A 108008-nucleotide genomic window follows, 5' to 3' on the forward strand; every position below is an offset into this window, starting at 1 on the left:
TCCCCTTCTCACAGCAAATGTTATAAAATGTTCTACACCCTTTGTGTCCCCACTGGATTCAATTATTCTGGAAACAAACATTATTGTTCAAAATGAAGATCCAGGGGCTATTAGCGTGATCCAACAGCTGTACGAGGGGTGAACCCAGAAGCAATGAGGCAGAGATGCGGATGGAGGCGAGGAAGCCTGTTTTGATGGAGGATCAGAGACAATAAAATTATACAGCCCTCTTTGTTTACTGCCCTTTCGGGATTAATGCCAAAAGGCCCATTCCACAACAATTGACTGCAGAAAGGAATAATGGGGCTTGTTGGACATTTCCAGAAGGCACGTCTAGACCACCTTCTTCCCAGTGAATCAGTCAACAATATTTATTAAGCACTTCCATCATATAAAATATGTTGTGAAGTGCTGGGGGCGGGGGTATAGAAAAGAAAGTCAATCCCATGCCTTTCTTAAGAAAGAGAGGCATTCTTCTTAGTTAAGCTAAGTTCCCATTTCATGCAAAATCGTGAGCTGGGTGCTTGGGGCCATAGAAAAAAATCTCACCCCAGCCTGTAGGAGACATGTCCTGGGTACCTGTCTTCCTGTTGGTCAAGCAGGGAAAGGTAGATTAGTGACCTTGGCCATAGCTAGACTCAACAGGGCAACACCCACATTCCAGGTATAAAATGAACCCTTCTGAGGTCTGGTGGAAACATGTGGAAGTCATTTCTAATAAGTTGAGCCACAGGACCCAGAGCAAGGTGATGTGGTCTATACACCTGGCTCTGAGGCCATGTGGACTAAGCTTGCAGAGGCCAGAGAACAGGAGGAGATGGGAGCAGAAAGGAGTGAGATCCTATGCAGCCAGCATGGCCGGAGTCATGGAGGGACCTCAAGGCCCCCAAGAAATAAGGGAGGATTTCAGGCACTAACCTCTAAGCTTCAGTTTGCAATGCTCACCCTCAAAGTGGGACTTGGACAGATTTCTGGGAAGCCAGGCAAGGGCCCTTGAGTTTCAATATACTGTTGACTATTTCTGGCCAGTGCTCAAAAAATTCAAAAGAGAGGAGCTAGAGCCTAGGCAAAGGGTGAAGGACTCAGGGTACACAGGCCAGAACTTGTCCTGGCTTCCAAAGGACCCTCAGATTCATGTGCATAATGAGGGAGCCACTGTGGAGCTAGGCCAGGTCCAGGGAGGTAATAGCATCTTACAGAAGTGTGAGTCAATACCGTGAACTGAATTGTGGCCTTCACCCCAGAATTCATACGCTGAGGCCTTTACCCATGATGTGATGGTATTTGGAGATGGGGTCTTTGGTAGATAATTAGACTATGTGAGGTCATGAGAGTGGGACCCTCATAATGAGATTAATGCCCATATAAGAAGAGGCACCAAGGAACTCGCCCTTTCTCTGTCTGCCATGTGAGCACACAGTGAGAAGGCAGCCATCTGCAACCTAAGGAGAAAGCCCTTACCATAGTCCCACTATGCTGGAGCCTCAAATTGGGGCTTCACAGATGACACTAGAACTGTGAGAAATAAATGTCTGTTGTTTAAGCCACCTGGGCTGTGGTATTCTGTTACAGCAGCCAGAGCTGACTAAGACACCAACTGAAATGGAGTCTGCCTCCTTTTCCCTTCCCCCTCCCCATGCCCTGGTCTTGAAAAAGACAGAAGGTGGTGGACCAATGGTACAGAATAGAGGACACAGAGACCCATCCACAAAGCTACAACTATCTTATATTTGATAAAGGGGCTAAAAGCATGCAATGGAGGAAGGATAGCATCTTCAACAAATGGTGCTGGGAAAACTGGAAATCCATATGCAACAAAATGAAACTGAATCCCTTTCTCTCGCCATGCACAAAAGTTAACTCAAATGGATCAAGGAGCTTGATATCAAATCAGAGACACGGCGTCTGATAGAAGAAAAAGTCGGCTACGATCTACATACTGTGGGGTCAGGCTCCAGATTCCTCAATAGGACACCCATAGCACAAGAGTTAATAACTAGAATCAACAAATGGGACTTACTCAAACTAAAAAGTTTTTTCTCAGCAAAAGAAACAATAAGAGAGGTAAATAGGGAGCCTACATCCTGGGAACAAATCTTTACTCCTCACACTTCAGATAGAGCCCTAATATCCAGAGTATACAAAGAACTCAAAAAATTAAACAATAAGATAACAAATAACCCAATCAACAAATGGGCCAAGGACCTGAACAGACACTTCTCAGAGGAGGACATACAATCAATCAACATGAAAAAATGCTCACCATCTCTAGCAGTACATGAAAAAATGCTCACCATCTCTAGCAGTCAGAGAAATGCAAATCAAAACCACCCTAAGATACCATCTCACTCCAGTAAGATTGGCAGCCATTATGAAGTCAAACAACAACAAGTGCTGGGTGAGGATGTGGGGAAAAGGGTACACTTGTACATTGCTGGTGGGACTGCAAATTGGTGCGGCCAATTTTGGAAAGCAGTATGGAGATTTCTTGGAAAGCTGGGAATGGAACCACCATTTGACCCAGCTATTCCCCTTCTCGGTCTATTCCCTAAAGACCTAAAAAGAGCATACTACAGGGACACTGCTACATCGATGTTCATAGCAGCACAATTCACAATAGCAAGACTGTGGAACCAACCTAGATGCCCTTCAATAGACGAATGGATAAAAAAAAAATGTGGCATTTATACACAATGGAGTATTACTCTGCATTAAAAAATGACAAAATCATAGAATTTGCAGGGAAATGGATGGCATTAGAGCAGATTATGCTAAGTGAAGCTAGCCAATCCCTAAAAAACAAATGCCAAATGTCTTCTTTGATATAAGGAGAGTAACTAAGAACAGAGTAGGGAGGAAGAGCATGAGAAGAAGATTAACATTAAACAAGGATGAGAGGTGGGAGGAAAAGGGAGAGAGAAGGGAAATTGCATGGAAATGGAAGGAGACCCTCATTGATGGGGAAAGGGAAAAAAAACAAGGGGGAGAAATGAATTACAGTAGATGGGGTAGAGAGAGAAGATGGGAGGGGAGGGGAGGGGAGGGGGGATAGTAGAGGATAGGAAAGGCAGCAGAATACAACAGACACTAGTATGGCAATATGTAAAAACGTGGATGTGTAACCGATGTGATTCTGCAATCTGTATACGGGGTAAGAATGGGAGTTCATAACCCACTTGAATCAAAGTGTGAAATATGATATGTCAAGAACTATGTAATGTTTCGAACAACCAACAATAAAAATTAAAAAAGAAAAAAAAAGACAGAAGGCAAAAATAGCACGGTGTGGGGGGAGAAGCAGGTAGAGCAAGCATGAACAGCCTCCCACGGCACAAACAGCAGGCCCGAGCTGGGGGACCAGATCAGATTCCAAGGGGCCCATACTACAGAGAACCGGGCATCTTCATTCCTGATGGAGTCTGCGTGTGCTGGGGAAAGTGTGGGACCTGTGCGGGCACAGAATCCAGGCATAATGGTGAAGGAAGTCCTATTTTGATCACATCCTCAAGTCATACTTGCTCAAAAAACAACCGGAAGAAACTAGAAAAGACCCCCTGGGGAGCTGGCCCTTGATTAAGGTCGAGAGGATGAACAGAGTTAGGTGAGTAGAGGGGGAAAGAAGAAGGGTCATGGAAGACAGTGGAATGGTTATTTGTGGCCAGAACGTGAAAAGATTTAAGCAGGGAAATGATATGAACTAAGACAATATCTCAAGCCACGTTTGGGAAAGAGCTCTGAAAAAAAAAAAAAAAAAAAAAAAGAGGGTTAAATTGAAAATGAGGAAAATTTGAAAGGTTTTTATCCAAGAAGTTATCGAGGCCTGAAGAAGAGAGTACAAGCAAAGGGGAATAGTCACAGCAAAGGCAGTCAGAGGAGGGCTCGGCACCCCTGACTGGCTATTGGTGGGAGGTGACAGAGAACAGCCATGATTTTTGCATAGTTAGTGATATGGAACGCTGCTGACCTGCAGACTTAAAAAAAAGGAATCACTCAGTATTCTCTAGAGAAACAGAACCAATAAGGGGTGTCTGTGGCAGGGATGGGGGTGGGGGGTATAGAAAGAGATTTATCCCAAGGAAGTGGTTCACATGATTACGGAGGCTGGCAAATCCAAACCTGCAGTGTTGATTGGCGGGTGTAGACCCAGAAACCCATAGTACAGATGAAGTCCAAAAGCTACCTGCTAGAGAATTTTCTCTTCCTTGGGGAGGCCAGTCTTTTTGTTCTATTCAGGTCTTCAACCAATTGGCTGAGGCCCACCTACATTATAGAGGGCCATCTAAATAGTAATATTTAGATTAACTAGCTATTAATCTGTCCAAAAACACCTTTCAAGTTGACACATAAAATTAACCAACAGGAAGATGATCAAAGGTGCTCACCTCTGTCAGCTAACCATCTTTATGTAGTGAAAGTTGACCAGTCCCCTAGCTGCAAAATGTCGCGGATCTCCGTCAGCAAGGCTGGGGACACAGTTCCTTGAAGAACTAAGACAATATCTGAAGAGACTAACTCCCTCATATTTCATGTCACTGCAGCCCCCTATGTGCCGGGAAATATTTAGAGGTAAGCAAACACATTTCCTCTGAGTTCCCCAAACAGGGAAGGACTGACAGACATGCAAGAACAAGAATTGCTGTGACAGGGGCTGGAGTCGTAGCTCAGTGGTAGAGCGCTTGCCTAGCATGTGTGAGGCACTGGGTTCAATTCTCAGCACCACATATAAATAAGTAAATAAAATAAAGGCCTAACAACAACTAAAAAAAAAAAGGAAGTAACCAAAAAAAAAGAATTGCTATGATAAACAGAGCTGAACTCACCAAGCTTCTGCCTCCCTGGTATCCACACTCTATACCCATATGTTCAATCCAACACTAATAGAGGTGCTGCTGTGAAGAGGTTTCACAAGTGTGATTAAGCTCCCCAATCAGTTGACCTTAAGGAAAGGGGATTATCCTGTGTGAGTCTGACCTCTTCATATGGGCCCTTAAAAGGGACTGGGCTCTTCTTGGTAAAAAAAGATTCAAGGTGTGAGGGGGGATTCAAAGCTTTGATGATGAAGATGTAGCAAGGGGGTGAACTCCAGGAGCTAAGAGCACCCCCTGGTGCAAAGGAACATGGACCAAGCATGGAAGATGATTCTTCCCAAGTACATACAGGAAGGCTGCCAGGCCAAGTCCTTGAGCAGAGAATCCAGTCTTGCCATACCCAGACTTACAGAACTGTGAGCCAACACCCTCATATCCTCAGGGAGTTGATTCCAGTACCCTCCTGGGATGCCAAAATCCATGGTGGTTCAAGTCACTTATATAAAATGACATTGTATTTGCATACTTCTTCCTATATATTTTAAATCCTTTTCAGATGTCATTTGATACCTACTACAACATAAATGCTATGTAAATAGTTGTTACCCTGTATTGTTTAGGGGACAATGACCCCCAAAAAAGTGAGCATTTGTTCATTATAGATGCAAATTTTTAAATATTTTCTGTGCATGGTAGATTGGTGAAATACATAGATGTAACACCCCAGATATGGAAGGCTGATGTAAATGGGTTATTTAAAACCATTAGTGGAACCAGGCATGGTGGCAAATGCCTGTAATCCCAGTGGCTGGGGAGGCTGAGACAGGAGGACCGTGAGTTCAAAGCCAGCCTCAGCAAAAGCGAATCACTAAGCAACTCAGTGAGACCCTGTCTCCAAATAAAATACAAAATAGAGCTGGGGGTGTGGCTCAATGGTCAAGTGCTTCTGAATTCAATCCCTGGCACCAAAAAGAAAAAGAAAAAAAAAAAAATCCTAAGTGGTCATTTGCTACACAGCAATAGTAAATGAAGATAGCTGCTAACACTTACTCAGTGTCCACTCTCTGCCGGCAGTTAGAGTTAATTCAATCAGTCCTCAGAAGAACATGTTCTTCAATAAATCAAAATGTGTTCTGCTATCATATATACCTAATTAAAATAAATGAATTAATTAAAAAAAAAAGAAAGAACACATTCTTACCCCCATTTTACTGTGAGGGAACCAGAGAACCCACTGAGCATTCATCAGATTTGTTTGTTTGTTTTTAGTTGTAAATGGACACCATACCTTTATTTTACGTATTCATCTTTTTAATGTGGTGGTGAGGATCAAACCCAGTGCCTCATACGGGCTAGTCAAGCGTTTTTCCGCTGAGCTACAACCCCAGCCTGTTCAACAGGTTCTTAACATTCCTTTCAATGTTTTGGGGGCACTGGAGTTCCAAGAGGTGCTGGTCTCCCTCCTGATGGACCTGGGGTCACTTCCCAACAGTTCTCAGTCAGACCAAGGGGTCCCTGCCTCCCACCTCTGCCAGCAGCACTCAACCTGGCCTTCTTCAAGGCTAACAGGGAGGCAGAAAAGGAGGTGCCCATGATGTTTTCTAAAGCCACCATAAGGAAACACCACACCACACCCTGGGCTGTTTAAATGACAGAAATTCATTTTCTCACAGTTCTGAAGGCTGCAAGTCCAGAGCCAAAGCATCAGCAGAGCTGGCTCCTTCAGAGGCTTCTCACTGGCTTAAGAATGGCCTTTCTCTGCTTCTCCCTGTGTCTCCATGGGATCTTCTCTCTGTGCGGGTCATTCGTATTGGGTAAGTTCAACCCAATGACCTCATTTAACTTTCATGACCTCTTTGAAGACCCCACCTCCAAACACAGCTACCTTCTGAGGTGCTGAGGATTAGGACTTCCACATACAAGTTTTAAGGGGACACCAATCAGTCCATAACAGACACCAAGTTCAAGTTCAAGGATTTGAACAAACTTGTCAGAGCCCTGGTGAAAGGCCTCCTTGAGGTTCCCACCAGCACTTCATTCATTGATGCCCAGCAGAACCACAGGTTCCCCAATTCCATCACCACTATCTCCCCAGACATCCCCCACGTGCACCCAGGACCCCGTACTGGGCTACCACTTTCTCTCTGCACTCCAAGACATGGTGTGTGCCCCCACAGAGCGCCAGGTACCACACCTCAATCAGCTCATCCCAGCAGAATTTCAAGAGGAATATGTAGCAGTTCAAGCAGGGCCAGGGGCTGACATTAAGCAAATTTCAAGGGTTATTTGAAGTTAATTGAGTTTAATCATATAATGATTTTATAATTAGTCATAGTGTTCTTGTTTCTGCATGGGTAGACCCAAGTTCTAAAGAAAAGGATCGTCCCAAGCAGAAAAGGGGCTTGTGCACCAGGGGCTTGATGGAGACAAGGGGCAAGGAAGATGAAGGGAATGTGGGTGATAAACTCCCAGAAATGTCCTGGTGCTCTAAGCCCCAAACACATGTGCCAGCCGGGAACCCAGCCGGGTCTCCTGCCCAATTCACGGGTGCTATCTAGCTGGCCAGTGCTTTGCATACCTGGGGGCATGTCACACCTGTGTTGAGCTGGAGCCTCGTGTCCAGGGGGTTGCCATGAGGAAGTTTCTAAGGCAACCAAAACCATTGTTAACCATGCAAATGCTGCTTCTGGACCAACAGTGAAATCGATAAGGCTGTTAGTCCAAAAATATTGGCTTAACCTAATCAAGCCAATAGCACAGAAGTCCTGGACAATAAATGGTTATATTTGCTCAGCAGGATTAAATCCATACAGATCTTTAAGTTGGGGGCAGGGTGTGTGTCAAGATCTCTCATCCAATCGTAGTTGGGGTTCTAAGTTTTACTTCCAATGCCACAAGACTGAGCCACTTGGGAACTCATTCACCCTTGAATGATGGACTTAGAAATGATTCACAGAGAGTCCTATGATATTTTGTGAAGCTGGGCTTCCTAGGGAGAGCCCAACTCTCAGGATGGAGAGAAGGAGGAGCTGGGCCGAGCAGAGCAAGGATGTCCAACGTGTTGTCATGTATTTGATTCCCCAAATTAGGAAATATTTTCTCTTAACTTCATGACTGAAACCTGGGGGAGTAGTGGAGAGGAAACTTACATTTGTGGAGCACTAACTCTGCCATCTCAGTTGTTTCTCTTGGCCATCTTTAGGAATCACAAATGAGCAGAGGCTGCAAGAGGCAAAGTCACAGGCCTGAGGCCCGACACTCAGAACCAGGCTGTCTGACTCCAGCATCTAGGAAGAGTCCCCTGTGGAAGCTTCTGGTGCATATAAACAAGGTACTGTGGGAAAGCTGGGTGGATTCATGTAAAAATATCTCCACCACTGGATGGGTGCTCCAGGTGCCATCAACCTGAGATGTCACTCACTGTCCTCTCAGGAAAGAAGTCTAAGATGCCATCTCATGCATAATGCCCAAGGATTACATTCAGAGACACACTAATCCTTTTCTTTGTATCTCAAGCCCTTTCCTCCCTGGCAGGAAACATTCAAGTAAGATTCCAGGCAAATGATTTAATAAACAAAGTGAAGAAAACCATGACTAAGGGGCTGACTGTATGAGCAACAGAAAATCCAATCCCAGCTGGTTTTAAAATATAGAACCTGATTGGTCTTATATATTAGGATATCCAGGTAGAGTATGTATTTGTCAGCTCAGTGTTGTCTTCAAGGATTGTATTCTGCCATCCATAGTCTTAACTTTTCTATAATTCTTGTCCCATGGAGGTTCAAATGTAGCTGCTAGCAGCAACCTCCCACCAAACATCCAGATGGGCTGGAAGATAGACTGTTCTTATGCTCCCACATTGAGAGACTACCAGGGCTCTTCTGATTGGCCCAGGGTAGATGACATTCTCACCCCTAGACAGCTTGGGCACAAGGGACTGTACCAGGCTAACTTTTCCTGGCACGTTTCCTGCCTCCCACAGCTGAACCATTGCGGGGATTAACAAAATCAAGGTCCCTTAGAAAGAAGGAAGGGAAAGTGGATAGCTCCTAGATCCACTGCAGCTCCTATGACAAGTGACTGTTGTCAACATGAACCTCAGACCAGACCCTGCAGCAGACATGAGAGGGTAGCACACACTGTAAGGCACCTCTGTAGAAAGAGAGTCACAAGGGAACATCAAAAGCCAACCCATCCAGGCTACGCCAGCCTCCTCCATCACCAGGCCCTTCATCAGTCATACGGATTTTCAGGATTTTTTTCAAGTGCTTTGCTCTAAGCACCTGATTAAACTTTAATAACAGGTCAAGGTCATGGTCCTCAGGACCTTCTGATAGAATCTGTCTGCTCTTTTCCTTTGGAATCCTCCTGTTGTGATGCCCTTGTTTCATTTTCTCCCTGCCCCTGACCCCGGCTTGCCCCATTGCTATTTAAGGTCTGAGAGACCCAGCAAACAAACTGCCTTTGGTTCCTTTGATGGCGGGCATTTCCAAAGCCTTGGCTTATAGAACATGGTCAAGATTTGGGGAATCTGTGGCTCTAACTTGGAGAGTTTTGCTTCCTGGAAAAGTGCTTACAGACTATAAGAAATGGATGGTCAACGTGATGGGATTTCTGCATTCAAGGCCACCTTTCCTGTAGGTTAGTATTATTGATCACCCACACCTCCAGGCCTGACAGGTAATCAATAGACCCTCTGACCCAGATATGTGACTTGGCCTGTTGGGGCTTTAAAAACAAGAAGTGAACATGGCAACTCTGGTTCACGCTTTTCATACACGAGAATTACATTTTTTTTTTTTATTCCCCAGAGCTGCAAAGCCGTTTCTGCTCAAATTACCCCAGCCATCTTAGAAGCGCATAATCAAAGGATTCTTTTCATTTTTTCCTGCTGGATAGTTCTTCAACCAACCCCAGGCTATTAAGAGCAAGTGACAGACCCAACTTTGGGGAAATCTATTTTTGCCCCCCAAAGAGCTAGGATTCTATTCCACTATATTTTAGGAAGGGCCATTAGCCTTCTGGATAAGAGAAGTGGGAAATGATGACTCTTGGGGGGGTAGGAGAGGACAGGAACAGGGGGCACCTGCCTGGGAAGAGGATGGAACATAGAGGCCATAGATACTGTGACCTTCAGAAACAGAGGCTCATGGCTGGGGAAAATGGCATGGACCCTCAGGTTGTGGATTTAGGGGACGGTGCATATAAGATTCTCAAAGAGAAACTGAAGACAAAAACCTCTAAAACTCTATCCACTATAGCTCCATAGCCTGTCTATAGCAGGAGCCACATCCTCAGTGTGCCCACACTGCCCTGGACATTCCCTTAGCATTTATGTTGTATATGGTGTGTGTGTGTTTGTGTGTGTGTATGTGTGTGTGTTGTTATCTCCTCAAAGTTTTAAGTCAACTGAAGTGGAAGGCAAGAATCATAACCAGATGACATCTAAATCCAGCCCCAAACAAAACCCAGACTCTGATATATACTCCAGCAAACCTACTGAATGAGTGGATAAAATTATGAATGAGTGAATGAATGAACGAAAATGTGGCATCCAACCGAATGCAGAATATCAAGGTGATCATCCCATTCCTAGAAATGTGCAAAGGAAGATTAGTTAGGTACAATAAAAATAACATGTACATTTGCATCCAGAGTTGGGTTCAAACCTTGGCTCCACTAGCAAAGTAAGTTTAGGAGTTTAGGCAAGTTATTTAGCCCCAGTTTTATTATCTGAAAAATGGGAACAGCATATGGCCTACCTTATAGAGGTATAGTCCTAACTAAAGATAAAGTATAAACAATCTCTGGCACATAGTTGGTACTCAGTAAGTTGTACCAGTATTAATATTACCAGTATTAAGCAAGCCCTGCACGGAGCACCGAGGCCAAAGCTGGGATACCATGTTCAAGCCAGAAGGGTTATAACTTCGCTAAGGATGCCAAGATTATTCTTAGATATCAGACCACTGTGCTGAATTTTCAAAAATACAAAACCACAACTTTCCTCTGCCCTTCCAATAGGCCAATAGTGAAAATTCCCTCAAGGAAACTGAATTGATAAGTCAGGAAAGGATAAGTCACTGCCTTTTTCTAAGTGAATATATGGTGAATATTATGCTACAAAAAAGAACAACACTATTATCAGTCAAGATATGCTAGGTTTTGCTGCAGTAAAAAAAAAAAAAACAATTCCAAAATTCCAATTTTACACATCCTTCAAAGACAGACCAGCAAAGAGACTCTGCTCAGAGATCTGGGATTACCAAACAATGACCACCTCAAATAGGACTAAACACAGTCGCTGAGGGAAAGAGGGCTCGGAAGGGATTAATATTAGCAATGAAATGTCCAGTGTATAGGTTACATGGTCCATGCCCAGTCATTGACCGGAGTTAATCACTTTGCACTTTCCAACCATGAGTGTTCAGAAAGTGAAATCCCTCCCCATGTGATCCAAGTGGGAATAAGGGAAATATTTAGCAAGCAACTCTAATGGTCATCACACACCACAAGACAAGGAGACATCCAGTAAGCTCCTTGGACAACTGTGACCACAAGAATGACTGCAAGTCAAAGGAATTAACTTCCTCCCAAATTCTAACAGCTCAGAGTGGAAGAGAGTTTGTTGAAGAAGATAACTTTGTTTTATATTTAGCAAAGCAGGAGAGATTTCAGAATTTTCTTATTGTTCACTTTAACAATCTATATTTACATTATCATTGGCTCTCCATATTCATGGGTCCTGCCTTCACAGATTCAAGCAACCACAGATTGAAACTATTCAAGGAGAAAAATTGTGCCTGTACAGAACTCAAACAGGCTTTTTTTATTACTGTTCCCCCAAATAATATAGCATACAACTATTTACAAAATAACATTTATGTCATATTAGATACTAGTAAGTCATCTAGAAATGATTTAAGGACGTGCCTGGTTATATGCAAATATCATGCCATTCAATATAAAGGACTTGAGCATCTGAAAATTTTACAGGGGATCCTTGAACCACTCCCCTGAGGATACTGAGGGATAACTATAATTAAGCATCTACATCAAATTATATTGCCCCCTGTGTTGGGCAAGAACAATCAAAAACGTGGATTCTTGCATAGGGGTGAGAAAGAACTTAATTCCCTAATGTGGAAGTGGTTTTAAAATGCTCAAAGAAATAGAGTTCCTCTAGGCATTTTACCCTGCCAGTTATAAGCATAGCATGTGTCCAGAGTCAGATGGTACCCTGCTGTTGGATGTCACAGGAAGCAGAACTATATGCCTTCAACAAGTGTCAGATACAGCTGAACATTTGGCAAAAGCTGAGAATGACCCCTGGATCATGTAGATAAAAAGATCAAGTCTTCCAGCTTGAGCCAAAAGTAGACTGTCCTTATGAGAACAGGAGAAGATACAGCCACAAAGATCAGGTGCCTTGAAGGTCATGGGTGGGAAGGGCACTCTGTCCTGATTCCTATAGGCAGAGGGTAGTCTCCAAAAGTTCCTGAGCATAGGTACAGCAGGACTGGGTGACTTATGCTGGTAGCCTGTCTTTCTACACTGGGGTAAACCAACAAGGAAGAGCCTTGTGGACTATGTGAAGAGATAAAGGAAACCCGTTAGCCCTTGCCAACATTTAGGTAAGATGCAGGAAAGATTGGATGATAATGGTGGGAATAGAAATGGGAGAACATACTTGTCTCCAGAGATCTTGGCAATTTGTTGATCATGAGACATGCAGAAAAGAACTTTGCAAAAATTATTTCAAGGTTTGCAGCCTGAGTGACTGAGAGCGATCAACATGTTTTTGAAAATGGAAATTGCATGAATGTTTCATTGTCATCCTAAATACCATCATTGTCCTCCTTGTTAGTTTTGGTTAGGAGAATTTTCCTTTAAAAAATATGCTCTCAAAAAAAATGGCATGATCTCACTTAAGGGGGTTTCCAATCTTGTCATTTCAATTATCAAATGGCCAAAGGATGCCTTGCTACATGAAAAGTCTTCATTTGGATGTTTTGCTTTCTAAAATGCTTGTAATTACCCCTGAGTCTTTGAGGAACTTGAAGCAGGTGTGGCCTTTTTCAGTGATCAAATGGGCAAGATAAAATCCTTTCAAGTGGCATCTTGTAGCACTTTAAATGGGTCTGTGCTGACCAGGGAGCTACTCCTCATGCACACATGGACACAGCACAGCTGCCCCATCAGAATTCCCAGATGAGACAAAATAGCAAGAGCCTCATCGATTGACCCATCAACACTTTGGAGTGGAGCAGAGAGGAAGAACCTCAGCTGGACCAGGGAGGAACAGGCAGGGGTGTTGACAGCATGTTCTGTGCTGGATTCCAGAGTCAGATGGTACCCTGCTGTTGGATGTCACAGGAAGCAGAACTATACTCCTTCAACAAGTGTCAGATACAGCTGAACATTTGGCAAAAGCTGAGAATGACCCCTGGCTCAGGCACAAAGAAAGCCATGTGCACTCTGTTCTTCCCTCCTCTTTAAGGGGCCACAGACACATTAAGGGAATTGGAGATTTAGACAAACTTCAAGATGCAACCTTGCACTGAACAAGCTCACCCTCCCACCCTGCAGCTATCTCAAAGTGAAGGAAAGGCTGAAGGAGAATAACAGGGAAGTTCATCTTATTCTTTAGTTTATTCAGAGATACTTCCACCCATGTGTACTGTCACTGAAGTGCCACAATGATTTGAGGCAGTTCCTCTCTTGACTGGGCTTTTATTTGGTAGCCTGTGGTCAGTTACTGTCTCACAAGAGGCCTATACCAACACCCACTAAAGTCTGGCTGCCCGGACTCTGTGAGCATCAGCAGACTCCTGAGCAAACCACGTAGGTGTAGAGACATCTATGCACACTGTACTGCAGGCACGAATTTAGTTGTTTGCTGCCCCATTGCTCAATGGTCCTCAATGAGGACAGTGGTCCCACCCAGGGGACATTGGGTAATATTTGGAGACTTATTTTAATTGACAAAAACTGGCGGAGGAGCAGCACTCGGGTATCTAGCAGATAGAGACCAGGAGTGCTACCATACACACCATAATGCACAGGGTAACCCTTTGCCACAAAGAAGCATTGGGCTCGCGCTGAGGTTCGCTAAGCCCTGGTCTAGGTTATAAACACCGCACGGGCAGGCACTGGACCCTTTCTAGTTCATGATTTTGTTCCCAATGCCTGAAACACAGTGACTGCCTCATAAGTGGGGGAGGGGGGGGCAAGTAGCACATTTTCCGAAGAAACTTAAAGCCTGGATGAAAAGTGATTATTAATTTTGGCCTCATATGCCTCACTTTCTCTTTCAAAGAGTTTTACCATCCTTCCAATTTTTTTCCAGTCCAAACCCAGTTGTTAATGTCCAGACAGATGCCCCTCCTAGGATATCAGGCAACATTCCTCCTAATTAGTAGCCCCCAATTGAAAAGGTGGTCTTTCTTCTTTCTCTATCCCAAGTGATGAAAAGTCTTCACTTGGATGCTTTGCTTTCTAAAATGCTTGTAATTACTCCCTGAGTCTTTGAGGAACTTGAAGCAGGATGCATGAGTTTGTATGTGTGTGCATGCATGAGCCATCTTGCATGTTGACATGAATGTGTGTGTGTGTGTGCACACATACAAACTAATACACAAGACCACTGGGTAACACTGTCCCTTGCTGAAGCTGGTGACCTGGGATGGTCTCACTCCCTGGTGCAAAAAAAAATCTTTTGTGTTCAGATTCCATTGTTCCAGAGTGATCACTTCCCCTTCCAAGTTGCCATCAGAAAGAACACAAGATTCAGAGAGATACAATGTCATGCAAAACCAGCACACTGCCCTCTTCTCTCTAAGAAGTCTGTCCTTGTCCTGAGCATCCTGAGCCCACCCCAGGCAGACATTTTCTGGTGACAGATAGGTTCAAGTGGAGGGATAGCTCCTGACAGGCATCTCAGCTCTGCTAACCAAACTTCATGTCACACTGGAAGATGCTCTATTCAAATCAAGAGTCCAGCCACTCTGCAGTCACACAGAAGTCCACTTACTGCCAGTGAAGCACATCTTCCAGAAGACCATAAACACAGGCCCTGTCCTGGAGGGACCAGGAGCATGCACAGGTTGTACTTTCCTCCTTCTGGGAATGGGAAGTACTTGTAGTGACTGTGTCTTTTTGTTGTCATTCTGTTGCTTTGACTTGGGGGCTCTGATGACCCTGAAAAGCGTGCCCTCCTGGGGATACCTGATTCCTAGAGATAGTCAATCCTGTCTCCCCAGCATGTTCATCATACCCAAACTAACCAGTCCAGGCCCCACACCTCACCTCCAGTCCTCCTCCTATTGGGCTCCTGCCTCCCAGGCCACTATTACCCGCCCTAATCACACCAAGGAAGGGTACCAGACAACCTGGCATGGCCCTTGCCACCTAGAGCCCACAGAAATTATTCAAACAGACCAATCCTACACAAACTTACCCTGCCTCACCTTTTCTTCCTGCGAAAATCACAATAAAGTTTTTTTCCCCCACATTCTCCCCTACCCTCCACCTCTTTTGCCTCCTGACCAACCCCGGTGCTTCTCCTGCATGGCCCCGCACAACTGCCAATTGAAAATCATAGCAGTGTGTGACAGTCAAATCTCTGTGCCTGCAAATCTTCCCTGACCTTATTTAGACAAACCTAGTGTATCTTGCAACAATGCCAAAGCCCCCAAAGCTTTTCAAAAGAGCCGGGGCAGTTGACATTCATAGTCACCCATGCCCACTTGGGCCTGGATCATGATGTCATGCCCTCCCCATCTTAATGCTAGGGAACAGGAAAGGCCACAAAGTGGTGGGAGGTGAGGAAGGAAGCTGCACTTTGGAAGCACCAACTGTGTACAAACACTGTTCCTATTGCACACACCATCTCCTCTGACATGGCTGTAAACTTGAACCACAGAAGAGGCTCCGGAGAAGATAAAAACCCACCATAGGTAGGAGGAGAGCTGATTTGAACCCAATTTAAATAACTAGCTCTCTTTCCACCTCCCTTGACTACCTTCAAAGCATCAAAAAAGACATGTCTTTTTTCTTTCCTGGGACCCCCAGTGACCATGCAAAAAAGGAGACCTACAAAGTTATCACCATTGCTCTCGACCCAGGTACCTAGTGCTCCTGTGGTCCAGTTCTCCACAGTTCCTCTCCAATGCCACCCAGTTATTGGGTCATCCATGGTCAATGGCCAGTAACAGCTTCTCCGGAGACATTAGCATTTTAGCAATGCTCCAAGAGCCGAGAGGTGGCCTGAAGGTGACGAGACTTCCATCTGTTCCCTCCAAGCCCTGCTGTAGCACGACACACATTGAAGTGTTTTTAAAACTATGCAGCAAAACCACCAAGGAGGCAGAAGGTAAATTGTTCCCACTCCCAGCTGCTCCTTGGGGAGGACTTTATAGTGCAGCCCTGGCCGTCAGCTTGAAAGCCTGGGAACCGCCAGCATCACTCATGCCTAAAGCCAGCCTTCCTGCTAGAAGCCAAGAGACTTGTTAAGGTTTTCAACTGCAGCTAAGAAGAAAAGTTCTTTTCAGAGCGCACTTTGAAAGAACCACCTCCTGATGTTTCTACATTTGCATAGGTCCCCTGAGAGCAAGGAGAGACAGAAGTTACCGGCTCTGTGAGAAGGCACTTGACTAAATTTGCCCCCAGATGTGACACTGAGAAGAAACAATATCATCTATGCTGTGTTCCAGCACAATTACAAAGACACCTCAGAGAAGTACAAAATAAAGAACATTCTATTTTTTTTTAAATGGGGAGGAGCATAAGTACTGTATATTGTAGAAAAGCCAATGCCAAAGACAAGGAAATGCTATAGAGAGTTTCCAGATTGGGGGTCCAAAGAGACAGGACCATGAAAAGCAGTATATGCCCCTAGACTGGATTCTGCACTATAGGGACAGAAGGGCGAAGGCTTACTATAAAGGACATTATTAAATCAAATGACAAAATTGGAATATGAACAGTGGATAAGATAAAAGTGTTGTATCAATGTAAACTGATGATGTTGGTCAATGCACTGTGGTTTCATAAGAGATATCTTCATTTTTAAGAAAGACACTCTGAACAGTTAGGGGGAAAGGGCAATTTATCTAGAAATGTTCAGGGAAAAAAAAATTATGCAGAGATCAAGTCTTGCTGTTGCATGCCCATAATCCTAGGGGCTTGGGAGGTTGAGATAGGAGGATTGTAAGTTCAAAGCCAGCCTTAGCAATGGTAAGGCATTTAGCAACTCAGTGAGACCCTGTCTCCAAATAAATTACAAAATTGTGATGGGGGTGTGGCTCAGTGGTTGAGTGCCCTTAAATTCAATCCCTGGTTTTTTGTTTTTTATTTTTTGTTTAAAAGGAGAGATCAACTCTTGATAAAGAGTGTATAGGAGTTTCTTGTACTATCTGCATTTTAGTAACTCTTGTAAATTTAAAGCTAATTCCAAATTTTAAGTTTGTATTTAAATCTGATCTTTTGAGTTACTGTGGGCAGAGGCAGAGAGTGTTCTTCCATTGGAGCATCAGATGACCGCAAGGTATGGTCAGGCAGGGATGGAGACAAGCTTGGACCCAAGAGAAGACCATTTGGAATTTCTCAAGTGCCCACTAAGTTCCAGAAGCCTGGCACAGGGCATATCAAAACTGGTGGCCTCAGGGGAGCTTGTAAAATGGAAAAGGAGGAAGGAGAGGACAAACCAAAAATCACATCAGTAAATAGACCATCCCAGACTTTTAAAAACAATAAGGGAGAAGTTTCAAAAAGAAGAAAGTAAAAGTAGGAGATCCATGAGGACGAAATAAAATTAATAACCTAAATTAGAGAGTGTTTCAGGATCACTTAGGCCAGAGCTGAAGGAGGCATGGAGAACTGGGTGTTTCAGTTGATGGGCCTGAAAATTTATTGGTGCATTAGCTGGGGGTTGGTGGGGGTAGAAAGCAAGGGAGGGGCAAGGACAACTCTAGAGTTAGGGCTTGAACAATTGTATGAATGGTGCCTCTCACTCAGCTGAGACCACTGCAGGCAGCCCAGCCACCAAGAGCACAGTCCACACAGCTGTTCCTTGCACTTGTTCCTCAGGTTCATCCATGTTCATTTCCCCCTCTGGTTCCTATTCACATATCGGGCTCTGGCTGGCCTCTCCCTGATCCAGGGGTTTCCCACTGCCCTTGCCCATCCTTGGGCTGTGGTGGGATTGCTCTTGAGAAATAGGCAGCCTGTCAAGAAGCAGCCTTCTGTAACGTTCCTGCTACAATCCCACTGCCAGTGCTGCAACCCTCAGCCATGCCTAGCCGTGACCTCCAATTGGTGGGGTCTCCTGGGACTCTACCACAGATCCCTGGGGCCACTAGCTTCAAGGGGAAGAGGCCCTAGAGTCAGAGACCTGGTCTGGAATTCTGTCTCTGCCCTTCATAGGCATTTCCCTGTCACACCTCCCTGTGCCACTACTTTCCCACCTGTGAACTGTGACACATCTGTCCTCCCTCCTACTGGCCTGGGGAGGATTACATGAGGTTGTTCTCATGGCTGCCCTGGGATTATTACTATTATTGTCACATTCTCCAAAGAGATGACTACTTGAGATGTGAAGATGTTGCTGGATGTGGCCCTTTTGCCACCCAGATATGTGCCTCCTGCAGCAAGTGTGTACTAAATATTCCCGGGTGCTGAGGCTGCTCTGGGCTTTCACCCTAAATTAGCCTTAAACCCAGTTTCAGCCTGACCGTGTCATCCCTCCTGCTGTCCCCATAGCACCCACAGGCCCCGCTCATTCACACCCCCAGTTCTAGTTTTCTCAAACCAAGCAAACTATTCTTTGACTCTGGAGGCCTTCTGCAGGTTCCTTATCAATCTAAGGTGGTTTTCCTTTTAGTCCTTGCCATGGTTGAATTGCACAGAAACACAAAAAGAACGAGGGATGCAATCAGATTAGAGACTTCCCGTGAGAAGAAAATAGCCTGTCGCCACTTTTATGAGCTCTCCTCCACCCGACTGGTATTAGGGCCTGTGACCGGAACTCTGACAACCCCAGGGACTGGGGGACGGTAGTGGAGCTGTGGGGCGGGGAGCGGGGGCGGGGGGCGGGATCAGCCTGTCGTGCAGGGGAAAGGGACTTGTAAAATCCTAAAGGGCTTTCCTGCTACAATCCCACAGTCAGTGCTCCCTGTAGTCAAAGCCCCTGGCTGCATATCATTTCCTGGACATCTTAGTGAAATAGGCCTCAGCGTACAGTGGCACGTTGTTATTACACTTCGGGGACTCTGGTGCGACCCAGGGAAGCCGGAAGGCTGGCGCTGGAGCGTCCCTCCGAGCCGGCAGGAAAGTGCAACAGCGCCATCTAGTGGTTGTGCGGGGCGACTACGGAGATACCGGCGCCGCTGCCCAGCATCTTCCAACTTAAGGAAAACTTGGTATTTTTCCAATCCTTGTCGGAGCGCAGTGACACGGCCTTCGGAGTGTCTTAAACAGCAGATTGACTATCGCTGTAACCTCCGTAAGAGAAGTAAATGTCAAAACGTTTACAAGATCTTGATCTGTTAGATTTGGGTGTTGTTGAGGGTCCCGAAGGAGACATTGCAAGGGGATTCCCTGCACTTGTAGGCGCCTGAGAATCGCGATCGCTGCCACTCAGCTTCATCTACTTGGGCTGGAGCCTGCCTGCCTGGGTGCGGGTCAGTGAGGCCGTCACTAAAAAAGCTTCTTGCAAAGAGGGGGAAAGAGTGTGTCCTGTGAGAGAGAACCAAACAGGTACTCAGCCCCAAGCGTGCACCTGGAGGGACTGTGAAAATAATGATTCCTGCAACACCCTCCAGTCTCTGATATTGTAGTTCTGGGATAGTGTCTAAGAATCTGCATTTCTATCAAGTTCTCTTGTGAAACTGATATTGGTCTAAAACCCACGCTCAACCCTAATTGTGATGTAGGCTGGGCTGTTTCTTCCTAAAAGTTTGAAAAGTTCTCATGATCTGTCCTGAACCTGCTTGAGCTACACAGGCAGAGTTCCAGGACTTCCATCTTCGGCTCTTTCAGGAAAAGTCAATGAGAAAGTGTAAGATAGACTTAAACAACAGGACAGACTTTCCCACCTCCACGATTTAGCAGGTAATGTCCACCAGGAGATAAAGTTGGACCCAGCTCCTGGCCAGCAAAGGCCTTGGGTCCCAACTGCAGTGTCCAAATGGTCGATGAGGCCAAGATGCTTATTGCCCACATGCCCAGAGGGCAGGCTTTAGGTCATCTCAACAACATAGATGTAGATTTTTCACTTTACAGAAAAAAATTGCATTGGAGGCACTTCATGCTAGAGACTGACCAACCCAAATAGGAAGCCTCTGAGCAGTTCAACCAGGACAATTGCATAAGAGGCTCCTTTCCTCAGCCTGCAGCCTCCAGCCAATAGGGCTCTGGCTGACACTTATGCCAATAACACCTTTCTGCATTCAACCAATCAGAAGTGAGAACTGTTCTGAGCTCCCCCTCTCATCATATTGAGCCTAATCCAACCCCAAATGCATTTGGCCAATTGGAATTGGTCTTTGCTCTAAGACACCCCACCACCACCACTGGAATCTTCAACATACCTATTCTATTCATGCTCAAAAAATGGGCCACAGTTGATGTGGTTCCTAATATGCTTTGTAAGATCAAGGGGGGAAATGATTTGCCTGTAACTCAGAAGTAACTGTTGGTTACAAATGTTTGCCTATGATAAAAACTTCATATGTGCATATATATGCACAGACACATACACACACACACACACACACACACACACACACACACACCCCCCAAGGGGAGGGGGAGAAAACAAACACCCTTAGAGTCACTTTATCTATTAGACACAATAGACACATAGAAATGTTTTTCTTTAAAATCTTAAGAATAAATAAATACAATCTGTCCTCAATTATTTATACTAGCCCAATAGCAAGATGTAACTTTCTTTAAGTAGAAAGGGGCCCACGAAGGCAAGACCATGACGTCTCTAGGACCCCCCAAAAAGCATGCTTCAACAAATGGGCCAAATTATATCACCCTCAAGATCTTCCTCTACAGATTTGATCTTCTATTGTTCCTTGTTAGGTTCTCTTGTCCTTCCATTTTCTTAAAAAAGAAAGGGAGCTGAGAAAAAAATGATAGGTCAGTCTGTACTCTTGATTTCAAGTGACAGAAAAACAACTCAAACTAACACAAGTAAAGGGGAGATTGATTGTTCCAAATAAAAACACCAAGGGTAGTTCTGGTTTCAGCCACAGCTGGATTCAGGGATGCATCCTTCAGTTCCCATTCCATTTTCTGGCCCTCCCCAGCAGCCACAAGACGGCAGGAATCTTTACACCCTCAGTTCCTACCAGTCCTCTGAAATGCATCTTGTCTGAACCAGCTCAAGCCAGCGGAGCAGGCTGAGGCCTTCCTTGTTTAGGAGGACTCCATGCTCTGACTCCATAGGCCTGGGCCACCTGTCCCACTACACCACCCGGGTGAGATGCAGAGGCAAAGCCAGGCAAAGCTATTTCTGGGAGAGAAAACAGATGCTAGAGACAGACAACAGCCTCTGGGCAGATTTAACCTCCAATCTGCAGTGGAACTGTTGCCCACACCTTACAACAGAGAAGCCTTCACCTATGTCAGTTCATGGAACCACCCAACAATTCTGGGACCACGACATCATTATCCCTACTTCACAGATGAGACCACTGGCCTTAAAAATGGTAGAGCTAGAACAAGAAAAGTAATCCAGTCTCCCAATGTGGGTTTTACCACTCTCTTGACCCAGCTCACTGCTGGTCTCCCTCAGATTCAAGAAATAATATGATTGCCCTAGAACTATGGCCAGGCTGGGACAGGAAGGAGGAAAGTTCCCTAACAAAGGCTCACTGAGGCCCTGCACGGGTCTGTTCATTGCTCTGAGATTGGGGACTTCCTGCTAGCTTACGTCTTCAGGTGTTTCACACATATTCATTTCCATATCATCTCTGCAATTTTGCCACTTGTATTATTTTACTGTTTACTTATTTTTCTTAAGTCAGCTTGCCTTTTTTACTTACAAAATATATTTAAGACATCAACTTTATGTGGCAATTGTCAATCAAAACAAGTACCACTTACCTTGAATAAAAATCAACTTCAAAATCATAGAGAACTACTAAATCAAATACCGCTCATCTATGAGCCACTCAAAACCACACCACCCTGAAGTATAGTCTTCAGACACTGAGGAGTCAAAGCTACAGGGTCACACCGGAATACAAGCAACCCCTGAGCTATTCTGCCACATGTATTTTCTCAGGCATACCCACAAATCTCCCTTGAGCTCTGATAACAAGGTAAGGGAGGTCCCAGCCCCTCTAGAGTAAGTGACCAAGATGTTCTGTCCCAAATGTATCCAGGCCCATACCCACTATCATAAGGCTGCTGGTTCTGGCCACCACATCCTTAGTCTCCTACCTCTCCTGAGGTGTGATCTCTTTCAGGAACCACAGAGGCTTCTAGCACCTTCTTGCCTGGCCACTTAGTCACCTCAAAACTCCTTATTTTCCTCTTCTGTGATTTTTCCTGGTTCAGGGCTCTGGGCAGAAGAGGCCAAGACGGCAGAAGGCCCCAGGGCAGCTAGCCACACCTTCAACTTTGCCCACTGACCATCTGTCCGCTGTAGCCCACGTGTCTACCTGTGAACAGTCTCCATGGGAAGACAGAATAGTCACCAACTCCAAAAGCAGGATGAGTCTTCAAGAACCTGCAGAGGAAGCCCCTCACTGTAGAGAGAAGGAAGCCAGCCCTGAGGCTCATGTCTCCCCATCTCACACCACCACCTGGGACACAGATGGATTGGATCAAGGTCCCCTGACTCCTGGTACAATTTTTTCTTTTATTCAACCTAGAATATTCCCACCCGAAATTACATTGAATTAATTAAGGTTCCCAGCTCCAAGGAGAGAAAAGTGCAAACCATCTTCCTCTAGAATAATCTCTGTGGTATGGCTATGAAGTCACAATGACATCTTCTCATCTGGAAGATGACCCACTTGACCTGCTAGACCAGACTCTGATGATCCTGGAGAAACAGAAATCAGAGGCCTGGGTTACCTGGGTCAGCCCTGAACAGCCCTCTCCACCCACTCTGGTCCCAAAGGTTCCAAGACTTTCCATCCTGTGGATATGGAAGGCTTCATTCGACTACTAAAACCAGATGCTGCATATAAGCTACATTTCAACCCTCACAGAAAGCAATACAAAATGAGGCTTCTTCCCTGAGCAGGCTGTAGCCTGCGCCCTTTTCTCTCACAACTGCTTCTCTCAGTCCAGCACCCTTCAGCTCCTTGGCTCCTCTCCAAGGGCTGGTGGGAGGTGGCCAGGAGGAGGCGCTGTTTCCTACCTGCCTGGATTCAGCTCACCCCATACAGAGTAGTTGGGCGAGAGGCAGAATACTAAGGGCGTCACAGGTCCAAATAATTCAAAGGCAGAGCTTGTGCCAAGGAGACAGAATTAGAGGAGAAACTGATCTTGTGAGAAAGAGATTGGGGAAAAAAAATCCTTCCCTTACCAAAAATATTTCCTCTACCCTCATTCTTTGGTCTTATTTTGGGGGATAAGACCTCTACATTTTGCAGAGTGTTTTTACAGCAGCTGAAAACAAGGAAGAGCTTAAATATGCAAGTGAAGGAATGTGGTCGGGTCAATGTGGTACAGCTATTCTGTGAGGTCTTATGCAGAATTATGAATGATGGTTTAAAAACACCGATGATTTAAATTATTCAGGTATGATTACTACTGTGCTATTTGATGTCATACTTTTAAGCAAAAGGTCAAAAGGTATATACAATAGAGTGATGCTACTGTATTTCTCAGGCAGTGTATAGGAATATAGCAAGATATGACTGGATTTCAGGCAAGGGTCTCTATCCCCACTCAAAGCCTCACAGCTTCCAGGGACACCCAGCTCTCAGGAGAGAGGGAGAACTCAGGCTAGGAAGCCATATATGTGTCCCTAGCCCACCTGGCTCAGGGCATCTCCCTGGGGAGTGCCACATCAATAAGAATACCACTGGATTTGGCAGACTCCAAGGTATCCTGAGGGGAGTCCTTTCTATCTACTTAGGCTTACAATTGACATAATGGGCCTGTGGTGTCCACCAATGTTGCTGAGACTGTGATCCCTGACTCTGACATCAGGAAGTGTACAATCCAGGGTGAATATCCACAAGTGGACCCTTTGCTTCTGTTTGTTCCTTTAGCATCATAACAGCTCAAGATCACTAGACTGTGCCACCAGCCACTGCCACAATGCGCTCTCTCTCCCTCTCTCTCCCTGCTGCTTGCCTCCCTCAGCACCATCTCCAAAGCAGTTCCCTCATCAGCACTGTGTAAGGTCTTATGTTGACAAGCTGATGGTTTAACACTAGGATGAACTTAGGACCCTAGTCCCCATTACTGCCATTGCTTCTTCTTAGGGCTGCTATTCACACTGGCCAGAAAATCCTACAATAGGGACCATGTCTGCCATGCCCAAGAGTCTGTGCTAGCCCTCAACAGCACCTGGCCCAATGTGCACTGAAGGACCGCATTGAACCTCAATAACACCAAGAGCTAACTTGTCTGAAGTTGTGACACTGCTATAGTTTAGATGTGAGGTATCCCTCAGAAGCTCATGTGTGAGACAATGCAAGATTTGGAGGAGAAACGATTGGGTTATAGCCTTAACCTAGTCAGTGAATCAATCCCAGATGGGATTAACTAAGTGGCAGGTGGGGTATGGCTGGAGGAAGTGGTTCATTGGGGGCGTGGCTATGCGGTACATATTTTGTATCTGGTAAGTGGAGTCTTTCTCTGCTTTCTGAGTCCCTTCTCTCTGCCACACTCCTCACCATGATGTTCTGCTTCACCTCGAGCTCCAAGGAATGGAGCCGGCCTTCTATGGACAAAGACATCTGAAACCGTGAGCTCTCAAACTTTTTCTCTTCTACAGTTCTTTTGGTTGAGTCTTTCAGTTACAGCACCGAAACAGCTGACGAATATAGACAGACATAGACAAACGGCACGCTGTGGCTGGGAAGATCTTGGGACCTTTTTAACCAGTCCCAGTTTGGCTTAATAACTAGGGTCTCTTACAGTAAGTCTCCACTGTATTACCTGTCTTGTCGCTGCGGATATAGCTCCGTTTTGAAGCAGATCATCTTTGTTTGCATCAAAACAAGGAGGCAAGAGTGAGCAGACTGTGATGCTCTGTGTCTTTTTCTTGTAAAGAGCAGAGTGTCCTGCTGCAATTAAAAACACGCATCGCTTTTGCAATTTTTGCAGGAAGGCAAGCAGGTGTCCGCTGCCTGGGACCTTGGCAGCCCGCGAAGAATCTAACCGCACGCCGGGTCGGGGCTTGGTTTGGGCAATGCTGCCATCGTGTGGCCACCGCAGGTATTTCTCTCGGGAAACGGGGTTTTATACCAATCTGCACGCTCTCCAAGTCTCTTCTATGTGATCTCCCGATTTTTGTATTTTGTTTGGTATGGGGTGATGTGGGTTTTTTCCCTGGTCAGCCAGAATAGTGGCTCAAGATTTACGTTAAACTCAGACGAAAATCAGGTTCTGATCTTGCCCCCGGGGGCCAAGGCTTCTCCAGAGCACCTCCCCGAAAAGTGCTGTGAGCCTCCAATGTGGCGAGTAGCGGTTCTCCTCTGAAGAAGAAAGATTTTCTTACCAATCAAAACGGTCGGAAGATCCAAGGCAATATGGGGCTGTGTCCCCTAGAGTAGCGTTCCCTGAGCCCTCGCTCAAAGTTCCTGGAACCCTCTAAGTGCAGGATCCCAGCCCAGCGCGCGGGGCAGGTGCTCAGTAAATAGCTCACAGTTCTTCCCCTCTTCCTCTGGAACCCCCTAACAACCAAGGCGGAGAGAAAATGAAAGGCAGACACCTAGAATTTGAGAGCTACAGGGGACTGTTAGTTAGGGTGGAGTTTCTCAACCCACCTCTAAACCCCTTGGTGAGATTAAGTTTCTGCTCTCTTAAACTTCATGAAGAGATTAAATTTCATCACCTGAGCATAGCATCCCCTGTTCCTTTCACCAGTGAGGAACTTCAGGTATCTGGAAGGGAATGGCCATCCCAGCCCCCACTGTATCCAGACTCCAGGCTGGAAAGCAAGTCCTCCTTACTACCACCCCCACCTCTAAAGGACAACATTCCTAACATATGTAGTCTGTGCATCAGGCCAGGGAGGGAGAGGTGGTGACCTACTCCACTGCCCCCCGAGAGTGCTGCACAGGAGGCTTCCCTGAGGGACTGCTGTGAAGACAGCATAGGGATCATAACTCAGGATGGGCTCTGGGGTCTGGCCACCACTGGGGGCTGTGTACTGAGTTTAGCTCTGCACTAAGTATGGGGATACATGGTATCTGCCAGAGAAGCAGAAAGAATGTCTAGCTATTGGTTTTGAAGTCTTCAAGAGCCAGTCTCATTTGGCAATGGAGGGAAGGGAATGAGAATTTCCCAAATTTGGAGGCTCCAAATTAGATGGGAGATGTGCCCCACTTCTGGAGTTCTCAGAAAAAGAAAGACACCAAAGAATGGCCTGAGGTCCAGGGTTCAGAAGAGGACTACAGGAGGGGTGTCAGTGTGAGCCCAAGTGCAAAGCTATGACAGTCCCCAAAAAAGGTGTTAACAAATGATTTCCATGTAGCCAGGAGCCCAGAGGACATGGGTTGAGTGGAAAAGGAAGAGGCACCACAAACCACAGTGTCACTTCCTGATTGGGACCAAAGGAGCATCCACTGGTGCCAGCAGGGGCCACACAGCAATTCAAGTGGGGACAGCCACCAGCTCAGCTCTTGCTGCTAACTGGTCAGGTGCCTGAGTCCACAAACCAAGAAAGAACAGTCATACCTGTCAGCTGACACCAGTGTGGGCCAAAAGCAGATGTCCCCATGTCACCTTAGAATTGACCCCAGGAAGAAAAAGGTGCAAGGGAAAAGATAGACTGGAAGATATGTGGAATCAACTGGATTACATTTTCGGCCATTGGTCACAACAGGAATTAATATATAGACTAAGCTTAGTACAAGTTAGTCAAGTTGTACTAATTTTGTATTCCTGAGTGCTGGCTGTGTCAGATTTAAACTACATATAGTCATCCCTAAATATCCAATGGGGGCTGGCTCCAGGACCCCCACCCCAGATAACATAGAACCTGTGCACATCCTCTCATGTGCCTAAAATTGTCACTAATTACTAATACCTAATACAACTTAAATGCTGTGTGTTTTTATTGTAAACAAATAATAACAAGTGGGGGAAAACTATGCATGTTCAGTTATAAAGGAACTTTTTAAAAAACATTTTCATTGCATGGCTGGTTATATCCAAGATAGACACTGATACAGAACTGGAAGATTAGGGAGGGCTGACTGTACAAAAATAATGAATGTGACACTGAGCCATCTGCCCCTAGAGGCTGGGATTTGCCTCTGGGGCAAGGATTTTATTCTCAGGCACAGGCAAAGCCTACAGGACTCGGAGCTGTGCAAAGACTGGCCCAATATCGCATGTCAAAAAGTACCAGGCCTTGGACAGGCACAGTGGCTCATGCCTGTAATCTCAGCGGCTTGGGAGGCTGAAGCAGGAGGATCATGAGTTCAAAGCCAGCCTCAGCAAAAGTAAGGTGCTAAGCTACTCAGTGAAACCTGTCTAAATCAAATACAAAATAGGGCTAGGGATGCAGCTCAGTGGTCTAGTGCCCCTGTGTTCCAACCCTAGTACCAAAAAGCAACAAAAAATGGACAGGATAAAAACCAGTGATTATGACATGAAACGTTTTCTATTGCTCAAAACATGTTAAAAATCTTCAGGAAGTTGCCAGAGTAGTCTCTTCTTGGGATATGACCAGAGATTTCTGATAAGAGATTAAAGGGCACACAGAGGCACCCCCTGAGTTTGGGAGTCTGACATCAAAAACTCATGGTCTATCACCCACACTTGAAGCAACGGGGGGCCAGCGGGACACCAGGCTCATTCCCAGGAACCCTTCACCAGCCTCACAACCCAGCTCCCAAAGGATTCTGAGAAATTAAAACTTCCACAAAGTAGGAAGCAAAATTTCTCCAACTTTTTAAACCATCAGTTGAGATTTTATGGAATTCTCTTTTCCAATATGCAAACAATAGGAATTATTCTCATTCTCAAAATATAGCATTACATGCAATATTGGATGTCTTTTTCTAATTTCACACCTACCTGCCCCCATCCCACGCCCAGAACTTTTCTATTACACTTTTATAAGACCCCAGGTAGGAGCCAGCCAGAGCGGCCATCCCCAGAGGTGTGCAGGGATATCTCATAGTGGGGTTTTGATTTGCATTTCTGCAATCACTAACGATAGTGGGTCCTTGTTTCCATGTGTTCATTGGCCTCTTTGATGTCTTCCCCCAAGTTCACAGGTTCTGCAATCCATCTGTCTGCACATTGGCAAGAATCCTCATTAGAAGGGTGTGACTCCTAGAAAATCTGAAAGTGATTTGTTTGGTGGGATGGAGGATCCAATGGCACTAAACAGTCAGCTGGCATCAAAACACTTAGAGGATTTCTCTGACAGGAAGAGAAATTACCCTTTCTTAATATGTCTTATTTGAAAATGAAAATGGCACAGGCTTCTCCTAGAGAAAGAAAACCCAGCTTGGATTGGCCCTGGGCTGGCAGAGCTCCCTCGACTATGCCATGGTGGTTTGGGCTCAATAGAGCATCTGGATCTTCTCTCTCTAGCTTCTCCACAGTGATATTTTGTGCCATGTATGAAATGAAGGAGTCAGGGAGAGGGGAGGAAGATGGTCAAAAATTTATCTCATGGCTTCTCACGCTGGAAACCCAGACCTAACTTTAAAGCTTCCAGGAACAGGGCAGGGGTGTGCCTCCATGGTAGAGTGTGTGCCTTCCATGCTTGTGGCCCTGGGTTCAACCCCAGCACCAAAACCAACACTCACAGCTGCTGTTCAGTCTCTCTCTAGAAAGAGAACTAAGTCAAATTCAAACATTTTAGATGGTTTCCCACGGAAAACAGGGGTTTTAAGAATTTTAACAGGCAGACCCTCTGAGGCTTCTGAAAGTAGCCAAGCAGATTTGGACTCATTCTCTCCTCTCACCATCAAGGTCTTATCCTCAAAGACCTTGGAACAAAATTCAGCCAGCCCTCCCTATTCCAGGGTTCTAAATCAGGGAATACAACTGACCTCAGAGTATACTGAGACCTAGAATGGCTGTGTCGGCACTGACCACGGACAGACTTCTCTTCTTGTTCTTATTCCTAGGAAATGCAGTATAACAACTACTTCTATAGCATTTACATTGTATTAGTTATTGTCCGTCATCCAGAGAGGATTGAAGGTATACAGGAGGGCTGCATCGGTTCTATGCAAAGGCAACATTATTTTATATAAAGGACTTGAGCATCCAAGGGGTTGGTGTCTGTGGGGGGCCTAGAACCAATCCCCCCAGATTCTGAGGGATCACTGTACCCAATGCTGAAATTGCCTAAAACCCCACTCCCTGAAAGAGAACTTGTTCTAGGGCCCAGTGCCTCACAGTGAATGTCCATCACCAGTGCCAGACCCTGAACTCCAAATGCAAGCTTCCACCTGGCCATTGAGTCTCAGGTTGTCCACCCACGTGAGTCAGTTCATGAGTACCGGTGGGGCAGCCCTCAGGACAGTGCCTCCCATCGGGTATGCGCTTCCGGCCACTGTCTGCAAAATGACATGGGACCCAGGGACAACCACCTTCTATGACTACTTGTTGGAATTTATAATATTCATTTTGGTGTCAAAAAACATTTTCCCTGAAAACTCTGGGTGAAAAAGGGCACGCATTTAGAAAACAGCCATTACTACTGAAATGACTACTGCTAAAAGTTCAGGCAGCCAAAGCAAAAACAGATTGGACTTTGTCAAAGTTATAAACTCTTTGTGCTTCAAGGGGCAACAAGAAGGTAAAAAAACATAACCCACAGAAGGGGCAGAAGTAAAATCACTCTGATTCAGGACTCATATCCAGAATATCAATTATGCAACTCAATAAGCAAAAGGTAAGGGACAAGGACATGAATAGACATTTCTCCAAAGATGTAAAAAGGTCAACAAACATGAAAAGCTGCTGAACATCGTTAGTGATCAGGGATACACGAATCAAAACCCCAATGAGAAGCCACTTTACACCCACAAGAAAGGTGGCTATATCAAAAAGACCGAAACAATGTTGGCTAGGATGGGGAGAAACTGGATCCTTTATAAATGGCTGATGGGGATGTATAAAGGTGGAAGTTTGTAAACTATTTGGCAGTTCCTCAAAATGCCAAACTTCCAGTTTTCATACAACCCATAAATTCACTCCTTGGGTATCACTTGTGTGATACCCAAGAGAAATAAAAATATATATTCACAAAAAGTGCATAGATGTTCATACAACGTTACTAATGATTTTCTCAATTTGTCATTCTAGCCAAAGCAATACTCAATCTAAAATTCCATCCACTGGTGAATAGATAACAAAACACCCTACCACATATCCATATAATGGAATATTATTGATTGGCAAAAAGCAATGATGCATAGATACACACTAAGATGTGGATGAAGCTTAGGAAGGTGATGCTAAGTGAAGAAAGCAAAGGACCACACAGTGACATGTGGAGATTCCACTCCCATGATATGTCCAGAATAGGCCAATCTTAGGGAGAAAATACAGATCACAGCTGCCTGGGCTGAGGGGTGAGTGAAAGAGGGGAGACTATTAATGGATAGTTTCTTTGGCAGGGGGATTGTGGTGGTGGTAGAAGTCTGTAAATATATTAAAAATCACTGAATTGTGTAGTTTAAATGAGTGACTTCTATGGTTTGTAAATTATGTCCCAACAGAGCTGTTAAAAAATAATAGGCAAGACCACCGAGAAACTGAATAGTAAATAAAATTGATTTCATAAACCAACATACTACACACAAACATAAGCATACAGACATTCTGAGCAGAAGGGACTCGCACTGAGGCTCAGCACTGATACTGACTCTGCCACCTGGGGAGCAGAATTTCCTAACTCTGAGGCCAATTTACATGTCCTTATATGAAGTCATTAACACATCAGGTTTTCTTCCCTGAGATGATTTTTTTATTGAACAATTACTTCATCAAATCCCTGAGATAACTTTACCCAAACATTTTCACGTAAAGAGAAAACACTAGCCATTCGTTGCGAACAGCACAATATTCACAGCACCCCCATCATTTTAAAGGGAACATTCCAGAATCACACACAGAGCACGGTTCAGCTGCAGATGCCAGTCCATTTCTGTGGTCTAGCCCTCTTTGCAGAGAACCCAGATGCAAAGAATGAGGGTGTGGGGCCTCATGACTTCTCTGTCTAGAATTCTAAACTCTACTTCCATTCAAATGGACCCTTCCCTCTATGTAATTGGTGTAAGAGAGATAAAACTCCAGTGGACACTCCAGAAGAAACCCCTCTGCAGAGAACACTTTCCTAGGTCAGTAATTGTGCTTCACTTATATTCCCAGGGTCCAGCACAGGACTTATCCCTGAGAAAGCATACATTCATTGTATGACAGGATGGATGGATGGATGGATGGATGGATGGACGGACGGACAGAAAGAGAGCTGGATGGGTGAATGAGTAGATAAATGGAGAAATAATTAGAAGGAAAGAGGGAATGGGGGTGGAGACTGGATGGGTGGAAGCTAAATGAATGGATAGATGGATGGAGAGATGAATCAATGGGGAGCTATAAAGATTAGGTGATATATGGTTGGGGAGATGAGTAGAGAAAGGGAGGGAATGAGGGTAGCTGGATAGATAGATAGACATATAGACAGACAGATGATTAGACCACTGGATTCTTGGATGAAAATATAAGTAACAGAGGACCCACCACATGTGTCCTTTGACCACTCAGAACCACAGGTGCACTTCTAGAACTGGGGACTACTGCTGGTCTCCTCACCACCCCAAGGTTTGAGGCTCCAGGAAAGGCTTTGATTTCATCACTAAGAATACAGAAGCCCATTGAACAGGGCTCTGCCCAGTAACTGTGCCAGCTGTGCTCTATGGGCACTAGGGACACAGTGGCAACCAGAAAGGCTAGGGTTGACCCTAATGGAGGCTCTTGGAGCAACAGTGGGATGTGATGAAAAAAAAAAAAAGTTGCAGAAGCACCAGTTCATGGTTCTATCACTTGAGAAGGAAAGGAGAAGGAGGTCAGGAGGAACACTTGAACTGAGACCAGATGTATGGGTAGGAATCAACTTGACTGACCTGGTGTGTGTGTGTATGTGTGTATGTGTGTGTGACTGTGTGTGTGGAGAGAGAGAGAGAACATGCATGCCCAAGGCAGTGAGTGACATGTGTGCAGACCCCAAAGAAGGAGAGCTGAGATCCACCATCCTAGGCCACCAGGACACAAAGAGCAAGGAGTGCAACAAGCTGGGCCCATGGCCCCTGGGTTCTCAAAGGCCACAATAAGCCACCAAGGGGTTTGGGAGGACCCTCAGCGATGTGATCGGATCTGTATTCACCTAGAAGTGGGCTGAATGTGGGCTGTCTGCCTCAGTGATGTGGCTCCCTGGCTGCTGAGCCACACAGCAAGCCCACTAATCCCCACAGAGAGCAGCAGTGGAGCTGTGGAGCGCTGGTCTGTGGGGCAGGGGCGTGGGTTGCGAGCACTGGCCAGAGTCACCCAGAGCCCTTCTTCCAACTCAGGTCTGAGGTGCAGCAAGCCAGGGTGCACAGGCCTGTGGATCCCACGGTGGGTCTGCCTAACCGAGTGGACAGTCGCTCCACACAGTGCCAGCTCTTAACCACCCGAGCATCCACGATCCACTTCCTAGGATGTTGAGATTATACACAATAGGTGAGAAAATGGAAGTGGGGCAGATCTTAATGGAGTTCAGACTCATGGGTTGGCCAATAGCATCAGTGCTTTTCCAAAACCTGATGAGCACAAATTTGGACCAATTGCCTTGAACCAAGTGCTCTATAAACCCCTAGATTAGCAGCAACCTCTCTTGGGTCCCCACTTGTCCTGTGGACGTTCTATCTCTATTCACACCTGAATAAATCCTACTCTTATATTCCCTCATCCTCATCTGTGGATTTCACTCTTCAGATTCAGGAGTCAAGAACCCAAAAAGAAGAAGGCAGTGGTGAGTGGCTGTGGTCTGCTGCAACACTGGAGGGGACAGCCACCATTAAGATTTGGAACCTGTTTCTCAGCTGCAGAGGACTGCAACTTATGCAGATCCCACCTGCCAGCAAAAGGGGGGAAACCCCCAGTTTCATCAGAAAGGTCTGCCGGCTTTCCTTAGGAAAACCTCATTGCACATCAGCAATGGCAGGGCCCAAAGGCAGAGAAATCTCTACCAGCAGCTCCCAGAGAGTAGGCTCTAGGGCCCCAGAACCCTCCTGGATCCTGAAAGGCAGGCAGCAGTGGGAGACATTCAGCTGGCTTTACCAGCCTGGGGCAGATGGTGGCTGGGCTCTGTGTCCCTGCATGGCCAGGCACAGGCCATCAAGCAGGCTCTGGAGCTATTTGAGAAGGGGGAAGTTAAGGTCACAGATGGATCAGCCCATTACTTTTAGAGACTTTTACTATCACACTGGGAGCCACCCATATGTCAGAAAGGCCATCAGCCCAAGTAGTGCCCAGTGGCTTCCCATCTAAGTTAGGTGATAGCGGACACCCACTTATAACCCACTAAAAGTCCTCCTATATATGGGCTGAGATAGGCATGAGGCCTTTGGTAGGTACAATCCTGGCCAGGTGCTGCTCTCAGGGAGCTCTGAAGTCACCAAAGGCTCCCAGGAAAGGAACCTGTCCCCTTGAAAACCTCTGGTGTCCATGATCTCATGGTCCCAACAGAACTGAACCTGAAGAGGATTTCTATAGTACAGAGGGGGACAGCATGGCCCTTCCCTGAGCTCACTCCCAGTAAGGGAGGGAGATCTGCATGGTTCCAGTGCAGCCTCGCAAATTTACCCTGGGGTATAGAAATCATGTTAGTTTAACCAATAATCTCCTGAAATCTTTTGGAACTGCCAACAATTAGGAAAAATTTTCCACAACTCTGTAGAGTGCTCCATGCTTAATGAAGTCCTTTCTCTGTTTCTAGTCCTGGGCACACACTGGAAGCCTCAGGTAGGCAGGTCCTGTGGCCACTATCTCAAGAACAAGAGGCTAGGCAGAGTCACATGGCTCTTGGGCCTGGGTCCTGAGGAGCAAGCCAAGCCTTTGGAGGAGTCAGGAGCTGGGCAGCACGTGTTTCTGCCACAGCTTCCCCACCAGCCCAGGGACCGCCACTGTCCTCTTAACTTCCTTCCCTTCCAGCTCAGCCCAGCAAGGCCTCATGGTAGTCCAACTTCCTTTTCATTCTCTGCACAATGTTGATCGTTCTTCATATTTTCCAGTTCTTCTCCACAGACCTGCTCCTGAAACCAGAAAGGAATTCATAAGCATCCCAATTAACCACCACAATGAAGTCATCCTGGACATTCGGGGTCTGTGGGTGTCCTGCCCTGGCTTATCCTTGCAACTTCATACTGAGGCTTAAAATGATAAGCCAAGTTCAAGCACCCACAACCAGCCCCAGAGAAACCACATTTTATATACAAGAGTGTGTATTTACTAAACAGACTGAAGGACAGCCCAGCCCCAGGAGATTTGAGAAAGGGAGCAAAGAAGCCTTGCAATTGACCCTCCATGTCTGCTCCTCATCCACAGATTCAATTAACCATGAATTGACTATATACTTTATTTCTTGTCCTTATTCCCTAAACAATACAGAAGAATGGCTACTTGCACAGCATTTAGACTGCATTAGGTACAAAGGTCATCTAGAGAGGGTCTGAGGTATAGGTAGGATTGCACAGGTGATATGCAAATATACGACCATTTGATATAAGGGACTTGAGCATCCCTGGATTCTCATATACAAGGGGGTCGTATATGAGAACCGGTTCTCCACAGATACTAAAAGACAACCATAATTTAAAAGCTGGCACTTTTGCTTGAGTGTGCAGGCACACTGTCAGGCATTACAATGCCCTGGACCCCTGCTGAATCCTCCAAGAGCCTTCAAAGTTTAAGACAGGATCAGGGGAAGAAGCCAAGCACAATGTTCTCTGCTCAGTGGACTGGTAGGCTCTTCTGTTTACAAGTCTTTCTGTTGTGAACCGAAGAGTATGAGAGCCCCTTTCTGCCCGATGGTTGGAACTAATGTCAAACACAATGCAGCTTTCCAAGGCAATCCAGCATTTACTGGGATGTTTTATGCCTTCATGTTGAATCTTCTATTGCAGAATAATCTATTCACCAAATTGAGCAGTACTGCCCTACAATGTACAATTGTTAAGTTTGGGAGTTTAACATAATTACTCACTCCTTAGGGACTGAAGAACAAAGACTTTTCTGTATCAGAACAAATGAATCTTATCACAATTACACTATGTGGGTAAGTATCTGGTGTGGCTTTAAAAAAAAAAAAATACTGAACAACCAACCACCAAGACATATTCAGCAACCATCCTTCCCCAAGACTCCACTTTACAATTACTCTGGATTATGCAAAAACTTAATGCAATATTCCATTTTTGTGCAATCTGCTCTGGAGAGGCAGGGGAAGAAAGCAAGACAAATTTGTCTTGCTTTTGTTCTGCCTGAATGACACTGGTCCACGGCAGAATTTGAAATTCAGATTTTTCAGTATTTCCTTAACGATGCAAGACTACGGCTGATTCCCATGTGTTCTCGGTTTCATTTTGGCTCATTAGAGCCTGTCTAGCTTAGAGAGAAGACCACAAAAAGTCTAATTACAAAGGTTCTCCTCATCCCACCCTTCCTCCGTGCCATATAGATTCTAAGGATAAACCAATACAGCCGACTGCCAAGGAGAAGCCCACAGCCAGGTCATCTAGAGAGCTATCTTGCAGATTCAGGTCACAAGCTTCAGGAAACAAGGGCAACAAGATGACCAAAGAAACAAGAAGATCATGAGATAACACACCATTGCCATACCTGTGGCCATCTCCATCAGCAAACTCTGTGGATCTGTCACCCAGAGAAGTCTGCCCAAGATTGCTCAGGTCCTCCTTGGAATTTCCAGGGTGAACTGCCCTCCCTAAGCAAGAGAAAAAGATAAACAAATGGGGGCTGATTCCAAGGGGCTGAGCAATTTAACACCTGGGGGATCCTTCCAAATGTACCTATGGCCCCAACCTCATTCATCTTCTTGACCTTCACATTAACCCTTACCACACTGCTCTCCAGAGGATGAGAAGAGCTACCAGGTGCCAGCAGACATAAAGTGGTGGTACTACTCAAGCATTTCCGAGCTAGACTTAAGATCTGTTCTTCAAATAAGAACAATTCAGGCATTCAATGGAGTCAAATTTCCAGTCCCTTCTCTGCCTCTGGATGAAGTTACTCAAGAAAGGCCATACTACCATGTTAATTGAGCCTCACCCCCAATCCCCATCAAAAAGAGATGACTGTCTTGTCCTACTGTGTGCCTCCCCACTGAACACCCCCAAATCCATGGGGGTTCAGATTCCTAGGGAAAAAATGCATGTTTGCCTTCAATCTGAAAATATATATGCAACACACACATATATATATATATATAGACATTCAGCTGGCTTTACCAGCTAAAATATAAACACATTATTTAATTGTTATCAATACGAGTACATTTTTAAGTTTCTTTAGAGAACTATAAAATTAGCAAAATTTGGTTTGGCAAAATTTAACTCTAAGCACTTTAAAATACCAGCACACTTTAGTTCTCTCTGATAAATCAAGTTTTTATATCATACAGCAGTAGTTGTTCATGCACTTTATTAGCTTAGAAATGAGTTCAGAAGGCTTCTCAGTCTAATTCACTACTGTATCCCTGGAACCTAGGAAAGTGCCCAGTATATATAGATGTCTCATTATCAGATATTAAATAAATTGGTGAATGGATATGTGAATGAGTGAGGGAGGGACTGAAATGGATAATCCTTTACCAATTTTTCAACTTCCCTGAGGTTATTATGTGTTATGGACTACAACATGCTAATAAAATATTAACTTGAATTTTATTCCTAAACAATTAAGGTTCAGTGAATTTTTTTTAAGGGAATGCACTTATTTAGGAGCACAAGTACAAATAACTCAGAACCAACCACAGAAGCAAGTCAAGGAGGCACTTACTTCCATCCAGGACTGCAGTAGATGACAATGGCCACCAGATGGAGCCACACAACCTCTCAAAGAGCAGCAGTACAGAAAAGGCGTCCAGACTCGTGATTTTGCCCTCCACACTGTGCAGCAGAGCATATCACAGGAAATGACCATTGCTGCTGCACTATACAACAAGCTGAAGCAAGTTTAGAACTGAAGCTTGGGTCCAGGGATGTGACTCAGTGATAGGGATCTCGCCTAGTATGCACAAGGTCCTGGGTTTGATCCTCAGCATCACAAAAATCGAAAAAGAATAATAAAATGAAATGAAAAAGCTAGACAGAGAAAGAATTTCAGTTTGCTGGACATCAGACTTTAGAAAAGTAATCCTGCTTCCCCATCTCAAATTGTTCACATCTCTTTTCACACAGTTCCTCTTCTTAAAAAAAAAAAAAGAAAAAAGAAAAAATTAAGTGTAAGCAAAATATTTTCCCTATGAATAACAATGAATTCATGAAGTTTTCCTGGAGAAAGAAAGCAATATTGTGAACCTACAGAAGGGGAAAGAAGAACTAAATTCTTAAAGCAGCGTGCAATTAGTTCCTGCCTCCAGCAACATTTTTGCAAAAGAACATTTCACTGTTGATGTATTCGATTTCATTCCCTCCAGTAAAGAAACTTAAGGCATGTGCAGACTGACTGGGAAATCACATCAAATGGAATTATGATCCTATTGGTCAAGTTTCAAAGGCTTCACGTGTAACTGAAGTGTAGGAAGAAAGAAATTTCCCACAAACTCAAAAGGTCTGAAAAATCTGTAAATATTTTGAGGGCCATTATAAGCCACAGATGTTATCAACAGCCAGGATTGTGCAAACTTTAAAAAGACCTCGTCCACAAATGAGGCTGCTTCGAAAATAGATTTTAAAACATTTGCAAGGAGCCCAAGTGAATTTCCCTTTGAAATGTTGTAAATGGTTCATGCTTTATTTAGAGTAAGAAGCAATCGGCTCCACTGGGCTTCTTGCTTATGATTCTATTTCTACCGCACATGAAATTGTAGGAAACCTCCAATTAACAGTCAGAAATTAAGGGGCAAGAGAGAGAACTTGAAAAACAAGTGAAGAAAGAATCACTAATTAAAGACAAAAACTGGGTGGCCTGGTGTGATGGCCAGGGAAGAGAAGATTCTGGAATGTGCCTTGTGTGGCAACCGGTGGGAAATTCTAGTCGGCTAACACTTGCTGATTTCCATGACGGGAGAAGCAGATTAGAAACTGAGCAAGTGCAGAGCATCTGTGCGGATCCGTGATTGCATTTGCAGCCCCACTCACCAACTCGGAAAAAACCTGGGATGTCAGCACTAGCTGACATAATGGTTACAAGATGAAGCTGGTTGGCAGAAAACCTTCCTGAGTGAATTAAAATCCTGACTCTGGGCCCTGGGGGAGACAAGAGAGTGTGGGTGAAACTGGGAACTAGCCATGCTTTACCCAGGGAGTGAAAAGACCCTAACATCGAGTCATTTTTTTAAATTATAGAGTTTTAGTGGTCTAATTATATCCTAATTATAATGATGGCCCTTCCTTCCTTCATGGGACTCAAGCAGGCTTCTGAAATATTCTCTGTGTAAGTCCTATCATTTGTTGTTTGAAAGTAGATGTTGGTGAATCTCGGAGTGAATTAAAGTGACAGATCTGGCATCTGACTCCCAGATCAGCTTCCTCTGACCAGACCACACCGACTCCCAGCTCTTGAAATAACCCCCAGTGGAATTCTCCAAGGAGGAAGCCATCTCCCCAATTAGGCAAAAGTCGTCCTCCTCCTCCCTTACCCCCTCCGGCCTCTGTGGTTTCCACATTCCAATATGCAATCCATTTTCTTTTTCCATCCCAGCCAAGCAACTGCAACCTCCAAGCACAAAGGCCATGGTCTCATTTGTGAGGCTCGTCCATAAACTCACACGGCTGGTCAGCTCAGTGCCCAGGGATACAGACTAGCTTCCCTTCAATCCTAACTTGATGCCACAGGGCAAGTCACTTAACCGCCTCATTAGGATCACAGTCATGGCCCTGCCACGGCCTCCTTCCCTGGTACCTAGTCACCCCATTAATATCTGTAAAAATCCATTAAACCTTCCAGCTGAAAGGTGCCATAAAAGCTAAACCTATTACTATTATCATCAATAAACTCCAAGGCACTCTTGCCTGTCACCACCTGAGGTAAATCAGTCACCCAGGTGGAGAGAAAACCAGGCACCTCAGGCCTATCAGCCCCCTAATGAGCCATCTGCAACCATAGAAATGTCCAAAATTGACTCTGCCAGCAGCTCCCGTTCCAGAAGGGAAGAGAGCCAAGGCTTTAATTTGGGACAGTGAATTTAAACTGTTAGAATCCCCTGGTCTCCGAGGCATACACAGTCCCTGTGGCCTGGAGGGCTCCTCCAACCCTGCCCAGGACCCTCACCTTGAGTGCGGAGCTGAGAGAGGCCTGCCACGTGCAGTCCTTCCCCACCGGGGCGAAGGGGAAAGAACACGGTCAGAAAGCAGCTTGGAAATCCAGAGACAGTGGGCATTCCCTGCTGGCTATTTAAAAGACATCTCACCTCCTGCCTCCCTTGGGAACCACCAGCAAGGCCCTGTCCTCTCTTGAAAACAGCCCTCCATTCAAATGCCAGACAAACTCACTGGGGCGCTGTCTTGAAAAACCCAGAACTGAAGACACACCATGTGTGTCCATCAACAGGAAAGAAATAACGACACACCAGTACGGCATCATACTATGCTGCCATTAAAAAGAATTAAACAGACAAAGCAAGGATTTAAAGAGCATTGTATGGTATGGCCCTTGACACAGGTGTGTGCTCCCCTCCGAGGAGAGAGGGAAGGGAGACCTGCTGCTCCCAGCAAACCCCTGGGCATCTTCTGAATTTTCATCCATGCGCACACCTCACCTATTCAAAATAATCTTTGCAACTGATCCTAATGTTTCACTGGTCCTATTGAAACTGTTAAAGAGGAGAGCCCCTGGACCTCAGAGATCCTAATTGTCAAGCTGGGGGAGATCTTTTTGAGCAAGACGGACGGGAACATGTGCTTCATTCAGGAAGGAAGTGTAGAAAAAAGGACAAGATGCCACCAGCAGGTCTCATCCCCTTCTTTGTCCTTGCCACAACCTCAACAGAAAAAACACCTACAGGGGTCTGAATTAAACAGCGGAAGTTAATCTGCACTGATTATGGACACTGGGCATAACTAGGACTAAGGGCACTGTTCCTGTTCCACTCACCCTCTGGAAGTCTTGCCTGCTGCTGAACCTTGAGCCAGATGTTGACACGCTGACCCCGGGCCCCCCGGCCCTTCACCTCCCACAGGCGGCCTCGCTCCTCTGGATGGGCCAACAGGAACTGCCTACAGACTGAGAGAGACGAGCAGAAGTCAGAGGACCCCCGCCCAACCCTGGTTCACTCGGGGCCAGCTCTCCCGTGCCTGCAGACTCAGGCAGCTTCCAATTCCTCCTGCAGCAACCCCAGCTCGCTGCTCTGGTCCCCGCTACCCTCAAACCACTCTCTCAGCAATGTCTCATGGACACAGAATTCCCACCTGCTCATGGGGGCTCCCATTCTGTACTGGTTTTCTAGGGCTGCTCTAATAAAATACAGTTGTCCCATGGCAACCAAAGGGGATTGGTTCGCAGGAGCCACTGAAGACACAAAATCCAAAGTCCATACAGTTGCATTAAATAGTGTGGTCTTTGCATGTAACTATGCACATCTTCCCGTAGACTTTAAATCATCTCTAGATGACCTTTAGTACCTAATGCATGTAAATGCTATATAAATAGTTAGTTGTTACAATCCTTGACTGGTTGAATCTGCAAATTTGGAACTTGCAAATATGAAGGGCTGACTATACCACAGAAATTCATATGACAGAAATTTATTTCTCATAGCTCTGGAAGCTAGAAGTTCAAGACCCAGGTGTGACAGGTTTGGTTTCTCCTGAGTCTCTTCTCCCTGTGTTCTCACATGGCCATTTCTGTGTGCAGAGATACCTAGTGTCTCTTTCTGTTCTTAAAAGGACACCAGCCACATTGAATTAGGGGCCTACCTGCATAAGCTCATTTCACTTTAGGGACCTTTTTAAAGTCCCTACATCTCCAAGTACAGTTACACCACAGGCTTCAACATTTGGAGGGACACTATTTAGTCCCTAATGCCATCCCACTTAGGTTTTTTGTTGTTGTTGTTTTGTTTGTTTGTTTGTTTGTGTTTGTTTTTGGCTGAGGATTGAACTCAGGGACACTTAACCTCTGAGCCACATCCCGAGATACGGGCTCTCACTAAGTTGCTGAGGCTGGCTTTGAACTTGCGACCCTCCTCCCTCAACTTCCCAAGTCACTGGGACTACAGGAGTACACCACCATGCCCAGCTCCATCCTTCCTCCCTGACCAGCCTCCTCTGCCTTCCTTCCTCTTCCATGGAAGCTTCCAAACTCATTGTCCACAGACTCCTGAATTCCAGAGGCCCCTCAAGGCCCACTGACTTGTGAGCCCATGTTCACAGGATGAGCATCTTCACATGACAGTGCCCCGACTCCAAGCAAATGATAAAATGCTTCTGGTCCTGAAGGTGTCCATGTGGACTTCAAGTCTGCTCCTAACCTTTGAAGGGTCCAGGGCAAGAGAGCAGGTGGACATACAGAGCACAATGCTATTATAAAAGTGGAAACTGTGCCAGGAAAGTGGTAGATCTCACATGTTCTGCCCTCCTTGCTGACAAATATAACTTCCTAACAACCGAGAAAGCCAGTTTTAAATTTAGAATTCTTGGACACCTTGGAATTGTGCATCAGAATGTGGCAACACCAAGAGAGCCAGCCCTCAGCCTCCAACCCACTGCCTACCCGGCCTCCTCCTGCTCACCCCCACTCACTCTCCATCCACATCCCACCAACAGCCATCCCTGGGGCCTACAGTTGTGCAGATGGGTGCCGTGGTTCACCAGCATGGGCACAGATCTAGGAATGGAGTCAGGCCCTCAGCAACACTGGCAGGAATTTGGGGGTTCTGATATTCTGAGTGGGTTTAGAGGGAGCGATATAGACAGGGGTGGGCACATCCCCTTGAGCCCATGGAGTCCTCAACCCATGGAGAGGGACTCAGCAGAAAAAGGACTCAAAGCCTGGAGCACGGAGCAAAAGTCCCTCTTGTCCAGCTGGAGGGCAAGACTGCACTCAGTAAAAGCCTGACAGCGGGGTGTGGGTGGCTGAAGCCCCAAGAGAAGTGTGATTCAGAATCAGCCCTTTCAAGTGTTTGCTGATGGAGACAGAGGAGGGGCAGTGGGGATCCACAGCACTGGTCCATGCAACATGGGATCTTTGGCTTCTTTAGCAAGATAACCTGACATCCTGAGGTGGCCTGCACTGGAAAGACCGGCTTTCTCTGGAGACCCTTAGGGGGCCTGCACCAGGGCAGGGCAACTCTCTCCCACAGAGGCCTCAGAAATGAAGCAAGAATGAGGAGAAGAGATTGGCAGGGTGTGGATGTAGATGTAGGACCCGCTGCCTGGGCCCCAGAACTCCCCAGCATCTGAAAGTGAGCTGCACAGTGCGGGCATCCTCGAGCACTCCGCAGAAACTCAAGGCTCTCCAGAGTTTGATAATAATAGCCAAGGGGTCTGAAAAATACCAAGAAACAACGAAACCCACTTGAGGGAAAATCGTTTGTGCCTGCTTTCTTTGTGATTTCAGAGCAAGAGAAGTTTATTTGCTTTCCACCTTCCCTGTCCATTGTTCTCTTCATACCAGAAGAACCCTGGAAACTGAATACTAAGGATTCAAAAACATCTGAACGACACAAAGTGAGGCAAGGCCAGATTGAGCTCGTGTCCTCTCACGGGGTGACAAGGGGATCTGAAGCGATCTCTCCAGACACCCACTCTTCCTGACTCAGAGTGATGTCTAGCAATTGAGCTTCCTCTGGCAAAGGCAAAAAAAGAACAGAAACCACTTGGAAAGAGATGCAGTAGGGTGATCGTGGAGGAGGGAGAGGCCTTCTTTTGGGGTGAGGGTGTCAGGGATCTTGGAACTCACTGCTTGTGCAGTGTCTTTCCACCATCTCCTGCCTGCCCACAGCTCCTGGACTCTCCCTGTGGCTTCTAGTTCAATGGACAAAGCGATGAACTATAAGCTTCAGCTGAATGAGCCGAGTTACTGGGAGGATCCCGGCAGCAGTTCCCTGGATTCCACTTCTCCCTGAGGTTGATGATTTGTTTCTGATTACAGATGGTCCTTGACTTACAATGAGGCTGCCTTCCCCAAACACATCAGAAGTTGATAATTTGAAAATGCATGTAATACTCCTAACTGACTGAACCTCACGGCACAGCCCAGGCTACCTGAAACGTGTTCCGAACACTTACCTCAGCCTACAGCTGGACAAGCTCATTGAACACAAAGCCTATTTTATAATGAAGTGTGGAATATCTTGTGCAATTTATTGAACATCTGTATCCAAAAACCACTGGCAACACAGCCTCCTGTAGACTCTTGACTATTTGCCCTAGCCATCACGTGGCTGACGGGGAACTGTGGCTCACTGCCTGTTCCCACTGTCTCAAGAGACGGTATGGGACCACATACTGCTAGCTCAGGAAACATTAGAAATTCAAAATTTGAAGTACACATTCTACTGAATGTGTATTGCTTTCACACCACTATAAAGTTAAAAAAAAAAAAAGTCCTAAGTCAAATCATCATGAGTCAGGGATCATCTGCATATTCAAATCCACTAACCCAGGTTGGGAACGCTTTACTCCTAGAGATCAAAAATGAGGTCTCTGTGCTAAAACTGTGGAAGACTTCTCAGGAGGGAGGCAAAGCCAAGGCCTGCTGTGCCCCAGAGGGCTCCATCTGCTCAGAACCACCTAGAATGCACACGTGTTATTCACCACTGTTACCCAAATTCCTTCACACGCCATGCAGTGGGCTGACCTCGGTACATGGCAGGAGAAATTGGGCAACTGAGCCCCAGGGCATCATCTTCTCGGAAAGTCTCACAGAAGTCCTGCAGCATGGCTGTCCCTAGACCTTGGCGACGATGTTTCCTCCTGACAAACACAGTATCGAAGACAGGCAGCAGATAACATGCACCAGTGCCATCGCCACACAGGCTGCCTGCAGGGGAAGCAGGAGACACACATTGTTTCCTGGGCTGGCTGCTGCTCCACCAGGACCCTGTGGGACCCGCGCACAGCCAGCGTCATGGATATCACCAGGAAGCAGAGTTAGTTTCACAAGCTAAACAACTGGCACTAAAACAGCAGACGATTCCAAACCACCAGACTCTAGCTGACCCCTATTATTAATTGCTACAAGGGCAGTCCCTGGACCACTGCACTGAAGTGAAAAGCAAACCTGGGAGACTGAGCGGAGCAGGTGGCTCATGTACCCAGACTCTTCAGATCTCTCCCTTCACCGAGACCTACAGAGCCAATGACAATTATCTGAAAAACATCAAAGCCCTCTTTGGAAAAATGAAACCTGAAGCCAGAGGATGTGGGCTAGGAGACCATCCCAACCTATCTCCAGAGTATGGACAAAAAGGGCTCACCATGTCCCGTTATAGCAAATGCACGACTTCCTATATCCACACCCCTCTGCATGTGATTTTGAAGTTCTTCTCCTCAAGAGATGGGGTCTGTTTCCCTCCCCCCTATAGTCTAGGCTGGCAACAGGGAGAGATCTGAAGAGTCTGAGCAACAGAATAAGGCCAAGTGACAACACACCAATTCTGAGCCTGGGCCTCAGGCATTCGGTGTCTGTCTACCACCCGCCACAAAAATAAGCCCAGGCTAGGGCTGGGGTTGTGGCTTAGTGGCAGAGTGCTTGCCTAGCACATGTAAGGCACTGTGTTTGTCCCTTAGCACCACGTAAAAATAAATTTTAAAAAAATAAAGGCATTCTGTGAGATGGACATCATTACCCTAGGTACTTGTATGACTGTACATATGGCATGACGCTACATCTTGTACACCAGAGAAATGTAAAGTTGTGCTGGAACAATGAATCAAAATGCATTTTGCTGTCATATATAATATCTAATTTTTTAAGTCTTTTTTTTAGTTTTGTTATATTAAAATAAATAAAATTTTTAAAATAAAATAAAGGCATTCTGTCCATCTGCAACTACAAAAAAATTTTTTTTTTTTAAATAAACCCAGGCCATCACAGAAACATGGCTCAGGAACCTTGGTAGTCCCAGCCAACCTCAAGCCAGTTCCAAGAACAAAGCCACCTACCTGGCATGTAGTTACCATGAACACATAGCAAGTCCAGCCGAGATCAGAAAACCACCCACTGAGCCCAGCCCAGAATATCAACCCAAGGAATTGTTAGTTAAAGAAACATTCATGTCAAAAATGAATGAGTAGAGCAACCAGCTTCTCAGGAGTTTTAGATGGGAGGATTGAGAGAGAGTCCAAGACCAGCCTGGGCAGTGTAGTAAGAACCTGTCTCCTGCAGATGCAGCTCAATAGTGGAGCGCTTGCCTAGTATGTGTGAGGCCTGGGTTCAACCTCTAGTACTGGAAAATGGAAGAAAGAAGAAAGGGAGGGAGGAAAGGGGAAGTGGAAGGGAGAGAACATAATCTATGTCTAACAAGGAACCTCAACTCACTTGAGACAGTAATTGTAAAATATTTGTAATCTCAGCCTCAACATGCTTGAGAAGATAGTATCAACTTGTTTGAAATTCTATGGCTTCAATTGACAAAAATGAGAACAATGTCCCCCTAATGTTAAGTTTCCAAGGCTGAGAAGGTGTAAATTTATATAAAGATGCGATTCTATTCACCATATCATTAAAACGCAGTAAATACTTAGGAGTATATTTAACAAAACAAGTTCAAGCCTTGAGCAGTAAAAAGTACAAGTTATCTGAGGGAAACCAAAGAGCTAAATGAATGAAGAGAAATTCCATGTTCACTGATCAAATTACCCAATTCTGTTCCCATGACAATTCTTCCCAAACTGATCTATAATGCTAGCCCATTAAAATACCAGTAGGCTTTTTGGTGAAAATTAACAAGCTGATACTAAGTGTTACATGAAATGTAGTCTCTGAAATAATCAAAATAACTTTGAGAAAGAGCAAAGTCGGAAGGCTTCCACTACCCAATTTCAAGCATTTGTCAAGTATTGAATTTGAGTATCGAGTAGTGGCTCAAAGGTAGATCAGTGGAACAGACCTGAAGTCCAGAAATAAACTCCTATGCTTCAATTTTCACAAAGGGGAAAGGACAGTCTTCCAACAAATGAGGCGAGATGATTGGACATTCATCCACAGGAAGAAAATGAATGTAGACACAGACTCTTCACAAAAAAAAAAAAAAATTAACTCATATTGGATCATAGACCTAAATGTGAAAGCAAAACTATAAAAATTCCTAGAAGATAACATTGGAGACAACTGAGGATGACCTTGGGCATGGCAATGACTTTTTAGATACAACATTAAAGGCAAGATCCATGAAAGAAAAAGTTGACACAGTGGACTTCAGGATACAGGATGTCTGTGAACAGAGGAGTGAATAATGGTTTTAGTGTGGAATTAAGTGATGATTGGGAAAAGATTCTCTTCCCAGACTGTGGCTCTTCTTTCATTGCTGTGACTTTTATAACAGCCTACAGAATGACAGCACATCTCTGCAAAATCTCACTTCAGGAGGAAGGGATTTTTTTGTTGAAATAAAAGAGTGTTTTGCCAGAAAAAAAAAGAAGAAGAAATAGAATGTCTGCTTGTGAAAGGCATCATCACAAGAATGAGAAAACAAGCCACAGAGTGCGAGAGATCACATGAAAATGGCACATCTGGCGAAGAACTGTTACCTAAGCCAGGCTTGGGGCACGTGCTTGTAATCCCAGAGACTTGGGAGGCTGGGGCAGGAGGATCCCAAATTCAAGGTCAGCTCTTAGTAACTTAGCCAAGACCCTAAGCAACTTAGAGAGACCCTGTCTTAAAATAAAACATAAAAAGGGTTGGGGATGTTTCTCAGTGGTTAAGAACCCCTGGGTTCAATACCTGGTACCAAAAAAAAAAAAAGTATTAGGTAGTTTTTTAAATGAAGTTGAACCCTCACCTCACGTCATACACAAAAATTAATTCAAGATGGAGTATAGACATAAATGCAAGAGCTAAAACTGTTAGTGCTTTTAGGAAAAAAAATACACAATCTTGGGTTAGACGAAGAATTCTTAGAGTCAACACCAAAAGCATTCTTGATTGACAAATCTAACTTGATCAAAATTTAAAACTCTTTGTGTTGAAACACACCACCAGCAAAGGGAAAAGCCAAGCCTCAGGCTGCAAGAAAATGTTAGAAATACCATTAGTGATAAAAGGCTGTAGCCAAAATAAAAGACTCTTACAATTCAATAAGAAAACAAATTACCTCATTAAAAATGGACAGAAGATTTGGACAGACATTTCTTCAAAGATGACATTCACATGGCCAATTGTCAATGAAAAGCTATTCAATACCATTTGTCATTAGGGAAATGCAAGTTTTAAAACCACAATGAGATGCCACTTTGAGCCTCCCAGAATGGCTAGAATCAAAAAGACAAGCAATAATAAGTGTTGACAAGGACATGCAGGAAACTGGAAACCTCATATATTGCTGATGGAAGTTCACAGTGGTGCAGCCGGTTTGTGCAATCACTTGGCAATTCCTGAAAAAGTTAAACATAAGCTTACCAATTAATGGAGCAAGTCTACTCCAGGGAACCTACCAACAAGAAATGAAAACACATTTCCACACAGATGTGTAGGTGAGTATTTAGAGCCACATTATTCATAATATTCCCAAACTGGAAACAATCCATCTGCTGATAGATCCATAAGCAAAATACAGTAATATTTCAAACAGTGAAATATTACTCAGCAATAAAAAGGAATGAAGTACTACAAATGCTACAATTTACATGGATAAGGAAAACTAAGCTAAGTGAAAGAATCCAAATGCCAAAGACAATATATCCTATCATTGCATTTAGGTGAAATGTATAGGAAAGGCTAATTGGTAGGGAAAAAAGGCAGATCAGCGGCTGCCTAAGGCTGCAATGGAAACAGACTAACACCACAGACCACTTAGCAGGATAACAGAAATGTCCTAAGACAGGACTTTGGTGATGGTTACACAACTATCTATATTTGCTAAAAAATAAAATAAAATAATTGAATTATAACCTTGTGATTGGTAAGTTTTACAGGATAGAAAATTTTATTTTGATAAAATGGATATTAAAAGTCACAAAGAGAACGTGCACAGTAGGGTAACTAGAGTTTATAACAATTTATTGTGTATTTTATAAAGAACTAGAAGAGTGAAGTTTAAAGGTTCCCAACACAAAGAAACGACAAATGTTTAAAGAGATGGAAATGCTAATTACCTTGATCTGATCATTATACATTTTGTATACATGTTATCAAATATCATACATACCCCATAAATATGCATCATTATTATTATGTGTTCATTTTTAAAGCTACATTGAATTAATCTTTTCAAAATATTTTAACAGATCAAGTATTAAAAAGGGAGAAAGAGTCATTTCACCTGGAGAAATTCACAGGACTCCCACCTTAATTGAGGGACCAAGGTTATCACTACTCCTAGTGAGATGTCACCCACCCTGCCCTCTGATATATAAGAATATATCTGTGCTCCCCTGTTCCCCAAGCCCATGACTCCAGTCTAATCATGAGAAAACATCAGACAGATGTAAATTAGGGGACATTCTAAAATCACCTGACCAGTACTCCTCAAATGTGTTCAAATGACAAAAAAAAACAAGAAATGGTCACAGACTGGAAGAGGAGACCCAGGTGATCTGAAGAGCAAATGCCTCGCACTGTCCTGGATCAGGGACCAGAAGAGAAGGAGGATATGAGAAGGAAATTAACTGATGCTAATTTTTTTGTTTTGGACATTGTACCACAGCTACATGAGATGTGGATATTAGGGAAGGTGGGTAAAGGGCACACAGAGCCTTTCTGAACTTTCTTCATAACTCTTCTATATACCTAAAATCCCCTCAACATGAACAGCCAGAATAGGTTTTATGGATTTATGTATTTTACTGGACCAAATTTAGAAAATCTATAAAAATCAATCCCATTTCTAGAGACTCATAATAATTAGAAAAAGTCTATAAAATGAGATATCATTTCTCAGTCATCAGAACTATAACCACAGAGACCTTGGACAACACCAAGTGCTGGCCAAGATGTGATGCAAGAAAGCCTCCAGCCTTGGACGGGTGGAAATGTGAGTGGGCACAACCGATCTGCAACCCAGATGAGCATGACCTTCACCTAGAAATGCTGAGCTTGCACCTACTCCACAGCTAGGAATTTCCTAATAATCACATGCCACAGACCAGTGTTTCTTAAACCATTTTCATAATCACCAATCTGAGGAGCCTTTTTCAAAATTTGTTCCTAATCTCCACTTCCACCAAATGAAATACTGACGGATAAGACTTTGTTGGAGAGTGTCATGTTTTGAAGAGCCACAGACCACTCTAATATCTAAAATCTGTTTGCTCCCTGAGTTTGGATCTGAAGTGTCCTCTAAAATTCCACATGGTAAAGGCTTTCTCCCCAGAGAGGTGCTGGTGGGTGGAGGCAGGACCTTCCGGAGGTGGGGCCCAGTGGGAGGTATTCAGGTTAGTGAGAATACGTCCCCTAGAACAAAATTTTGTCACACTGGGGGCAATACCTGTTCACTGAGGAGTACATGACTAGGTCAGTAGTTCTGAAACTTCAGAGTACATGGAAATCACCCGGAGGGTTTGTTAACACAGATTGCTAGGCCCTATAGAATCTCTGCTTCAGTAGGTCTGGGATGTGATCCAAGAATTCCTGGATCCTATAAAACATGAGCAAACAAAACTGTGCCTGCTGGAGCCATCTAAAATGTAGAGTCACTCAGCAACGAAGAGCTGCCTGATAGTCTTGACTCGACACAGTCACAGTCCAGGCCGAGACTTTAGAAAAGGGATTCCTCCATGGAATATTATGGGATGCCTGACAAACCTATGTCTCTTCTTTGAAATTACTCTTATCACAGCCACAAAGAAAATACAGCTGGATGGCCATATCCAAACCACAAAACCCATGTCAGACAGTTGAGCTAAAGGAGAACCAACGATCCACAAGAATCCCATCCAGAGGCCAGCAGGGCTGACCTGATTCTTTCTAGAACTTTGAATGAATGAAATGACATTAGGATTGCCATACATCGTGAACCTTTAGGACAGGTGGAGCTAGAGGCCAGGTGGGCATCACAGCAAACCAAGGCAGAGTTCTAAGAAAGTAGTAAAAAACATATGTGAGTAAAGGAAGCTGTTTTGCATCCATGAGACTGGATGGGTACCCACTGTAGCATAAGGAGCCAGGTCGTACCTGATGAGCTTCTCCTGTACCCTTCCAGAGCCTTCCTACCCTGCAAGTCCTGGAGTACACTCCTATTCTTTGCAACAGTAACCCCCTTCTCCTTGGATAGCAGAGTTGGTACCGGAAACTGCACCACTCTCTCACCACTCAATTTTTGCTGCATATGTTTCCATTAATGTCCAGATGGTGACATGAGAGACTCCTGCTTAACAGGACAACAGTGGCAGGGGGACTGATGGGGCTGGTGTCTACAGAAAGCGAAAGCAGGAGGCCCCAGCCCAGGCAGGGCTGAGACCAGCTCCACAGCATCTCTGAGTCTCACAGGTCACAGTCTGAGTTCCTAATCACCTCATCTAATATTCTCAAGTGCCACTCGTTATGACTTCGTTCCTTTTGGGTATTCTGGAATCTGTAATGAAAAATTGTTCTTTTTAGATTTTTATGCAAACGCAAAATATTTATAAGCTCTGGCTTAAATTAGCCTCCTTTCCAATCCCCAATCCGGTATTCTCTCCCCCTGAATGTTAACAGTCTTATGGACTGGTGGTTTGGAAGCAAAAATTAAAGTAAACCCTCACTGATTTTTACTACCTAGGGAGAATTTTGGCACAAAACAGTAAAAAGACTAAAGTTTCAATATTTTGTAAGAATGGCAATTAAGGAACCATCAAACAAAGAGAGAAATTCAAACCAGTCTGCTAGCAAAATGTTTCCTAAGAGAAGTCTACCTGTAAATATTTCATTCATTCTATACAAAGGCACCCACCTGCTTCAAAACTAAATATGCCCCTCAGACATAAAGTGGCACAGCCTACTGATGAACACGCTGATGGGGACAAATCTCAAAGGCATTATGCTGAGTGATACTGCACAGTTCTATTTATATGATATTCTAGAAAAGACAAAACTATAGTGATTAAGAAATTAGGGGCTGGGGATATAGCTCAGTTGATAGAGTGCTTGTCTCACATGCACAAGGCCCTGGGTTCATCCGTAGCACCACAAAAAAAAAAAAAAAAAAAAACGAGGAGGAGGAGGAGGAAAGAAAGAAATGACCAGGGGTTGATAGAAGCTAAGCACAGAAGTCGGGGGATGAGGGAGGCAATGAATATAAAGTAATAACATGAAGGTTGGCTGTGTTATAGGGACCTATGTGTAGGTTAAATTCCTAGAACTATAAAGTCCCCAAAGAGGCAATTTCAATCCTCAGTACAAAAAAAAAAGAAAGAAAGAAAATAGACAATTTCAAAGTCTCATACACAGAAAAAAAAAATGAAATTGCTCCTTGACTTAATATATGGTTATATCCAAAAAATAACCATCATAAATTGAAAATAATTAGAAACATATTCAACAGACCTAACCTAGTGAACTCCCAGTTTAGTAGCACAGTACACTGCACAGTGTGGCTGTTGGGCTCCATGTTGGCAGGGCTGACTGGCGCTGTGGCCCCTTGCTGCTGCCCGCATCACCAGAGTATTCTACCACATCGCACTTTCCTAGAAAAACACCAGAATTCCAACTGCAGTTCCCGTTGAATATGTACCACTTTCACACCATCATAAAGTCCAAAAAACAGTAAGTTGGATCTGCTTCCATCATGGCCCAGCTGTACCCTCTTCAATAGGTAGAACCTGCCCCCGGGACCCTGTGGATGTAGTGAGTTAGGCCTCAGGTTTTCCCAGCAGAATAAAACTACAACCTTCAGGCTAGCCCCAGCTGAATCAATAGATATTCTCCATCACTGGGAAAAGCTGAAGAGCTCACCACGTGCAGTGCCCACACCCTAAGATCAACACAGCACTTCCTAACACTGTGACGAGTGCCACAGACAGAGCCGAGACTGAAGAACATCACTAACTGCTGAACTATCCACCCTTCTGGTGGTCAGCTAAACCACACGTATCTGATGGTGATGCTGCAGTTTGGATGTGGTTAAAGTGTCCCCAAGGGCTCCTGTGTTGAAGTGCATGCTCCGCATGGTGCTCTTGGGAGAGCCTAGTGGGAGGTCCTGGAGTCTTGCTGGGGGCACTGCCCTCGGAATGGCTTAAGAAAGCTGTTATGTGAGCCCCTCCATGGTTGTTTCAAAGAGATTGTTATAAAAGCAACAAGCTTCTATAGCCCCTCCCCTTCTCTCAGCCTCCAAAACTGAACTAAATAAACTAGTTTACTTTTATAGCTGGTCTGTTAGGTATTTCAGTATAGTGATGATAATACAAGTGACTTTTCACAAATTATATGAGTAAAATAATAAATACTATGAATTATATCTGATCATCAACTAAATTACTTTTCTGTTTGCCTTACCTACATGCTACTAATAACAATCATTTTTAAATTCATCTAAGTAAATTCTTCTCTCAACTACAAAATGAGATGAGGAGATAAGGGATTTAAAAAAAAAGTCCTCCATCCATGCCTGAACTCTCAAATAATGATGGTAGAAAGAAGAGATCATGCAAATCTTCACATGTAAATTTTTTTAAATGCTTAAAGATACTGTAAGACATCCAATAGCTGATAGAAGCCAGAAACCTAATTTCTGAAAACAGGTAAAAACCTGTGAATTTGCAGCTTATTGGCTAGAGAATATAATTCCAACTTCAAGGCTACAGAAAACATTGATGGAGAAAACTGTAGCCAGACCAGGTAAATGTATCAGATACGGAGAATTCAGAAGTAGGAAAGCACCAGAAATTTAAAAAGAAAGTTCTGGCATGATGAGAACCACAGGATGAGCAAGACCAAATGCAGAACATAAACTTCCTGTGTCGGGTGTGGTGGCGCACGCCTGTTATCCCAGCAGCTTGGGAGACTGGAGCAGGAGGATGGAGAGTTCAAAGCCAGCCTCAGCAAAAGTGAGGCACTAAGTAATTCTGTGAGACCCTGTCTCTAAATAAAATATGAAAAAGGGCTGGGAATGTGGCTCAGTGGTTAAGCGTCCCTGGATGAAGAAGAAGAGGAAGAGGAAAAAGAAGAAGAACAAGAACAAGAAAAACTTCCCAAATCTCTAGTTTATAGCTAATTTATAAATGAGTAAAGGAGACCTCAAAGGAATGGGGGGGAGCGGCAAGCAGGGGGAGATCAAGAAATTAGAGAGATCTGCTCTTGAAAGATGGAACTTTCAGTGAGTTTGGTACTTTTCTTAACCAAGGGTACTCTCCAATTTGAGTAGCTTAAGTGGCATAAGGCTGAAGCAAAATGGTTCAAAGGATCAGAGTAGAGTCCAGAACTCGCAGAAGTAAGAAAACTATTGAGAAGGTAAGTCACACCCATGTCCAAAGCTTGTCACCAAGGACTCACAGAGCAAGACTAAAGAAGCAGCCACAGGAAGTCAAATGATGTCAGCAGCCATGTATCATAAAGGAGACAAAGTTGGCAGTTTGAATCCAGGTAGATTAGATGCCTTCTAAAAATCCTCAGAAAACAGAGGAATTCATTTTCTGAAATATGGTTGCCATTTTTTTTTCAACCAAAAATTCCTAAACATGCAAAGAAACTGGAAAGTATGATCCATCCCCAGGAAGGTGAGGAGCAGTCAGTTATATTCAATATAATTGACTCTAATAGCTATCAGTAGACAAGGACTTCAAAATAGCTTTACAGATATGTTCAATTAATTAAAATGAAAAATATATGGTCAACCTGCAAATGAAGATAGAATTTCAACCACAAAAACTGAAAACTAGAAATATTCATTGAAATTCTAGAACCAAAATACAAAAATAACACTTTCAAGGGGCTAAACAACAGATGATAGATGGCAGAGGAGCTGATATAGATCAACAGTGGTCAGATCACACTGATGAGAGTGAATATGAGATCAAATAAATCCTGGACAAGCAGAGCATACACACGATGTAAATAGAGTTCAAAACCAAAATCAGCTCTTTCTCCCCAAAGAAAAACACTCAATTCTGACAACATCACATCCACAAGTGGTTTATTGGGATTTTTTTTTTTTTTTTTTTTTTTTTTTTTTTTTTTTTGCTAAAATTGAGAACTTTGGAGAACCAAAGATGGTGCTGGGACCAGTTGGATCAGAGACATTGACAAGACTTTCAAAGTGAAAAAATCTGTTGTTCAAACACAACTTTAAAGAAGAGCCCCATCTCTTCAAGCAAAGTGGTGCTCCTTACACTGTGGTGCTCACAGCTGCCCCCCAAAATAAGGCCCAGTCGCTTTACCCAACCTGTGATCGTGTGTGGCCGGACTCACTCTCTTCTGAGGTAATGTCTACACATCTTGGCATTGAGTGTGCTTTTGCCTCCACATGTCACCTGTTAGCAAGGGTATATTTTCCTGACAGCTAATTGGTAACATACAGAAAAGAAATGTAAAAAACCCTGTGCTTAAAAAGTTATTGTACATCATTAACCGCCACAAGTGTTTTTTTTTTCTTTTTTTAACTTATTTTTTATTTATATATGACAGCAGAATGCATTACAATCCTTACTACATATATAGAGCACAATTTTTCATCTCTGGTTGTATACACAACCAATTTGTGTCTTCATACTTGTACTTTGGATAATAATGATCATCACATTCCACCATCATTAATAACCCCATGTCCCCTTCCTTCCCCTCCAAGCCCTCTGCCCTATCTAGAGTTTGTCTATTCCTCCCAAGCTCCCTCACCCTACCCCACTATGAATCAGCCTCCTTATATCAAAGAAGACATTCAGCATTTGGTTTTTTGGGATTAACTGCCACAAGTGTTTTATAGGGGACATGGCATTGCCTGGGAATCAAAGAGACAAACTTTTCAGCCTGCTGGTCAGTGAGATGAGACATGCACTGAAAATGAAATCCATACCTTAGGTTTCCTTACACAACAGCTTAACTGGCAGTACACTTCCTGTGCCAGGAGATCCTCTCCAAGTTAACACTTGTGCTAAAGGTGTACCCGGGACAGCAGGACATCTCCAGTCCCTTCCCTCCCAGCACCTGAACTGGTGGCAGTTCCCAGCCACCATGTGACCTTCACCTTTCACGTTGGTTGTGTAAAATCCAACAGCTGCTCCATGTCTCCACAGAATTTTTGCTCGCTCCTTCACAGAATGAGGCAAAAAAAACATGTCATCATCATCCAAACTTCTCTCCAGTCTTCCAAAAATAATGACATTTAGAACGAAAAGTACAATCCTTTCCCCAAAGGACTGAACCTTTAAAGACAAAAAAGGAAGAAAGAAAGAAAGAATAATCACCAAGTGAGATCAGAGGGGATACATTTTGCACTTGGCATCCACAGCACGCTAGGCCACGTGTGTACTCCCCCATCACAGAGTTACTTCTGTGTTCAACAGCCAATATGTGAATCATGGTGTCTCCACTGACCTGTTGCACCAATGTGGCCTCCAGGAGTGAGTTACAATTCCTGGGTCCCCAGGGCAACAGATGTGCTATGCACATTGACAGAGCACAATCAATCACAGGCTAATGAAAAAGGAAGTTACCTCCGAGGGGGGCGGGTCAGGGCAGGCCATTTTGGCAGATTTGCTGGATATATCCTGAAATAACCTAATCTGACCTTTTAAACAATGGCAGGGAGCCTGGCACTAGAATTCTGGTCTAAAGAGGAGGGGAAATAATTGGAAAGATCAATGGCTACATCAAAAAATAACTGATTTTCAGTAGTTTGTGATAGATTGCAAACACACACTGGAGTCCTAACCCCAGAGAATTACTGAGAATTAAGGCCCATCCCACTGCTGAACTCTCTTACCTATAACCAGATCTTCATATAAAAGAAAACTGCATTATGGTCAAAATCATGCCCGTGGAGTTATAAGCTTTCTCCTTTACAAGACAAAATGACTTCACACTCCTGTGTGCTAAAATTCTCCTCATCTGTGTAGCCCATGGACGGCAAATATGTGGCCAGAATCAGTGACTTTGCTCCTGTACTCACAGCAGACATAGCTATTTGGCTAAGCCTGGAAGCTGTACTAGTCACCTTTCTGTCGCTGTGACAAAAAACCAGAGATAAATAAGCTTTAAAAGAGGAAAAGTTTACCCTGGCTCACAGTATCAGAGGTTTTAGTCCATGGTCACTAGGTCCTGTTGCTTTGGACCTGTGGCAGCACAGTACATCATGGCAAGAGCACATGGCAGAAGAGGCCTAATTACCTCAAGGCAACCAGGAGGCAAGGAGAGAGGAAGGGGATGAGGTCCCAAAATTTCTTTGAAGGGTATGCCACCAATGACCTAACTTCCTTCCACTAGGCCCTGCCTCCCAAAGATTCCAAGACCTCTCATCAGCACCACCGTGGGACCAAGTCTTTAATATATGGGCCTTCAGGGACACTTAAGATCCAAGGTATAGCAAATGTGGGTTCAGAATCCTCCTCAATGCAGCCCTGTGGAAAGCTACAAGCTACAGACCAAATGTGGCTCATTAGATGAAACCAATCAGCTATTTCCACAATGACAGTATTATAGGGGGATTTTACTCCTCCAACGCTGTTGTTTGACAGCCCACATGTTGTGCTGTTGTGTGGGTGTGCTGTGTGCACAGACGTGTGCGTCACCACCACATCAGGCACACCATTAACTGGGTTGTGACTTCCACCCACGCGCTACCATTTGATTCTCATCACCCGCTGGGGAGGTCCTGGTTTACAGGTGAAGGAATTGAAGCTCAAAGAAGGTAAGTGATTACTTTTATTGATTTTCCTGCCTGCTTTCAAAGAGAGCCTGAGTCATCTGGACAAGGGCTCTGCAGAACCAGGTTGCAAAACTGGCAGGGCTTCTGAGTCTCAGGCCAGGGTGCCTGCTCAAGCCCAGCCAGGCACTGATTCCTTCTGCACCCTTATTTGTTAGAACTGAGACTTTTGGAAAGACAAAGTTTAATGCAAATATTAATGTTTGGCTTTATATTTAACATTTGACCCTTAGACAGTCATCATCACCATCAGCACCCAGACTTTCTAGGAGATCTTCAGCCATTCACAGCTCTTGAGCCTCAATTTCCCCTGAGAAAGAGGAGGCCAAGGAGGAGGAGGAAGAGGTCACTGAAGTCATCTCTAAAACACTCATCTGGTTTTCAAATGCTTCGATAATAAAAATAAGGCAGCCTGCAGCACCCTCGTAAATGGCAGTGTTCAGTGCCAGTCAACTTATTAATTGGCCCAGAATGTAAAATATTTTACCTTTATCTGGAGCCAGATCTTAGATGAGGAAGAGATTTGTGGAAATCTAACCAAGCTCAGCTCCGAGAAGCCACCACATTCTGTGTCTCAGACAGTGGCAACCAAATCAAGTTCAGACTTGGAGAACAACTAGCTAGTCTCAAAACCCGAGCGGCGTGATGTGGGAGGTTATATTTTTCAACTCATAAAATCAAAAAGTTCAGGGGAAGCCAGAAGACAAAAACAGATTGCATCTGGCAGAAGGGAAATATCCAATCAAAAACTGGCAGGAGAAAAAGAAGAAAAACAAAATGACCTTAATTTATTCAATTTCCTTCAGGGTGGGGGGGAAATGTGTGACATATGATTTTTTACTTAGAAACATTTCCGAAAACATAAAACTAAGATCCAGTTCTAATCCCTCCTTAGGACCATTAATTATGTTAACAGAGAGAGCATTAAGAAAGCTTTTTTTTTTAATTAATGAAGAATGACTGACTAAAAAACCATATGTAATTAAAAGAAAAACAAAAAATATGTAAAGACAAAGTTCTACAAGCAAATAAAAGAAATATTCTCATGTTCGGTGGGAATATAACTTTACACCATGGTTTATTAAGAGGCATCCAAGGTTCTTTCTGTTCACAACACAGGTCACATTTCCAAAAGGTGGGTAGGGGGTTGTTCATCTAAACTCAGAAGAGATGACAAATGAAAGAAGTCTCCACTCTCCTTCTGAAACATATGTATAGAGCAATCTGATTCTCCCTAGCATTCAGAACAACCAAACACTAAGTAGTCACCTGGCCCACTTGTGATAAAAGAGGCAGGACAACACACCCAGGCACATCAGGCACCACACAGGGTTCGTTCACGCTCTTTTGTTGAATCTCAAGCCATCATGAATTTACTGGAAGAAAATCCTTTGCATACTGGGCATGGTGACACACAACTTGGGAGGCTGAGGCAGGAGGATTGCAAGTTCAAAGCCAGCCATAGCAACTTAGTGAGGCTCTAAACAACTTTGCGAGACCCTTTCCCAAAATAAAAAAATTAAAAAGGCTGAGGATGTTGCTCAGGGGTTAAGAACCCCTGGGTTCAATCCCCAGTACCAAAAAGAAAAGGAAAAGAAAATCCTTTGCCAAATAATACCTATGGAGTCAATTAAAACTAGACCTAAAACAGACAACCCACAGAATAGAAAAAAGAATAGTTGCAAATCTTGTATGTGATAAGGGACTTGCATGAAAAAGTCCTACAATGCAACAGTAAATGCCAAATAATGCAATTAAAATGAGGGCCAAGGATCTCAACAGACATTTTCCCAAAGATGGTGTACAAATGGACAGTGAGCACTAAAAAAGATGCTCTACATCCTTAGCCATGGGGAATGCAATCAAAACAGCCAAGAGAGACCATTTCACACCTGCTGGGGTGGATAACATAAAAGACAGACAAGCATCGGAGTTGGCTAATGGGCTATGGAGAGACTGCAACCCTGCAACACCATTGGGAGGGATGTAAAATGGTGCAGGGGCAGTGGAAGGCAGTTTGGCACTTCCTCAAAATTTGACATCCAGAGTGACCATATGACTGGCAATTCCACTCCCAGGTATGTGCTCAAGAAAACTGAAAATATATGTCCTCACAAATGCACTCATAGAAGTATTATTCATAGCAGCTACAAAGTGGAAACAAGTCAAATGCCATCACCTGGTGAGTGGGCAAACAAAATGCTCTGGGCACCTACAAAGGACCAATATTCAAGCAAGAAAAGGAACAAGCCTTTTAACATGTTAGAGCAGGGATGAACCTAGGAAGATGACGCTAAGTGAAAGGGGCTAATCACGAAAGGCCACATGTGTACAATTCCATTTCTAAGGCATGTCCAGAACAGGTGAATCTATTGAGGCAGAAAGGAGATCAGTGATTACCATGGGCTGGGGAAAGAGGGGCGTAAGGGTGCAGGGTTTCTTTGGGGATAAGGAAAATCCTCTAGAATTGGTGGCGATTGATGTACAACTTTTTGAATACACTAAAAATCACTGAGCTGCAATCTTCAAAAGAGTGAAATGTGTGGTATTTGAGTTCAGTGAAGCTGTTGTTTAAAAAAACTAAAATTTTAAAAATTTTTCAACAGAAAAAAGAAAATAGACCAAGAACTTATTCTCCAAACTGAACTTGAACAAACACTGATAGGTCAGTGTTTACTGAAGCCCATGTAGATCCCGCGGCATCCCAGACAACTGTGGATAGACCCACTATTTCAAGACTGCAGAGAAGCATGGTCTTTCTCTCCACCTAAAGAATCAAGATAAATATGAAAACAGGCAGATATGAGGCAAACTGTCTAAACTCTTGGCTGGTTACTACCCTCCTCCTTAACCTCTGTCCTAGCCATAGTTCAGTCACAAGGACTCTGCCAGAACCTCTCAGGAGCTGCTGCTGTGCCTGCCTTCACCTCACCATCCCAGAGCTTTGCTTTATAAGTACTCTACAAAGTTACAGCACTTGAAAGACACCAAACCTGACTGATTGTCAGAGAGACTTGAATTGATACCCAGCTAAATCGTTGTTACCCACTCTGTGACTCAGTCTCAATCTCTTCATGTGCAAAACAAATTCTGAAATCCAATAAGCCCTGTTAAAAGTCTGAGGTAATGTACAGGATAGATACATTTCTGAATCTGATGCCTATGAACGTCTGAATGCATCAAGCAGAGCTTTCCCACACAACAGAGACAGTAGAGATGACAGTTTCCAAACTCAGGCATGAGAGACCACTCAGGAAGATAAAACAGATTTCCCCACAGCCAGGGACGTATGGAACATAGCCAGCTCTTACCATTTCCCTTGCTGCATTGTATTGTGGATTGAATTGTGTCTCCCCCAAAGATCTTGAGGCCCTCACCCCTAGTACCTCTGAATGCGACCTTATTTGGAAGAGAGCTTTTTGCAGGTGAAAAGACCAAGATGAGGGCATTAGGGTGCTCCTAATCCAACCTTTTAAAAAGGGTGACTTTCAAGTTAGACATCCCCACAGAGGACAACCTAAGATACATAGAGTGTATCAAGTGTCATCTTCAAGCCAAGTAGACTGAGGCCACCAGAAGCTGAGAGAGATCCAGGATCATATTCTCAGAACCTCAAAGGGAAGAAACTGTGGACTCCTTGTTTTGGATTTTCAGCCCCCAGACCTATGAGACTATCAATGTCTGCTGTTTGAGCCACCCAGTCGGTGGTAGTTGGTAAGGGCAGTCCTAGGAAGTCACAAAGGTGAACTGCTGCATGTTATTAACATGATATTAAGTCTGGTGACTCTGAAAACCCTGTGTTGCGAATGTTCACTTAAAACTACGTTGCCTGCCTGGAAGATGGTGCCCACCTTCAAACCTGTAATCCCAGTAATTCAGGAGGCTGAGGCAGGAAGAATACAAGTTTGAGGCCAGTCTCAGCAACTTAGCAAGATCCTGTCTCAAAATTAAAAAAAATAAACAAACAGGACTGGGCATGTGGCTCAGTGGGCAAAGCACCCCCTGGGGGTTCAACAATCCTCAGTACCAAAATAATGATAATAATAGTAATAATAACAATAATAAACTTGCATCACCTCACCTTCACGAGACCTTCTCTTGTGGGATCAGAGGTTCTCAGTACATCTTCTGTGGACCACCAGGATTCCTTTAGGTAAACAGCCACAACTAAAGGGAAAAAGCAAGAGGAAATGATGGCGTCACAGCCAACCAGCCCCCAGGGAATCCCAAAAGCAAGGAGCCAGAGAAGGTGCAAAAGATTCTTTGTAGTTAAAGCAGTGATATTTTTAGAGCTGAAGTTTCTAAGAGCACTGACCAGGACAGGGCATGGCCGTCTCTCACAGGACATCACAGATGCTTCATAGGTGGCTCATCAAAGATTCCAAAGCAAGACAAGGTATATCCCCATGTAGTTGGGAAAAATAAGATACACACCAATATCGACACGTTGGATGGGTGAGAATTACATGTTTCACGTTGCAAACATCTATCAGTCCAATCATGGGCCACAACTCAGAACTCCCCACAGCCAGTGACATCCTACATTATCTAAGGGCACTGAGGGAACTCAAGGGATTGCTGCATAAGGAGCGTCACTATGGTGCTGCGCTCAGGGCTGCCTTCTTTCATTCCCACAATGAAACTGCTATCAGCACTTCTCTGAGGACCCTGACGCTGAGACATGAAGTAACTTGAAGGCAACCAGCCAGAAGGGACAGAGGTGGGATCTGCCCTGGGGCACTGGATTCTAAATCCAGAGATGAGGTCTGCTCTTAGGAATGGGGTGAATCGTGTGGGGCGGAGGAGCATCTCTGGATAGGAAGGTGCTGGGGCTAGGATTCACCAAAAGAGGGAAGGATTGCTCTCCTCTTCCCACTCTTCCCCCGTCTCCATCTGCAGTCCCTGAGGCCTGTTGATTCTGCCTCAAAACATCTCTAGGACCAAGTCTGGATGTGGGTCCTATAACTTAGAAGGAGACACCAGGACACATTCCCAGATTCCTCATCAGAATTGTCCAAACCAATCACCTGAGTTGACTGAGAGGGTCCCCTGCAGATCAGCTCTCAACACCCAACACAGAGCTGGTGCAAGGTAGGGGCTCAGTGTCTACTTTATAAAGCCAATGGGTGAGTTGATTCTCTCCTCCTCCTCCTCATGCTTCAGTCACCACATCCCATCAGGTCCTCCTCCTACTCAAGATCTTCTCCACAGATGACTGAAGTTATTCCTCTTCCCAGCTCAGTGTCCCCCCCAGCCTCCCCCTACTGAGCAGTCACTCTGAAGGTAAACCCCGTCACAGCCTCTGCCTCTGGATCTCCACTCCTCCACCCACGTTCCTTGCTTAAGAATTGCATTTAAACACCAAAATTACTTGTTTTCTGATATCTTTTTATATCCCTTTTATCAACATTTTTATAACTGCTTCTCAAAACAGGTATCTGAGCCTGAGGGGTCCAGAAGTCACAGAATTAAAAGATGTACTTTCACCATCAAACATCAACATGGAGTTGAAAACAAGTCACTGTAACATTTGACGCAAGTTTCAAGACTTTAAAGTACATTTTGTGGAACACTTGGGGTAAGCTGGCATGGCCTTCTTCCCTATTCTGCTCTGCTATTTAAGAAATGTTAGTAGAAAACACTGGAAGATCAGGCTATAAGGCAGGAGCCAGGTGTCCAACATAACTGCATAGCCTGCCCCTCCTCTCCAAAGATGAACAGCATCTAACCTGCTACTCAGTTTCATGTCAGTGGTGAACTCTCATTTCTGACAATGGTTCCAAAATTCATAGAACCAGCTGAGAGAGAAGGGCCAATTAAATGCTTGACATCTGCCTTCATTTATTCAACATAATTCATTTCCAAAACGGAGCCTCCTAGAACTTACAGGAGCTTTATAAAGCCATAAGGGTTATTTTCATGCTTAACAAGGTGAACTAACCTAAGATGTTCTGCTTACTAATAGATCGCATTTCCATAATACAGATGTTCAATTTACTAATACAGTTTCAAACAGAAAACAGGTTCACATGGTACCTTGCAAGTTTTACAGTGCACTGCAGAGCATTAACTAGTCCCACAAGGTGTCACAAAATAGGTTGAACTGGTTGAAGTCTTTTTTCAAAAGTCATCTTGAACTGCTAAATGCATATAATATCAAAAGTGAAGTCCAATCCAATCTAAGAATCTAAAACACGTGTTCCTTAAAACCAACTCTTGAAAAAACACAAATTGGCCTTCTGGAAGGCAGTAGCTTTTGATCAGTGAAGCATGATCCCTCATCCAGAGGAAATAGCAAAGAGAGAGATGGCAGCAGAGCCCTTGCAGAGAGGCTGCTCCAAGCTCAGCAAGGACAAATGATGGATCGAGGAGAACTGACAGGTGCCCAGAGCCAGCCTCAGGGCATCACTGCCAAGATCCTGGAGCCAGCCAGCTCCAAGTATTAGAAAATAAAAACCACAACATCCCGTGTTTTTAAAAAGGAAAAATGCCACCCAGATCAGCATCCCCCAGCTCTTGACCACCCAGGGCCTGGGAAGAGATCGAACACATGCAACAAGTTAGGCCATCGTGAGACCAACCAGCAGGGTGTTGTGAAGAGCCAGTCTTGCTGTGCCAACAAAATTTCTCTCTCCCTCTGAGTGACAGGTGACACAGACCACAAGGAAGATGTCAGTAATGGATTTTGTTCTATTACTCTCCCAGGTTCCCAAAACAAGACAGTGAGGTCCCTAAGCAAACTCTCAGTGGCCCAGATGTACTCAAGGTGAAGCAAGATCAACTGAATTCAGCTCTGCTTGGCTGAGTTGTGGACTGCACAAACAGTGTGTCCTCAGTCCTTGGGGAATGAGCCTCCATCCTGATCCCTGGGAGCTGGCAGAATGCAGAAGGAGAGAGAGCTAAACAAGTGGTTCCAACACAGGGCAGTGCATGATGGATCCTAGAACTGACTGACATAAGGACCCAGATGAGGGGAACTGCAAGTGTTCAGAGAGCTCACCTACTTTGGATCACAGGGTAAAATTTTAACAGGCAGAGACACCAGGTAAGGCACTGCGGACAGGTGGGGATAACGTTGAGCAGAGGCACAGAGCCCTTCAAGTCCAAGGCCATGTTTAGATAAACCAAACATCAGGGAAAGCCAGTGAGAACTAATAAAAAAGAAACAACTGCAAACTCTGGCTCAGCCAGACGACAGCTTCATTCACTCTCAAGTCTAACAGATCTCAGCACCAATGGACAGCAAGACCACAGGAGGCATTTTAGATACAACCCTGGGTAGCTGGTGCAGGGAAAGGAATTCAGACTTCAGAGCCAGACAGGGCTCAAATTCTGGCTCCTCCAGTTACCAGTGACCTGAACCCATCCCCTCCTGACAGCTCCACCCACCTGTCAAATGGAGACCTTAATGTTCTCTCCCTGATTCTCATGCAGGTTCAGTGAGAGAGTTTACCTCACCAAACTGTTTTTCTTAAGGTTTTGGGAAATTTCCAATAGCTTCTAGAAATTTCCTCCACCTGCTTCAAGTCTTGCTCTGAGATTGCAAAGAAAAATGGAAAAAAAAAAAAGCTGTTGTTATTTCCAACATCAGACAATGTACTTTGTAAGACACCATCTCTCCCTTGGGAGCTCTCTCTCTCCCCAAAACCATCTTTCTGCTCCTGTTTGCATAAAAACATCTGTCTGTCTTTCACAGAAAGCACATACAACGTTCACTCAAGGAATTAAGTTTGGATTCCAGCTTAGGACACCTCCAACTTAGAGGAAGGGCTGGAACCTGGGACATGAAACAGAATAAAGTCAGAGCAGCAGGCTGTGTACGGCAGGAAAGCAAGGGGAGAAGCAGGTCATTCAGGCTGAGAGAACCAGAGAGGCTGGAAGGGCAGGTGCACTGAGCAGGGCCAGAAGACGGGACCAGACAGCAGTAGGGGGAGAGGACCACCCCAAGTGGGGGAAGTGACAGCCACAGAGATGTAAGAGGGCATGAATGGGGAACTGCAGCAAGTCAGAGCCAAAGACGTAGGGAGACTCAGGGAGATGAGGCCAGTCAGGTAATACAGGACTCTGTAGACAGTTACAGTCATCATGCTTCAGAGGGACACAATCTAATTACTGACTTAAAATGATAATATCCAGCACAACATGTCCAAGCACTCACCAAGGGCCAGCCACAATGCCAAGTTTAGTATTTCACAGAATGGTTCTCAGGCTGATTCTGTTTCCCAGGTGAGGCTTAGAAGGGTTAAGAGATGTGCTCACAGTCCCGTGCCTGTGAACAGCAGCACTGGTGATGGATGTGAGCCTGCATGGAGCTCACTGGTTCCCAGGGCCCTGCTCTAAGCACTGTGCCACAGGTGAAGACGGAACTGACAGGACTGCAGAGCAGGGGCCAGGCCTGGGCAGAAGGCTGGCAGAAAGAGAGAGAAGAGGAGGGGACAGCAGGACAGGCCAAGGCACTGTGCTGAGAAAGGAGCAGATGGAAAGGGAAGGCCACAGCAGAGCCAATGCTTCTGGCCTTGCATTATGCTGCAGGACTGAGAGGGGCGCCTGCCATGCCCTCAGCAAACACTGACTATGCCAGCACTACACTTGGCATCAGGGGTCCAGGACAGAAGACACAGCCCAACAGGACTACAACAGGCCACCTGGTCATGACCACATGCTGTGCAAATGCCTCAAGACATGAACAGCCACCAGGAACCCACTCCAGGACTGCCTGGGAGGGCTCAGGACAGAGTTACAAGACCAGGCCTGGGCCAGACACATGGTGGCCAGCCAGGGAGCAGGCACAGGCCATGGAAGTTCCCCAGAGGCCAGGCCAGGTATTGGCTTTGTAACAAGTCATGAGAAGATTCCAGGAAAGTAAGAGTTATAGGATCAGAATGGTGTTTTAGGAAGAGAACAATTGGCTACAACCAGGCGGGAGGAGCTAGTCCTTCTGCAATTAAATATATATATGCTATTGAGGGCTGGGGATGTAGCTCAGAGGCAGAAGATGTGCTTAGCATATGTGAGGCCCTGGATCCAATCCCCAGTCTCCCAAAAAAATTATTTGAAAGGATTATATATATTGTATGATATTATAATGATGGATAAGTAACATTATACAATTATCCAAACCCACAGAATATACAATATCAAGAGTGAATCTAATTTCAACTATGCACTCTGGGTGCTTATGTCATGTCCATGTAGATCCACCAGCTGCAACAAATATCCCACTGGTACAAATATTGATAAAGAAGGAAACTGTGCATGAATATATGGGAATACTCCTTGTTTTCCTGAGCCTAAAACAGTGAAACCTAAAACTGTGCACCTAAATTTGCTCTTTAAAAAAAATAAAATAGGGGCTGGAGTTGTAGCTCAGTGGTAGAGCACTTGTCTTGCAAGTGTGTGACACTGGGTTCCATCCTAGCACCACATAAAAACAAATAAAGGCATCGAGTCCATACACAACTAAAAAGATTTAAAATATTAAAAAATAAAAATAAAAAATAAAATAAAAAGTGTCAGTGTGGAGAATGGAGGCCAATGGGAGGTCATGTGACAAAGCCAAAGAGGGGAAGAGCTGGGCTACTGCAAACATGCTGGTGAGGAGGGAGGTGCTAGGGACAGAAAGGACTCACTGGGGAACCAGACTGGTCCTAGGCAGAAGGGAGAGGGCAGCCCATTCTCCAGCTTGAGTGGAGGACATATACCTTTTGCAGGAGGACTTGAGGACCACAAGGAGATATTAGGGGTATCAATTTCAAAATGCCTGCATATGTGAGGCACTGGGTTCAATCCTCAGCACCACATTAAAAAATAAATTAATTAATTAAATAAAATAGAACAAAGGCATGCTGTTCATCTACAACTACAAAATTAAAATTGCCTATTAGAGACAGCAAGGAGAGGGTGGGTAGCAGGCAACTGGATGCACAACCCAGAGCTGAGTGGAGAGAGAGGGCCATGCACCATGCTATCTATCATGGAAAAAGCAAAGAGGGGCATATTCCACACTCAAAAATATCTTACCTCCCGAGCTAGCTGCAAATTGCTCATGCCCTGCCTGATGGTCTGCACTTCTTCATCACAGTTAATGGGGCTCCAAGTCCCTAGTTCCCCCCGTCCTTACTTCCCTTTCTATTGCTCCCCTGGAGTCTAAGCTGCCACTGCCCCGTTACAAATCTAAGAAATATGTAGTTCCACAAAAAAAAAAAGGGCACAGTTAAACCAAAGTGACAGGCCATCTTCCCAAAAGCAAAATACATGTAAGGAAAAAATGCTGGAAAGTTCTGGCAGAGGCCGACACATAAACACATTCCAAGGCATTGCATGACTTTTATGCAACATTGACTGAGCTGGTCAATAATTTAAGGGGAGGGGAAAAATATTCTAGTTGACATAGCAACTGTCACATCGAATTACTCGGGCTACCATTTCCATACAGATGTCTTCCTTAAAGGAAAACACTTCCCCAGATGCCCATGAACTTGGGTGCCTCTTTTGCCATGGAGAAGGAAACATCTGGTTTGCAGTACATTTGCATCTGCCTCCCTGTGTGTCTCAGGCCTTTCTAGCCTTAAGCAATTTTGTTTTCATGAATCTGGATTTTAACCCAAGGACAATGGAGCAAGGGGAGGAGAGGTGCCTGGATCCTGAGGTACAGCTGAATTGCAAGAGGTTGGGGCCAAATAGAAGCCCATATCAATGCCAGTCCTTCTATGAAAGGAATCTAAATATCAACAGGCTGGACCAAGGCAAGCTCACCAAGTTTCCCAGGGTTGCAGAGAATGATGCTAACAGACAGGCCCCAGTTGCAGTTCCATATGCTTCCTCCAAGAAGCAACCCCAACCCTGCCCTTCAAGACAAAGGCCCCAGCCTTGACACTGGGAATATTTTCCTTGGAGCATTCCTGTTTTCCAAATACCATGAGTCCCCTGGTAAGAATGACATATCTTGGTAGGATACAATTCTATGCTTAAATCCAACACACAGCAAATGCCATAAATTAACAGGGAAAAAAGAAGAAAATGTCAAACTATTGTCAACGTGCATTCCTGAAACACATTGCCATCACTGCAACCAGCTCCCCAAACTGCTCCCTTCATGGCCCAACAAAAACAAAGCTCAGGGGTCTTCCTGATCAAGGGTGCTAGCCAAGCATCCACAGCCACACTGGCACCTCAGTTGCCCAGAGAGAAGTAAGTATTTAAATGGAGGCTGAGTTTCTACCTAGAGCTCTTTTCCTCTGAAATGTCAAGCCTACTTTTATGCAGGGCTCCTCCAGGGCAGAAGGTAGGATGATGTGACATGCCCCAGGCTGACGTTTATCTTTGCATCATCCAAAAACAGAGCACAGGCTAAAACAGAAAGATACAATGTCCACAGACCATGGAGGCCATCAGGTGCATGCTAACCAGGGGGTCCCTGATGTGGGCTCAGGGGAAACCCCCGCTCTGCATCCGCTGTGTTTGTGGGTCTGCACAGCCTCGCACTCCAAAGCCAGGAACCCTGCTTTCTCCACGTGCTGAAACTTGGACTCTACCCTCCTCTGCATCGGACCACATTGTTTGTTGTTTACATTACATTTCGTTGAATTGAGTCCATAGGCTCATTCTGCTAGATAGAGCTGATATGAACTCATCCATCCCCCTGTTCCAAAGGGTCCTATTCTGGGAGTCAGAAATTCAAAGCCGTCCCACCTCATCCCCCAACTCTGGGCATCCTGCACAGGGATGAGGCGCACCAGAAATGCCTGCTTGTTCTTGGGAAGTTCAAGACACCGAGGAGTGCAGCTCACATCCATCATCATGCCCCCCCCCACCTCTCTGGACCCACCACCTGCCCCAAACATGGTCCAGAGCGGGGCTGGCCACAGGCCCACGGGTGTTGCAATCCCACTCGGCTCACAACAGCCACTCAGAAGGCAGGCTACACTGCGGCTCCGATTTCATCTGAGTGTTTGCCTTGGCTCTAGCTGTCACTGCAGAATATAATGGGCATGTTTTTCCTGGAAAAACTCGTTATTTTTCAATTCCCTGCTTGTTTTTCTCAGGATGCACAAGAAGTGCAATCACTGAAAACTGTACATAAATTATCAGCAATTTTAAGGGTGAGTATTACCCTCGGTCACAAAACATCCTAGGAGACGGCTGGAGGGACAGACGTCCTAATCAGGGAAGTCCGTGTGTGTTGATGTCTGAAACACTATTACTTTAGTCTTCCTTCTCCGCGAGTGTCTGCTTTCTGTTTCGTAGCCTTGGTCACTTCCATATCCCACAGCTTCTCTGTGCAAAGACCTAAGGAGCATTTAGTTAACATACTCTGGGGATGTCAGCCAGTCAACCCAGCCAACAGAGCTCCGAGGATCCAAGTGCCAGGCCCCTCCCATCAGAATTTATAGTCAACCACAGGAAATGACCAGGACCATGAATAGTGACCTGTGAAGAACTGTAAAGTGATCTTCCCCACAGTGCACCTACAGCCCAGGTCCCAACCAGAGAAGGACCTGGGTCCAGACGCCTGCTCCCACTGCTGACTCTTACTTTTCATTGCCTTTTCTGTCCCATAGACCCTTCAGGAAGAAGCTCAGGTTGACCTCACCCTATGCTTTTACTCCTAAGTCACCACGCATAGTTGGCACCAGCATTAAACCAAGCCAAAACTTTCTTCACCCTCATTTCCCTCTGCCCCGTCTTCTCTTTACCACTATTGCTCCATGCCCCCTACCCCACTGCCAGGCAAGTCCACAGTATCCTCCCCTGGTTGCTAGCAGGAGATGAGCCACTGGTCCCTCCTCTCACTGGTCCCATCCTCCCTTGCAATCACAGGCAGGGCATTCTGCTAAGAACGGAAATCCAGAGCCACCATCCCGGCCTCCAGCCCTAGTCCCATCAATCCTGTGCAGTGTCACTAGGCATCTTTTGAACTCTGGGCTCCCTTCTATTTTAACTTCCAGCATAGCTTTCATGCAAGCAAGGTCTGGGACTATAATAGAAAGATTTTGTGAACTAAAACTAGAGAATGTTCAAGAAGAGACAAAATTATTCATGGCTAGACTCTACAAGGTTGGGAGATGCTTGGAATGAAGGAAGGCCTGTTGCTGCAGCTCCAGAGCCACTAGTCCTGCAGGGCAGAGGAGCCTGCCTCTGTGAGCACAAGGTGCAACCACCACCATTGAGCCCAGATACCAGGAGACAGGGCAAGGGGTCTTGGGGAAGTTGTCAGTGGGCAATTTCTCAGACCTCATGCCCTGTATTCAGCCCAACTGCCACCTTTCTGGCAGGAACCACAGATGGTTCCTCTCTACTCCTAGAAATACCCAAGAGTCTCCTCATTCCAGAAACTTGTGGCACTGGGGCACTGTCTCTTTCATGTGACTCAATTACAATTTGCCATCTTTCATTAGTATCTGGAATATTCTTTTCCATGCCCTTTGATCATCTGACCACTGGGTTTTGTAGGGGGAAATGTATATCAGACAGATACACTTTATCCAGAGAGCTGAAAAAAAGAAAATCTGACAAAATAATCACCAAGTTTCCTGACAAGGGCAACAGGAAGCTTGCAGAGAGTGCTGTCACCAGAAAGGGTTCTGGGCTAAAAAGATGCTACAGAGTAGAGCAGGGCACAGTGGAGCACATCTATAATCCAGTGGCTTGGGAAGCTGAGGCAGGAGGATGGAAAGTTTGAGGACAGCCTCAGCAACTTAGCAAAGCCCTGTCTTAAAATAAAAAATAAAAAGGGCTGACAATGTAGCTCAGTGGAAGTGTCTCTGGGTTCAACCCCCAATACCCCCCAAAATAAAGATAATACAGTGTAAAGGAGGGCACAAGGGACCCCATAACCAAGGAGAGATTCCCAGACCCCTTGCAATCCTGTAAGAAGAATATGGAGAGGGAGGGAGCACTGAGCGAACTGAGGTAGGCTGGGAAGGTGGTAAACAAAGGTAATTTCCGGTGGAGGCTGCAAGACTCCAAGGGGAGAACACTGAGGGAGAAAGCCAGGTGTTCTTGGCCACAGAGGAATACCTTCACTGGAAAGGCAAGTGTCAAATTAGAAGCGAGGGAGGTAGCTGGAAATAGTGGAAGGAGAAGCATGCATTAGCTACCTTTAGTCTGTAGATTCAGCAAATTTGCATCCCAGCAGTTAGAAACCAGGAATGCAATCCTGAGGTTGAAGTCTGTACTGCCTGAAAGTATGCAATGCCAGGAACACACCAGAAAGAGCAGGTGTGAACCAATGTGTCAGGGGGAAATGCCTGTCTTAGAGCCAATGCCTGGTTCACCTAATATCCCTTCTGCCCCTAGCAAAGGTCCAGAGTGGATAGAAAGATCTACTCTCGGGGCTGGGGTTGTGGCTCAATGGTAGAGCGCTCACCTCGCACGTGAGAGACCCTGGGTTCGATCCTCAGTACCACATAAAAATAAAATGAAGATATTATGTCCATGTATAACTTTAAAAATTTTTAAAAAAGAAAGATCTACTCTTCAAATAAGATGAAATCATAGTCCCATGTAAAATATAATAGGAAAATGGGCAAAAATCTCTGCAGCCTTGGATCAGGCAATGGTTTCATAGATATGACACCAGAAGCACAAGTAAAAAAAAAACAGTGTTATGGTTTGGATGTGAGCTGTCCCCCAAAAGCTCACATGTGAGACAATGCAAGAAGGTTTGGAGGAGAAATGATTGGGTTATAGCCTTAACCTCATCAGTGAATTAATCTCTGATGGGATTAACTGAGTGGTGGCTAAAGGCAGATGGGGTGCAGCTGGAGGCAGTGGTTCATTGGGGGTGTGGCTAGGGGATACACATTTTGTATCTGGAGAGCAGAGTCTTTCTCTCTGCTTTCTGATCGTCACGTGAGCTGCTTCCCTCTGCCACACACTCAGCCATGATGTTCTGCCTCAACTCAAGAACCAAGGAATGGAGCTTGCTGTCAATGCAGTCATTCTTCTGAAACCATGAGTCCTGAAATAAACTTTTCCTCCCCTAAAATTGTTCTGGTCAGATCTTTTAGTCACAGCAGCAAGCAAAAATAATCAGACATAGTAAAAATTTAAAACTTTTGTACTTCAAAGGATACCACAAGAAATTGAAAATGCAACCCATAAAAATGGGGGAAAAAATTGCAAATGATATGAGAGATTTGTATTCAGAGATAAGAGACTCGGTTTCCAGAATATGTAAAGAACTGTTCCAATTTAATAATAAAAAGATAAATAACCTAATTTTAAAAATGGGCAATGGATCTGTATGGAGTTCTCAAGGAAGATGGTCAATAAACAAATGTAAAAATGGTCGGTGTCATAAATCACCAGGAAGTACAAATAAACCACACCCAAAGGTACCACCTGATACCCACTAGAATGGTCATAGTCAAAAGGAGAGACAATAACCAGTGTTGGCTAGGATGTAGAGAAACTGTAATCTTTTTACGTTGTTGGAGGGACTAGACAAGGATACATTAGCTTTGGAAAACAATCTAGAAGTTCCTTAAAAGGTTAAATACAGCTACCATGTGATCCAGCAATTCCACTTTTAGTTTCCCAAGAGAAATGAGGACATACACCTCCACAAAAATTTGTACATAAATCTTCATAGCAGCATTATCACAACAGCCAAAAGGTGGAAACATCCAAGTGCTCATCCACTGACAAATGGATAAACAAAGTGTAGTACATCTACCTACAAAATGCAATAATACTAAGCCATAAAAAATGAATGAAGTTGTGAAACAGGCTATGACATGGATGGCCCTTGAAAACATGCTAAGCGAAAGAAGTCAGACATGAAAGGCCACATTATTTTATAATTACATTTATAGAAAGTGTTCAGAATAGACAAACCCATAGGGCAAGAAAGTAGATCCATGGTTGCCTAAGGCTGAGGATGATAGAGGGACAGAAGGGAATGATAAATAAGGGAAGCTAGATTTCTTTCAGGGGTAATGAAAATGTTCTAAAACTGATTGAGATGATGGATACACAATTCTGAGAATATACTTAAAACCACTATAAATAGATGTGTTACATGGTATATGAATTATATCTCAACAAAGCTATTTATTCCTACATAGAAGTTTATTTATTTATGTTTTTGTACATTTATGTAGAGAAACTGAATATCTCTTATCCTATGTGCTTAGAACCGATATATTTTGGATTTGGGATTTTTTTTTAATTTTGGAATATTTGCATATGCATAATGAGATATATTCAGTATGGGATTCAAGTCTGAAATTCATTTATGTTTCACATATACCTTAGGCAAATAGCCTAAAGGTAATTTTATACAACATACTTAATAAGTTTGTGCACTTTTGGGGGCTGGAGTTGTAGCTTAGTGGTAGAGCACTTGCCTGGCATGTGTGAGGTCCTGGGTTCAATCCTCAGCACCGCATATAAATAAATAAATTAAATAAAAGATGCATTTGCAACTAAAAAATATTTTTTAAAAAGTTTGTGCATATGTGGAATCTTATGGTCTCGTGTTCATGTTAAAAAGTTTCAGGTTCAGCCAGGCGCGATGGCACACACCTGTAATCCCAGCGGCTCGGGAGGCTGAGGCAGGAGGATCATGAGTTCAAAGGCAGCCGCAGCAAAAGCAAGGCACTAAGCAAATCAATGAGACCCTGTCTCTATATAAAATACAAAATAGGTCTGAGGATGTGGCTCAGTGGTTGAGTGCTCCTGAGTTCAATCCCTGGTTTAAAAAAAAAAAAGTTTCAGATTCTTGAGCATTTGGATTTTAAATTTTTGGATTAAGGATGCTGAACCTGTAATGAGAACAGAAGAAGTAAAGTCCTTCCCTTAGAACTGAAGATCAATAACCCAAATTTTGGAAGAAGGTGGAGTCATGTCTTAATAACAAGCATGAAAGCAGAGATTGGGTGGTCCAGGCATGTAGCTGGTGAGCTGACCACCAGCTGAGACAAGTCCACCTTGCATTGGTTCTGCTAAAAAGCCAAGGTAAACTGAGATAGCTTTGTGGAAGCAGAGTGTTCAGTCCAAGAGTGAAGAATACTCTTGCTGTCCACCATATGTTCTCCCGGTTCTCAGCACTAGCATTCCTCACACTGAGACCCGCCCATGAGTCACCCTGGTTCTCCGTAAAGACAGAGTCTGACTCTGACTGGTGATGCCTTGATGCCAGGCCAGCACCACCCTCCTAGCAAGGCAGGATGATGAAGCTCAGAGACTGACACCAAATGCCTGACCAGGGCTACCCACTCATAAGGGCAGAGCCAATGGAATCCAGGTCTAAGTGACTCCAAAACTCAGGCCCTCTCCACTATAGCACCCATGACATGATTGGGATGCTGCTATAGCTGGGATCTTGAATGTGTTAAAGGTTTGGTCCCCAGCCCATGGTGCTATTAGAAGGTGGATAGAGCATTTAGTAAGTGTGGCCTGGAAGGAGACTTTAGGTCGTCTGGGGTGTCCTAAAAGAGGAATGAGGCACCCCTCCCTCTAGTGTCTTCCTTTCTTGTTGGCTGGCCATGAGAGAAGCAGTTTTGCTCCACCACACACTCCACCCTGATGTGCTCCTCCCCACCAGAGACCTACCTGTCCTCCAGGTGGTGGACTGGAACCTCCAAAACTATGGGCCAAAATAAACCTTTGCTTTTTGAAGCTGATTATCTCAGGAATTTGTTATAGTGATGGAAAACTGACTACCACAGATGCCATGTTCTAAGAGAAACCTAGGTCTGCAAGAAGGACCCAGTGTGTGACACTGTGGAGCCCACATCACAGGAAAAACAAATGGAGAATGAGAGATATGTGATCTAAAAAACAAACAAATGAACAGACTTTGGAGATAAGGCAATTAGCCCCAAACATGAGAAGAGCTGTCCAATAGGGAAGCCACCTACCTGGATGGCCCTGTTGGGGGGGCATCCCAATGGAGGAGACAAATGGGCATGTTTGTTTGGGTTCTTATGAAGAATGTCCTAATGGTTGGGCTGTCCTAAAATAGAACAGACCATCCTGGGGCGTAGAGGTCACAGCTTTCCAGACACCACCTCCATGACTGATGTGTCTGTACAGCACCTGTCATCTCACTATCCCTGCTATCAAAGAAGCATTATATGTTGTAATGATAACAGTAAATCTGACCAAGACAAAACATCACTTCCAGCAAAGGTCATTCAACTAGGAGACCTACTGTCTTTTTGTGTTTATAAAGAGGTGTCAATAAATGTTAGTCAAACATTAATGGCACGTTATCAGGAAATGGAAATGACATATTTAGAATAGAAATAAAAGCAATCTATTCAGAATTGAAATAAATTCAAAAAATCACTCTTTTTTCTCCCTCTGAAATTCAGCTGCACCTCCTAAAATCATCTTGGAAAACACTAGTCCTAATGATCTCAGCCATGAACTTCTAGACCCCCAGGCCCTTCCATTAAGCAGAACAGCCCAAGTTCCCCCAAGTATTGCTTAGAAAGTTTTGAGCCCTCTCACCATCCCTGATACGCTCCATGGATTAGCATCTTATGGCAGCAAAGAATGAAACTCTGAATGAGCAGGAACATGATCCTTCCAATCAAGCTGGCCCAGAGCATCCTCAGCTGCCCACTAGCACCTCCCTTCTCTATTGGCACTCACTGCACTTGCTCCAAGAGAGCCACTATCTTCTAAGCCAGGTAAGGTCACATCCTCCCCAGCCCACCTTGATTACTTGGTGCTTTTGGATTGACTTCTTATAGTTAGGGCAACTCAAAAACAGACTACATAGCCTTGGACGTGGCCTTCCTATTCATGGAGTTGTCAACCAGATGTGTCAGGATGAGAATTCAAAATGACAAAGTTTGGCCAGAAGCTATTGAGCAGGCCTCCCGCCCTGCAATCCTGGGTTTAACGCAACACACAAGGAGAGGGGAAGAAGACGCCAAGGTGTACCATGGTGGAAGAATATGGGAACCCTGCTCATTTCAGGCCTGTACTCTGCCTGATGGTAATAAAGCATCACATTTTCTGCCACAAGTCATTTCATTCTCATAGCTGCTCTGGGAAGTAGGTAAGATGTCCCCGTTTTGCAAATGAAGAAACTGATGCTCAGAGAGGCCAACTAATTTATCCAGAACATGCAGGCAGTTAACAGAATCAGGATTCCCAGTCAAGGTTCATCCTATTACATATGCAGACGAAGGAAGAAATTAGAAAAGCGAAAGGCCACCAGCTGATGGTGACCTTGAAGGTGAGGATAAGTGGTTATGATTTAATACCGAGGATCAGAAAAAGGTCACATCTCTTTGGATGTGAGGAATTACTTTTGAATCTTTGCAAACACTTGAGATCAACTAATACTTAACAAATAATGGAAATAAAACCAGGGGAAATAAGTGAAAGGCAAAGCCCTCAGGATGTACAGAGGTGATCTAAGAAGGGAGGTTCCTGGTAGTCTTTGGTCATGTCCCTTCAGAGGACCTAAAACCAGCCTCTATCCAAAAAAGCAGTCAAGAACAAACCTTCCAGGAGCAACAGGGACAAGGGTGACTCCTTCTCAAATTACCTTTGTGGGAAGTACCTTCACAGTTTCTTAGAAGTGAAAGGCAAACGTTTCGCCACTTACATTTTAGCAGACTGCCGTGAACATTAGCTGTGTGCCATCAGGGAATTCGAAATTCCAGGATGTTTTCCATTGGCTCAGAAGGTCACTGGATGTTACAGTGGTGGATTCAAGCAGCTTATCAAAAATTAACTCAGGGCTGGGGATGTGGCTCAAGCGGTAGCACGCTCGCCTAGCATGCGTGCGGCCCAGGTTCGAACCTCAGCACCACATTCAAACAAAGATGTTATGTCTACCGAAAACTAAGAAATAAATATTAAAAATTCTCTCTCTCTCTCTCTCTCTCTCTCTCTCTCTCTCTCTTAAAAAAAAAATTACTCATACACAAGGCTGATCCAACAGTTTGATTCCTATGCCTCCCACTGAAACACACACACACACAAGCATGCAACAGAACTGGAAGGAAATGACAAAGGGACCAGCGATAGCATTCTCCACAGTCACTGCTAAGCACAGGGGAGAAGTGACACACTTGTCAAAGCTGTGAAGTGGGTCCCTGACATGCTTTCAAGCCACAGGATGTGCAATTCATGTGGACTTTGAAATATTGGATTAAAGAACACAAAGCTCCAGGAACACCTGAGCACCTTTTTGAAATCATACAAAATCACAGTGGAGTCCACAGCACCAGGAAAACATTTGGAAACTTTACTTAAAGTATTATTACATATGAGGAAGGGTCCGCAGTGAGATTTCTTAGAGCTTATGAATATTTATTATGGAGTATTCTTTAAAGCAACCAAAAATTAAGTCCAGAACAAATGGGAAACAGATTTCTAAGAGTCGTATGTTTACATTATGCAAATTATAGTTGAAGATCTATAACCTGAATATTGTTAAATGCCTAAAAAGGGTGGGGGGAGCAGCTGATATTTGGACATTTTCTTAAAATGGACGAACAATATTTTTAGAGCTTTTGACAGTCTGTGCATTGAGGGACTCCTGCAGGCACATCTTTTACTAACCTGGTAGTAAAGTCATTAGGTCAAGGCTATGTCAAAGGCCTGGGGTTTTAATAGCCCCTTTGTTCACAGAAGTCTCTGCAGGACTGGATGGGTGACACTCAAACCCTATAGGAAAGTCCTCATACCTGGCTCAGCCCCTGCCAGTCCAGAAGCAATGAGGAGGCTTTGCCAACACACCAAAACTCCCACCTAAGCACACTTGGGTTTCACATTTAGCAAAAAAGAGAAGCAAAGTGGACAGGCTTACATGCTGAAAAGCTTGCCCGAAAGATGTCACCTTGGACTTTATGACACCGATAGAGCATAAACCTCAGACAGACACACAAGTTTACCTCCAAAGGAGGCAGAGAGCTGAAGGTAGCCCCCACCCTTGACAAAATGTAGTTAAAGACTCATAACCCAAGCTTTCACCAGGTACCACATCACTTGAGGAAGGCTAACTAATTGAAAAGTTTATTATTAATAGTTACTATTTCTTGTTAGGACACCAATACATAGTCATCATATGAAAAATGTAAAAAAACACAGAGAAAATTGCTAAATAGAAATATATCTAAAGTGAAAGCCTATCAAGTCAGAAATGACGTGCCACCTCTTCAGATCACTGATGTCTGGGCTCGGGCAGACCCACAAGCCTTTCCTCCTCACCTCCCTCTGCCCATTGCCAGCAGCCCCTGACCCCTGCCCCAGATGCAAAAGAGCACAGCTGTGCCCTTTCTCAAGGCTTCAACCCAAGGAGCTGAAAAGTCTGTTGTACATGGTCTCCCCATAGTGCAGAGGAGAATGAATGAGTTACAGATCACATAAACTTCACCACCAGAAACAAAACTCCCGGCCCACTCATCACCTTGCAAAAAACACCCTCCCATGCTCCAGTTGTGCGGTCTTAGGCAAGTCACTTGACAACCTTTGTCCTCCCCTCTATATGGGGGCTGAGACTGTTCCCTTCAATTCACAGGGTTGTGGTAACATTCAACAACAGTGTCCCATTCCGTGCATGCAGCTAGTTCTGCACAGCGCTGTTAATAAGAACAGCAAGTCCTATCCCCAAAAGTAACTCTGAATCCTGTCACCGTGAGCAAGATATACAAAAAGATACAGACACTGAGGCTGGGGACAGCTCAGCCTTAGAGCATTTGCCTAAGCTTAGAGCATTCCAACCCCAGCATCACAAAAAAAAAAAAAAAAAAAAAGTGTGTTTGTGTTTGTGTGTGTGTGTGTGTGTGTGTGTGTAGAAATAAACTTGCTCTACTGGATTCTTGAAAGTTGAAAATAAACCAGCTCTGCCTTGATGTTCTTCTAAACTTGGTCTATGAGCATAACCATCCTTTCTTAGGCATTTGATTCCATTCATTGCATTCAACGAAATCAGGAGCCCTATTTTTAAAATCCAGGGCTGGAAGCATAGCTCAGTAGTGGAGCATTTGCTGAACACATGCAAGGTCCAGCATCATGCATGTATACACACACGCGCATGCGCGCTCGCGCGCGCACACACACACACACACACATTAATAATTACTAACCTGTCTTTGTGTCTTGGGGATTAACCAAAACCAGTATTTTATGGTGAGGTTCATCACGGTGCAGAGAACAAAAGCAAACGGATGAAGTTTCAAGTTTAATCTGAAAAAATAATAAAATATCTGTTTTGCTCTTTCATCATATTAAGGGTACAGGAAATTGCTGAACAATTAGCACAGTATTCATTGAAAGAACACTACAACGTGGAGGTAAACAGGATGTAGGCAACATAAAAATGCAAATCTTACTCATTCTGAGCTAACCACAAGGGGTACCTGCAAAACTTTTCTCCTCACTTTCACATGCCCACCTATTCAAGTTGATTAAACACTCTCCTGCCAAATGCCCTGGGTATCTCTCACTTCCATATGCTTCCTACCCCAGCCTTCCATCCTGATCCTCCTTGGGCCTCAGCTTGCAAAAGCTGAGAGCTACACACCCACCTCAGACATATATCTGTTAAGTCAGCATCAGCTATCCTCCCTGAGCCCTAGTGACTACTCTATAGGAGCAGTCCAGGATGTCACTTTGGCTGCCTACTGCCCTGGCTCAGGTCCCTGCAAGCAGTCTCAAGAAATACATACTTCACTGGGTGCTCCAGGCTTAGCCAGGGCTCCATGCAGCCCTGCAGCAGAGATGCTCAATTCTGGGTGCCTGTTTGCTTATATGACAGAGGAACTGGGGTCGCCAACACTGGGATTGTCCCAGAGCCTTCTCTCAAGGCCCCTCATCCAAAGCCCTCATAGTGGCCATCACACTTTCTTCTCCCAGCTTCCAAAGCACAAGGTCAACACATTCCATTACCATGCTTATTTTGAAAACCAAGGAGAGTTAAGAAAATTAGAAAAGAATGTGTCAGCTGAGTGAGGCAGGAAGGCTGCTTGTAAAAGTTTACAGGAGGCCTCCACAGTTTCAAAGAACTATTTTTTAACAAATCCTGGGACACATAAACATCTTGTACCTCCCCATCTCTGAAGTCACTCTAATGAAGAGATCTCAAGCTGGCCCTCCTGCAGAGGTTATGTCAAGCACGGTTCATCCGAGATGGCCGATACAAGGCCGTTAAATGTGCCATTTAGAAGGCATCATATCAACCTGGAAAGACACTTACTACTGAATACAGCATTGTATTCAGGGAGTGATCTCACCTAGTTGTTGTTGTTGTTGTTTTTAAGTATGCAGGAAAAAAAATCCAACAGAAATACATCAGAATGTTCCCGGTAGTGACCCATGCACAATTGTATTTTCTGTACCCTTTGGTACAGTGCCCAAGTATCTTACAGTGAGCTTTTACTGTTTTGTGACCAGAAAAATCAACAAATACTATTGTGTTCTAAATGTGACAGAACAATTCTAAGACCAGAAAAAGAGTCAATTATAAAATGAAAAGATGTAGGAGCAAAGTGACATGACATGATATAGCCTTAAACCACTTCTGCATCTTTCTTTTTATTTTGGAAAACCCCGGATTCAAAAAGAAAAGATAAACCTGCTAAAAGCAATGAGGCAGTTCAACACCATTCCTAATGAGGCTATTTTGTAGCTTAGCGGTAGGAAACTGCTCCTATCCCTTAATTAACTACTAAAATAGCAGGAAATCAAATGATTGTTTCCATGAAAACTTTTTTTTTTAGAAAGGAGTGAAGCAAATAGGTATACAGACATGACAGCATTTCTATCACATTAAAACAACTTAATTTTAGTAACTGTCTTATGTTTTTGTTAACACTAATTTTTTTATCTTAAAGAGCATAGTCTGTATAGAGTTTTATTTTAAGGAAAGTAATCCATAAACATGGGTGTAATTAAACCAGATGACTGAAACTTCAGGACTAGCTGCTGTACTTCATGGCTCTTTTTAGATTGCCCTGCAACCTCCACTCTCCACCCACCCCTGCAGCCCACCTCTCAGCTGGGTGTGACTAAATCCCCAACCTTGACAGAGTGCTTGAGAGCTTCTGGCCACGAGGGGGCGCTAAAAGCGTACAAGCACCTTCTGCAGATCAACGTGAAGTCACCCATGGGAACTGGATTCTGAGAGTGACTTGACTGGGAATTACCATCTCGGAAATCTCAAGAAAGCCACAGTTTGTAACTGTACCAACCATTGTTTTCATTAATTCTGGAACAACTGCACTATAGTAAAACAACACCCGGTCTCCCTCAACAAACTGTGCCTGCCAGATAGCAATCATTTCTGCCATGAGTGAAATCTTACAGATGATCTCAACCAAGAATATTTTTTGTCTCTTCCAAAAGATCAGCCTCAAATGTGAAAGATAACTACCGTAGGTACTATCCAAGATACAGGTATTCTTTTTACTGGCTGCAGGGAGGGAAGACTCTCTATTAAGTTACACAGTTTTAAAATTTCACCCACAACGCCACCATCCAAACGAATAAACAATTTTCCTGTCTCTCTGTTCCCTTCAAGGCCCGACTCACAATGCACACAATCTTACTAGTGCCCAAAAACATAAATGACATAGCTTCATTCCAAATTATGAAATGATAGAACTGAAGAAAACCTTACAGACCATAGATAAATCAATCTCCTCATCTTACAAATCAGGAAACTGAGGTTCTGCTAGGTATTTATTATACCCTGTATCACTTTTAATTACTTTATAAAATATTATTATAATTATTTAATTATAATTTGAAAAATAGCAAGACAAGAGAAGGTACAACTTAACCAAGGTCACACAGCTAGCAACTGGTAAACCTATGATTCACACAGGTAACCTGGTTCATTACCTGGCACAACCAGACTCACGCTCAGGACTCCAGAATCCCAACTGAGGATCCCTTCTGCTTCTCAAGGTGGAATTATTTTAGTATTCACTCCATAGGTCTTTGGTTTTTGTTTTCCTAAATCTAGAATGTTCTTTCCATAACACTTTCTTCTCTAAATTAGATTTGACAGAACTCTCTCTCCGTCAAGAAAGAGCACACATACCTGCTCCCCAGAGGAAAGAGAGAAAATCTCTGATGAGGTCTGAGCTCCTTCACCAAGTGAGGCATGATAAGCCAATGTTGCTTCCTGATGCCCCTCGGGGTCATCTTCCAAAATATCCACAGGGTAAGTGCCTGCTGGGGGGGAGAGAAGAAGTGATGTTAGTTTTATTCTTTCATTAAAGGGACAGTCACTTATATCTTGAAGATATAAAACTAAAAGATTATTTGCTTTAAATAAATTAAGTTCACCTATTCCCTGTTAGGCTGTTTAGGAAACTTCTTTGAAACTACCAAATGATTTCCCGAGTACTTTCAGCAGAGAGAACACAGCAGCAAGGAACACAGCAAGCATTGGGAGGGCTGAGACTAGCTGCTGACTTCCTCAAAATCCAGCTTGACCCAGCTATCCCACTCCTCGGTTTATACCCAAAGGACTTAAAAATCAGCATACTATAGTGACACAGCCACATCAGTGTTTATAGCAGCTCAATTCACAATAGCTAAACTATGAAACCAACCTAGATGCCCTTCAAGATGAAGAAACTGTGGTACATATACACAATGGAATGTTACTTCGCTTTAAAGAAGAATGAAATTATAGCATTTGCAGGTAAATAGATGGAACTAGAGTATATCAAGCTAAGTGAAATAAGCCAATCCCCCCCCTCAAAAAAAAAAAAACCCAATACTGAATGTTCTCTGATAAGTAGATGCTGATCCATAGTGAGGAGCAGGGGTAGGGGCAGGCGGAACTTTGGATTGTGCAGAGGGGCGTGAGAGGAGGGGTGGGATGGTGGGGATGGGAATGAAGGTAGAATGAGACAGACATTATTACCCTATATGCATGTATGACTATACTACTGGTGTGACTTAGCACCATGTACAGCCAGAGGAAGGAGAAGTTGTGCTCTATTTGTGTACAATGTGTCAAAATGCATTCTATTGTCATGTATAACTAATTAGAACAAATTTAAAAATCCAGTTTGAGTGGTTCTCACTTTCCTAGCTAATATTAACTATAAATATTAATATTAGCATGATATGCTTTAGTTCCATCTATTTACCTGCAAATGCTATAATTTCATTCTTATTGAAGGATGAGTAAAATAAGGATGAAACTTGGGATCTCTATCTCATACAGGTTCATGAGATTTTGCCCATTCCTCCCTTAGTGGGACTAAGAGACCATAACTTGTAAGAGACCATGACTCCAATGACTCATATGAAGTACATAACTACATGCCCACACACAGATAAATGAATACTGTACGCATTCATTTGCAAAGAAATTCATGCATATTATTCTCTGAGTCTTCCCTGGTGTCTTTTTCCTATAGCCACACTTTTGGAGAAAAAATGATTCTATTTGAGGGAAAATTATATTATTGAATCAAACATTGAGAGCGTACAGTAGAACTTAGCAGCAGCAATCAAATTTTCCTTCTGCAGCAATCAAAGATGCTGGGCTGGCATGTCCCCACGTGGGATGAGGGCTCTATCCCCATTCTGTGGACTCTGCCCCATCTTTACCTTGGATTTGCCTCTGGGCCTCCTATAAGGGAAGATGGTTACCAGAGAAGCTGCTGCCCTTATTCCTCCTCTTCTTTATTGAATATGGAAGGACCATCATGATTCCCTGAATAATCCAGCATAACAACTACTTGCATTTGTACTGTATCAGTAAGTCATGTAAAGATTAAAGTCCCCAGGAGGATCTGCACAGGTTCTATGCAAACACACCATTTTATTTAATGGACTTGAGCATCCACAAATTTGGGGTTCCAAGCAGGGGGTTGGTCCTCAAACCAGTCTTATGGACACCAAAAGACAACTGTATATTCTTCCACTCTTTGATTTCTTTTTAAGTACTTCAGGGTGAAAGTCACACAAAAATTTACTACTACAACTATATTGATTCAAATATCTCAAATAAAGAATTGACATCAGGCAAGGAGTAAAATAATGATGAAAACTTGAAATCTCTGTCTAAAAAGATGGTGGGCCACTACAACCAAGACACTCTGCTACAGAAGGCACACGTGTGTGAGCGTCAGTGTGTGTGTCCTCTCCACACATAAATATATTTAAAGAACCCCAGACTCCTCCTTACCTTGATGAGTCAGGAAGTCCCCCAGCAACCAATCAGACCTGCAGCCCTCAAGCTGAGCCCCTGGGGTTCCTTACTGAGGCCTTCAGGAGCCCAGCTCAGGAGCCAGAGGGATCCAGTTCCTTACCCAACCAAACTCAGCCTGTCTCACTTCCCTTCAATCATCCCAATCCATCCCTCACTTAGCACAGGGTCTCAGCATTCTATAACAGCCTCTCGCCACCCCCACATCCACCCACCCTCCACCCACACCAATTAAAATAGCAGCACAGTTAACGTTCTGTGGACTCTAGATCTCAATATGCTGCTCAGTGTCCCACTGCCCGCATTTCACTGAATCCTGCTTAACTCCAACTGGCAGAGGAAGAAACAGGCCTCACGAGGATAAGACCTGGCTAGAAAGCAGCAGAATCAGACAGGAGACCAGGTCTGTCTGATTTCAAAATCTGTGTACAGCATTCAGATCATGACAGTGACCCTATCAACTCGGTCTCCTCCACCCTTACCCCTCCACATCCCCATCTCCTCCAGCACCCAGTGGGCTCATGTGCCCACTCCTGACAGCCTCTTTCTGCCTCTCCATCCACAAGATCCACCTCCGATGCAGCCAGCTCTCCTTGCTAGGAATCCCAAAAGGCAAGGGAAAGTACTCTAGGGATCACCGAGTCCTGTGTTTATGTGACAACTTAGCCTAGGATAGCAATTAACACAGAATTCAGCCACCCCCTCTGTCCGTAGGGCCCCCCAAATCACACCTCAACTTGGTCTTTTTTAGTAGTTACCCCCTAACCCAGAGCTGCTGGGGCTTCCTGAGTACAACTTCCCTCCCCACTCCCAGACTCTACTCTGAAGACCCCTGCCCATGCTTGTCCCATACAAAGCACTTAGTAAATTTAGGTGGTTGTTTAACTGAGCTCTGCACTGAAACTGCTACTTATTTCACCTAGTTGGTCAAGTATGCAAAAAGACCTGGCAAACATTCCAATGAATTCAGGAAAACTGGAAAAAGGGCTGCTTGAAACCTGGGTGCATCCCGCAGAAACCAGCCTCAGTAGCTTCCTCTCCCAAGATGTCCCCAGGAGCACCAGCATAAGGTGCAAGTGGAGATGGATTCTGATTTTTACTCTCTGTTGCTGACTCTGTGTTTTGGGAAACGCATTCCTCAGGTCTGGACCATTGATCAGCCTACTCCAGTGAGGATGCAGGGCCGACAGAAGAGCATCCTCAACCAGCCCCAGAGAGAATTTGAGCAAGGCCCCCTGTCACTTTCCCTTGTGCCCAGGGAGTGGAAGAACACTGTGGCCAAAGGGTTTGCAGGCACTCCCAATTTGAGGCCACCAGGCCAGAGGCTTGACTCCTGGTGGGTCGGGTAGGGAGGCTCCTTCCTGGCTTCTGCAGGCTGCCAAGAGTTGCCTGGCACGGTTTCTGGTCGTGTGTGGTCAGGAGAAATGCTATGAATGTGTTTTGCTCCTTCCATGCCATGAAATCATTTCCCCTGCAGGTTACTTTGCTGGGGCCATGAAACATCCTCAAAGGACTCTGTGGGGACTTTCCAGAAGACAGTCACTGCCCCAGGGCTCTAATGCCTGACTGCCCAAAGGGAGCACAGGAGTGGATCCCTTGGGGTCTTTTCAGAACCAACAGCTTCAGGAATCAGGAGACTATCCTGAGAGTGGTGGTGACATCCTTCCTTCCTCTGGGAAGAGAGGCACATAAATTAACCCTCCCAATCACAGCAAACTGGCGGGGGTGGGGGAACACCATAATGCTCTAAAAATAGTGTGGGGCTGGGGATATAGCTCAGAGTGCTTGCCTCTCACGCTCAAGGGCCTAGGCTCGATCCCCAGCACCTCCAAAAAGAAAAAAAAAGAAAGAAAGAAAATACTGTGGCACCCACACTCAGATCCCTTTTAAAGCAGGGTGCAGAAGTACAGCCACAGAGCAGAGGACTGGGAGTGCCCCTCAACTCAACCTAGCACCCACAACTCTCTGGCCCACTTTGTTTAAATTCATTCTCTTCCCTTTGAGGAAAACTTGTCCATCAGAAATCTCAGCAGCTTCTGTCCTATACAGATGTTTGGGTTAGCTTCCTGGAAAATTGGGTGGGAATGACAATCCAAGCTGCTTAAGACAGGAGAGGGGAGAGAGCACCCAAGGCCCAGCAGAAGAAGACCCCTCCCCAACCTTAGAAGAAGGAATGCACCACTCCTCAGCCCGACTCAGAAGGAGGACGGGCTCCCCGCTCCCAGGAAGAATTAAAACACACACACACACACACACACACACACACACACACAAGCACACACGAGAGTCAGCCTTGGGAAGTAAACAAGGCTTGCGCACGCGCCTGAGGCTGGGCCAGGCCTCCACGCTCGTTCTGCTTCCCCGCTTCCCGGGTGATGGAAGGCAGGCTCCACAAGGGCCTCCAGATGTGAAATGCTAACAGCCTTTAATGGCTTGAACTGAACAGGAAATATTTTCCAAAGCCAAAAGAATGTAATCTTTTCAGTACAACGATAAATACTTTTTATTAAAAAAGGCACACAGTGGAAATGATATTCTCTGCAGACTGTAAAGAAACTGAAATCCCTCAACAAACTCAGAATTAAAGAATTCACTTTAAGCATATGTTGGCATAGTCACCCTAAAAACAAAAACAATAGTTCATCTGAAAGCATTTTTCTAGGGAAAATAATTGAATTATTCAGGATGTTTGTACCAAAGCTCAAGTTCCCAGGCTGCTTCAACAGCAATGTTATACCGAGCCACTTTGTATCACCCACTGCCCATCGGCCACGAGCGCTGCAGGGTCAGCCACTGCTGTTCAGGATGGCAAGGCCTTTCCCAGTACTTTTTGATTCTTTCAATGTAAACAGCAATGCCAATTAATGAAGATCTTGGAAAAGATCAGTGATCTGCATTTAATCATTGATTCAATATCATTTGCAGAATAGTCTCTCCAAACACTACCTCACCATAAAGATTAGGAAAATGCTCTCATTTTAGCAAAGCATAATTTTTCTCAGATGGAACTATTATTACGAGAAGCACTAAGGGAGGTATTTTAAATTTTACTAGCCTCACTCTACGAACTTGGCCTTTGCCGAAAGCCACTACCTGGCAGTAACTATGGGATATTATGTCATTGGAAAGACTGGCTGTAATCATTTGAATTTTTTAGTAATGTGGGTTGTCATTCTTCAATTACAGTAAGAACAATTCTTGCTCAGGGTAACATGAAAAACATTCAGGATATAAAACGATAACATTCAACTCACTTTTTATAAAGTAGTTAAGAGGCACAAAAACTTTTTTCATATTTTTGCTTTCTGTCATTTTTCACATAGGCGGTCTGTTTTGGCTTTTGCAGGTTTTTTTTTTCTTCACAAATTAATTTTCTTCTAAAAAGCACTTATTAATAGAAATGGAGGCTTTATTAGAGAAGAAATCTACCCGGGGGGTTAAATGAGTAATTCTGGGCTTAGCAAAAAGCATGAAGACTAATTTCTAAACAGAGACAGGAGCGGGTACCAGAAAATTCAGGAAGCATAGAGCAAGAAATCTGGAGGGGGGGGCGGGTCTGACCCCAGGTGTTATGCACTCCCAAAGCAGCTGGGATAATGCCCAAAGGGAGGAGAGTTTTGGTATCATCTCAGCTGCTCAGAATTCAGAACCAGGAATTCATCAGGGCCCCCAGTTTCTAGTGAGGTGCACGTTTCACTGTGCAGTCTGATGCCCAGGGCTGTGTGTCTGTAGGTCATGTGCATTAGGAAAACCCAGTAGTCACCCTACAGATTTCATCCTGAGCCTGCAAAGCATTCATCATAGGATGCCTTAAGCCTGAGAATTTCTTTTAACATAAAATATATAAAATATAATTAAATTTAATTTTACCTTTTTTTTTTTAGTGCTGGGGATTGCACAGGCTAAGCATACACTCCACCACCAGCCCAATTATATTCCATTTTTTAAAAAAGGACTATTATATTACACTTAATAAGGAATATCCACAGTTGTATGAGACAATGCCTGGCATTTATTTAATATCAAAGCATTTAAGGTTTGTGCACACATCATTACAACCGGCCTGGGTATCCTGCCACTGTTTTCCCTAGTGCATCTGTGGAACACTAGCTCCACGAGATATGCTTGGGATAGGCTCGTGAAAGCCGGGTTTCTAGCACCACCAAGTTTGGAAAAGGGTGGCATGCTGTGGCTCTGGGTTCATTGCTAAGAGTTCTACATATCTATCAACAATCAAGGATTTTAGAAATCCTGTAGCAGTTGAATTTGCTTAGCTCAGCATCTCTTTCTCAAACTTATTTAACTAGAGCCCCCTGGTCCCAGACCATCAACTGACAGATGGCAAAGCAAACTTTCTGAGGGGAGTGCTTTGAAATAATGTCAGAGAGTGGAAGGACCCATCGCGGCTAGAGCGAGAGAAAACAGGCAGGTGCCTGGAGCTCAAGGCCAGAGCATTAAGAACTCACCACCAGGAAAGGCAGCCTTGGTGGCAGCAGAGCATCCCTCTTCATAGGAAAGTAGAGAACAGAAGGTGAGGCCAATAAACACTTGGATATTTTCGTTGTTTTTTGAAGAGCATCTGATTGCCAAAATATTCTTAGCAAAGAATTAAAAAAAAAAAAAAGCTGGAAAACAGAATGTAGAATATGTTAGAATTTTTTGAGCAGATGAGCAAAGTTGTCAGGAAATGAGGAGGCATTGCTGAAGGACTGCAGGTGGCGGCGGCAAAGGTTTTATTACCCAGTAATTGACAGGCAGCCGGTTGCTCTGTTATCACATGGATAGCACTGGCCCACTTGCAATTTGTCGTTGCCTTTGCTGAGAATAAATCACTTGTCCCAAATCAAAGATGGTAAAATATGCAGATGACTTTATGTGCCACCCACGTAAAGGTTTATGTAATCCTAATTGCTTTTAATATGAAGGTCTCATAATTTGAGTGTTGGTGACTCTTGTTATTAGGCTAATGATACCAGGATAAAACTATTTCTCCCCTGAATCATCCAAAAGGATATGAGGTGGGACTAAGATATACTGTTCCTTTTTTTTTTTTTTTTTCATTCTAAGAGGTCTCACATTTGGGGACACATATGAAGTTCTATTTGGGGCAGACAGCAGAACATAACATTTCAAATATCAACTTCCATATGAATGGTCACCAGAGAGGTCTTCACCTTGACACAAGGACTGAAAGCTCAGGTTTTCCTTGCTGAGGACCTGGAGCAACTCCATGCCAAATGGTCATCATTACAGTGCGGGGGCCATATTTGTCTAACCTTTACTGGGAAGGAAGAGGGCTTTGGCACATGCACAGGACACACAGAAAGCATTTGAAGCTTGACACTTCCAATCATGAACTTAATTGACCAGGAACTTACGAAAATACCAAGTCTCAGTGTCATGTGGTGGCCCTGAAGCTAGTGGGAAAACACTGTGGTAGAGCAATTGTCCAGAAAAGAACCAGAGCCCTAAACCACACAGCACACAAGAAGGAGAAAAATACCCTCGTCACTGTGACGCTCTTACCCGCCAGTCACAGAAAAATATTTCTCAGAACTAACCCAAGAATCATGGCTGTTAACCGACTTTAGGAACTTTTATCCAAAAAACACATCCCTTTTTGTTCATCTATTACGTTTCAAACAACAAAACTTCTAAGAGGGAAGAAAATGAGTTTCTACTTGGCATGTCCACCTCTGTGCAGAGCAGTGATGGACACTGAAAGACCACCAGTCTCTGCCTATGTAGCCTGGTCCTGGAATCAGTTATTTCACACTGTTTAAAAATTGAAGCTGTCTCAGGGTTGGGGTTGTGGCTCAGTGGTAGAGCGCTCACTTAGCATGTGAGAGGCACTGGGTTTGATCCTCAGCACCGCAAAAAAAAAATAAAAAATAAAAAAATAAGTGAACAAAATTAAGGTATAAAAAAATTTAAGTGTGCAGTGGGCACACACCTGTAATCCCAGTTATCTGGGAGCCTGAGGCAGGAGGATCTGAAGTTCCAGGTCAGTCTCAGCAACTTTATAAGAACCTGTATTAATAAATAAAAACTGTTGGGCGTTTAGCTCAGTGTTGCTGGAGCACTTGCCTACCTGCATGAGGCCCTGGGTTAGATCCCCAGCACTGCAGAATATTGCAAAAATAAAAAGAACCTATGTTCATTCCCCAGATTTGCTTCACTTGAGGAATGGGCAGTGATAAATGGGCAGGCTTATCTGGAACTTTTTCCAGGTATTTAAAATGCATTTGTTTCTAAATACCTGGAAAAGTATCAAGATAACTGCATTTTTTAAAAAGCTCTGGACTTATTATGAAAATGAAAAGTAAATGAAGAAGATGCAGGATACTAATATTCGCATCAAGGTTGGTACCTGTTCAATTTGAAATTGAAGAAATAGAAATTTAACATCTGCCTTGAGTGGATAAACAATTTTTCTAAAGGTCTCACTGGGAGAAGATGTATAAGAAAAAAATTAAGGCTATATTCTCATATTAAAAATACTCTTTTAAATACTATCATTGCATAGAGTTTTCTAGTTCACAAAGAACTTTCACACATCCTGGCTTGTTTGACACTTTCATGAACTCCATAAAGTCAATAAAGTACAGTGCACTGACCCCCATTTTTCAGATGTGAAAACAGAGGTTCAAAAATGGAAAGTTAACTAGACCCTGGGTTGAACCCTCACTGACTCTCCGACTTACTAATTTATGTTGAGCTAGCTCGTACTGTGCAAATGTCAGCTCACACTTGGGATCACCCTATTTCAAATACCATTGAACTTGTAAACCCATGTTCATAGCAACACTGTTTACAACAGCCCAAGATAGAAGCAACTCAAATGTCCAGCAACAGAGGAATAGATACACCAAACATGACACAAACGATGGAATATTTTAAGGAATAGTCAACCTTACAAAGAAAGGGAACTGATACACACTACACATGGATGAAACTTGAAGGCTGGACCCTATGAAATAAGCCTATCATGAAAAGAAACATTTTTTGCTATTCCACTTACATGAGGCACCTTAAATAGACAAATTCATAAAAATTCAAAGTGAAATAAGAGTTTACCCAGAGTCTTGGGGGAGGAGGAGTGGGGAGTTGTTGTTTAATGGGTATGGAGTTTTTATTTGAGAACATGATAAAATCCTGGAGATGGGGAGTGGTGACATTTGTACAATGTGCATAATGTGAATGTGCATAATGCCACCGAGCTGTATGCTTAAAAGTAGGCAAAAAATGTGGTGCATGCTTATAATCCCAGTAGCTCGGGAGGCTGAGGTAGGAGGACTGCAAATTTGAGGCCAGCTTTAGCCAACTTAGCAAGGACCTAAAACCTTAGTAAGACTCTGTCTCCAAAAATAAAAAGGACTGAGGATGCCTGGTACTCCCATAAAATAGTTAAAAAATATAAATTTTATGTTATGCATATTTTACCACAGTAATTTAAAAAAAAACCTGAATATCTGGTCCCAGCCTTCAAGTCATTTACTTTTTATGGACTTGATTTTTTTTTGGGGGGGGAGGGTTACCAGAGATTGAACCCAGGGGTGCTTAACCACTGACCACATCCGCAGCCTCATTTTATTTTTATGGAAAGCATGACACATATCCATAATTATTTCGGACCATTTATTACGGTAAAATAAACATGGCATAAGATTTAAACTTTTAGCCATTTTCAAGTGTACAGCTTTTGTGGCATATTACGAGCATTGTTGTGCAACAATGACCACCATCCATCTCTAGTACTTTTTCATCTTCCTAAACTTAAATGACATACTCCCCATCCTAGATATCACCTCCAGCCTTCAGGCCCTTTCTGCCTTTCCACTGTCTCTATGAACTTGACTACTCTAGACATGTCATCTGAGCAGAATCACACGGCAATTTCTATTTGTAATTGCCTTAATTCACTTAGCATAATGTCTTCAAGGTTCACCCATGTCATAGGGATGCATCAGAATTTCTTTCAAGGGTGAATAATAGCCCATCATATGCCACATTTTGTTTCCATTTCATCTGTCGATGGACACTTGAGTTTCTCCCATTCCTTAGCTATTGTGAATAATGCTGCTGTGAACAAGAGTATGCAGATATCTCTTCAAGGCCCTGCTTGCAATTCTTTGGGCTACATATCCAGAAGAGTGGTCAGCTAGGAATCCTGTGTTCAATTTTATGAGGAACCTCTATGCCATTTTTCACAGTGGGGCAACACATTTTAGATTCCCATCACCAGGCAAAAGGATTTTGATTTCTCTATATACTCATCAATGCTCGCTATTTCCTGTTTCATTTTTCTTTTTAACAGAAGAGGTATCTTATTGTGGTTGTGATTTGCATTTCCCTAACGATTCGAGATGTTGAGGTTCTTTTCATGCACTGATTTTCCAAGTGTATATCTTCTCTGGAAAAAAATGTCTACCCAAGGTTCTTTGCCTACATATTCCTAAATTTTAAAAATCAACTTTGAAAAACTTGCAAAAAGTAGAAAGACAGACATTCATTCAGAGGGAGATGAGCGGCAAAACTAGTGGTGTGAGTTTGGTGCTTCATCCAGAACACACCATAGTGGGAGACTTAATCAGAGGCAGCACAAAGAGATCAGATGAACAATGAGGACAGCATGAACATGTGTTTGTAGTGAAGACGGCAAGGGGAACAGATAAGTTGAGCAGATTTTGTCGATGTGCATAGCAGAACTTGCAGCTGACTGGCTGTGCAGCAGGAGAGGACAAGCTGACCTTCTACTTTAACCTGTCTCTTCCAAATAAGTGAATGAAATTCAACTGGAAGCTTTCAAACTGTGATGGATTTCTGAACTAACATCAGAAATAGTCTAAATCTGTTATGATCCTAGCTTTATCACAGTGTTAAATTGATGAACACATCAACAAAAGAATATTATACTCTAAAATACTATGTATTTTTCCTAAAGTATAAACTGAGCAATTTTGAAAAAGTAGATGAAACACCAATGAAAGGATGACTTTTATATGCTGGATTGAAACCTGATAAAAACTAGAAAATGATACTTTGACTTTCCCCAACATTAAGCCATACAGGCGTCTGCAGGTAAGGGTACAACTTTGAGGCCATTTAGATCTGATATCATATGATAAAACAAACCACCATGAAAGAGACAGCACAAACTACAGACTCAAATTCACAAAGACTGCAGATATTGAGATTATGTAATATAGAAGATAATGACATGAAGCAAATTTTAAAATATTTAAATAAAGATAAATTGAAAAGGTGAAGATTTTTCAAATTGCCCAATAAGATTCTAGGAGGAAAGAAAGTAGAACTTCTAGAAATGAATGTCTTAATAGCTGATGAATTGGAAAACACAGCTAAAGAAATGACCCAGACTGCAGTACACAAAAATACACAGATGGAAAACTTGAAAAGTGGGTTAGGAAAAATCAAGAGTAGTGTAGAAGGTTCCACAACAATTTATCTGAAGTTCCAGGAATGGAAAAATAGCAAGAGTTCTAGAATTAATGAAAGATACCTTGTCTTAGATTCTAGAATCACAACCAATGCCCCAAACAAGGAAAATTCCCACCTAAACACAGTGAAGTAAAACTGCAAAACAGAAAATACAAAAGATGACCATAAAAGCAGTCAAAAAGCAAAGAGAGATTCTTCTAAGCAATTAGACTGCTGCCTTCTCAATATCAACTATGGAAGCCAGTAAACATTGGAATTCCATTTTTAATGTGCTAAGTAAAAAACAGCTTTCATCTTCCACCTAGCAACAGTAATTTCCAAGAATGTGAGCAAAATTAAGAAAGAAAAACAAAACTGGACTGACAGTGCAGTTCAGTGGAAAGTTATTCACCTGAAACACATGAGACCCTGGCTTTATTCCCCAGCACTACAAAAAAACAAATAAATAGAAAAACAAAAGATGAGGGATTTCACTACCAGCAGACTCCCTAAAGATATTTATTTTTCCTTTTTTTCCCCCAGTGTTGGGGATGAAACCCAGAGCTACACACATACTAGGAAAATGCTCTACCCTTGAACTACATCCCCTGTCCACCCTCAAAGCTGTTTATAATGTGTGTTAGAGAAAATCTTCACCTTTTAAATTTATTTTTATTTAAATATTTTCCCCCAGGAAAAAGTGGTTAGTCAAGAAGAGATGGACACAAAAAAAATGACAAACATGTAGATATATCTAAGTCATTGCTGACCATACAGAACAAAAAAATCTAACTTGAGGAGCTAAAAAAAAAAAAGCATACTAAAACTGAGGTGCGACATAATACTGGCACACAAATGGGGGAGAAATGGGAGTGAAAGCATTCTAAGGCTCTTAAGTTATTCCAGAAAGCTAAAAAGTTGACTAATCTCAGAATAAATTTGAGTTAAATATGCATATTAAACTTTACATTAGCCCTTTAAAGAATAAAAATCAAGATTAAATGTCAAAACAGGAGAGAGAAAAATGAAATTAAGGCAAGAATACAGGGGATTTCAATTAATACAAAAGAATGCAAGAAATTAAAAAAAAAAGATCTGTCAAAAATCATGTATAACTGTTAAGATTAAAAGAAGGTATCATCAACAAATAACTAGACTTTTGCAGGACAGATTTTGTTGTATTTGTATATTTTCACCAAATATTTTTAATATTTTAATAAATATTTTATTTAATATTCACTCATCATCAAAAATACAAGTAAGCTGGGCATAGTGGCACATGCCTGTAATCCCAGCGGATGGGGAGGCTGAGACAGGAGGACTTGTGAGTTCAAAGTCAGCCTCAACAAAAGTGAGGTGCTAAGCCACTCAATGAGATCTTGTCTCTAAATAAAATACAAAATAGGGTTGGGAATGTGGCTCAGTAGCCAAGCACCCCTGAGTTCAATTCCTGGTAACCCCCCCCCCCCGAAAAAAGCAACACCTTCCCTTCTAAATAGCTTTAAAAGTGTCACCCCCACCCCAAGATGTTCTAATAATCCAAATGTGGGTAGTGTACATACATTACACAACTCACTTGTTGGAAAACATGAAGTTCAAAATGAACAACCAACTATTATAATTCACTTATACTGCTCCACCACATACATACACAAGTCAAAAATAGTCCACTAAGTACCAGTCTGATAGGGAGTACAACTGGGCAGGGGATGGTACCATGAGAAGTTTTAAGCAATGGGGAAATTTCCACAAAGTCAACTTCTCAAATACTTATGGACTCTGTGTTTATTTTAGCAATGAAGAAATGAACACAGATTTCTCTGTTAATGAAATTTTGAGTTGTAGTTCTAGACTCAGTTTCCAAAGAAAACACATTTATCTTAATTTCAGCAAGATCAAGCAATCTTAGGAGGGTTTGGAAGTGGGAGCCCTTCCTCCGCTGCCACACACACAGAGCAGGGAGCTCACTACCCTGGGCAAGAGCCCATCCCCAAATCATCTCCCCTTTGTGCCCCAAGACCTCAGCCTAGGCAGTTTCCCACGGCCTCGTGGTTGCCATGTTTTGAAGGACCAAAGAAGCATGTCAATCAACAGGCTTTGGTTGAAACAGGTTCTTCTTAGCAAGAAAATGAGACTGCAGCCTGGGAATACTGAATGCCATGGGAGAGACCTCCTCAACATGGTCAAAGAACAGGACAGGAAGATAGGGAGAAGAACTGCGGCGGTGAGGAGGGGCAGGCCTGCGTTTTAACCAACAGCGGCCTTTGGATCCACAGAGACTGTATCCCTGGTCCCCATCCCAATTTGCTGATCTCTGACCTTGGAAAGGCAAACTCACAGCCGAGGATGGGCGGTCTCAAAGGCACAGCAGTTCTAAACCACACCTGTTACATCCTCATTCAAAGGCCCTAGACCATCAGCTGCTACTGAAAGACATCAAACTGCAACTGTCCCACTGCCCCCCACCCATCCCAACTTTAAAAATCACCTGACCCTTTAGGTATCTGAATGGGTGCTGGGTTTTTCTCCTAAAATTTCTTTCTATACCACCTAGCACAGCCATTTTCTACAATTCTGTTTAGAACTTCCCTGGGCTGAGCTACCAATACCATAGCAGAGGAGCCAGAAGCTAGCTGCTGTCAGGAACCCAGAGAAAGCCAGTCACTGGACTAGGGGTTCAAAGGTCAGAAAGGCAACACTTCAGAACCCACTGTCCTCCCACTGACAGCTCCAGTCCTGGCCTCCTGGTAATTCACCCAATCCTGCCAAGCCATGGCAGGACCCTTGGACAGGGTCAGCACACCAGCCTTCTCCAGCCCTGCCTCAGGCTATAGTGATCCCTATTTAGCACAAACATCCAGTGACAAAGTGAACAAGAACTTTCTACAGTATAGATCCCACAGGGAGGCAAGGAATCACAAGAGGAAAGGGGTACACAGACACCCAGGCAGTTAGGAGGACCCACTCGGACCCAGTCTTCCCAGGAAGACATTTTGAGGGATGTGTTGCCCAGCAACCTGGTCAGGTGCACTCTGCCCTGGTGTGTGGCAAGACAGTTAGCATCTCACCACTTCCTGACATACCCAGTCTACATAGAACTCCTCCCAGCAATCCCTTCTACACTCACAGAGCCAACAAGGGTTTTCACCAGCACCCAATAGGAAATGTCCCCTGCATTCAACATTCATGGAACTCGGGCACTAGGCAGAAAGACCAACCAGGGTCCGGCCCTCAGAGAGACTACTATCATCTGCTTGGGTAGCCATACCTGACAACTTTCATGGTCAAGTAGACTTTTAGAGACTAACTTATCCTTCCCGTCCCTTCCTTTCCCTTCTGATGCATAGAGGCTGGCTAATCCCTTCTGATGGGTAGAGGCTGGGTAAGAGATACAGGATAATTGATAGTAGTGACATCCAGCCTCCGCCCACTATCCCCAGTGAGGTGCTGCTCCCCAGGAATCTGAGATTCCCCGGACTTGCCACGTCCATGTTCCCCTATGAGGTTACTCACATGCCATGGATCAGAGAAAATTCAAAATGGCTAATAAATATGTGATTTAAGTTTTATGTTAGCAGGAGGTCATCTCTGAAGGGGTCCTTTAGGTCCTTTAGGAACTGTCTTGTAAATTATTTCCTTCCTGAGCCTCTACCTTTTTTTTTTTTTTTTTTTTTTGGAACTTCACCCTTAAGACAGATTTCCTTCTCTGGGGAGTCACACCACAACCAACAACAACTTCCATTTGAATCCCAACACTGCCACAGATTCCGCTCCAGTCAAGTATGGATGATAATACTATCTCCCTTTACTACTTATCAATTAAGGTCATGCTTTCGAAGGGCTCAGTACAATACCTGGCATACAGCAAAGTGTTCCTAAAGGTTAATTTACTAAAATGTATTCCAGTCTCCTCTGCCCAAACATGCAATGGAGAAGCTACCTCCCAGAGATTGAACCCAGGGAAGTTTACCAATGTGGTACATCCCCAGTCTTTTTTTTTTTTTCCTTTGTTGAGACAGAGTCTCACTAAATTGCTTAGAGCCTTGCTAAGTTTCTGAGGCGGGACTTGCAATCTGTGATCTGAACCTGCCATCCTCAGACCTCAGCCTCCCGAGTTACTGATTACAGTCATGTGCCACCATCCCTGGTCTTCTCCCTTTTCTTCTCACCACAAATCCTTTTGAAACAACAGCTATGCCTGGCCCCTGTCAGGGTCCTGTGATATGTCCACCCACCTCTGGGCTGTTCCATATCTGTACTGCCTCGATTCCCTCTGCCTCAGATCCCACCTGTGGTTTCTTTCCCAGTTTACTTTCCCTCTTTGGATTTGTTGGGGCTCAAAAAGAAAAAGATACCCCAAAATACAGCACTTTGGCATGCTGAGTACTGTGAATTAAAGCAAGTTGGAATCCCTCCAAACCAACGTCTCTGACCTTCTCCGGCCCTCCCGTCTCTGGCCCTCCTGTCTCTTGCCCTCCTGTCTCTTGCCCGCCATGTTCCCCAGAAACAAGTCATACAATTGAGAATTCCTCTTCTCCACAGTAGGCCATAGGAAATGGAACCCCTTCCCCCATAAAAACACTACACTTAGTCCTCCTGCTCCCAACCTTTCTGTCTTGGAGCTGGACCTGAAGAAATTCTCTGACCCACTCTTTTTCCTTCTCATTCCAGAAGGTTCGTGACCATTACTGAGGAGGAAGAAATGCTACAACCAGAGAAATCAGGAAGAATCTGAACACAGGCCTTGTGTGTTCCTCTCTTAGCCTATTGCTGTCCCATGACATTTCTACAGGACTGTCCCTGCTTCATAGAATGTAAGCATAAGAGAGGCATTTCTGCCTTTGTGTCTTCATTCTGAAAGTTCCTGTGTCACATAAAACTAGGATTAAATAAATCTGTTATATTTTTCTCTTACTCTGATTTTCTGTTTGTTTTCTGAGATGGGGTCTCCCTCTGTGGCCCAAACTATCCCAAATTCCTGGGCTCAAGTGATCCTCCTGCCTCAGTCTCCCAAGTAGCTAGGATTACAGGTGTACACTACTGAGACTGCCTCACGTTACAGGGATTGTTTGGGCCATAACTCATGTTGGGAAGGCAAGGGATCACCTTTACTACCCTTACATATCTGTGTCTCAAAACCAGTTCCCAGAACTTCTCCCTTCCTGAGCATTCTCCCTCTATCCTCTCCTCCTCCCATATCCCAAGGGACACCCTTCCCAGGCTTCCATCTGCATTGTTCTGTCTTCACTTGATAGCAGGGGTCCCCAACAGAGCTCAGGCACCACAGACTCTGGTGGTTCTAGAATTCTCCACTTGAACTCCTCCTGCACTCTGGAGTTAGTATTTCTGACAAACTTTTCATATTTCCAATAAGAGGCATGTCCTGAAACACCCTGAAATCACTATGTGTCAATCAAATCATGCCGGTACCCTCCCACCCTCAGAAGTCAGTTCATTTATTAGCATCCCCACGGTCCCCCTTGCTCCTACCCAAGCTTCTGAGTTACCCTCTAGTTCCCCTTGCTTGCTAGCTTTCTTGTCTATCAGCCCACTCTGTTTTATGACCAGTGTAAATTGTCAGAACACCCAACTTTTCAAAAGTCCAAACAAATGGCCTTCTCTGTGTCCACTCTGCGAGAGTGTGGGCCCAACAGTTGGCTCCTACTCACATGGGGTCTCATCTAATCTTTATGAGGCAAGTCAAGCCTTTACCTCAGAGACAAGGAAGTTCAAGGTAACAGAAGAAGGCTGCATCTAACTTTCTTTTTTCTTTCCAGTATACTCTAAGCTGAAATGACAGCAACAGATGCACCAGTGGAACCTAAGAAGGTCTTTGGTAAAGGGGAAATTAAAAACACACATACAAAGGCTCTGAAATGGGGGGGGAGGGGCTAGGAAATTCTGTGTGGCCTTGGAGCATGTCAAGAAAACTTGAATTATTGTAGGGTTCTCCCAAATCCCCTTTGGACAGTAACTCCTTAGGAAAACAGACACACCCATATTAAGGAGCCTCACAGAAACAGAACACAGCTCCCAAGTCAGTCACATGCCTTTTCCCTGTTTCAGCAGCAGAAGTGAGTCGGAACTAGGATATAGCCTTACCTGAAACCATAGTTTCTAGTTCCATGCTTCTTTGCTCAAAGAAAAAGTGTTCCCAAGCAGACACGATTAGCTCAAACCATTTTTGGAAAAGGGCTATCAAAGCTTGGGCAATGGTTCAACTATGCAAAATTCCAATCCATTAGGATCGAGCACATGTGGAAATGATTAATGTGCAACTGCTGTGTGTCATCTGGGCCATCAGTGACTGTCAAAACCACAGCAAACATTGAAATAAGTACAGGAAAATCCGTAAACGGTTATAGGCCAGCTATACTTTTCCAGAAGGTGAAATTACCATTACTTTTTCCATTAAAATAAGACTGCATAAACGGATTTCTGAAGCACTTGTCATGGGGAACCCTCTGTTTCATGGTACCACCAGAAGACAGAGACCAAGAAAGGAAGCTAGCCAGGGTTGAGTACCTCCCTGTAATGACACAATGCTGTACAGTGAGCCCATACTGGCTTCTCTGCGTTTTTTAAGAGTCACCTTTTTTCCTTGCTTCACTTCTCCAACATGCACACTGGAAACAGCGCTCACTATCCAAACCATTAAAACTAACTTTCTTAAAAACAAACAAACAAACAAACAAAATCCTAACTTTCTGAAGGAATTACCAAAAAAAGAAAGAAATAGAATCTTTCCAAAAATAAAAACAAAACTCTCTTAATCTCCAGACCAGCGAAAACATTCTTGAAGCATGTTACTAATTCATAGACTTAGCTACCTGCTACCTTCTCCTTAACTCATTGACTTAAAATTAAAAGAAAAACAACTCGATCGTAGCTTTCAAATGCACGTTATAAAAGCAAGTGATTCGGACGCTGACATTGGCTTCCAATAAAAAGCAGAGGCGCCTCCATGAGATGTAGTTTTCCCTCACAGGGATGTGTGGCTGGAGAGTGTAGCCAGTCTGCGGTCTGACTGCTTGTGAGGCGGGGCCCGCCAGCTGCGGCCAAGGCGCCTAGCAAGCAAACTGGACGCTTAAGGGGACAAGAGGAGCTGGCCACGGTGCTCTTCCTCCCTCAGGAACCAAGGCCCCTTCCTGCCACTTGTTCTCACTGGAGGAGAGGATGCAGGAGAGAAAAAGAAGTACTATCTCAGAATCTAATAGCCCTACCTCTGCCTCCCTCCAACAATCCGCTTTTGTGGAGGTAGCAGACAGCCCTTTAGGGGTCAGTCCCAAGTATTTTCAGATTCAGATGCTGCCTCCAAACAGAAGGCCGGGCATAGTACCACCTGGTACCCGACAGGTGGCGGGCTTAGGGTAGCGCCCTCAAGTCCCGGCTGGGACAGTAGAGTCGCGTCCGACGCACAACTGCAGCCCGCCCGGGTGGGAACTGGCACCCAGTGGGGCCCGACCACCCTCCCCCGCTCCCCATCCCAGTTGCCCGGGCTGGGGGACTGCAGTAACCCGAGCTGTCCATACGGAACTCTTCCCCACTGTGAGATTCCCATTTCCCAAACAAGACCACCAAGGCCCTACGATGCAGGGAACTCGCCCACATTCCCCGCCCAGGGAGCAAGCCCAGGTCAGCTGTCCCATCGCCCTGCGGTCCCAGGGATGGCTGGGAGAAGCCGCGAACGAGGCTGGGTGCCCAGCACGGTGTGTCCTCCAGGGGTTCACATCTGGCAGCTCCTCCTACAGCTCCCCTGACCATTTCCTCTTTTTTCCGTGTGCCCTGCATTTAAACTTTCTGAGGTAAACGCGGGCGCCTAGCCTGCCCCCACCCGACGGCAACGGCGGCAACAGGTGCGCGGATAGCGGCGTCCTGGCGCCTACTCCGGGAAGTTCCCTTGGCCGCGGCGCGCTGTTTACGTCTCGTTTTGCAGCGCTGGAGCCTGGAGCTTTCGGGCGGGACGAGCCATTGAAACCCGAGACCCAAGACGCGAACAGGGGCGGTGGCAGAAGGCTGCAACCGAGGGCGCACCGGGTCGCGTCGGCCGCGGCTCCCCTTACCTGCGGCTTTGAGGGAGCTCTCGTCCTCCATGCTACGGCTCCGGCGGCGGCGCCCAGTCGCCCTCACTCCCCCCGCCCCCCGCCCCGACTCTACCTCGAGAATCCCCTGAGACTTCCCCACACCCTGCCACGGACGCCACACCCGCCACCCCACCTCAGACTCCTTTCGCCCCGCTCTTCCCTCGGGGTGCCCTCACTCCTCGCCTCCTCCCTCAAGACCTCCGCTGGATAGTTTGTCAGCTATCAAAACCGTGGCTCCTCGAAAATTTTGCGAAGAGCACTCTTTCCACCTTCCCATCTGATTGACCAGGGGAGGGGAGAACTGTTCGCGACCCCATACACACACGCACACCCCCTAGCCAGTGTCTCTAAGCCTGGCCTGGGTACTTTCATGCCTCCATCCCCTTCTGTTTCTTTGTGAAAAAAAAAAAAAAAAAAAAAAAAAAAAAAAAATATATATATATATATATATATATATATATATATATATATATATATATATATATCTCCAAAGGGTTTGCAATCCTGAAATTTTTGAAATTTTGCACAGTTGAGAGTCCATAAAAGGAACACATAACACAGTACAACCACTTATGTTTCTGCCTATTTCAAAGTTTTTCCAATTTTTTTCCAATCTGCTTTTGCTGATACCTAACCCTTTTTAATTATTAACCGTTCAAAAAATTGCAGGCGATTTTTTCCTCCATTACACTTGGCTTGTTTCAGGGTGTCATCTTTCCAAAGGTGAAGGAATGAATGATGTTAAAATGCAACTGTGCACAGACTTGTCTGTAGTCCCAGCAACTCATGAGGCTGATGTGAGAAGATGGCTTGATTCCATGAGTTTCAGACTCAGGGATTTAGAATAAAGAGAGAAAAATACTGAATCTCACAGGAAACACCCACAAGCATTGAGATATGGAAAGCACAGTTATAAATCTTGAGCAATGAGCCCTTGAGCCATGCCCTTGGCCCAAGGCCTTGTACAATGAGGGAAATACACAAGTTCAGGGGAAACTGGCTTGAAATTGCGCTGCTCCACCCTGGATCCACTTCCAGTAGGGCCCCTGATACAGCCCTTCTATAAATATGAGACCCCCAGCCCAAGTCAGGGCTGCTTCTCACTCTCAAGACAGCCTGCATTCTTCCTTGAATGTGCATCTACCTTCCTAAATAAACTTCTGTCTATGCCTTTGTCCAGCTCATGGTGAAATTCTATTTCATCACATACGCCAAGAAAGCATCCTGAGTTGAGTTGTCCTGAGTTGAGTTTCCCCCCTCTCCTTTGGAAACTCCTCAGTCCCTTCTTGGGAGACAGCTCTTCTCCCATGATAATGAAGCCAGAATTAGACAGGTAGATAGGCAAGGGTCCTATCCAGAGAAAGGAGAGATTGAAATATTAATGCCTTCAGAGCCTTTCCTCCACCCTTATCAAGATAACCTGCCCCAGCTCCAACCTGTTGCTAAGGTAACCTGTCCCAGGAATTGTCCCTTCCTAAGGGAGTTGTTAATTGTGCTCCCTTCCTGTCCTGATCACTCCACCTTGGCCCTCGGGCCCATCAGCTTCTCTCCTTTTGGCCATCCCACTGAGCATCTCCTGGGCATCTCCAGGGCCTACTCACACATGCAGGAAGGAGAGAGATAAAAGGAAGAGAGGAGAACAAAGGAAGCCTAGGACATATAAAAAAGTCAGAATGCTCTCACTTCTTGGGGTACCAGGATACCAACTTATGGCCTTCCTCTCCCTCCCAGGAGAAGTCTATGTTACCCCTTTTTAAATAAACCCTGCTTTATATGCTTCCTCTCTAATATTATGCTTCGACGTGTGAGAAAGCAGAACTTGTCCCCGGTAACTGGTGGTATCAATAAGACCAGCCTGGGCAATTATGGGGAGACCCCATCTCTGAGTAAATAAATAAGCATGCAACTGCCTAAACACAAGGGATCTGGTTGGGTACTTGGAAGTTGGTCCTTCTGGATTGGCCCCTCAAGCTGACTGCATCCTCAGCGCCTATTATGGGCCTCTGCCCCCAGTACAGATCTAGGACTCATTTGCCTTCCTTGTCTCTCCACCTCCACCCCACAAACAAGCAGCTCTGAATGTTGCTGAAAGCTCAGTCCTTGTCCCCATTGCCAATCCAAAAAGGAGAACATGGTTTTTGAGAAAAAGAAAAAAGAAGGTTTATTGGTTTATTAGCAAAAGAGAAACACAGGGATATGATTCTGCCCATCTGCAGGAACATGGGGGTTTTAAAGAGGTGACTCAAAGGCTACGTTCCACGTGTTCTCTGTTGGAGTTGTAATTCAATTGTTAATGTTGGAGACAGTCATTTCAGAGATCTTCTGGTACCATCCCCAAAGTCTGGATTACTTCATTCCTATGATGGATGTGTACTCAAGGAAGGAGAAGGTAATCCTGTTTCCCCTGAGGTAGGAAGGGGGAAAGATTAGGAAGAAGCAGGGAGAGAGGAAGAGAAAGACACAGGTTCATTTTAAAAATAAGTTGTAGTAGCAGAACAGCAGGGATTATATTCAAAGCATAAAGTGGACCACTGTTACAAGAAAAACCACCTAACTTCTCCACATTCTTCATCCCGAACAACTGAGGTGGTAAAGACCAGGGCATCCTCAAGCAGAGGATGAAAAACATTCCCAGTTCTGCTTCCATGCATCACTGCTGTAGTGTGCTTACTTACTTGGATCCCAGAGCCAGAAGCTCCCCTTAAAGCAACCCTTGAGTCACCACTTAGGAGTCTGAGATTCCATTTTCTATAGTAATGAAATCTCAGAGCTCCCTGAGCCACAGAGCTCCAAACACCATGTCCTCATGCAACACACATTAATTGGGGTAGGGAACAGGAGAAATAAATGTAAGCAGGCAGCTCGCAGGCAGTTTATGAGCTGCTCCTACTTAACCACAGATATCCTGGTAGCATTGTGCAAACAACTTGTGAGCCACCCCTACCTAACCACTAATATCCTGCTAAGATCAGATTGGCTAAAATAACATCTTACCCAGCCACAAGGAGATGACACTATCAAGCTAACTTCAGACTAGTTTCCTGTCCTTGCCCACCAGAAGACTTCCTCACCTTCACCTCTTTTAATCTTTAAGACTGATTACCATATGTATGCACACACCCATTAGCTGCATAATTAGATGCTAATGAAGCTGAGCAGAGTTCTCTAAAGGGACCTCCCAATTCCAGAGAATCTCATTCATATTTAACCCTTGTATATGAATATTCATCCCCCAGAACATTATAGATAGGGAACCCATCCATCTGGCCCCTGCATTCAGCATTCAGCCCTGGGGTGTGTACTTTCACTTTGCAATAAAGCTTTTCCTTCCTGCCTGAAACCTGCTGTGTCCTTAAATTCTTTTCTGCAATGTGGTCAAGAACCTGGAAGTTTCTAACAGAGGTCTCCTCAGCTCTTGGAGACATTCTTGAACCCCTAATCGGTGACACAGCTAAATTCCCCATACTCTTCTGGATTCTAGGGATTCTGCAGTAAACAAAATGGACAATACCTTGCCCTCATGGAGTCTACTTTCTAGGAAGCTAGAGATAGAAACAACGCAAAAGTCTGTCAAATAAGAGCTAAGACAAAGAGTAAAACAGACCAAAGAAATGGGGGCTTATAATTTTAAATAAAGTAGTGAATGTAAGTCTTCCTAAAAGGGTGACATTCAGACAAAACCATGAAGAGAGGGAGCTAAGCATGTAGGAAGTGTTAGGTCGATGAATGTGACTTAGGAACAAAGCACTAGCAGCCCATGTGTTATAGAAACAGCAATCAGGCAACAATGGAATCGCCTGTCAATCAGCGGGGTCTCCAGGCCAATCCTGGATCTTAGCCAGCTCCCCACCACCAACCCCAGTAGGACAAGGGACTCTAAAAACCCCTTTCCCTGTCCCAAGCCCTCCCCTTCCTGCCCTAAACCCCCACACAGTTTCTCCTCAGACCCTCTTCATGCTCTCCCAGTCTGAGAGTTTCTCCCGGGAGTGGAATCTCAATAAAGCATCCTTCAGCAGCCTTTTTAAATCTGCCTCCTTTTGGTCACCGCTGCCTGACCTTACACAAAGGGGAAAATGACAGAGGTTACAGCAAGTGCAAAGGCCTAAGGTGACAGCAAAGCACTTTTTTGGTATTTAAGCCTTTGTGGACTCCTTGAAAGTCATGGTGTTACTTAAGTTATTGAGACATCAGGCTAAAGATTTATTAATCTTCCTTATAAAGCACAATTCTTAAATCCCTTATTACCTTTTCAAAAAGTGTTTATGTTGCTTTGTAAATTACGTACATAGTACCTGAATACATTGCTTTAAAATATGTGTGTGTACAGGAAGTATGTACATATGGCCTGAAAAGTTCCTTGCTTCTCAATCAGCTCCAATTTTCAAAGTCAATATTTAGTCAAATATTTTCCCTACCTCTCCCCCACTCCAATCTTTCTCAGTTTTGTGTCTGGCTTGGATAGACAGAAACTGCCCCAAAACTAGGAAATAAATTCTTCTAAACTAGTTCTGTTTTTGTTTTAGACATCAAATTTTAATCCAATCAGAATTCATTCATGTAAATGGTATAAGGAGTGGATCTAACTACACCCATTTGTTCCCAAACCACTAAATGGTGAATTCTTCCCCTACCATCATTGTATTATCATCTTCTTAGCCATAAATTAAATTTCCACATGTAGCAAGTGGCACTTTTAATAATTACTCAGAGGCAGATTGTCTTTAAATGCAAGCGTATATTCAATCACAACAATCCTCAAATGCAAGCAGTTAACTCAATTCACACTAACCAAACACACCAAGCACATCACAGAATCCCAGGGCAACCAAGAGCCCCAAAGTACCTCCAATGTCATGCCAGGTGACTTCTCTTAGCCGAAGAGCGAACGTTGTCTTCATCTAGTGGTTCTCTCCAGCCAGCAGTTGGAATCAGGGAATGACGGAGTCAATCCAAGAGCGGACAGCTAGGTGGCCGGTCTCACCAATGTCCTTTGGAACGAAGCTCTCTGATGTGGTAGGACAAGCGGTTTAAATACAGTGCCAAGTTGGTATTCATTGGTCATGTCCTTGGATGCTGTTTTATCACACCCAGGCGTTGCTCTGTCTCTACATGATGGTCCTTACCAATCACATCCAGGCATTGCTAAGCATGTTTGTGGTTGATGCTCCCTACAGTCAGCAACTTAATGAATCCCAGCATATCTATGGCAGATGCTCCTTACACCACATAAATTCTAACTCTTGTCAGTTTTACTTTCTATATTGATTGATTGATTGATTGTACCAGGGATTGAACCCAGGGGTACTTAACCACTGATCCACATTCTCAGCCTTTTTTATGTTCTATTTTGAGACAGGGTCTCACTAAATTGCTTAGGGCCTCACAAAGTTGCTGATACTGACTTTGAACTTGTGATCCTCCTGCCTCAGCCTCCCACACTGTCCGTTGAGGGAACAAAGAGCAAGCAACCACGAATCAGGTGCTGACAGAACTGCCTGTCAATCAGCGGGGTCTCCTGACCATTCTTGGATCTCAGCAAGCTCCTTTGACCAACCCCAGTAGGACAAGGGACTCTAAAAACTCTTCTTCCTGTCCTAAGCCCCCTCTTCCTGCCCTAAACCTCATAAAAATTCCAGTCAGGTCGATCCCCAAGTGCTTCTCCCCAGACAGCCCTGTTGGTCTGGAAGGTCTCACCTGGGAGCAAAATCTCAATAAAGCCTCTTCAGCAGCCTTTTTAATCTGCCTCCTATTGGTCGCTACTGCCTGATCTTACACACATCGTTGGGCTAACAGGTGTGCGCCACTGCACCTGACAAGGTCTGATAACTTTTAACACTTAATTGTTAAAGATTTTCTAGTAAATAAATATTTGTCTGTAAATAAATTTTTACATTTCTAAGACTTACTCAGACCTACTCTGCCATTTTGCACACACTACTGACACCAAAATTGCCTCTGAACCTAACCAAGAATGAAAGAAAAGTGTGCAAGCAAATAGGAGCTCCACAAAGACCTGTGACATATTGTAGCATGGTCCCTATTCCACCGCAGGAGGACATGTTACACCCTTCATCTGGCCTATTTATCCGCACAAGAATTTCCTCAGTGTTAAGAACACAACTATTTATTCTGGTATTCCCAAAATATCTGTGAAATGTGACAGAAAAATCCAACTGTATGTAAACAATAGGGCTAGC

The 108008-nt window shown here is 44.2% G+C and overlaps 1 protein-coding gene across 1 annotated transcript; it reads right to left on the minus strand.

Annotated features, from left to right (window-relative positions):
- Window positions 1-33169: 33169 nt before the first annotated feature.
- On the minus strand, window positions 33170-98222 carry LOC143394831 (protein FAM169B-like). The gene is made up of 12 exons (XM_076849430.2): window positions 98148-98222; window positions 84825-84882; window positions 82157-82287; window positions 79200-79299; window positions 61220-61305; window positions 55462-55639; window positions 44007-44189; window positions 40302-40430; window positions 38348-38455; window positions 36056-36202; window positions 35868-35970; window positions 33170-33266 (listed from the first exon to the last, which is right to left on the minus strand). The coding sequence occupies exons 1-12, from the start codon at window positions 98220-98222 to the stop codon at window positions 33170-33172; spliced, it is 1395 nt and encodes a 464-aa protein (XP_076705545.2).
- Between the last annotated feature and the right edge of the window lie 9786 nt (window positions 98223-108008).

The sequence above is a fragment of the Callospermophilus lateralis genome, chromosome 3 (genome assembly GCF_048772815.1).
Source record: "Callospermophilus lateralis isolate mCalLat2 chromosome 3, mCalLat2.hap1, whole genome shotgun sequence".
Lineage (NCBI taxonomy): Eukaryota > Metazoa > Chordata > Mammalia > Rodentia > Sciuridae > Callospermophilus > Callospermophilus lateralis.

Bases quoted from the DNA above. Each gene is read 5' to 3' on its own strand.
- LOC143394831 (XM_076849430.2), bottom strand. From the start codon at position 98,222: ATGGCGGGCAAGAGACAGGAGGGCAAGAGACAGGAGGGCCAGAGACGG. The intron at 79,300-82,156 runs GTATGTGTGCTC...TTATTTTTTCAG, and splicing joins CTCTTTCCTCTGGGGAGCAG to ATTAAACTTGAAACTTCATC. The intron at 40,431-44,006 runs GTCAGCCCACTG...CGTCTCTCTCAG, and splicing joins TTCTCCTGCCATGTACCGAG to TCTGTAGGCAGTTCCTGTTG.